The sequence below is a fragment of the Plecotus auritus genome (genome assembly GCF_963455305.1).
Source record: "Plecotus auritus genome assembly, chromosome: X".
In the NCBI taxonomy this organism is placed as follows: domain Eukaryota; kingdom Metazoa; phylum Chordata; class Mammalia; order Chiroptera; family Vespertilionidae; genus Plecotus; species Plecotus auritus.
The window spans coordinates 89636289-89780467 of NC_137784.1; the positions used below are offsets into that span (position 1 = coordinate 89636289).

Genomic DNA, 144179 nt, shown 5'->3' on the forward strand with positions numbered 1-144179 from the left:
ATGCATGCATATAAGTCCTTCGGTTGATCTCTTATTTCCCCCTCCTCTCCCTAACCTTCCCGCTGTAATTTGAGAGTCTGTTTGATTCTTTACTGCCTCTGTATCTATCTTTTTGTTCATCAGTTTATATTGTTTTTTATTATCCACAAATGAGTGAGATCATGTGGTATTTTTCTTTCATTGACTGGCTTATTTCACTTGGCATAATGTTCTCCAATTCCATCCAGGATGCTACAAATGGTAAGAATTCCTTCTTTTTTATGGCAGCATAGTATTCCATTGTGTAGATGTACCATAGTTTTCTGATCCAGTCATCTGCTGATGGGCACCTAGGCTGTTTCCAAATCTTAGCTATTGTAAATTGTACTGCTATGAACAGGGGTGCATATATCCTTTCTGATTGGTGTTTCTAGTTTCTTAGGATGTATTCCTAGGAGTGGGATTACTGGGTCAAATGGGAGTTCCATTTTCAGTTTTTTGAGAAAACTCCATACTGTTCTCCACAGTGGCTGCACCATTCTGCATTCCCACCAGCAATGCACGGGGGTTCCTTTTTCTCCGCACCCTCGGCAGCACTTGTCTTTTGTTGATTTGTTGATGATAGCCATTCTGACAGGTGTGAGATGGTATCACATTGTCGTTTTGATTTGCATCTCTCAGATAATTAGTGACTTTGAGCATGTTTTCATGTGTCTCTTGGCCTCCTTTCTGTCTTCTCTCCAAAAGATTCTATTTAGCTCCGTTGCCCACTTTTTGACTGGATCGTTTATCTTCCTTTTATTAAGTTGTATAAGCTGCCTGTAGATGTTGGAGATTAAACCTTTATCAGTGATAACATTTGCAAATATGTTATCCCATACAGTGGGCTTTCTTGTTGTTTTGTTGATGGTTTCTTTTGCTGTGAAAAAGCTTTTTATGTTGATGTACTCCCATTTGTTTATTTTCTCTTTGGCTTCCATTGCCCTAGGGGCAGTTTCAGTGAAGAAGTTCATTCAGCATATGTCTGAGATTTTGCTGCCTGTGGATTCCTCTAGTATTTTTATTGTTTCCCGTCTTATGTTTAAGTCCTGTATCCATTTTGAGTTTATTTTTGTGTATGGTGTAAGTTGGTGATCTAGTTTCATTTTTTTGCATGTATCTGTCCAATTTTCCCAACACCATTTATTGAAGAGACTGTCTTGACTCCATTGTATGTTCATGCCTCCTTTGTCAAATATTAATTGGGCATACTGGTTTGGGTCGATATCTGGATTCTCTATTCTATTCCATTGATCTGTTCTTGTGCAAGTATCAGGCTGTTTTGAGAACAGTGGCTTTGTAATACAGCTTGAAATCTGGTATTGAGATCCCTCCTACTTTATTCTTCTTTCTCAGGATTGCTGTGGCTATTCGGGGTCTTTTTTTATTCCAGATGAATTTTTGGAGAGTTCTTTCTAGATTTGTGAAATATGCCGTTGGTATTTTAATGGGGAGTGCATTGAATCTATAGATAGCTTTGGGTAGTATGGACAATTTAATGATGCTGATTCTACCAATCCATGAACATGGTATGTTCTTCCATCTGTTTACATCTTCCTCTATCTCTTTTTTCAGTGTCCTGTAGTTTTCCACGTATAGGTCTTTTACCTCCTTAGTTAAGTTTATTCCTAGGTATTTTAATTGTTTTGGTGCGATGGTAAATGGGATTTCTTGTTTAGTCTCTCTTTCTGTAAATTCACTACTGATGTATAGAAATGCCATAGATATCTTGGCGTTAATTTTATATCCTGCTATATTGCCGAATTCATTTATTAAGTCTATTAGTTTTTTGATGGAGTCTTTCAGGTTTTTTATGTATAATATCATGTCATCTGCAAATAAGGACAGCTTTACTTCTTTTCCAATTTGGATGCTTTTATTTCTTCTTCTTGTCTGATTGCAATAGCTAATATTTCCAATACTATGTCAAACAGGAGTGGTGAGAGTGGGCATCCCTGTCTTGTTCCTGTTCTTAGGGGAAATGGTTTTACTTTTTGCCCATTGAGTATGATGTTAGCTCTGGGTTTATCATATATAGCTTTTATTATGTTGAGGTATGATCCTTCTATTCCCACCTTGTTAAGAATTTTTATCAAGAAAGGTTGTTGGATTTTGTCAAATACTTTTCTGCATCAATTGATATGACTATGTGATTTTTATCTTTCAATTTGTTTATGTGATGTATCACGTTTATTGATTTGCGGATATTGTACCATCCTTGCATTCCTGGGATAAACCGTACTTGGTCATGGTGTATGATCTTTCTGATGTATTGCTGGATCCGATTTGCTAGAATTCTGTTGAGGATTTTGGCATCTACGTTCATGAGAGATATTGGCCTGTAATTCTCCTTCATTGTGTTGTCTTTATCTGGTTTTGGTATTAGGGTGATGCTGGCTCCATAGAAGGAGCTTGGAAGTGTTCCTTCCTCTTGAATTTTTTGGAATAGTCTGAGGAGGATAGGTTTTAGTTCTTCCTTGAATGTTTGGTAAAACTCTCCTGTGAAGCCGTCTGGCCCTGGGCTTTTGTTTGCCGTAAGCTTTTTGATGACTGCTTCAATTTCTTCCATAGTTACTGGCATATTGAGCTGTTTAGATTCTTCCTGATTGAGTTTTGGAAGGTTATATTGTTCTAGGAATATGTCCATTTCCTCCAGGTTGTCCAGTTTGTTGGAATAGAGTTGTTCGTAGTATTTTTTTAACCATCCTTTGTATTTCGGTGGGATCTGTTGTTATTTCACCTCTTTCATTTCTGATTTTGTTTATTTGGGTCCTCTCTCTTTGCTTCTTGGTGAGCCTGGCTAGAGGTTCATCAATCTTGTTTATCCTTTCCAAGAACCAGCTCTTGGTTTAGTTGATCTTTTGTATTGTTTTTTTGTCCTCTATGTCATTTATCTCTGCACTGATCTTTATTATTTCCTTCCTTCTGCTTACACTGGGCTTTTCTTGTTGCTCTTTTTCTAACTCTTTGAGTTGTAGGGTTAGGTAATTTATTACCATTGTTTCTTATTTTTTGCAGTATGCTTGTAGAGCTATGAACTTCCCTCTCAAGACTGCTTTCGCTGTGTCCCATAGATTTTGGATTGTAGTGTTTTCATTGTCATTTGTTGCCATGATGTTTTTTATTTCTTCCTTCATCTCTCTGGTAACCCAATCATTGTTTAATAGCATGCTGTTTAGACTCCATGTGTTTGATTTCTTTAGGTTGTTTTTATTGAGGTTGATTTCCAGTTTTATGCTACTGTGGTCTGAGAAGATGCTTGATATGATTTCTATCTTCTTGAATTTGAAGAGACTTTGCCTATGTCCCAACATATGATCTATCTTTGAAAATGACCCATGTGCACTTGAGAAGAATGTATATTCTGTGGCTTTGGGGTGAAATGTTCTGAAGATGTCAATTAATTCCATCTGGTCTAGTGAGTCATTTAGGAGTGATGTTTCTTTGCTGATTTTTTGTTTAGAGGATTTGTCCAATGGTGACAGTGGGGTATTAAAGTCTCCTACTATGCTTGTATTGCTGTCAATCTCTCCCTTGATTTCCTCCAGGACTTTTTTTTTTATGTATTTGTGTGCTCCCATATAGAGTGCATATATGTTTACCAGAGTTATTTCTTCTTGTTGGATTTTTCCCTTTAGTATTATGAAGTGGCCTTCCTTATCTCTTGTTATGTCCTTCACTTTGAGATCTAATTTGTCAGATATAAGTATTGCTACCCCAGCTTTTTTTTTATTTCATTTCACCTGAAAAACCTTTTTCCATCCCTTCACTCTCAGTCTGTGTGCGTCTTTTTTTTTTCTGAGGTGGGTTTCTTTTAGCCAGCAGATATATGGTCTTGTTTTCTTATCCAATCCGTTACCCTATGTCTTTTGATGGGGGCATTTATTCCATTTACATTTAAAGTTATTATTGATAGGTACTTATTTGTCGCCATTTTTATTCTTTACCCCTGTGTTCCTCCTGCTTCCTATTTCTTTTTTTTTTTTTTTTTCCAGCAGACCGTTTGACATTTCTTGCATTGCTGGTTTGGTGGTAATAAATTCCCTTAGTCCTTTTTTGTCTGTGAAGCTCCTCATTTCACCTTCAGTTTTGATTGACAGCCTTGCTGGGTACAGTATTCTTGGATTCAGACCCTTCCTTTGCATGCCTTTGTATATTTCATTCCATTCCCTTCTGGCCTGATGAGTTTCTGTTGAGAAATCAGTTGCTAGTCTGATGGGGGTTCCTTTGTATGTAACTTTCTGTCTCTCTCTTGCGCTTTTAAGATTCTTACTTTGTTGTTGGTGTTTGCCTATTTAATGTGCCTTGGCGTCGGTCTTTTGGGGTTCATTTTGCTTGGGACTCTGTGAGCTTCTTGGATTAGTGTGGTGTTTTTCTTCCCTATATCTGGGAAGTTTTCTGTCATTATTTCTTCAAACAGGTTTTGTATTCCTTGCTCAGTTTCCTTTCCTTCCGGAATCCCTATTATGCGGATGTTGTTTTGTTTCGTGTTGTCCCAAAGTTCCCTTAGGCTCTCCTCCTGCCTTTTAATTTTTTTTTTCTAGAAGTTGCTCTACTTGGGTATTTTTTCTTACCTTGTCTTCTAGGTCACTGATGTAATCCTCTGCTTCGTCTAGTCTACTCTTGATGCTTTCTATTGAGTTCTTTACAACAGTGATGTCATTTTTCATTTCTTCTTGGTTCTTCATTTCCTCTTGGTTCTTACACCTATCGTCGAATTTGTTTTCTATTCTTTTCAGCCACCTTATGACTATTTCTCTGAATTCTTTCTCTGACAGGTTTCTTGCCTCCATTTCGTTTACTTCCTTTTCTGGTGATGCTGGCATTTCTTTCACATGTGGGTGTTTCTTTGTCTCCCCAGGGTCTCTCTTCTCTGGATGTCTGGTTATGTAGTTCTATCTCTCCTGCGTTGATTTAAAGGCACAAAATACAACACCACCAGGTACAACACACAAGGAACTGAACATAAATGTATTGACGGTATTAATAACCTCCAGTAAAGGTGACCACCAGAGAAAGGCAAATTAGGGGATAGGAGAGAAAGAAGAAGAGGTAAAAGAAAGAAGAAAAAAAAAGAGTGTCAAAATGAAATTGCGAAAAGGAAAAAAAAGTAAGAGAGACAAGAAGGAGACTAAGAGAGAAAGGGGAAGAAACTCTATATATGGGGAGAAAACTCCAATAGAAAAACCACTAATCCCAGCAAATGCCAGCAACAAGTACCTGGGGATTAATACAAACTACAACACCAACTAATATCAAGCGAGTGAAGGGAAAACAGAAGCAAAAAACAAACAAAAACAAATCAAACAAAAAAACAAAGAAAAAAAGAATAAGCAAAATAATCTCACAGAAAAGCATAAAAATTTGATATAATCAACATTCAAGCAAACAACAACAAAAGGACAGAGAGAAAAACAATTTTTTGGATAGTTAAGACAGCGAAGAGAGAGGTGTGTTTGTACTTGGTGCTGGGGATTGGAGATTAGATATATAATTAGGGTGAAATTTTAACAGGGTGTAAATGGAAAGAATAGGGAAAATCTAAAGCAGGAAAGGGGTAAGATAAACAGGACACCAAAAGGGGAAAGGTTAGGAAGAGAGTGATGGCATTACGGTAGAGTTGAGATACAGTAAAAGGATGCTAAAGGAAAGATGAAAATAGAATGTAGAACACTAATCCCAAAGTAAAATGAAGAGAAAATAAAATGATACTTTAAAAAAAAAAGGTAAAATAGTAGTAGTAATAATACTAATTAAAAATAAAATTGTAATAATTAAAAAGGTAAAATCAAGTTAGGAAAAAAGAAAAAAAATTAGTTTCTTGAGTAAAAGATGCAAAGAATGAAAATAAAAAAATAAAAGTAAAAAATAAAAAAAGTAAAATGTGCAGTAGTGACGGTTATTTACTTCCTCTATTGTTCTGTTTGGCATGCCTGTTTCTCAGTCCGGACAGTATTGCAGTTCCCTGCGTTCCACTGCTCCTCAGTGTTGTAGGCGAGTCCTGATTTTTAAGCAGGCGGTGTGTCTTAATTTCTTGTATTCCTTTATTTTTGATTACACAAGAGTCAATTTGTGATTCAGCCCCTGGGTGGCAGTGTTTCTGGATTGACTTCCAGATCTATTTGGCCTCTCTAGCCTGTATTTAGATCCTTCTTTCCCTGTGGCACTCAATACCGGTTGGTGGAAGTGGGCTGCCTCAGAGCTGGCTCTCCAATGGTCACTCCCCGCTCTGATCCCCAGGTTCCAGAGAAACAACTTTCCCCTGTAGTCTCCCACGGTGTCCCAAACTGGGTGATCCTATGTATTGGGCTTAGTAATCAGAAGCAAGGATTTGAAGAGGAAAAAGTGCAAGTGTGCGAACAATGGGTCTGTGTGCAAGTCTAAGCAGCCGGCACACCTTTGAAATTCTTAGGCTGTCCCTGCATGTCAGATCAAAATGGGTTGCTTTTTAGAGATCCCTTCTGTTAGCAGCTCTGAGGAGCCCCTTCCACATTCAGATCACGCCAGCCCCAACAGCCATGGATTTTTCTAGGCACAGACTTTCTTGGTCCTCCAGCTCCCGTAAAACGCGCATTTCTCTCTCCCGCCAGGACCAGAGACCTCACCTTATCCCAGGCGAAATCTGACCTTTCCGTGGTGGAGTGTAGAGCTCCTCTGAATCCGCATGTTTGCACCAATTGGGGATCAGTGTTCTGGGGCTCCCAGCTGTTCAGTGGTTGATGCAGTTGTGGATTTTCAGGCTTCTGATAAGCTCCACTTTCCCTTTCAAGATGGCACTGTCTCCGCATCCGAGCCTGTAGCTCTGGGAGGGGACCCAGGCACAGTGGGGGCTGCCCCGTCAGGGGAACCCCGTCTAGCAGTCTCCCACCTTCTCCTGGAGTTTAGCTGTCCCTTAACTTGCCAACAAACACTCCTCGTGCGACCCTCAGCTGTTCTTTCTTTCTGCTCCGGGACAAGGCTTGGAACATGTCTGTCTATTCTGCCGCCATTTTTCTCCAGCCTTCACCACTTCTGATATCTCCTACCATCTCCCTGTCCCCCAGCCTAGGGCTTCTCTATCTCAACAGGCTGAGAGTGAGTTCCACCACCTCTACCCTTTCTCACACCTGCTCTGGAGTAGTTTTTGGCTCTCTTCCTCCCCCAGAGACCTACTGTAAATCTATCAGGAAGGGAAGGCAGGTCGCAGTTCTCAGGACCACATAATTCTGTTTGCTAGGAGGGCTGAAAAAGGCAGCCTACAAAGCAGTTAATTATGACTAATCTTAACCCAATAAGCCTTTATTTAAACTTCTCTGCATTGGCAAAATTAACCCTAGAATTCCAAAATTTTAAACTAACACAGCAAAATTATAAGTCAAGGAACAGCAATTAAAAGTTCTCTATTGTCTTCCCTCTAAAGTAGGGAGGTACACTGTCTTTAAACAAATTAAACAACAGAAAGAGATAACAAATATTCTCATGTGTACAGCCAGATGGCACAAAGTAGCTTTCACTTCACACAGACCCTCACACTTACATTTATATACCAGACAGTCTGAGTTTTTGACTTATGCGGCAGCGCTCCTGCACGAGCACTTCCCCGTTCCTGTCCCGCGCCTCCACCCCCTCGCTCGCTTCTTCCCACTCACAAAATTTCTGTAAATCAAAAGTGTTAAGGGAGGCTCCGTAATCATCTGCTCATAGCTTGAGTTCCTGAAAACTTTTCAAAAAACATTGCAGGGGTGTATAGACAGAACATGAAGCAGACTGACCCATTCTAATGATAGAGACAATTAGACCACAATAACACAAAATAACAAAGACAATGACAACCAACTGAGGATCACCGGGCACCATCGTGCACCGGGATCTGGTCTCGGAAGTAGTGCTGCATCCAGCCTTCCAGAGACCCTAGATGGGCGCCCACAGAACCAGAAATAATTTCTTACCGGTAAGAACCAGATCCAGGTGGCTCCAATCAGAGTCAATCAGGAAATTTAGCAGGCAGGGTCTTCAACCTCTACCAGTGGGGCTGAGGAACGTCTGTCAGAGATCTCCCCCTGGGTCGGACAGTCTGGAGACCCCCAATGGGCTCCGGCCACAGGACCAGTCAAAGGCTGGTTATCTCACTGGGGGCCTCCAAATGTTGTGGAACGAACACAAGTGAATGACCACTGGAGTCCAAACCAAATTAAAATGTAGGGAGCCTTTATTAGCCGGCCAGGTGGCCAGCTGGCCAGCCCGCGACTGCTCTGCCTTTCTCCATGCAGGGAGTCCAGAGAGCAGCCCCGACCCTTTGTGCAGGACCACTTTTAAGCACATTAACCACATCCTGTTTTTGCAGAGCAAGTAACCCAAGACAAAACAGTTTTTCCTAAGCAACGTCAGGATCATGCCATTGACGACCATGTTATTCACAGGGTCATCCTGTTCTTCAGAAAGCTGACAGTGTTCTATGAAAGAAGGCCTACGTGCTGGGAGGGGGCCATGAGACTGTATCTCAAGGCCTGGCCTGGTGTCAGCACTGACAACTGTATCTGGGCATGGTCCACAGCCTCTCTGGAATGGTAGTAGTAAGCATGCTCAAAAAGTCCCACTCTCTAACATAATCCTTTTTAAAAATAATGCTATCTTATCAAACAGACTGTCAAATTACAGCGGGAAGGTTAGGGAGAGGTGGGGGAGATAAGAGATCAACCTAAGGACTTGTATGCATGCATATAAGCATAACCAATGGATGGAGTGGGGTGGGGGGGGGGCAATGGGAAGATATGTACACATGTAATACCTTAATTTAAAAAATGGGAAATAAATAATGCTAACTTATTTGATCAGTAAGCTGGTATAAATTTAGGGAAAACACACCCAAGTAAATAAAATTCATGTTTGAATTATAACTAACAATTATACTTAAAACTAACAAAACAGAGAAAAGAATTAATTGCCAAAATTGTTATCTTGGATTCTTAAAAGAGTTCTGGATCAGTTTCTGCAAGATATTTTATTAAAGTTTAGGAGAGTAAAAGTATTAGAAGTTCAATTTTCTCATTTTCTGGTAATTTAAGAACATTTAATTTATATATGTGCTTATTCTCTCTGTGAGCTAAACAGAACAGTGCTCCTTTCATTTAATATCTTCCAGGCATAGGAAAAGATTTCAGAGACACAAGAGGTAAAGTTCTTTCTGAATTACAGAGTATTTTGGAATATTTTTGTCTTATACTAGTATTTCAATAAATAGTTTATTACTCTTAATGTACAGAATATATGATTATGTTTATGTTTTATTATTCAACCATTATCTTTCTACATCTACTGTTATTATGAAACTGTAGTTTCACTGTATCATTAATTTGTGAAATTTAGAATCAAGAGAGGGATAGCAGCATATAACTCCTCAGAAAGACAATTACCCAAGCTACAAGACTTAAAGGTAAAAAGAAGTTTTTTTCAGCCTATGATCTATGTCTAATTCAACTCCAATCCTTTTTCTCTTTAAAACAATTTCTTCTTACAGGCTCCCTTTGGTATATAACCAGCCAGGGCAAAGTATAAATATGACTTAAAATGAGATTTTATGTTGGAAACAGAAAACATTAGAACCAGATAGAGGGGGCAATGATTTTAATAACAGTGGTAGGAGAAAGGAGTCTTGAGAAATCACCTCTCCTGTACTTGACTAATTGTAATGTATCTGTGGTACATATTCAAGCTAATGTATAATTTTACATTTCATCATAAATTAAATTTACCATAAATTTCACATTTTAAATGGTTCAAATGGATGGGTTCAATGCATTACAGATGTAAGCTTCAGGCCTAACGCCTCTATTTTATATGCAATGCTTGGTAATGGAGGTAATTGCGTTGCTGCAGCTTCCTAAAAAACCCCGCCAGCCATAGAGTTCTGGCTTCTTGAGAACCATAGGTGGAAGAGCCCATTCTAATGAGTGATTTTAGAAAGGCACTTTTTTTATCTCATAGTCTCTCAACAGACTCGAAGTAAAACTATCGCTCATATGTACATGTCTTGGCAAAACATGATAGAAAAATAAGGAATCCCAAACTTCTGTATCATTAAGATTTGTGGTACCCAAGCAATGAATCAAACACAATTCTGAAGATAGGGTGCGAGGTTTCATTATTATTTTATTAACCGACACTTTTGAAAAAAATAAATCTGTTAATTCCCCACCTCTTTAATGTGAGTGTCCCAGCAGCTCTTACACGTAAATGACTTCCGACAGTGGCTGACAATCACTTAAGTAGTCTTTGGCCCCACCCCCCATAGGGCAACACAAACCCAATTCCAGCCGCACTTTGGCTGCTCTGGCCAACTTCCGCCTCCCCCACTGAACACGCAGTTCACGTGATGTCATTACGTCACATCCGATCCTTGTGATTCTGGCCTGGGAACCCTCGCGATGAAGTGCGTGTTTGTTACAGTGGGGACCACCAGCTTTGATGACCTCATTGCCTGTGTATTGGCGCACGACTGTATGCAAGTGAGTGGGGTTGCAGGAGGGCGGCAAGCGGGTGCGCCTCGCTGAGCTCTCCACTCGCCGCCGCCTCCGCCCTCGGTAACCTAGCGTGACAGCCGAGCTAGGAAGAACCCTCCTGAGCGGGACACCAGGTGTCACCGTCCCTTTGCTGACTCCTCCCCGCGTCAGATTCCTCTGCCTCAGTTCGCTTTCCTGCAGCCTTCCCGGGCCACTCCTCCCTGTCTTTTCTCAGGCTCCTCCTTTCCTGGGCTTTTCTCCTCAGAATCTCCGCCTCCGCCTCTGTTTTCTGGCTTGGTCCCTCCTTCCTGTGGCTCCGCCTGTAGGGTTTAGACCCGCCTCGCCGCCCTCTCCTCCCGCGAGCTGTGGGCGGTGCCGCCGATTTGGGCCCCTGGGCACGCTTCGCCAGACCCAATTCGGACCTGAATCTACCTGGCTGAACTCAGCTCAGCCTGTTCTGCTCGCCCCTCTAGTCCTGCCTCCGCCGCGTTCCGGCAGCCCCGTGCCTTTGGGGCAGCCCCGCGGTCGGTTGGCAGTCTGAGGTGGCGCGGCGTCTCTGTTTGCGCAGTCGGACCTGGGAGCTCTTAGTTGTCTCCGGCAGAGTTTTCAGCGCCTTTTTCAAAATCTTTGCCTGGTCTCAGATTTCTTGTGGGGCCACTTCTTTCAGGACTCCATGACCTGGGTTGCGTAGATCCTTTAGGGCTAGTGAGGTACCTTGTCAGGACCCGGGACTGGGGAAATGGGTCATTTTGGAAAACGAACAGAAATCGTCTCCATTTAGACTATTTGGCAGCCCGTCCTCAGATCTGAACACCGACTTTAGGGTTTGTTGTTGTTACTACTTTCTTTACAGTAACCTGTTTAAAAGGCCCGTTTTTTTCTGTTTTGCCTCTTTTCAGATCATCAAGAGCCTTGGTTACAACCGACTCGTCCTACAAATAGGCAGAGGAAAGGTTGTACCTGAACCATTCAGTACTGAGTCATTTACTCTGGATGTTTATAGGTACAAGGATTCATTGAAAGAAGACCTTGAGGAAGCAGATCTTGTTATAAGTCACGCAGGTAAAGTGCCTTAGAATCTTAACGGGGTTTGGTTTTTTAAGAACAGAAACTTGAATCTTTTGGAGATAAAATCATTAGAGTAACTGATTTGTAACCCTTTTGAATAAAAGACCTATTTGAACATTACAATTGAGAATATTGGACAGAACTTATTATTTCTGGGTGGTAAAAGGATGGGAAATGAATTACCATAGCCCAACTTTACAGTAAGAAACTTTAAACACGGGCAAAATAATTGACCCAATGATGTGTGTAAAGAGTTGTCAGTTGAGGTATTTGGGCTTAGATCTGCAGTAGTGTTAAGCCATCTAATTGGTTGGATTAGTCATGGAGAAATTGACTTTGAAAGATGTTTTATATTTTTATTAAATGTGAATGTGAAATAAATTAAGTAAAAATATTCTATAACAGCTACATATTGTGTATCATTGCCTGCTCTTCAGCGAACCATCCTGATCTAGTTACACTGCCCATACCTTCAGAAGAACTGTTTTGGGAGAGCATTGCAATTATGACTGCTGGATAACTGAGGGAGGAAGAAGTTTTGTGGTTCTTAAAAAGCCTTCTTTGGAGAGAGAAAAGTCTTTGGAAGTAGATAGCACTAACAAATTGGTGATTAGAAATGGATAATAGCAAACAGCTTTTGGTATTGTTATACGTATTATGTGTGTATAACTGGTTGAATCCTCCCAAACAATCCTATGAACTAAGTACTATTAGTATCTCCATTTTACAAATGAAGAAATGGAGACACAGAGGTCAAGTAACTTTTCCAATAAGTAAGTGGTAGACAGATAACGGTCTGATGCTGGAGTCTGTGTTTTTATTACTACCCTAGCATTATTTACCCATAAAGGATTTGTCTATTCATTTATCAGTCTCCTCTCTGCCATAGAAAATATCAAATGATTTTAGATTTTAAAGTTGAGTTGACCCAAATATTGTATATATGCACATTTGTGGAGGTTTACCCTTGACTGTTTTTTGGGATCTAACCTCACAGGCAGACTCATTAGGAGTGGTCAGAGTTTTTCTTTATTGGTGCCTGTCACTATTGAGGGCTTGCTTTTTCTACTTTTTTAATAGATGTGCAGAACACTTTCATGTACAGTATGTTGAACCTGAATTTTATTTGGATTCGAAACCCATGCCCAGGGCATCCTACTAGAGGGCAAGTGGCAAAGCACTTAATTTATTGGCAGTGTTAAAAAATGTATTTTTCAAGTTAGGTTTATAACATTAAAGAGCAACTGATAACTATACTTTTGGTATTTTGAATGTATAATTAAAAGTCCTGGTTTGTAGTTCTGCCAACTAAGGTTTTCATCTTTAGAGTTTTAGCACAAAACTTGGTGGAACACTTTAACTTTTTAAAACATTTTATTAAATTTAAATAATTGGGGTGAAATTGGTTAATAGGATCATATAGGTTTCAAGTGTACAATTCTATGGTACATGATCTGTACATTGTATTGTGGACCCACCAAACAAAGTCAAATCTTCTATCACCATAAATTTGGCACGCATTACCCTTTACTACCACCATCCCCTTCCCTCTGGTAACTACCATACTGTTGTATGTGTCATAAGTTTCAGTTTTATATCCCACGTATGAGTGTAATCATATGGTTCTTAGCTTTTTCTGACTAACTTATTTTGCTTAGCATAATATTCTTAAGGTTCATCTGTGTTGTCACCAGTGGCAGTGTTCTCTTTTCTTATGGTGGAATAGTATTCCATGGTATATATCTACCACATTTCCTTTATCTAATCCTCTATCAAAGGACACTTTAGTTGTCTACATGTCTTGGCCACTGTGAATAATGCTGCAGTGCATATAGAGGTGCATATATCTTTGCAAATAAATGTTTTCAAGTTTTTTGGGTAAACATCCAGAAGAGGGATTGCTGAGTATATGGTAGTTAAGCTCCTAAGTTTTTGAGTAACCTCCATACTGTTTTCCATAGTGGCTATCTTAGTTTACATTCCCACCAGCAGTGAATGAGGGTTCCTTTTTCTTCACAATCTCTCTAACATTTGTTGTTACTGTGGTGTTGATAATGGCCACTCTAATAGGTGTGGGGTGGTATCTCATTGTAGTTTTGATTTGCATTTCCTTAATAGCTAGTGAGGTGAGCATCTTTTCATATATTTGTTGGCTTAACTTTTTTTAAAACCTGTATTAACAAATTTGATGTATGTTTGTAGGTGCAGGAAGCTGTTTGGAGACTCTGGAAAAAAGAAAGCCTCTTGTAGTGGTTATAAATGAAAAATTGATGAACAATCATCAGCTGGAATTGGCAAAACAGCTACACAAAGACGGGCATCTCTTTTACTGTACCTGCAGGTATACTACAGACTCATTATTTGACTTCTTGCCTTAATTTCCTCCCTATCTATTCTTACCCAGCTACCTACCCCATCTGTCTCTTCAACCTCTTACGTTCTCCCACTTACCAAACATTCTTTGATTTTTCTCACCTGTCAAGTCCTCTCATTTGTTTGTCTTCCACTCCAACTATGATCTGTGCCTATATCATTGCATGTAAATATCTGAGCATGTGTGTGCATGTAATGTATGTTCATCTGGGTGCTCAAATCTCTGAAAATATAATTTTTGAGTTAATTATTTAGATCTTCATTATTCAAAGAAGGCATTTACTTATTTATTTTTTTAACATTTTTAATATATTATTGATTTCAGAGAGGAAGTGAGAGGGAGAGAGAGATAGAAACATCAATGATGAGAGAGAATCATTGATCAGCTGCCTCCTGCACGCCCCACACTGGGGATCCAGCCCGTAGCCCGGGCATATGCCCTGACCAGGAATTGAACTGTGTTCTCCTGGTTCATAGGTTGATGCTCAACCACTGAGACACTGGCTGGACCATTTGCTTATTTTTAATTCAGGTTTTGCATTCAGTAAATCCACTGGAATCTCTGAAGTTTTCTCATTCATTAATTCAACTACACCTAATAAATGGCAGGCATTGTTTTAGGTACTGTGGATACAGTGGTAAACATGAGATAAAGTCCCATGGTACTAATGTTCTAATGGCGGGGGTTAGTAAACAGTTCATAATAAGCCATCAATAAAATTTTACATAGTGAAATGTGTTATGAAGAAAATAAGTCAGGGTGGAGTGATAGGTTGGGCGAAGACTAATTAGATAAAATGGTTAGGGAAGGCATGATGGTATTTGACATTTAAGCTAAGACTGGAATGAAAAGGAAGAAAGAGCCAGTCATGTGAAGCTCTACAGCAGTGGTTCCCAACATGGGCAAACGCCCCATAGGGGGGCAATTTGATTTTAAGGGGGGCAATTAAAGAATGAGTTATTAACAGTGAATTTTTTGCATTTCTTATGGTTGTAGGAGCCTCATATATAGTATATAAATATATATTGTGACATATTTATGCATTTCAGTTCTCTATTATGTTTTGAAACTTTGTTATTTTTTCATATCACTTCATATTATTATTTTAAACAATTTCTTAGTGATTTCTTCCTCAGTACTTCAACTGTCCTTTCATTCTTTTATTTTTCTCTTTCATGGATGCCATGTTCTTTGGAAACTTGTTTAGACCAAGTTAATGGCCTTTTAGGCTTCCTCCATGTGAATAGGAGATCACTTTTTGAATAATAAGAATTATATGTCACAGGGGAGGGGGGCATCAGGATTTTAGAGATGTTTAGGTGGGGCATGGCCAAAAATAGGTTGGGAACCACTGCTCTAGAGGCAGAAGGAACAGCAATTGCAAAGGCCCTAAGCTTGGAATAAGCTTTGAGTTTGGTATCTTTGAGGAAGAGAGGGATGGTTAGTGTGGCAATATAGTAAGCAAGGGAGAATGTAGTATAAGATGATGTTGGGCAGAGAAGCTCATGTAAGAGTTCTGATTTTATTCTATGTTTAGTGAGAAGTCATTGGAGTATTTTAAGCAGGGGAATTACATTATGGTAAGGAGTATTATTTTCTAGAAGTACCTTAGAATTCAACAGGAACTGATCAACATCACAGTAGAAGGAAGAAGAAAATTGCTGCTTGTTTTCTATTAATTCTTCTTGAGACACTAGAAGCTTGCCAAAGGGTCAGGTCAGTAATTTCCAATTGTTTGACTTGAAGAGCTATTCTAATTTGATATTTTAAAAAGCAAAGACCTCATAGAAGTATTGCAAAATACATACAGGGATGGGCAAAAGTAGGTTTATAGTTTTAATACAAATCCTGTCTAATGAAAGAGTAATATGCAAATTAACCATCACTCCGCTACACCCACCAGCCACGCCCACCAGCCACACCCACCAGACAGTCAGAAGCGAGTATGCAAATTAACCCAACCAAGATTGCTGCGGCCACGGAGAGAGCAGGAGGGAGACTTGGGTTTCCCCGCGATGGAGGAAGCCAAGCTATCCGCACACCCTGGCCAGCCCAGGCCTGCACTCCAGGCTACAAAGTTTCAATTATAGAAGATAAATAAATCCCAACAAAAATGGCGGCAGCCACAGAGCTGGAGAGAGCAGGAGGCTAGGGTTGCCCCCGGCAATGGAGGAAGCCAAGCTTCTGAAGCCCTGGCCTGCCTTGGCCTCCACTTAAGGCTACAAAGTTTCAATTATAGAAGATAAATAAATCCCAACAGAAATGGCTGCTGCCACGGAGCGAGCAGAAGGCTTGGCTCTGCTCCAGGCTACAAAGTTTCAATTGTAGAAGATAAATAAATCCCAGATCCCAGGGCCTCCGCTTGGGTCGCCAGGGGGCGTGGCCAGCCTGCAAACCACCACAGTCCCCATGCCCAGGCCGCCCCATGCCCCAAGGGAGGGAACCCCCACCCTGATCAGGGACACCCTTCAGGGTAAACCAGCTGGCCCCCACCCATGCACCAGGCCTCTATCCTATCTAATAAAAGAGTAATATGCAGATTGACCGTCACTCCAACACACAAGATGGCTGCCCCCATGTGGTCAAAGATCCTGCCTCCATGTGGACACAAGATGGCCACCACAAGATGGCCAGCAGGGGAGGGCAGTTGGGAGGGACCAGGTCTGCAAGGGAGGGCAGTTGTGGGCGATCAGGCCAGCAGGGGAGGGCAGTTGGGAGGGGCCAGGCCTGCAAGGGAGGTAAGTTGGGGGCGATCAAGCCTGCAGGGGAGGGCAGTTAGTGGTGACCAGGCCGCAGAGGTGGGAAGTGGGGGCAACTGGGCCTGCAGGGAAGGGCAGTTGAGGGGGACCCAGGCCTGCAAGGGAGAGCAGTTAGGGGCAAACAGGCTGGCAGGGGTGCAGTTAGGCATCAATCAGGCTGGCAGGGGAGTAGTTAGGGGGTGATCAGGCTGGCAGGCAGAAGCAGTTAGGGGCAATCAGGAAGACAGGCAGGCGAGCATTTGGGAGCCAGCAGTCCTGGATTGTGAGAGGGATGTCCGACTGCCCATTTAGGCCTGATCCCACTGGGGTCCCAGATTGGATAGGGTGCAGGCTGGGCTGAGGGACACCCCCCCCCCCCGTGCACGAATTTCGTGCACCGGGCCTCTAGTAAATAATGTAATAATGCAAGAATAAACTGCTTCACAAACTCACAACTATAAACCTACTTTTGCTCATCCTGTATTTTTATATTATAATAAGTTGAATTTGAAAATAAAAAATAAACTTTAGAAGAAACATGTTAGAACATAGTAACCTTTTCTTTTAAGCTTTACTGAATCTGTCTCCTAGGCATTCAGTAAACACTTGTTCATTAAATATTTACTGTGCACCTACTATGTGCCTACATTATTCTAGGTACTAAGCATACTTCATTAAACAAAACAAGCATTCCTCCTCATTGAGAAGAGACAGATTCATTGATTGTTTCAGGAGTATTTGTTGATGTCATAATCCCTATAATGATGGAAGAGAGGGAATATCAGGCTGGCTTTGTAATATAGAAGCCATTCTTAAAGGTATTGTAAGTCAGGGGGAATTTAGATAATCAAAATTATGTAGACCTCAGATAATGGACATATCCTTAGGTAGTTGAGAGTAATAAACTCTAATCTTCCAGTTTTATGAAAGTCAATTTTTCCAGACACTTTTGATGAGTATTTTCATTTAAAATGTTAAATCAGCTTTGAATTTGTGTCAGTACATTTAAAAAAGGAAAACATTAATTTCATAAAGGATGTCCTGTCCTGACTCTCTTTTCAGGCTGAAAAGGAAGCTGTACGAATCTCTTAACAATTTATTAAAGTTTTAAAAGTCTTTTTTTTCTTATATTAATTTCAACAAAGTCATACACATGAATGCCATAAGAATCAGTAATTGGTTGTACTTTCATCTTAGGTATATTATTTATTTGCCCCAAGTTTAGGCTAGGTGGTTGTATGTTCTAATTTAAGTGGCAGGTTTAATTAAATTCCTGAAGTAATAGTTTTATGTTGTGGTTTGGAATCTTATTTCCAACAAGCATGGCGATTGTACATTGTTTAATTTACATCAGATTTATTATACTAAATTACTGGCAAAAAGTTATTCCACCATCTCCATGCATGGTCTAGTAGTTTCCCAAGCTTATTGTTCTTGTCTGGCAGCTGTTACTTTTAATTTCATTTATTCTGTTTTCATAAATTAATTTTGTTTCAATTTATATCTGCCCAGTCCTGAGAAGTGTTCCAAAGCCATGTGACTACATCCTTCATGAAATAACATTTCTGAAATATTTCAGTTGACATAAGATACAGTATCTTTTTGAATTGATGTTGATATGTAGCTCTTTGTATTGCTTTAATCTTAGTTTGTATACCTATAATATTAAAATACATTAAAATTACATGTATAGTTTGAGAAGCTTCACAGTATTCTTGGAAGTTAGGTTCATTCATCAAATGGGCAGCAGGTGAATGCTGAAATTTTCTCCCATATTACCTAATACTTTTCTTCTTTTGTTTTAGCACGCTTCCTGGGCTGTTACAGTCAATGGACTTATCAACACTGAAATGTTTTCCTCCTGGCCAGCCAGAAAAATTTTCTGCATTTTTGGATAAAGTTGTTGGATTACAAAAATAAACATTAAACTCTCAACACTTTAAAAACATCCCCCCAAATCCAACCAATGGAATATGGTTAAATCAAATTAAATACATAAGATATATTTGCAGAGTAATATAAATTAATAAACTTCCTACATCTAAAGAATGTTAGAAAATTTTATGGTGTGAATATTAGCATTTGGGTTCAAATAGTAATTGCAGTTTAGTAGATTTATTAGATTTTCCCCTGATCTTTATTTTTTAAGTATTAGAAGTATATAGTGAGCATTTACAGGTTTCATCCTAGAATCCCAAGTGGAATTGGAATCATGAAAAAAAATGAATAAAATTTGAAACTCTGACAACAATATCAAATGTAGTTTGATTTTTCTTAGAGTAAGAAAGTAAAAAGTAACAAACCTGTAAAAAAATTCTGAGAATCAACATATTAGATTTATAACTCAAGGAATCAAATTCTAAAAAAACAAAAATGATGGATTATGTTCTGTGAAATAAAAAGCTTAATAATTACTTAAAAATTATAAACTATCAAGTCAGTTGATCCATTGTGCTTGGAGAAACTACTTTTATCCTGAATATTAAAGTGGAGTGGATGTGTTCACTTTTTCCCCCTAAAATATAGTGACAGTAATCTTGCCTAATGTCAGAACTTGACTGGTTTGAGAAGAGTAAACCAAAAGGACAAGCCAATAGGATTTGCTGTGTTGTTCTCTTTTAAGAAACCTCTCTTACAGTGATATTATAACATTTACTGTAACATAATTTTACTTATAAAATTAGTTTTACAAATGAATAAATGTTCTGATGTGTATGGGCTAAATATATGGTTTTACAATTCACATAACTCATACAGGGTGGGGCAAAAGTAGTTTTACAGTTGTGAGTATGAGAAAGTTTATTTTTACATATTGTATTTTTTTCATACAAACAACTGTAAACCAACTTTTGCCTCACCCTATATTATGAAATTATGATGAGCATAAGTGGTCTCAAGACCTGTAAAATAAATTAGGTTATCCTTAAATATTCATGGTTTTCTGGCAGAAAGTTTAAAGTTCATCCATGAAAATAGAGCATTCACTGTAATGACCTGCTTTCCATTAAATTATCCCAAAATGTTGAATATTCTAAATATTTTACTTGGGATACACTGTATTTCTGTACATTTATTTTCCTGATTGTGTTTTACTTGGGCTAATAATAAATTCTTACTAATGGTAGAAGGTGGTGGCTGAGAAGTACTCTGAGTAGCAGGAGGAAGCCAAGTTGGACTAAAATTTTGCTGAGAATATTCTAAAAAGTGAGTAATCCACACAGTTGAAAATTCACAGCACCATAATCAAAATTGTATTTTTATACTAAAGTTGTAGAAAAGGCCTTATTTTAATTCATGGAGAGAATTTGACTTTTCTGGGCTCTTTTCTAAATGTGTTTTTCTAATTTTAGAAAAACTATGACTTTATGTTGATCACTCACCTTTAGTTATTTTATTATATCAAGGACTAATCATAGAGAATCAGAAACAAATGAAAGGGTGTACTCAAACTGCAGACAAGTAAAGAGCAATATAGAACCCCAAATCCTCTGTTTGCTTCTTTCTCACTAGACTACAAAACCCAGATTCCATTATTTCATTTAGCAAAGGCTTAACCAATGGTTTCAATTGTGTGTAGTGACATCTCTTGATTATACCTTTATGAAATGTGGGGTTTAAAAATTAAAGGATATCTTGGAATCATTTTGATTTGGTAGGAATCTTCAAGATCATATAGTTCATTCCCATCATTTCTCAGATGAGGAAGAAGGCCAGAGGTTAGGACTTGTCTGAAATAACAGCCTTTGACAAAGATGCCCCTAAGAAGCAGCTCCTTACTCCCAGTCCTGAGCTCTTTTTCTATCATACCATAACATATATTGTAAGCTTTTTGTTTCTTTTTATTCGTTTGCCTAGCATTTACTTTAGCTACTTTAATCTCTTCCAAGGAAAGTTTTATATATTTCCAGGAGTTGTTTAATTAGTTTATTTTACTAGGAATTTCACACTTAATTGGGTTTTCCTTTGGTTTATGACAGCCTTCATTCAGACATAGAAACCTGTGATTACTGAGTTTTTGGAATCTAGCAATATGCTATGGTGTAGAATTAATGCTTGATTAAATGAATGAAGACTTTAAAACAGATTTGTAGGTTTTTGGAATTGGAAGAGTATTACATGACAGGGCTTCAGGTTCTTGATGTTAGTAAGTGGAATGCAGTTTTTTGAGCAGTTTTCTGTTGGAGTTATTTAGATTTCCAGGATAAAGGAAGCAAAAGGGAAAGTTTAGTATTTTGAGAAATTCACATTGTGGATAGGTTCAGAAGTGGACAACAGAAAGTTGATGTTGGAATAGATGAAAAATGTGAGGAAGGAATGACTGGGAAGTAAGGATACTTAGATTACTGTATGCTTATAATTTGGGAGGAAAGGAAATAAGAGCAAGAAGGATTTGGAGTATAATTGATGAACTTGATGTGGAATTCTAGAACATTTAAAAGTAGTCATGTAGCCGAGGCCTGTTTGGCTCAGTGGATAGAGCGTCGGCCTGGGGACTGAGGGTCCTGGGTTCGATTCCGGTCAAGGGCGTGTACCTTGGTTGCGGGTGCATCCCCAGTGGGGGGTGTGCGGGAGGCGGCTGGTCGATGTTTCTCTCTCATCGATGTTTCTGGCTCTCTGTCCCTCTCCCTTCCTCTCTGTGAGAAATCAATAGAATATATTTTTTAAAAAAAGTAGTCATGTAAAAGTACTGTCAGTTGTCTGATTTTAGATACCTTAGAGGACTACTTTGTGTACTTGTGAAGGCAAATAATCTAGGCACAAAGGACAATATAAAAAGTTTGTATTGCTTATTTGATAGTTTGAGAAAGTTTTCTAAGACTAAAAATCAGAAATAACTAGTAGTAATGTAAATATTTCCTTGGCTCTTTATTATGGTATAAGCACTTAATCCCTCTGATTTGTTCAAAATAAAAATTTCAGAGATGACCAAAAATCTGCATACAGTCTGAGAAATGAGATGTATAGAAAGATTATTTGAAATTGATTTTTGGAAAAGATTTGGGAATTGGTGGGCCAGATAGCTATGGGCTAATCAATTTTCTGCTCTACAATTAGTATACATTTTTATGGGGGAGTAGAGAATGATAAGTTAACACCTGTTGCATGCTTAGTATGTGTCAGGTACTATTTAAAGCACTTTGTTGTGTGAACTTGCTTAATCTCTATGAAGTAGGTACTGTTACTGTCCCATTTGCAAATGAGGAAACTGAGCCCAGAGCATAATGTGAAAAAGTACTTTTATGCTACTTCAGTATCCAAACGATGATCTGGGAATTGTAATTGGAACACTGAATTCCAGTGTATTTCCATCATGTTTCTGAACAGGAAGACAAAATATTTGAAATCGGGAATATTCCAAGAAATTTAAATTGTGTGATAGCTACAGGTATATAACCTATTTCAGTTTTTGCATTGCTATTTAAAAACATACTGATTTCTACTCGTAAAATCTACGTGGAGAAAATCCCAGTAGGTTTACTTGGTTGCAAGTTATGTACTAGCTCTTTTTTTCTCTTTAAATCATTGTGTTTTAGATTCTATTTTTGGACCTCTTCTCTTTATTTTTTATTTTTTAAAGTATTTTTATTGATTTCAGAGAGGAAGGGAGAAGGAAAGAGAGACGGAAACATCAGTGATGAGAGAGAATCATTGATGAGCTGCCTCCCGCACACCCCCTACTGGGGATCGAGCCTGCAATCCGGGCATGTGCCCTTGACAGGAATCAAAGCTGGGACCCTTCAGTTCGCAGGCTGATGCTCTATCCACTGAGCCAAACCATCTGAGGCTGGTCCTCTTCTCTCTATGTATTTTTCTTGGTATTGTCATTACACCGAGGGCTTCTACTGTTGACTCCCCTATCAATGTCCCCAACTCTGATTTCAACTCCTGAGTGCTATTTTCCAGTTACTTGTCATGTCTGTCAATTCTCTAAGTACCTTAAATGTGCTTCAAACTAAAATCATATTTCTCCTATTCATTTTTCTGAAATCCTTATCTCTATTAATGGTGTCACTATTTAGTCCTCCAGGCTTTAACTCATTTCCAACCTTTTTTTTTTATATAATTGACCACCAGGTACTCTCAGCTGTACTTCCTAAATATGTCAAGCCCATTTAGTCAATTAGTCTTTTAAGATAAATGCATAAGAATCTACATTTGTTATCAAAGGACACAATTCTTGCTTTAGAGAAACTCTTACAGTTTAGTTGAGGAGGAGCTCATTCTTTGAGTTCTTTGCCTGAAACACAGTAGGCTTTCCATAAATGATAAATGTGCCTCTGTAACATTGTACTGTTTTATCTTGTTTAGGATTAGGTATTGGTTCCCAGAAACACTATCATCTTGCACACATTAATTTCATACTGTCCTTTGAATACAAAATATCTGGTTTGCTCATTGAGAAAGATGTTACCATCATGTTGTATGGTGGAATTTGTAGGATCAAGCTTTTATAAGAATGGCATCTAAAATAGCAGTGCTGAACTTAACGTAATATCCTAGTGTTATTTAAGGGTCTTTCAAATAATGGGACCTATTGGGAATTTTTAGTAAAATATAATGATGCTAAAAATTAGAGATTTAGTAAAAGCAGTAGTTATAATGTTTTCCTGTGAAAGATTACATGGAGAAAGGTCTAGGATAACCACCAAACACAGTTTAATTCCTTGTTAAATGGTTAATTCTTACATGAATATTCTAACACAATCTTAATATTGTATATTCTTTTAATTCTATAATCTTTGTATGTGGCTAGACCAAAGGTGGGCAAATCAATCTAGCTAGCTTCAAAAAGGAATGTAGCAATATGCTTCTTGACTTTTATATTCTTGAAAAATATTTTGAGGCGCTTTTATACCATTACATATTTCTCTTGGCATTTCACTTCTAAATCTTTACTGGCTTTGTGAATGTTGACATTCTTGCTACAATTATTTATGTTGATTTGTACTCTAACATTTTATTTTGATGGCTACAGTCCTGCTCTCTAAGATTCTTCGGGTCATGGAACCCTTCAAAATATTTAAAACTTGATTTTCTCTCTACTCATACATACACACATTTTCCTGTGAATTTCAGGGAGTTTACAGATACTTTGAGGCCCCAGGTTAAAAATCCCTAGACTGAGGACACTGCAATTATTCATAACTACTAGACTTTTTAAAAATTAAACCCTCTAGTTAAATACATTTAAGTTTAGTAATTCCTAATTTTTCTAACCAATTATAAACTTTGCTCAAGGTTAAAACATATCAAACAACACATTTTGAAACTAACCTTAATACTCTTACACTGCTAATTCAGTATTTATTACCCATAATGTTTTATGCAGCACTGTTTCTAATTGATAAAAGGAACTAAATGGAATGTTTTCATTCATAGTGATTATTTTAGGATATACTACATTAGGCTCTTTGTTAACGCAATATATAGTTATGAGTTACTCATTTACTGTCAGATGTGCTTCTAAAGTATTTGCTGAACTGATAGTTACTTTTGGAAAGATGTCTGTGAGAGGCCATATATATTTTTTACTGTTCATTTTCACTTTTGAATAGGATATGTTGGTTGTTTCTCCACTAATAGTGTGAAGTGGATGGATAATACACTCCCCAAATTTAGGAGAGAAGAAGATTCCTAAATCCTCATCCTAAGTATTCTGCATCTTAGTTTTCCATTTTGTGAATTCATAAAAGTAACTTTTCTCATAGATGCTTTCTGAGATAAAGCCATTTGTTGTGGCATGTTTGAAAATAAAAAATATCATTGGAATAATATATTTTCTCTTGGTTAGAGTTTCTGTTTTAAGAAGTAGGAATAGGCCTAGAAATATTACCCTGGAATTCAAAGTACATAGATCTAAATGTTAGAGAAAGCAAAGTCATCATTGGATTTCATATTTATTTTCATATTCAGTCACTAGCTGGGGCTATAGTTAGAGAATTAAAGTTTATTTAGAGTTTTCAGTGAATGCATATTTCCAATGCATCAAAACAGAAAAGAATGTTCTGGTCTTTATTCTCCCTTCCCTCAATCGCTTCCTTGCTTCCTTGTGTGTCTGTAGACTGATTAGATATTGCAGGTATCTTAAATCAAGAAACAACCAAAACCAACCATCAGTATTTCTGTGCCAATATGATACATTTTAAAACAAAGTGCTATTTTTCTTTTTTTCTAATCTATATTAGAGTGTTTCAGGTCGAAGAAGGGAAGAGATGGAATTGAAAGCAAGTGGCTCTTGGTAATGTTTCTTCAGTTTTGCATATCTGAACAAGGATCACTGCTCTGGGAAATTCTTTTTCTTATCTTTGTCTCCTTCCTAAAACTTGAGGAGGTTGAATAGGGTCCCTGTGGCCTAATTTTGTTTTAGAACCATTATGTTCCCTTCCTTCATAAATTCTACTTTGCTAATTCTGTTTAAATGTCTACCATGAAAAGAACTGACAGGTTCTAGTTTCAGGGTGCTGTTAAGAAATGTTGTTTTAAAAGTTTTCCATTATGTTTTTAAAGAATGAAAAACCTTAAAAAGTGGTTCTATAGAGTTGGGGAGCTATTTCCCCCAATTGGCCTCCAATTATTTGGTGCTAAAAATAATTGAAATAAATGGTTTTTAGTATTAAGTTTTCTTAATACTAATTGTCTTTTTAGCAGGTTCTGTCAACAGTTGTTTTATGTATATGTATTATCTTTTTCTTTTCTACTTTTAGATATAATTGACATATAGCATTGTATAAGTTTAAGGTGTACAACATAATTGTTTGATATGTGTATATACTGCAAAATGATTACCACAATAAGTTCAGTTAATGTCCATCACTACACAGTTACAAATATTTTTATCTAAAAATCTAAGTTTGTATTTTTCATTTAATAAGGTAAGATTTATTATTCATTTCTGTATGGGTTAATCAACACTACAATTTGCCAGGATAATAGGTTAATCCCCCTAAAAGTTATTTTTATGGTTAATGTTGATCACATATTTGACCAAATGAATGGAGGGCAAAAAGTTATTCACCATTGAATCACAGAATCACAGTTCCTTAGACCTTAAAGAGAACTTAGATATTAGCATCCACAGAGATTAAAGTGGTGTAACCAAGTTCATAATGTTTTCATGGTACCATATTGCCTCTCAGACTCTAAAATAACTCTGAAGTATCATGTTACATATACATTTACAACTACATATGTTGCAGATAATATATGCTTAAAAAATTCAGACATATACCTTATTTAATTGGTTGAAACGTGGAGTGTTATTTTAGAATTAAAATATTAGAATTATCTTACATAAGAATTCTCTATACATATAATTCCAATATAAGATTAGGAATATATTAGAATATAATTATCTTAGAATTATTAACATTATATTCATTTGTTGTACTACAGTGAATTTCTCCATTTGATCAGTGAAAGAAGAAATAGAATTTTAGCAGTTAAAATGACAAATCACATTTTCAAGTTAATCACAATATAAAAAGTAGTAATTATAAAGTTAAAGCACATCAGTTTTCTGACGCATCAAATAAATACTTATTTTTAGTTATTTTTGTTTTCTTCAATTTGTTTTATTTTAATCGGTATCTAGAGTACAGTGCCTAAAAAGTCTTTAAGGCAATCATTTTTCTTCCTGCTATTTTCCAGTGTTAACAACTTTAGGTATAGTCACAGAAAAATTTCTAGAGCAAATTTCTCAAACTTTGAAACAATTTAAAAGTAATAGCTATAGTGCATACAACACCTTAATTGAAATGGATTAAGTTAACCTGCTTAACTTTGACTTGGCCTTTCCCAAACCTTTTTTTGCAACTCAAAAATAGGATTATAGTATGCAGTGTTCCTGAAATTTTGGCCTTGAAACTCCTTTAACAACACTTAGTAATAACTTGTGGAACACATTGTTCTAAAGCACTGCTATTCAAAGTGTGGTCCTGGACCAGCAGCATCAGCAACACTTGAGAACTTGATATTCTTAAGACCCAATCTAGCTCTGAGACAAGCTCTGAGTGTGGGGCAATCTGTGTTTTATCAAGCCCTTTATTTGAGAACCACTGCTTTAGAGGTTTACAGGATTAGTGTAGTTAGCTGTTGAAGAATAGCCAAGGGATTTCAGGTGCAAAAGATATTTCAAAGGACAGTATTAAATAAATTCCTATTGTACTAATTTGGGGAACATAATCTGTACTTAACCACCTCTGAGCCTTTGTTCATATCTTTTCTTTGGTATACAATTCCTCTTTATAATAATGGTGCAACAATGTATAGTTGTAATCCTAGTACTGTTACTGAATGGATGGGAAAACTTGAACAAGTCATAATTATTTGAAACCCGATTTTTTCATCTATAAGAGATTCCTTGTAGCTGTAAAATTTTACTTGTTTTTCAGTTTATTTTGCTATTCAGTTTCTTGCTCACATACTGAATAACTTTTAAATTTAATTTTTATTAATTCTTAAGCTAATACATATAAATAATATAAAATATTAATGAGTTCTACGAGGCTTATAAGAAACAGCAGTTTTATGTGCCACTCCTCTCCATCTCTGATCCTACTTCCTATATATGACCATCTATATATTGATGATATTTACATTAAAAAAACACAAAAAGGTAGTTTTATCAGTTCCTGTGAGATGTTTTCAGTGTTGACATTATTACAATTACTTAAGTATAATATTGATCACGTCCGAACCATGTTCATTGATTACATTTCCTTTTCTATAAAACTTTTACCCTTTTTGTATACTTCTTTTCATTTGCTCAGTTTTCTATAGAAACATCCTCAAATTCTCCAACAGAGGTATATATCCTAGTATGTTTAAATACATTAGGTCAGTGGTCGGCAACTCATTAGTCAACAGAGCCAAATATCAACAGTACAACGATTGAAATTTCTTTTCAGAGCCAAATTTTTTAAACTTAAACTTCTTCTAACGCCACTTCTTCAAAATAGACTTGCCCAGGCCGTGGTATTTTGTGGAAGAGCCACACTCAAGGGGCCAAAGAGCCACATGTGGCTCGCGAGCCGCAGTTTGCTGACCACTGCATTAGGTCATCTATAACTTCTATTATTTATAAAAGCTTTTTGAAATATTTGTGCTGGTGTTCTTTGTCCTTTTACCTGAACTGGTTGTTCTCTATTTTGTCTTCCTAAATGTTTGTCCTCAGAGTTCCCCTTCATCCTTAGAGTGGAAATTCCTTTGCTTCTCTCTTATATTGAATCTTCTGTTTCCAGGATACTGTGCCTTCCTACCTTATTCTGTGGCTTAAACTTTTTATTTTGGTTTCGAATATTTCTCCAGTAGCTTTCTGAGAAAGTAAATTATTTTAATATTTCATTTTTGAAAACTCCAACATCTGATTGATAGTGTGATACAGAATTCAAGGTTGGAAATGCTTTCCCCTCAAATATTGAACTATATTGTTTTCTAGCTTCTAGTTCTATTGAGAAGTTTATTGCTATGCATATGTGTGATCTTTTGTACATGACCCCTTTTTTCTCTCTGAAAGATTTTAAAATCTTTTCTTTATCCCCTGACTTTATGTGCGTTGCTGATCATCATTTTTTGTTTTCATTGTTGTGGCTACTTTATGGAACCTTTTAATCTAAATAAAGATAATCATATCCTGCAGTGCTATAATTTTCATGATACCATCATCATCACCATCATCATTTCTTCCCCTCTACTTTCTTCATCTCTTTTTGAGCTTCCTGTTGGTTAGGTGTTGGCTTTCCTGGATTGACCTTCTAATTTGCTTGCTTTTTCTCTCCAATCTTGTCTGTTCTGTGAGCTCCTCAACTCTAAATTCTATTCCTTCTACTGCTTTTTGTTTTATTCGGTTTTAAAATTTAAATACAGCAAAATTAGCATTTTTTTCTTGTACAACTCTGTAAGTTTCAACAAATGCATACTCATGTAACCACTACCACAATACTTCGGATACCCCAATACATCCTTTGTGCTATCCCTTTGTAGTGAACCCTTCTCTGCCACCCCAACTACTGGCAGCAACTGCTCTGTTTTCTCTTCCTATAGTTTTGCCTTTCCAGTATGACATATACAGTCATACTGCATGTAGCCTTTAAATCTGTCTTCTGTCACATAACACAGTGCATTTGAGATTCATACATGTTCTGTGTCTATCAATGCTTCATTTTTTTTATTGCTGGGGAATATTCTATTATATGGCTATGCCACAGTTTGTCCATTCACCAGTTGAAGGATGTTTGGATTGTTTACAGTTTTGGGTGAATTACGATTATGAAAAAAGCTGCTATATACATTTATGTACAGGTTTTTGTATGAACTGTTTTCATTTCTCTTGGAGAGATACCAAAAGAATGGGATTGTTGGGTCATAATGGTAACTCTATGTTTAACTGTTTAACTTTATAAGAAACTGCTAAACTATATTTCCAGAGTGGCTTTACTATTTTATATTCCCACCAACAACATATGAGAGTTCCAGTTGCTCTGCATCCTTGTCAACACTTGGTATTGTCTGCTAAAAAAATTATTTTAGTTATTCTAAGATGTATGTAGTGGTATTTCATTAAAGATATACAGATGGCCAATAGGCACATGAAAAAGATGCTCAACATTATTTTCCATCAGGGATATCCAAACAAAACCACGCGATGACCTACCACATCACACCCACCAGTATTGCTGTAATCAAGAGATGGAATATTGACAGGATATGGAAAAATGGGAACCCTTGTACACTACTGATGAGAATGTAAAATGGTGCTGCTGTTGTGAGAAGCGGTCTGACAGTTCCTCAGTTAAACATCATTTACCATATGATCCAGCAACTACATTCCTGGGTATTACCCAGTAGAATAGAAACATGTCCAAACAAAAACCTGCATGTGAATGAGTGGGGGCAAGTAGGAGGCAGCCGATCCATGATTATCTGTCATCATTGCTGTTTCTATCTCTCCCTTCCTCTCTAAAATCAATAAAAATATATTTTTAAAAATATCTTTAATATTAAATATATTAGTTTCAGGTATACAGCATAGTGGTTGAACATCTTTTTATGTGCTTATTAACCATATCTTTAGTGAAATGTATAATCTTTTGCCCATTTTAAAATTGTATTATTTTCTTACTGTTGACTTTTGAGAGTTCTTTATATATTTTGATTAAAAGTTGTGTTTTTTTTTTGTCAGATAGGTAATGTACAAATATTTTCTCCTAGTCTGGCTTGTATTATCGTTCTGTCATTTGCAGAGCAAAAGATTTTAATTTTGATTCCAATTAATTTTTTTTTCTTATATTACATCTAAGAACTCTGGCTAACTCAAGGCATTGAAGATTTTCTCCTGTGCTTTCTTCAGAAAGTTGAAGTTTTGTTCTACATTTAGGTCTTCGATCTATTTTGAGTTAATTGCTATATAATGTGTGAGGTATAGGTTGAGGATCATTTTTTTCTTTTGCATATGGCTGTCAATTGTTCCAGCACCATTTAATGAAACTACTGTCTTCTCTATTAGACTACTCTTGTACTCTTTGTCAAAAATCAATTTATATTTGTGTGGGTCTCGTGTGCTTTCTCTGTGTTATTTTCCCTTTCCTCTTTCTCTTTTTGTCTTCCTGTCTCTAGTTTTTATTTCCTGTTCTATTTTTGATTCTCTCTCTCTGTCCTCCCAGTTTTCCCTTCCTTTATTCCTCAAAATTAAGTATATAGATTAGTATTACTTGAATTTTTATATACCTTATTTTTCATTTAAATAGCAATAAATATGAAGACTTTGTACTTTTCATAACCCTTAATTTTTTTTTCAGTGAATTTGTGGATTTAAAGAAAGATGGTGATTTCCTCTTCCCAAATCATGTTTCAGAACTTTTACAAAAGGAATAATTTCCTCAATGTTATGGTTTCTTTAAAAAATAAATTAGTGAAGGTAATTTCAAATTGGCACATTAAAAAGGATGTCAAGATTTTATTCTTTTCTCTACCATGCTTTTATTTCATTTTTAAATTATAAAATTGATTATTGATGCTTTCTCTGTAGGCATTATTACTAGATCCACAGTTACAAGAAAAACAGTTTTCAAGACAGCTGAATTTTGCAATTTCTCCAGAGCCTGATTTTGATCTATTTTTTTAACATTTAGAAAAGTAAGAAGGGAATTGGATTTTGTCATTTAAATAAAAACAAGACACTTGACCATGGACTCAAGTAATACAAGTGAGCAGTCCTGTCTTTGAACCTTATAAAGCACAGTCATATTTTACTTTGGTTTTCTCAGAATTCAGAGTAATTTTTAATTTTTCTGGAAAAGTGCCCTAATAATACACTGAAACATGCCTCTCAATGTCCAACACTTTAAATGTACTCTTTAAAAGTTTGTGGCTAAATTATTCCTTTCATGCTGCTTCAATTAAAATTATTTTTATTTTTAAGAAACACTTTTTTGCATATTCTCTTTTTGTTAAAGCTATACAATAGTTTGCAGACATTGGTCAATAAATGTATCACTGTTTCCTAGCATAGCTAGTGGAATTAGTTTCTATGATCATATCATAGGGTTATTATTATCTAGGAGAACTGAATGAGATTACTTAAATCCCATTACCTGAAATATCTAGATAACTGCTTTGGCACTTTACTTTGCTTGAATTGTGACCTCTGTACCTATATATTAAGGGTGCCACCATTCTTTGCTTTTTTAAAAAGATATTCTTAATACAAAATCTTACTACTAGGTTCAGATTTTCCCCCTTTCATTTCCATATAACTATAGGAGCAGGTAACGTGGGCAGAGGTTTTACAGCAATGTAATGTGGGCCAGGCTACATCATATACACCTGGGTGTTATTGCAGTTCCTTGGCAGCCTCGTGGAACAGTTGCATTGAGTTAAGCTGCAAACTCAGCTTCCCTTTGGTCCCCAAACTCAGCTGCTTGTGCATACCTCTCAACCTTGGGCTGATTGGGTTAATTCCACTCTTCCCCAGCAGAGTAGCTCTGCAAGTACCCTTCTCCCTCCAATGTCTTTCTCAAGTCTAGTTCTCTATTCCTAGGAGTTCTTCCTCTTCTTTTCACAGGATCTCGACTAGTCCTGGGGAAGCCAGCTCTTTGCTTCTGCTCCTGAGAAGTGCCAAGATTCCGCAACGCTGACTCCAACTGCCTTCTCATGCCTAGACTTTGGGCTGCTTTCCGGATACCTGCATAAGCAAGTCCTTGTCACTACTACCCATTCCTACCTGCACCTTCTTCTAGCTACACTTGTGTTCCTTTCTTCCATTCCCTATCTCCACCTTCCATGCACAATGCATAAAGGATGGAAAAAGTACTGCGGCCAGAAGTCTCTGAGTGAGGCAACAATGGATGAATATTTAGGCAGCTTAGGGCTGTTTCGAAAGCTGACTGCCAAGGATGCCTCTTGCCTCTTTCGGGCTATTTCGGAGCAGGTAAAAGGAAAGCAAATATATCTTCCCTATACTTAGATTTCAGAGTTTGTGATGTGGCATGGTACTGTAGCTAGAAGACCTGTAGCCCACAAAAACAAAAATCTCCTTTTTTCTTTCCTAGTAAAAATATCTAGGTCTGTCTGCTACTTATTAGCTTGGTGCATACCTTAGCTGATTAGTCCAAATATACTGTTGTGCCTTTGCTATCTTTTCTGTTTTCTAAATACTACTTTGGAATGTATGAGGTAAAATAATGGGGTTAAAGAAAAAAATGAAATTTATCTTGATCCTTTATAAGCAGCCCCTGCTTCCTCTAAATTTTATGCCTAAGGAAAAATATTCAAACTGTGCCCATAAAGAGTAGAAAAGGGGGAGCTTAACAGAATCATTTCTCCCCAGTTTCACTAAAGGTGACAAAAACAGATGTTAGTAATATCAGGACTTAATTTCCCACATACGTTCTGAGTAAGGGGGACTTTAAGTGTCCAGTTCCTAGTCTTAATTTAGAAGCTTCTATTTCAAATGATTGCTGACAGTAAGCTGGTTTTTCTCTTTTTAGTTGTTTTGCAGCCAAGTCCATCATTTGGAAATCAGGAAGGCCTGTGTCTCATATATGAGAGAAAATCAACAAACTTTTGAGTCTGTAAGTAGAATACATACCCAGGGGAGAGTTGTCATTTGAGTATGTAGCAGCTGGGAAATGAATTTTGAGCACCTATATATGAAAATTATATGTAATCCCAGCAGCAAATATTCAATTTTCTGCTAGCTTCACCCTAGCTAGCACATTCTGGACCTCCTCCAGAATTAGATTGTTTTGTACTCTAAAAACTAAGAAAAAACCCCAATCTGTATTCTTCCCATTACTTTCTTACTCCCACACACCAAAAAAACCTTCAAACCCTAAAAAGTTGTACTTTGACTTCTGTTTTATATTATCTATACCACTGTTTTCTTGAACAGTTAATCATAGTTCACAAAAGTTATGCCTATGTTAATATTTTTAAATGTATATATTTTAAAATATGTACAAATGGGAACACCCTTCGTTCTCTTGCTTAATTTAGTGCACAATGCTTGAAGAATCTTATAAAACTTAATTGTAAGGAAACAAATTAGTTCTAAACATTCATCTTTTCCTGTGTCAAACTGTGGTAATTGGAGATCTGTCACTAATGATTGACTTTAAAACAATTTTTAGAAGGCATCTTTCTATACATTGAAGTACTTGAATTCTTGTTAACAAATAAGAGATTTTTATCAAGGTCTTACATTAAGTGTGCCCTTTCATTAGTCCATTAAATTTTTATCATACCTCTAGCCCTTCCAGTACTATTTTTCTTCTTCTTTTATATTACGGATATTTGCCTGCTGTTTGAAGTTTACTCTTAATTTTCTCAACAGGTTTCATTGAATTTTAAAAATATGTGAAGGCTTTTTTTACTTTAAAGCTTATTACCTTAAAGTTAATTACAGTCTTTACAACACCTGGGAAAAGGATTGTTCATTAATTACTTTAATGTAAGACCATGGTGTAAAGCAGTGCATCTCAAGTATTTTTGTGCATACAAATCACCTGGAGACGTTGTTAAAATACAATTCTGATTTAGTAGGTCTGAGCTGGGGCCCAAGATTTTTGCATTGTTAACAAAACTCCCAAGTGATGCTTGCTATTGTTTGTGGGCCACATTTTGAGTAACAAAAATATGTGTGTAAATTTTTAAAACTATGTGGACGAGTCTCATAATAATTACGCTGTGTGAAAGAAGCCAGACTCCCCAAAAATGTACACACTGTATGATTTCCTTTATATAAAACTAAAGAAATGCAAACCAACCTGTTGTGATTAAAGCAGGTCAGTGATTGCTTGTGTGTCAGTGGAGTTAGAGAGGGGCACAAGGAAACTTATGGGGAGGATGGATATATTCACCATCATGATTATCATGGTTTCATGGGTGCATACATATGTCAAAACTTATTTGTGCTATTTAAATATGTGCAGTTTATTGTATGTCAATTATTTCTCAATAAAGCTGTTTAAAAGGATTGAGAAAAATTCAAAATTGATTCTTAAAATTCTAGTTATATTTAATACTAGGTATGTATGTATGGAATGAGATTGATATTCTCTGAGTTTAATGTAATTTTATTTTTATTGAGGTGTATTTTACATTCAATAAAAATCACCATTTTAAGTTGAGCAATTTTTAGTTTTGGCAATACAGTCATGCAGCTGCCACTGCAATCAAGAGAGAGAACATTTGCCCCCAAAAGTTTCCTTGTGCCCTGGGCTTTTTTAAAACTAATAAAATTCCCTTTAAACTTCCTCAAAATTTTAACTTTGTAAATGCATGTCTCCTGTAAAATTTAAAATATTGGGCTTACAATTATTGGGCTTGCTTGATTTATGAAAATTGTCAAGTTGACATTTCAAAAGAAACTCATAGACATAGCAGTTGAGGAAATGCACTGGTGTATGGATAAGCCAGGACCAATTCCTAACATACTTTTATAGTACAGCTTTTCTCCACCCATAGCTTTTGTGCAAATCTTCTTGAGGTGCTGTGCAAAGTAGTAATTTAGTACCATAATTATTGAGCTGAACAAAAATCCATTGGAGGATAATATTGCAGAATATGATCAGACTTTAGTAATGCTATGTATTTGGTTAAGTCAAGTTTGTTTTATTTTTGAAGTATGTGGAGGGATCTTTTGAGAAATACCTGGAACGGTTGGGAGATCCCAAGGTAAGATAAAATATGGGGGTTTAATCTTTTCAGAGTATTTGGAATAAGAACCTAAATAATCATTCAGTTTGTTGCTTTAGCTAGAGCCAATCTATTTAGTTTCTTAAGTAGCCAGCTGTGTTGAATCAAATAGTTCTTGCAAAAGTTTAGACTAGAGGCTGGCAGCTGACCTATTCTGTGTTGAATATTGAGAATTGTGTGTTTAACAATTTTATCATCCATAGATGAGTGAAAGGATACACGCTGCTTGGGAACTGGACAAACCTAAGCCATTATCATTTTAATGGGGGGTGGTAATGAATGTTACTAGGAGGTTATTAAACAATTCTTCCGATTTGTAGTTATCTTTAAGTGGAAGTAAGATCCATAAACACATATTTAATTAAAAGTTTATGTGATTAAATTAATTCCATAGTTCTGGGCTTAAAACACATGTACTAATACCCTGCTAACTTCTTATTTTTACACTAATTACATTTTTATTGTGCCTTTTAAATCGCCCATATTAACTGTCTTTGTTACTTAATAACTAAGGTCTTTGGGTCCTTTTTTTCCACAATAAGTTTATGTTAATTAGTAACTATCACAGTATCCCAAGTCTCAAAGCAAGTTGTATTGTGTTCTACAAATTCTTCATCTAAAAAAAAAATTATAAACTTGCAAAAACTTGTACTTTCTAGCTACTCAATGTTTATAAAAACTATTTATATTTAGGAAAGTGCTGGACAGCTGGAAATAAGAGCTCTTTCTCTAATTTATAAGTAAGTGGAATCTCCTTTTTTAAAAGGGTGTGTGTGCGCGCGCACCGGGTTTCTATTAAACTCCCTTTAGTATTGGGAAAATTTTAGATTTGATGCATTGATATGTAGAAGGAAGAGGTCTAAGCAAAGTTCACTAGTGTAATTTTAGGTGGAGAATCTCTAGCATTTGTTTCAGTTTGAATGGAAGAATAAAAGACTTTAAGAACTGCTGTTATTGTTCCTGTGGCTAATTAGAATGCTTAACTTAGAATTTTGTTTAACTTTGTGCCTCTTTTGCATGCATCCTCAATAAGGTTGTATTGCTTCCATGAGGGTAGAAATTGGTTCGAGGACAAAAAATTTAGATACTGTGGGTATTAAAATTTCATAGGAAAATTAAGAAAAGTCTAAAGTGTCTCTTTAGGGAGGTGATCATGGAAATTTTGAGAAACACTGCTTTAATGCTTTCGAAGTTTTGTTTTGAAACTGCAAAAGTGGCATATCTGAAAGCTGTAGGGTTGTTTTTTTTTAATTTTTTACACTATTACAGATGTCCCCATTCCTCCCCCCTCTTTGCCCACCTCCACCCAACCCTGGCCCGCCCTTCTTTCTGGCCAACACCACACTATTGTCGGTGTCTATGGGTTATGCATATATGTTCTGTGGCTAATCCTTAGGGTTTTAAAAAAGCTATATACTATAGGTTAGAGCAGCCGTTGGCAAACTACGGCCCGCAGGCCGGATCCGGCTGTTCTATCCGGTTCTCTTGCTCTCCCCTCCACTCCTTTACTTTGAATTTATATTAGTTCACACAAACACAACATCCATGCTTTTGTTCCGGCCCTCCAGCCCAGTTTAAGAACCCATTGTGGCCCTCAAGTCAAAAAGTTTGCCCACCCCTGGGTTAGAGGCTTGTGGGAATCTTGTTCATTTGAGAAGTTTGCTCTGTATAAGACTCCTTCACAATTCTGAGGATGGTGAGGTGGCATATACCTGGGTAGAGTCAGAACCCTCTTGTTATGGGGACTTGTTCAATTTAGTGTTTTTGTGGTCTGCTCTTTTCTCACTAAATCCAGCAAGAGGTAGTATAGCAGAGTCATTGGGCAGGTGGCTTTTAAATCGGGCCAGCTCTTAAATTGGTCTGCCATCTGCTTCTGTATGGTCCTAGAGCTGAGAATGCTTTTTAAAGTTTTAAATGGTTAAAAAATCAAAAGAAGGATAATGTTTTATGGCATGTGAAAATTATATGAAATTCAATTTTTAGTGTCTATAAAGTTTTATTGGAACACAGTCATGTGCATTTGTTTATCATTGTCTATGGTTGCTTTTATACTGCAAAATGAAAGCTGAATAAAACATAGGGCTTGCAAAAACTGAAATGTTTATTTTATCTGGTCTTTTATCAAGAAAATTTGTGCACCCCTGTTTTAAATAAATGGAAGCCTCTAAAACTCACAAACATACATACAGTTGGTAATCTATCTTTACTGCCCCTTCCTCTAAATTAAGATATGTTTTTAAAAATCTATAGACTTTACAGGCCAGTAGCTTGTCTACCATGAGTTAGCATTATTTAGCCTCTTAAACATTTGGATTATTTTATATGAATAAGGTCAGCAGTTTCAAAGCATAAATACACATTCTTCTAACTACCTCTTGCATATGCTAAATTATCTCTTCTCATCCACCTTTGTTTTCTACCCATGTAGTCGAGATTTCGTTCTTTATCGCAATCCCGGAAAGCCTCCAACTTATGTCACAGATAATGGCTATGAAGACAAGGTAAGAAGATGAGTGAATGTTTACTAAAATAAAAAGAAGAAATTGAATGATGCTGTGGGCTTACCAGGATATTAAAAAATCATCCCTTTTACCTTGTTAAAAAACGCCCATTCCAAATACCAAACTTCCCTGCCACCAGTCAGTGTTGTTAGCTACCCTTCTGAACAGACCTGATCTTGTCACTCTGTGTAATAGAAAACCCTAATTAGCTCCTCATTGATAAAAAAAGGTAAGTTGATACTCTGAAGCTAGGCATTCAGTGTCCTAAAGATTCCCAACCCTTCTTTCCAGCTTCTTTTTTTCCCTTTGCATATCAAATATGTCAATTCCAGTGAAACTTTCACAGCCACCTCCCCCGCCCTCCAAGAGTTATTTCCTTCCTTTACATCACCCAAGTAATTATGGTATTTATCACATTGTATTTGTTTTCCTGTCTGTTTTTCTCATTAGTCTGAAAGTTTCTTGAGGACAGGGACAGTGCCAGTACTACCTAAGTAAGGTACACATAGTAGGAGGTTGAGAACTCTCATCAGGTGAACAAATTGTTCTTAAGCATATAACTTTTCTTTCAAAAAGTTTTAAGAAAATCCTTTTATCCTGATTATTTAAATCATTACTGAATACAGACTACAAAATATTTGACTTTTGTTAATCTTGTTTCACATTGTAGAGCAAAATTCAGGCAACATTCTGATGATGGTAAAATAAGAATAGACACTGGGAGGACTATTAGGATGTTATAGTAATCTAGAAAAAAGACCTGAACTAGGCAAGTGGCATTAGGAATAGAGAAGACCGAGTTGGATTCAAGAGATAACTTAGAGGGTAAGTATAAATTGGAGCATATTAATTGGTACCACCACCTAATTTGTTCAGCAAACATTAAGCTCCTATAAGTGTACCAGGCACTTTACTGGGCTTTGGGAATACCAAAATGAAGACGACAAAATTCTTGCCCTCCAAGGTCTTAAGGGGCTATGAAGACAGACACGTAAATGTCTGTGAATGATAAGTTTTATAATAGAAATATGTGCCAAGAGCATAGAAGAAAAAGTCCTTTATTCTGCTTGAGGGAATTTAGAAAGTTTCATGGTGGTATTGACATTTAAGTGGAATATCAAAAAATGAGTCCAACAAGTATGAAGGACAGTCTACTCAGAGTAAACTCTATATACAAAGGCATGGAAACAAGAGATCCTTTGGAACTCAAGTAGTTAGGTGGAGGAGGGCAATGCTAAAAACATAGGCTAGCGTTATATAATTGGTGTAGTAGGCCATGCCAAGAATTTGACTTTTCATTGTACAGACTAGTTAATTGAAGCTGTTTTCCAATATTTTATTTTGAAAAATTTCAAACATACAGAAACGCTAAAAGAATTTTACAGTCAGCATCTGTATACCCACCACTTAGTTAATATTTTGGTATCTTTGTTTTATCACATATATGTTCATCCTTCTATCCATTCATTCGTCCATCTTAATTTTTTATGTATTTCAAAGTAAATTTCAGATAGCAGAACAATTGCCTTTAAACACTCATTCGAAGTTTTAAACAGAGGTGTGCTATAATCAGAATTGTTTGAGAAAGAGGAGTTAACAAACTTTTGTTTTAGCATTGTACACAGCATTGCCTGAGATATTAGACATTTAGATTTTACCAGGATTCTTTTAAACCTACAGTTCAATATTTTACCCCAACATTTTAGACTTAAAATATTTATAAAGAAATTAAAAGACTTTTATAGTGAACCTTCATATACCACCTCCTAGTTCCTACAAATTATACAACTCCATTTTCAAAAGAGTCTTGTATATCAGAGATATTGAGCTAAGAGTTTTTGAGTATGTACATCCATGAGAATATCATAATTATTCATACATACATACAGAACTAATCATTATAGCAATTGGGTATTTGCATGCACAGGATAGTAAATATATGTCTGATTTGGGATTATATAAAGTATGTTTGTTCATACTGAAATTTAAGTATGGAAAAGCCAGGTGGCAGCAAGGTACTTTTCCTTATATGACACCTTGCTTTGCCTAAAACTGTTGCTATATCTCAGTTCAGGCATAAAATTTATATTTGAATTGTTCGGGTTTTTAAAAATATTAAAAGCAGTGAACATTATTAATAAGCCTTCCATAAAATATATTTGGGAACCAATTTTCAAAGAAATATATGCCTAATGTTCACCTTCTGTGTTGATATTTAACTCTGCATTTTGCAGTTACCCAGTATCAAAGTGAATGCTACCATATGCTAGCCATCTTCACTCACCCATTTGCTCTATCTAGAAAGAAGAGAAATGCATACTTATATTAAAATCAAAATAAAATTTTAATCTTGAAAAATAGAGTAAAAAATCAAGTATCCATTCATGTTTTTTCATTTCATGTTCTTCATAGTAACAACTACTAAGTTTTGGTGGGTATCCTTCTATATTATTCTCTTCACATTTTTAAATGTAGATAGGCTCATGCATACTTAACATTATGTTACTTGTTCTTTTTAGATAACTATCCTCATCAGTAATATAGATCTACCTAATTTTTTCACTAGTTTACTGCTATTACATCCCACCTGGCACCCCCAATAAACATACCACCCACAATCTATGAGAGAATTATTTTATGCTGTGATACTACCAGGAACATAAAAACTGCTGTGCTTAGTTTTGCCTCTTACTAGTACATTCAAAACGGAACTAATTGCCACTTGAATAGAGAACTTGTATGGTCATCTGTATTTTCTTTCCTGCTTATTTCCTTATCAGTTCTGGTTAGCTGGGTTCCTTTAACTACTGAACAACTGTCTCCAGTTATTAACCTTTCTTAGTTGGAGTTCCCAGTTCTTCTAGTCCAAAATACAAAGGGCTTCTCTGTTCAAAATCTGCTCACTGTTATTTGGGATTAGTAAACTCCTCTTAAATGCAAATGCTCCTTGGGGTGGGTGAAACTTCATAGCTTTAACTTTACCATGAGAAAACCTTAGCTTGACACTTGCCCTCAGTGCTTTGAAATGGATTATACTGCTGGAGTTGGAATTGTGATTTCAAAAAAAGGTTACAGATAATAATATACCTGGTATCAGATTAGACCTGGTATCAGAGAACTTGATTATTGGCAGAAGTTATCCTAGGGTAGTGTAGGAAGGTAGAAAATAGAGTGTTTAGGATAATCTGCCAAGGAAGCTTTGTGGCAACATCCTCCCATAGATCACAGAGAATCATCTGTGGTACTTAATGTTGCTGATATCAGAGATGGCTTCAAAAATGAAATACACTTAATCACTAGGGATTACATCCCTTATGCAAGACAGGTTTTTGAACAAACATTCAGAAAGGTTCTGGAGCAATTATTTAAACAAATTTCATTACATAGCGCCAAGTAGCATTTTTACTGAAATAATCTGGGTAGTAAGCATACATGGGCTTTGAATTGTTTGAAAAATCTACCAATCAAAGGAATCAGCTAAGAAAAAAATAACTCATTCTGTAGCCATCTCATATCTTAATTCATTAAGGAAGTCTCTTTAGCAGTATAATATATTATAATATATAATATATTTATATATTGCTCTTCAGTATAGTGGATAACATTTTGAATAAATTAAAGTCTCTTCTCCTATAGTCTTGTGTTTATATTCACTTGTTCAATTTATAAAAGTTCCTATCTTTTCTTTTTTTTTAATTTAATAAATCTTTATTGTTCAGATTATTACAATTGTTTCTCCTTTTTCCCCCCATAGCTCCCCTCCACCCGGTTCCCACCCCACCCTTTGCCCTTACCTCCCCCCACACTGTCCTCATCCATAGGTGTACGATTTTTATCCAGTCTTTTCCTACACCCCCCATACCCCTTTCCCCCTGAGAATTATCAGTCCACTCCCTTTCTATGCCCCTGATTCTATTATATTCACCAGTTTATTCTGTTCCTCAGATTTTTAATTCACTTGATTTTTAGGTTCACTTGTTGATAGATATGTATTTGTTGTTCATAATTTTTATCTTTACTTTTTTCTTCTTCCTCTTCTTTAAGAATACCTTTCAGCATTTCATATAATACTGGTTTGGTGGTGATGAACTCCTTTAGCTTTTTCTTATCTGTGAAGCTCTTTATCTGACCCTCCATTCTGAATAATAGCTTTGCTGGGTAGAGTAGTCTTGGTTGTAGGTTCTTGCAATTCATCACTTTGAATATTTCTTGCCACTCCCATCTGGCCTGCATAGTTTCTGTTGAGAAGTCAGCTGACAGTCGTATGGGTGCTCCCTTGTAGGTAATTAACTGTTTTTCTCTTGCTGCTTGTAATATTCTCTCTTTGTCTTTTGCTCTTGGCATTTTAATTATGATGTGTCTTGGTGTGGTCCTCTTTGGATTCCTTTTGTTTGGGGTTCTGTGTGCTTCCTGGACTTGTAAGTATTTCTTTCACCAGGTCAGGGAAGTTTTCTGTCATTATTTCATCCAATAGGTTTTCAGTATCTTCTCTCTCTTTTTCTGGCACCCCCATAATTCTGATGTTGGTATGTTTGAAGTTGTCCCAGAGGCTTCTTACACTGTCTTCAACTTTTTGGATTCTTTTTTCTTTTTTTTGCTTTTCTGGTTGAGTGTTTTTTGCTTCTTTATATTTCAAATCTTTGACTTGATTCTTGCGTTCCTCTAATCTGCTATTGGGTCTCTGTATAATATTTTTTATTTCAGTGTATGTTTAATTTCTAGTTGGTCCTTTTTCATATCTTCAAGGGTCTCGTTATATTTATCGGCCTTTTCTAGGATATTCTTGTAAAGCCTTATAACGGTGGTTTTGAATTCTATATCCAGTCGTTTGTTTTCCTCCATTTCTTTCGTTTGTGATCTGTTTCTTCGTCTCCCCATTTTTCACTGCTTCCCTGAGTTGGTAGGGTAGGTTTGTGTGCTAGGTTTCCTACATGGCCCAGTGGGTCGGCCTCCCCAGTTAACCTGAGGTGGACACTCTTGGTGCACCCCTTTGTGGACTGTGTGTACAGCCTTGTTGTAGTTAAGTCTTGATTGTTGTTATTATCACTGGGAGAAATTGACCTCCAGGCCAGTTGGCTGTGAGGATCAGCTGTATCTACGCTGGGAGAAGTTTGGTGCTGGAGACAGCCTTATAGGATTAGCCTTGCCAGATTGCAAAGGCCTCTGTGCTCAGCTTGGAAGGGGCGGAGTCTCAGGGCAGAGCAGACAGTCTTGGCTTCCTGTCAGCCCTGCCCTTGAGCACGAGTCTCCAGACCTCTGCCTTCCGTGGTTCCTGAGTTTCCACCTTACAGTCCAGATTTCCCCTGTAAGAGCGTGGGTCCCCAGGGGCTCGCCCAGAACTGCGGTTCAGTGCAGTCAGAAGCTTCCAACTCCCTTCCGCTAGGGATAGCCTGTGGTAACCTCCGCAGTCAGTCTTTGTGTGCACTCGCGCCTCCAGACCCCTGCCGCCGCCGCGGCTCCCCTGAGTCTCCCAGTTTCTGAGTCTCCGTGTGCCTTTCTCTCTACCTGACAGTCCAAACTCCCCCTATATGAGCCTGGGTCCACAGGGTTTCGCTCGGAACTGAGGTTCAGTGCAGTCGGAACTGGGGTTCAGTGTAGTTGGGGGCTTCCTTCCCCCTCCTGCCAGAGAAAGCCAGCCAGGCACTCCGCCGCCCTTCCTCTCTGCGTGCGTGTCTCCGTACCTCAGCTCTTTGCTGCTCCTTCTCCGTGAGCTTTCCTCTTTGCTTCTAGTTTGTAGAATTTCCACTCAGCCAGCTTTCCTGTGGTTCTGGATGGTGTCCGTTCTGTCTTTTAGTTGTAGTTTTGAAATTGTTGTGCGGGGCAGCAGTTTAGGTGCTTACCTATGCCGCCATCTTGGTTTCTCCCAGCTTAGATCTATCTTTTCAAATTGTAAATTATTATTTGTTTGGCATATTAATCAGAATGTGATTGAGGCTCACAGTGTAACCTTAATAGTGATTTCAATCTTGGCATTTAAAAGTGACTCAAGAAAATCTCTTTATGAGGTATAGCTTGCATTTATCTACATTTATATTTTGAAAATCACCTTTCCCCCAGTTTTATTGAAATAAAATTGACACATCAGTCTAATTGATGTAAGTCAGATGGAGAAAGAAAGACAAATTCTGTATAATGTCACTTAATGTGGAATCTAAAAATCACTTTATTTTTTTAAATTAATCTTCTTAAGTAGAGGAAGGGAGACACACACACACATTGATTTGTTTCACTTATTTATGTATTCACTGGTTGCCTCTTGCATGTGCCCTGACCGGGGATTGAACTGGTTAACCTTGGCATATCTAGACAACATTCTAACCAACTGAGCTACCTGGTCAGAGCTAAAAGTAACTTTTAAAAAAATCTTTATTGTTGAGATTATTACAAATGTCCCTTTTTTTTTTTTACCCTCATTGTCCCCCTCCATCTGGTTCCCGCCCCACCCCAGGCCTTGACCACCCTATTTTCTGTGTCCATAGATATTGCATATATGCATGTAAGATATTTGTTTAATCTCTTCCTGCCCCCCCCCTTCCCTCTGAGAATAGTCAATCTGTTCCATTTCCATGCCTCTGGTTCTTTTATTCACCAGTTTATTCTGTTCATTAGATTTCTTATTTATTTTGATTTTTAGATTCAGTTGTTGATAGGTATGTATTTGTTGTCATTTTGTTCATATTTTTTTTTCTATTTTTTTTTATTTTTTTTATTTTTATTTTTTAAATAAATCTTTATTCAGATTATTACAATTATTTCTCCTTTTTCCCCCCATAGCTCCCCTCCACCCATTTCCCACCCCACCTTCTGCCCTTACCTCCCCCCCACAGTCCTCATCCATAGGTGTATGATTTTTGTCCATTCTCTTCATGAACCCCCCATACCCCTTTCCCCCTGAGAATTATCAGTCCACTCCCTTTCTATGCCCCTGATTCTATTATATTCACCAGATTATTCTGTTCCTCAGGTTTTTAATTCACTTGATTTTTAGGTTTGCTTGTTGATAGATATGTATTTGTTGTTCATAATTTTTCTCTTTACTTTTTTCTTCTTCCTCTTCTTTAAGAATACCTTTCAGCATTTCATATAATACTGGTTTGGTGGTGATGAACTCCTTCAGCTTTTTCTTATCTGTGAAGCTCTTTATCTGCCCTTCAATTCTGAATGATAGCTTTGCTGGGTAGAGTAATCTTGGTTGTAGGTTCTTGCTATTCATCACATTGAAAATTTCTTGCCACTCCCGTCTGGCCTGCATAGTTTCTGTTGAGAAGTCAGCTGACAGTCGTATGGGCGCTCCCTTGTAGGTAATTAACTGTTTTTCTCTTGCTGCTTGTAATATTCTCTCTTTGTCTTTTGCTCTTGGCATTTTAATTATGATGTGTCTTGGTGTGGTCCTCTTTGGATTCCTTTTGTTTGGGGTTCTGTGGGCTTCCTGGACTTGTAAGTCTATTTCTTTCACCAGGTGGGGGAAGTTTTCGGTCATTATTTCTTCAATTAGGTTTTCAGTATCTTGCTCTCTCTCTTCTTCTGGCACCCCCATAATTCTGATGTTGGTACGCTTGAAGTTGTCCCAGAGTCTTCTTACATTATCTTCAACTTTTTGGATTTTTTTTTTTTTTGCTTTTTGCTTTTTCGGTTGAGTGTTTTTTGCTTCTTTGTATTTCAATTCTTTGACTTGATTCTTGTGTTCCTCTATTCTGTTTCTGGGTCTCTGTATAATATTTTTTATTTCAGTCAGTGTATGTTTAATTTCTAGTTGGTCCTTTTTCATATCTTCGAGGGTCTCGTTATATTTATCAGCCTTTTCTAGGATATTCTTAAAAAGTCTTATAACCGTGGTTTTGAATTCTATATCCAGTCGTTTGTTTTCCTCCATTTCTTTCGTTTGTGATCTGATTCTTTGACCCCGCATTTTCATTGATTCCCTGAGTTGGTAAGGTAGATATTTGTGCTAGGTTTCCAATATGGCCCAGTGGGTCTGCTTCCCCAGTTAACCTGAGGTGGACACTCTTGGTGCACCCCTTTGTGGACTGTGTGTACAGCCTTGTTGTAATTAAGTCTTGATTGTTGTTGGTATCACTGGGAAGAATTGACCTCCGGGCCAGTTGGCTGTAAGGATCAGCTGTGTCTATGCTGGGAGAAGTTCGGTGCTGGAGACAGCCTTATAGGATTAGACTTGCCAAATTGCAATAGCCTCTGTGCTCAGCTTGGATGGGGTGGAGTCTCAGTCTTGGCTTCCTGTCAGCCTTGCCCTTGCGCGCATGTGCGCTTTCAGTCCTCCGCCTTCCCCAGCTCGAGTCTCCGCCTGAGAGTCCAGACTCCCCCCACAAGAGCGTGGGTCCTCAGGGGCTCGCCTGGAACTGGGGTTCACTGCAGTCAGAACTGGGGCTCTGCAGTCAGAATCCTCTGACTCCCTTCCACTAGGGAAAGCCTGTGGCAACTTCCGCAGCCTTTGTGCGCACTGGCACGCGCACGCGCACTTTCAGTCCTTTGCCTTCCCCGGCTCCCGAGTCTCCGCCCGAGAGTCCAGACTCCCCCCACAAGAGCGTGGGTCCCCAGGGGCTCGCCTGGAACTGGGGTTCACTGCAGTCAGAACTGGGGCTCTGCAGTCAGAATCCTCTGACTCCCTTCCACTAGGGAAAGCCTGTGGCAACTTCCGCAGCCTTTGTGCGCACTGGCCCGCGCGCGCCTTCAGACCTAACTGGGATTCAGTGCAGTCAGAACTGGGGTTCAGTGCGGTTGGGGGCTTCCTTCCCCCTTCCGCCAGAGAAAGTCAGCCAGGCTCTCAGCCGCCCTTCCTCTCTGCGCGCACAGAGACCCTTTGCCGTACCTCCAATTCTCTGTGAGCTTTTCTCTTTCCTTCTAGTTGTAGAATTTTCACTCAGCCAGCTTTCCTGTGGTTCTGGATGGTGTCCGTTCTGTCTTTTAGTTGTAGTTTTGAAATTGTTGTGCGAGGCAGCAGTTTAGGTGTTTACCTATGCCGCCATCTTGGTTTCTCTGCACTGGTTTTTATTGCCTGTAGTTATTACTGCCCCTAGAGACTTCTTTCCCCAGCTCTAGAATCCTGGGCTGGGGGTCTGGTGCGGGGCTGGGACCCCTTGCTGTTGCGGGCAGCGTCCACAGAGACAATCTCCCTCCTGACTAAAAAACGGCACACCTGGGTTCCAGACCAGCCTGTTCTGCTCCTCCGTGTGCTACCAGTCTCAGTGTGTTTTCTTCTTTACCTCTCTAGTTGTAGGCCTTCCATTCATCCAGTTTTCCATTGATTCTGGATGATGGTTCTGTATTTTAGTTGTAATTTTGATGTGATTGTGGGAGGCAGTGAGTACAGGCGTTTACCTACGCCACCATCTTCCTTTTGCTCTAAAAGTCACTTTTTAAAACAAAACACATTCACTTAGTTTATCAATTTTCTGATTCATTACTTAATTTCAAGTATCTCATGGTTGTAGGATGTTGTAACATTCACTTAATGGTTCTGTGTATTTTCCTTTTCTTCAGATTCTACTCTGCTATTCAAGCAATGGCCATTATGATTCAGTGTACTCAAAACAATTTCAGTCAAGTGCAGCTGTTTGTCAAGGTATGTGAAGGCTTTATAAATGTTTGGGTGTGATTTGTTGCCAGTCTTTAAATTGAGGAACCTTCCATAATAGCTTTTTAAAAACCTTGTTTGCAGCTATTGAATTTGTATACTGGATTGTGGCTGTTTTCACATTGTTACTTTAAAAAGCGTTGTTTTGATAATTGGAGTTTTGATCATTTTTTCTTTAGCTGTATTGTATGAAATTCTCTATAAAGATGTGTTTGTTGTGGATGAAGAAGCATTGAAGACTGCAGTTGAATTGTTTCGAAGTGGTTCTAAGAAGAACAGAAACAATGCTGTCACTAGCAGTGAGGATGTCCATGTTGCCTACAAGAGTGTAACTCTAGATAGGTAATAAAGGGAAAGGGAATATCAACTGCAAGATCATCATCTCTCTGTGTGTCATCATTTGGAAGTGGAAGAGACCTGGAAAGCTTTTATGACTGACTTAGACCTCTCTCTCTCTGTCTCTCTCTCTCTCTCTCTCTCTCTCTCTCTCTCTCTCTCTCTCTCTCTCTCTCTCTCTCTCTCATCTATGTGTAGGAGTATAACTTTTTTAATGGGAGAAGAGAAGTTTTGCCAAAAAGATGTATTGTGTTGTTAGATGCTCAGGCTTTTGGGGTTCCGTCAAAGTCAGAATCAGATTGTTGTTGTTTTTTATTGTTGGAAAATACTTTAGAACTGTCTAATCCTGTGACTCTCAAACTTCAGTTATATACGAATTACTTAGGGTACTTGTTAGAAAGGCAGATTTTTGATCCTACCTTCACAAAATTTCAGGTCAGAGTAAAGCCAGGAATCTGCTTTTTTAACAAATATACTCAAGTATTCTGATATAGATAGGCCATGGACCACACTTTGAGAAAAATAAAAACTGATTGTAAACTAGCACCATAATTTTGTAGATGGTAATTGAGGTTCAGAGTGGTTACTTGACACACACAACCAGCTAGTAGAAAAGATTCTATCTCAAGCTAAGGCAAGTTTTAAGAGCTGAGTGTCTTAAAACTTGTCTTTAAGACAGGTGTCACCTTGTCTTTTTGCCTTGTAGTTCTGTTTCTTTGATATTTAATGCTCTGAATTTTATTTTATTTTTTGGTGATATTTGAGAATGCAAGGGGCAGCCAACTATGTACCAAGGTAAAAGTTGCTTCAATCTTTACTGATTATTTTTAAAGGACTTTGGCTTAAGGAAACTAGTATTAGGAAGGCAGGGTGTATTTATTATCTATTGCTATGTAACAATATTACCATAAATTTGGCAGCTTATAACAACACACGTATCTCACAATTTATATGGGTTAGGAATCTGGGCATAGCTTAGCTGGATCTTTTACTTAATGATCTCAAAAGACTGCAGTTATGGTGTTAGCAGGGATTGGGTTCTTTTTTGGAGCTTTGACTGAGGAAGGGTCCACCTTCCCACTCACATGGTTCTTGGTAGCAGTCAGTTCCTTGCAGCCCTAGGACTGAAAACCAGTTTTCTGTCCATCAGCCAAAGGTAATACTCAGCTCCTTGACACATGGGTTTGGTTAACATGGCTGCTTGTTTCCTTAAGCAAGGGAGAGAAACTAGCAAGACAAGCACTACATTCTTACACAATGTAACGGTATACTGTTTATTGGTTAGAAGCAAACTTAGGACACGTGAACACTGGGAGGATGAGGATCATAGGGACCATCTTAACAATGTGTCACCACAGGAATTATGAAATATAGGAGGTAATCTTCTAAGCATATTGTAGCACATATTTATACAAAGGAAGCATAAATGTAAACGTGTGAAAAAGTATTTGCCTCATTTTTAGAACTGAGCTACTTTAGTACTACTGGGTGGTAGAATAGTCATTAGATTTAAGATTTTCTTAGCTGCTACATTTATATAAAGCTCTTTGTTCTAAATCTTTTCAATTAGGACTGAAGAATTGGGTGCTTGCTGCAATGTTGAAAATATACCAGAGGGGTACAATAAAGGAACAGAAGAAGCAAAGGTTAGAGATTTTTCTAGAGCAAAGACTTTATAACCTTGGTTTGTAGCATTATAACTTAAACTAGTTGAAATCACATGATCCATTCTAGTAATATGGGAATGGGGAGGAGTTGATATTTCCCTTTGTGGAAGTCTTAATTTGAAAATGTAAAATGTGTGCTTAATGTTCTCTGAATTTTTATTATGGAATTGTAGATTTTTTTTCAAAGCAAACTGAACACTTGAGAAATGTCAGAAGCTGTTGTTTTCCAAATAAAGTAATATTCTAGACTCAATGGATAGTTTGTAATCAATTTTATAACACTGAGGTTTCTTTTTGTCATTAAAGAATATAATGCTTATCCCTATCTACTCAAAGAAAATAGGTAATAATCCTGGTTCGTGACACAGGAGACATTTTATTTGTATAGCTTTAAAATTAAGCAGACATTACATTTGAGGCTAACTAAATAGGACAAATCCTATATAATCCTATATAATAAAGAGCTAATATGCTAATGGTCGTGAAGCCCTCACACCATAACAACTGATCAGCAGGAGGCTGCGTGCGCGGCAGGCGTGGGTAGGCAGGGCTGCATGTGTGGCAAGGCGGAGACTTGACACTGCATCCCCACCCAGCGCCAGCCAGGGATGTGACACTGCATCCCTGCCCAGCTCCAGCTGGAGACTTGACACTGTGTCCCCCGCCAGTGGGGCTTGACGGGTGGGGCCAGCCGGGTCTGGGTCTTGCCCAATGGGGATGGGGCTGGCTGGGTCTGGGTCTCTTCCCTTTTAATGTGCATGAATTTCATGCACCAGGCCACTAGTACTGTTATAACAATCTCTCTGTATGCCCCAAGTGCTGGTAATTTGGGAACAGTATTGAATATGGTGAAATTCTAGGAAAGCAGAAGGAAAAGGTAATTTCTTTGGAAATTATCACAGATTTTGACCAAAATGAAATAAACTTTTCATATTTTTCCAGTTGATTTTAGGGTACAGAAGCACTTGCACCTCTGTGTGCATACCAAGGGAAAACTTGTCAAGTAGCTCTGACTGAGTCTTTAATCCTGGTCAGTGTTGCATTGATTTATATATGATGTATCCTGAATTGTTGACTGCTTGAGACAATATTTCCCTTCTGCCGTCCAAAACCTTTTAGATTATTTGCATATTGCTTCTTTAGTCTTCTGATTTTTAAATACACAGTAAAATTTATTGTGGAATTTATTTATTATTTTAATAAAGAAGGAAAGGAAGTCATATGTACTTAAGCTAAAGATGGTGAGTTTGTAGCATGATTATTTTTGTTTTAGTCTCCAGAAAATCCATCCAAGGTGCACTTCCCCTATAAGGTGCTCAAAGCTTTGGATCCAGAAATCTATCGTAATGTAGAATTTGATGTTTGGTTGGACAGCAGAAAAGGTAATGAAATATCAACAGGATACTTTTGAATCCTGACAGATCTAGGAGAATAATTTTGTAAATTGTTTTTAATAAGAGACATTTTCAATGTACTGTGATGAAAAACAGGCATGTACTTACTTTTTGCCTTACTCAATACATGATTTGAATCCAAAGGAGGAACAAATGGTTTTAGAAGTGGGATCTTTTAGAGTCTGATGTTTATCTGGTATTTCAACTTTGCAAAGACTCTGTGGAGTCAGCCTTTAGATAACTAAGAGTACCAGAAACTTGTAGTAACTAGAAATAAACATATCTTACATTTAAAGGGTTAAAATCCCCTTATTAATAAATGAGTTGATCAGGTGTTGGCAAACTATGGACTATAGACAAAATCTGACCTACCACCTGTTTTTGTATGGTATGTGAATTAAGAATGGTCTTTAAATTTTTGAATGGTAGAAAAAATTGAAAACAGTATATTATGTGAAATTCAAATTTCAGTGTCCATAAGTAAAGTTTTGTGGCAGAGTTGTGTAGTTTGCCAACCCTCAAAACGGGTAATTGTTTCTCTCTCCTTTATTAGATAATTAAGTTGGTCAAAGTAGGCCTTAAAGTTCTGCCTTAGAGGTAGCCTTTAATGTCTCATATTCCTTGAACCATGTGAACCAGGGTATAGTTAGCAATATAGAATGAGGTCATGACCTAATGGAACACAGTAAGTTGTTAAAAAAAAATAGGTTGCTTTGAAGAAGCTTTGTATTTCTTTTTTTAATTGAGATGTGTTACTTTCAAATTTTATCTTACTGGTGTTTGACAAACTCTAAAATTGCAACCTCCTAATTTCCACTTACAGTGGAACCTTGGTTCTCGAACTTATTTCATTCTGGAAGGCTCTTTGAGAAGTGATTTATTCAGAAACTGAATTATTTTTCCCATTAGAAATAATGTAATGAATTAATCCATTCCAGATCCCCAGATGATTCCTATTTTAAACTTTCTTATATACAGTACATGTCAAATGCACTGTTTAATCTATAAATACTTCTTTTCTTAAATTTATCCAACCACCCCCTACTAGCCTTAAACTAATCCCTTTTAGCACTGGGTACAGGGGTGTCTTTCAGGTCAGCATGTAGTACCTTTGCTTGTTCATATATCACTGCCTCTGAAATGATTGTCACTGGCTAACTGCTTTTTTAAATCCAAATCAACAGTAGTTTTTCCATCTCTTCAGTTGCCTGTGGTCATTGTTTCTTTCACAACCTTAGCAACATTAATTCTCTTGATGGCCTCTTTATCTTTTAAAATTATGCTAATCCATTGATGCCAACAACAAAAGCATTCTCTCCTTTGTTGCCTGAGAGACACTTTTTGTCATGCTGTGGTATCAGCTTGAAAGGGTTGTCAGTTCCAAAACTGGTTTGGTTTCAAGACCTAGACATTTTTTCTGTGAACAACTTGGTTAAGAACCAAATTGTTCCACCTAGACCAGTGGTCGGCAAACTCATTAGTCCACAGAGCCAAATATCAACAGTACAACGATTGAAATTTCTTTTGAGAGCCAAATTTTTTAAACTTAAACTTCTTCTAACGCCACTTCTTCAAAATAGACTCGCCCAGGCCGTGGTATTTTGTGGAAGAGCCACACTCAAGGGGCCAAAGAGCCGCATGTGGCTCGCGAACTGCAGTTTGCCAACCACGGACCTAGACAGTTGACTAATGAGTTTGCCGACCACTGTCGTATACTACCCTTTACCTCTTTGCACACAATATGCCACAATTGCCTAATCCTCACAGCTTCCAACTACATGGTAACATTTAGTCTAGTCCAGTGGTCGGCAAACTCATTAGTCAACAGAGCGGCAAACCGGGGCTTGCGAGCCGCATGTGGCTCTCGAGCCGCGGTTTGCCGACCACTGACCTAGGAGGTTTGAGAAATGTATATTTGTGTTTTGTAGCAAAAACCTATATTTGGAAGTCTCCTTAAGTTGACTACAGAAATAACCTATCACGAGTGATAGAATGACCCTTTAGAACTACCCCTAACCCCAATTTTAGCTTATAGTGGTAGCATTGTAAAAACACCTTGGTAAAAGTGCATTAGAAAATTAAATGATGTAAAATAAAATAGGAAAGGAAACAGTTTAGTTGAGCTTGATCCTTTATTTTAACAGAACTTCAAAAAGCTGATTACATGGAGTATGCTGGGAAACATTACTATTTGGGAGACAAATGTCAGGTTAGTTTCTTCTTTGAAGAATCAATAATTTATTTTTTTCAAGATTGTGGTTTTAGTCATTAATATGAGTTCAACAAAACTAATTTGCAAAATTCTAGAAAAATTTTAAATGTTTGTGTTAAATTTTAATTACAAACTTCTGTGATTAGATGTAAGACTCTTTCAGCATGTGCAACCTCCATTGAACCAGACTGGCAGTGCTGATTATCAGCTGCTTTAATAAGTAGATACTGAACTTCATTTGGGGAACAGTATTTTTGTTTGGCAGAAGCCCGATATGCCAATAGACTTGAAAGTAAATATATTCTAACTGTCTCTTCCCCTCTTTCAGGTTCGTTTGGAATCAGATGGAAGATATTATAACGCTCATATTCAGGAAGTTGGAAATGAGAACAATTCATTAACAGTTTTCATTGAAGAATTGGCAGAAAAGTAAGAATATAATAACGTGTTGAATTACTGAAATCTTTGGCTGCTGATGCCTTTTTTGTAATATTAAATTGAGAATTACCAGGATATTAGTAAGAGAACCAAAGTTATATCTGGTACTAGCATAAGATGACTTATGTTGAATTGTAAAAGTGTATGCTAAAGTATAAAATCTCAATACAGTCATGTGCTGCATAATGACATTTCAGTCTATGACAGTGATTTCTTAAGATTATAATGGAGTTGAATTTTCCGTAAGAAATGGAAGGATGTACAGTTCAGGAGGAATTATTTTTTTCCTCTGATGGAAGCAATATCTGTGCAGCGTGGCAGTAGATTCCCTCTCACAGCACCTTAGTTGTGAGTGCATGGGTCACATCCCTATCAGTCAGCCACTGAGCTGTTTCAGCAGAGCAGCCTGTTCCTTCAGCACTACATACTCAAAGGGCACTGTAGTCAGTCCTCCCAGATATAGCCCATAGTCTTCAGAGTTCATTGCTGTGAATTCTTGGTTGAGGACATAAGATTCTGTACAAGGACACAAGTCCACAGGAGCTACTTTAACAGGTATTAAGTGCCACTGATACGTCAGCATCAGCTTTCTGTGATAGTATGGAGCCAGCCTGTCCCTATTCTTTGGGAATATGTTCAGGTTGTCATAGGTAAAACAGAAAAGTTTTATTTCTTCCATCAATGCAATGCCAGAGAGAGCCCCTATGCCATATAGTGTGAATGGAATCAATAACAAATTTCCAAAGTCAAACTATTTGAGTCCCCCGTTCTATACCCTCTCCATGTTAAACACCCTCTTTTTTTTTATGAATACCACGAAGTTCTTTCATCTGACCATTGCTCCAACATGCAATAGCCCAAACCACATTGCCTCAATAATCTCTATGTTCCTTTATCTCTCCATCTTGGTTTCTTATTCCTACTGATCCTCGGGCCACCTTTCACTCCCTCCTGCAGTCACTATTGTGGTGATCCACTCCTTACCCAGCCAGTTTCTCTAACATATTTCTAATTAATCCATCCCACATAATGATTCATGTTAATGTTCATCCAGCTCACAGAGTTCATGGATTGGCAGCTTTCATGTTCTATTTCTGACCCTGTAGGAAGGATTCAGGGGGAGGGCTTGTGAGACAATGTTTATAAAGCCTACAGTGATTTACAGTAATGTCCTAGGTCTTCACATTCACTTAACCACTCACTCCCTCACTCACCCAGAGCTTCCAGTCCTTCAAGCTCCATTCATCGTAAGTGCCCTATACAGGTGTATCATTTTTTAACTTTTGCATCATGTTATTAAACTATTTTTCCTATGTTTAGATATACAAATACCATTGTGTTATAATTGCCTACAGTATTCAGTATAGTAACATGCTGCATAGGCTTATAGCCTAGGTGTATTTTAGGCTAGACCATCTAGGTTTGTGTTAAGTGCACTCTGTGATGTCCATACAATGATGGAATTGCCTAACGATGCATTTCTCCGCATGTACCTCCTTTGTTGAGCAACACATGACTGTATACCTATGTATAAAAGTTTATAAATAATGGTCACTAGCCAACTTACTATAATTATTAAGTACAACAGAATGTTGTTAAAAACTGTTCATACTAATGGGAAAGCTGGTTTTCCAATGTCACAGCAACTCAGCTAGTCCAGTCATTCTCAAACTTTTAACATGTTCCAGAACTATCTGGAGAGTATGCTATAACACAGATTGATGAGCTCTATCCCCAAAGTTTTTGATTTAGTAAGTCTATGGTGGGGCCTAAGAATTTGAACTTCTAACAAGTTTCTGGATGATATTGATGCTATTGGTCTACTTTGAGAACCATTAAACTAGGCTATACTGCCGTAATAACCAAAATAATAAAATATCAGCAGTTTAAAACAATAAGGTCGGTCACTTCTTGCTCATTTTGCATGTTATGTATTATTTACCTGACAGGCTAAAAAACAAATGAGGCAAAGGGGACCCTGGCCAAGAAGGTTCTATTATAGACAGAAAAAATTATACCATGACAAACCATGTCCTGGCTCTTAAAGCATCAGTTACATAATGTAGCTGAGTCTGAAGTCAGTGGGGTAGGAAAATATAATCCTCCTCTAAGGAGATGCAACAAATATTTCTAAACTAGTTTACCACAGTCATTCCTCTGGAAGGTGATTTGTACTACAAACATCTGTGAAATGGTGCAAACTACTCTTAGGTTTCCTAAACTTAAAGAGAAAACCTCAACAGGAAAACTACTGTCAATAGATTTAAGTGGAATACACTTGAAAATTAAGCAGAAAGGGTGGCTATGTGTATCAAATGAGAATTAAGTCTGCTGCAATGGCTTCATGTTGGTATCTTTAACTTTAAGGCATATTGTTCCACTGGCTAACTTAAAACCAGTTACTCAAGTGACACCTGTTCCTGCCTGGAATGCTATGCCTAGTCGGAAAGGAAGAGGTTACCAGAAAATTTCTGGGAGCTATTTCCCAGAAATGGGTTTGTATACTGAAGGTTTTTATTATTTTCTCCATCTTTCCCCCTACATTGTAATTTTTAAAGGTATAAATAAATCTTATTCTGGGGTAGAGTTTCTCAACTGATATTTTGGGATGGGTAATACTTTATGGTGTGCTGTCCTGTGCACTGTAGGATGCTTAATAGCATCCCTGGACTCTATCCACTACATGCCATAGCACTCTTCCCCCAGTTTAACAACCCAAAATGTCTCCAGACATTGCCACATGTTCCCCCAATGGGAAGAGGGGCAAAACTGTCCCTGGCTGAGAAATACTATTCCAAAGTACTTTGTGTAAACTTAAGTTGGAGTAGATTTTAGATTCTAAAATTTGAAGGGAAAATATTATTCAGAGAACTAGGAAAACACTTCACGGAAGCAGCCAGAGATATTAATAGGCATTAACTCTCTGTTTTGATGATCAAAGCTGCCTATCCTAAAGATAGTGCTGAGATGTCCATTGATAACAGAAAAACCTACTGGTTTTGCCCTTCCAAATGGATTATCTAGTACATCCTTAAAAAAATACAAAAATTCCCTCCCTGTATTTTTTGTTTGCTTGTTTGTTCCTAAGAAAACATTTGAAAGTTTTAGTTATTTGTGGGTGTGGTGGGGAGACACTGGATATTTTGCTTTGGTTATGAAGCTTATTTGCTACTTCTTTGTTTGCCTGAAAGTTATGTCAGAGATGGACATGAAGCAACACAAGAAGATGTTCAGGAAAGTTAGAGGGAAAGAGATGTATATGTCTATGGCCTACAGCAGGGGAGATCCCCTACCCCCACCCAGGCTTCAGAATAATATGCATTATGGGCATGACCCTCCAATGCACTACGCACAGACAGCTGGCAATTTTATGGCTAATGAACATTTTTATCCTCAACATTCATCTCAGAGACAAGGTCGGGGATATGGGATGCCCAGGTAAGGCTTAACCAACTTTCAAGATAATGTTCATCTCTGTTTAGATATTGGAAATAATTCCTGGACAGAATTACAGTAGAATTTAGAAATATCTAAAGAGTTTAGATTTCTTACAATTTCTGTCTACTGAGAGCATAGAGGATGAAACTTGTGTATACTTAAATTCTTGTCAAATGAATTCATTGGAAGATTCATATTCTCACAGTTTAGGGAAATATGGAGCAGTTGAAGAAATGCTAGAAGATAGAATGCCATCAAGATATGAATGTCATGTATATGGCCCTATATCCATGAATAATGATTAGGCCTAATGCCAGTAGTAAGGGGAGCAAAGCTCTTTGTATGTGGATGTTTTTATAAAGATGTGTTAATTCTATTTAACTACAAAGACTGACCACTCAAACAGTAGTGAATAAAGAATTCTGTTTTCCTTTCCCCTTATTCTTAGGGATTCATCTCGCTTTATAAACAGGCCTAACATGGTGGACCCTAAAGTTGGTTTTTACTCTGGCCCAGGGAAAAAGTGCTGCCAAAGCTATGATAACTTCTCCTATAGAGCTCGGTAAGTAAATTTTAAGTGTCAAAAGTCAGAGAAAATGGGTAAGTTTGTCTTCATTGCTGAGCAACAAATGTATGGACTAAATTGTTTTTGTCAACATTGAGATGTTTGAACTGTTATTTAGAAATTAGAAACAAGTTACTACCATATTTTGTCATTTTCCCCCTTTCATTCTCTGAATTACTTAAGTTCCTTTAGACGTAGTCACCGCCAGATGCATTGTGTGAATAAGGAGTGCCAATATAGCTTTGCCCCAGAAAATGGACAGATGCCCAGGGGCTTGGAAGAAACCATTACTTTTTATGAAATTGAAGAAGGGGATGAGACTGCTTATCCAACTTTACCTGTAAGTAGTTTAAAAATTTACTCAAAAAGCTATTTACTTTTCTCTTTTTTTTTAAATAAAGGCATATAAATTTTAGCTTTTTATACAAATAAATAAAGCCCTTCTTGGAAAACATAACTTCATCTTAGCACTTTTAAGGAGAAGAGAACTTTTTTAGTCTTAGAGAAGCAGGTATAGGTGGACAAATAATCGTGCCTATATAGTATGGGCTAATATTTTCTGTTTTCTTAATCATTATTGCCTCACACTTAATTCTAAAGCACATTAAAATTAAGAGGGAGAACTGCATGTATGTGTTTGTGTCTCTTTGGTACAGAATCATGGAAGGCCCTCTACAATGGTTCCTCCTACTCCAACATACTGTGTTGTAAGGCGCGGACATAGCTCAGGCAAACACACTTTGAGTTCAGAAGAGGGCAATGGCCAGTGTGATAATGGTGAGTCAATTACAGTTAACTGTGTTTTTTTTAAAGATGATTCTTGTGGCATTAGAATATCAAGGCTATGAAGTGTACCTAAAGTATTTGTTTGGGGGGTCTCACTCTGTTCTGGTAGCTTGTTTTGAAAGAGGTATCAGTTTTTGTCTCAGAGCTTGCTAGGTTTTTAAAGATACCTTGGTATTTCTCAGAAGGATAGGCTTCTATTTCTGTAGGCTCTCTACATTGTTATAACTTATTTTCAGCTCTTTGCATAGGTTTATACAGTAAAACCTCAATATAATGGACTAATTCAGTCAAGGAGGTGTCCATTAAAGCCAAAAGTCTGTTATATAATAAAGTAGATTTTTCAAATGTATATGTTAAAAAATTAACAAGTTAGTGTACCTGTTTTTACTTATATAGACACATTTGTGTAATTAAAATTAAGTATGTATAAAAAGTTTAATTTCACAGAAAAGTTTTCTATATGTATTACTGTAATTTTAAATTTATATTGAATAGGTCTAGTAAATGCGTGCATTCACCAGTCACTGCGGGTAAAACAAATGCACATTGGCTCATCTGCTGTACGCTTTAAAATTGCTGCAGAAAGTCTCGCCACGTGACAATGAAACCAATTACTGACATGATATGGTGTGATTATGTGCTAATCATTCACTAAACATTGTTTGTTTATGAGTGGTAACTTTTGGATTCAAATATATAGCCTATAGTTGTAGATAAGTAATATTTATTTATGTTGGCGAAATTACGGCAGTGTTTTTTCCAACATATGGCCTATTCACTAAAATTTGTTAAAAATAACAATGAATTAATAACAAAAAATAACCCATTAATTTAATTACAAGTAAATCTGTTAACATAATTTTAAAATTAACAGGGTGTTTATTTTCACATGTGATATACGGGCTGGAATTTTTGGCTGTTAAATCCGAAGTCCATTAAATCGAGGTCCGCAAAATTGAGGGTTTACTGTAATGAGTTTGAATCTGGGATATTTCCCTGTGGAAAACATCTATTCCTTATTAATAAGGTACTATTCATGTTGTCCTCATGATTTGTAATAACTACTTCGGGCTTTTCATGAGACTGGCTATTATTTTACAAGACTGCTATGAAATAACTTCATTGCCCAAGAAGTCTACTTAATCTATAAATATTACTATTCATTGAATCCTATATACAAAGTAATTATATTTATAATTTAATATAATACTTAAACTATATCCCTCTGAGGAATGTGGTATTCTTATATTACATATAAGGAAATTGAGGTTTGAAGGGTAAATGACATGGCCAAAGACATACCTGGTAAGTGGCAAATATTTAATTTTTTATAACAGCTTTATTTAGATGTAGTTTACATACCATACAGTTCATCTATTTAAGTGTACAACTCAGTGGTTTTTAGTATAGTCATGGAGTTGTATAATCATCACCACAACCAATTTTAGAACATTTTTATCACCCCCAAAAGAAATCCTGTATCCATTAGCAGCCACTTTCCATTTCCTTCCCCCTCCCCTAGCCCTATGGAACCATTAGTCTGTTTTCTGTCATAATAGATTTGCCTATTCTGGACATTTTATATAAATGTCCAGATGTAATATGTCGTCCTTTGTGATTGGCAGAGATCAGTTTTAAATTTGGGTTTTTATGACTTTAAACTTATATATGTGCCTATATGTGCTCTCAACAGTTGTTATAGTGCCTCATACCATGCACAAGGTATGCTTATTTTTTCAATTTTACTATAAAATCATATATGCCTACTTAAACAATTCTGGAGGAGTTGGATATATTAAGGAGGTAGGAGGCAGTTTGAATGACTCAATTTACCAGTCAAGTTCCTTATTTCCCTGTGATATATTTTTTTTTTTTACTTATACTTATGTAGAAGAAAATAGATATTTCTAGGAAAAAATCTAGCACAAGGATAATTTGCGAATATTTTATATGTGCATGTGCATGCATGTGAAGGATGTATACACTCTACTCTTTTACTCAGCATGACCCTTTTGTCTTTCCCTTTAGCACAGTGGGCATCTTCAGATGTATTGCTCACCTGTAGTGGCATATTTAGAGTAACCAAATCTTTGTTCTCACATAAAATCCTGCTGTCTGGAGGGGTTAATGCATGTGTGTTTGATAAGTAACGTGTTTAAGAATCAAATCCACCCTAGCTGGTTTGACTCAGTGGATAGAGCATTGGCCTGCGGACTGAAGGGTCCTGGGTTTGATTCCGGCAAAGGGCACATGCCTGGGTTGCAGGCTTGATCTCCAGTGTGGGGCGTGCAGGAGGCAGCCAATCAATGATTCTCTCTCATCATTGATGTTTCTATCTCTCTCTCCCTCTCCCTTCCTCTCTGAATATTAAAAAAAAAAAAAAAACACATAAAAAAAAGAATCAAATCCAGTTTTGACCTATGGATTTTATTTAGTGAAAACTGTTTAATTGAAGATTGGCATTCTCTGTGTTTCATTGGTATAGCAATCTTAAAGCAAAGTACGTCAATCTACTGAGCCATCCTATGAGAACAGACCGATTTTAAATGTATTATTTACCTGACAGGCTAAAAAACAAATGAGGCATGATATATCCCATTGATGTCCCCCTAAACAAATTATGGGTTATACTCAAATTATAGTCACCATTTACTATATGTCAAGCATCATGCTATATTCTTTTCACTCCCCTAGGTACTATTATTTCTGTTTTATAGTGAAGAAAGTGAGGCACAAAGAGTGGTATTATTAATCAAGATTCAAATCTAGGCCTAACTCAGCCGTGGGCAAACTACGGCCCTCAGGCCGGATCCAGCCCGTTCGGCTGTTCTATCCGGCCCGCGGAGCCGAAAGAGCGGAAGGTTCTCTTGCTCTCCCCTCCGCTCCTTTACTTTGAATTTATATTAGTTCACACAAACACAACATCCATGCTTTTGTTCCGGCCCTCCGGTCCAGTTTAAGAACCCATTGTGGCCCTCGAGTCAAAAAGTTTGCCCACCCCTGGCTAACTCCACGCTGGTAAACTTAATCACCATAGTCTACTGCAGCCGTGGGCAAACTACGGCCCGCGGGCTGGATCCGGCTGTTCTATCCGGTTCTCTTGCTCTCCCCTCCACTCCTTTACTTTGAATTTATATTAGTTCACACAAACACAACATCCATGCTTTTGTTCCGGCCCTCCAGCCCAGTTTAAGAACCCATTGTGGCCCTCAAGTCAAAAAGTTTGCCCACCCCTGGTACTGCCTGACTGGAAAATTGGACACAGCTGTATTTTTCACCTCTACCTGAACTTTAAAAACTAAGGGAATTTTCAGAGGAGAAATTCATACTGTTTACAGCCAATCTCTGGCTTCAGTATCTTTTCACTAGTACAAAAGCTCAAATCACTTGGTGCAAGGATGTATATGTTTTAGTTTTGAACCTACATAGCCACAAAACTTGAGAAGAAAGCAAGTGCTGACTATCTGGCTGTGCTGAGCTAAAAAGCTCTACATAAACATACATACTCTTTTGTCTTTTTTTCTAGGGGGATATAATGAAGAATATATTTATCCTTCAGGTCAGTGAGATATAGGAAGAATCTATGATATTTATTATTGTTTATAAAATTTCAAACTATTAAATAATGCTCACTTTTGACTTTACTTTGGCAATATCCTCTAGAACCAGACTATGAAACTTCAGATGTTTATAGCACAACTGAATCTACAGCAAACTTGGTAGGTACTCTGTGTACTAGAGCCCTATTCTAAGAACTATACATATAAGTGTATTTAAATCAGAACAATCATATGAGGTAATCAGGGTATCATTTCCATTTTGTAGATGAAGAAATTGACACCCAGAAATTGAGTAACTCATCCAAGATCATGCCCCCTTTCTGAAATTAGTCTATTTAGAGATAGTTCTAATATGTGTTTATACATGAGGAAGTTCAAACATTGGCAGTGATAATTTTTAGAGGAATTTACTACGATTTTTCTAACAGTAAGAATGGACCATAAATAAGTTTGCTTTTGGGTATGCTACATGTGCAGCAGGAGGGCCCTGCTCATGGACTCAGGCTGATGGAAGCTCCATCCATGATTGCCAAGGCAGGAAACAAAAGCTAGTGAATGGAGCACTAGAGATGGCATGTGTCACTTCCTTTTCCATTTCTTTTTCATTGGCCATAGCATGTCTTACTAAAGAATCTAATTTTTCTGTGCCTGGAAGTAAAAAAGTTGGAAATATTTTAACAACACTAAGTAGTGTAGCATGCAACTCAAACTCCTCCCACAGGCAGAATACTTGCTTCCTCCTCAGGGGAGACAACCGAAAAATTCCATCCAGTGTAATTAAACTTATTGCCCAAGGTTTCTGGGAAATCTGTGGTACTCTTTGTATTGGGTCCAGATATGACTCTTCTTGACCTGGAAGCCTAAAGTCAAAGATACAAAGTTGTTTACCCCCACAAACCCAATTTGTAGTGGTGGAACAGGGACTGAAAAAATTGCAGTAAAAATTCCCACTCGGGGGCGGGGGGGGGGGGGGCGGGAATGGGAGAAACACAGTTACTTGCCTGTAGCAATTCTGACATCATGATAGACAGACATTTTGAGGGCCCCCAACCTAGGCATGGGAACTGTTCTCTGGAGGGGACTAGTTCATTGTTTTCTGGGACTCTTGGTTACTCCAAGTCCCTTCTGTCTTTGACCATATTTGAAGTAGGCATTGAAGAATAATCCTTGGCAGCTGAGCAACTTTCTCAGCCTGCTTTTTACTCATAGGAAATTGGGGGTCCAAGGGTCATTTTATCTCAGTTGGATGGGTTTAGTTCTGCTCATGGTTTCTCTGGCTGTGTAATTATGCTACCTCTGTCTGATTCCCATTAGTTTCATGTGTTAATATTCCTACTGACAGTTCTTTGTAATAATAGATATACTACTTAGATTTGCTATAGTGCTTTGCTTTCTTATCTCTATGTTTCTCTCTACTTGAGTATTATGAGCTTATCAGGTGTTGATGGAAGAGCCATATCTTTGGATGCTTTTCCATGAGCCATTTTGTCCACGTGCAGGTATTCACTGGGTGTTATGTCCTTAGTTGGACTCTTTCTTTGACATATCTTAATGCAATTAGTTTTTAACAACAATGTGATTCTTGCTTTAAGGCTGAGTTTTAACTGCTCTTTGTTGTTCAAAGCATTTATCAATTTTATCTTCTACAGTTGGGGTTGAAGTAGTTGCCTCTTCCATTAAGAGCTTACAAATTTGACCTAACCGGTTTGGCTCAGTGGATAGAGCGTCAGCCTGCGGACTGAAGGGTCCCAGGTTCGATTCCGGTCAAGGGCATGTACCTGGGTTGCGAGCACATCCCCAGTAGGGGGCGTGCAGGAGGCAGCTGATCGATGTCTCTCTCTCATCGATGTTTCTAACTCTCTATCCCTCTCTCTTCCTCTCTGTAAAAAATCAATAAAATATATTAAAAAAAATAAAAAAGAGCTTACAAATTCATAACCTCCATCCTAAATTAGGTTCTTCTTAGAACAACACCTTACTTCTAGTTACCAATTAATGTTTTAATCAAGCTAGGTTAGACTGCAGTAACAACCCCCCCCCCCCAAATTTGAACAACTTAACAGAGGACAGTTGCTATCCCTAATGTTATATGTCCAATGCAAGCTTTTGTTCATCATGGTCATGCAGGGACTCAGGCTGATAGACATGAGCTTTCAGTCACCTTGGGGCAGGCTAAAAATAGGATAATTGAACATTGGCTTTTAATATTTCTGCTCATATTTCATTGGCCAAGCATGACTCATAGCCATACTTAACTTTAGATGAGACCAGGAAGAGCAACCTGCCATGTACCTAGGGGGAAAACTGGAATATTTGTGAAGAACTTGAATAACTACCCTCTATTCCCTAACTCTGATTAATTTAATGTTGGTAGCTTCATGTACTCTTAGGAAGGTAAAGAAAACTGATATGTAATTCTCTCCCCTCTTTTTCCTTCATTTCCTTTGCCCCTTCTAGAGAAATACTTGTCCACTCATTCTTTTATTACTATTCTCATATCACATGCTTTTTATACCGTTTTTTGAAATAGTCTCCCAACTAAAAAAGCAAGTAAAATTTGACTGTCAGAGATGACCCTTTAATTTCACTTGTTCCTTTTTCTTCTTAACTTATTTTATCCTGAATCCTAATAGCTTTCAATCTTTTCATGTTTTGTTCCATTCCCACCCTCCAGTCACCAAATGCATAGCAAATTTCTAAGTAATTTTCTCACAGTATTTTGAGGAGAGAGGACAAATATAAGACTTAAATATTTCCAGGCATAGAGCCTTCTAAGAAACCATAAATATTTATTCCTATTTCTTATTTTCATGTTCATCTCTTAACTAAGTCCTTCTCTAGAATTGTTTAGCATTCACACTGGGCACTCTGAGTCAGGGCTAAAGTTTGCTTTTTGGCAGATATTTTGGCTATACTTGAACACAAAATTTAGAAACATGCAATCTTAAGTCCATGTTAAATTGGGCTCATATGGTTCCTGCTGTTTCTGTGATTACTTCCCGATTCCCTCTGTTCTTATCATTATTACCAATTTTTGCTACTGGTTTTCTTGCTTGTTTGTTTTTGCTGTCATGACAGTCTGTCATGCATAACTCTGAGCCTTTTAAAAATCATTTTTGCTTTCACAAAGATAGTCTTGAGACAGAGGGAGTGGTGTTTGGATTATACTATATCCTGCTTAGATAGGATGCAGCTGACCAGCCAATTATCCACCTTTGTCCCAAACTACATCTTTAGATGGAATGCTTTCTTTTAGCAAAACCATTGTTGGTCTTACTGATTTTGAAACTTTTAAGTCAAGAAAGGCCACTAAGATAGTGTTTAAATTACAATCCTCTGTTACATTTTAGTGTCTGCATTGGGACTAGAGTTGGATGTATATAGGAAATAGAACAGTTACCTAAATCAGGCACTGGCATTAGAGTGATACTTTTGGGAACATTATCTTTTTTTTTTTTTTTTACTGTCTTTGGTGGGGGGAGGAAGTGATTTTCAAGCAGCTCTTTGAAAGTATTAAAGGAACCTGGTCCTAACATCACTCCCCCTTCCAAATCGATCAAAAGCATTCACACCATGCAAGAGCCACTATCAGGAATCCTTTCCGAGCTCCAAAACTCAGGGAACACCTTACCACCATGAAATACTTTATACTACTAATCTGATACAAATTACTTTTGCTTCCTTATCATTACATTTTTTTATGTGTTGAAATCTCAATCTCTCTCAGTCTCTCTCTTGTCTCCCTTCCCTCTCCCCCCAAATAAGCTGCTGAAGATTAGGGTTACAAACTGCTGAGCTCTCCCTCTAGGATCCAGCCCTGAGTTTACTTAGAACCACTGATAAAGTGGATCAATTCGAGGGGGACCAAAGACCTCATTATCAGGGCAATAGCAGCAGGCATGGGGGAGAGGGTGTGGATTGGAGCATTATCTTATTAGTCACTTCCAAATTTGAATATTTTCAGAACAGATCACCTTTATTTTAGGAGATGTTGAAACAAAGCAGATATTTTATTGATACGTTACTTGGTTTCTTGATTTGCCCTTAACTGTATTTCTGTATTCACTAAAGTCTCTTCAGGACAGAGGACCATGTTCTATGTCTCCTCAGGACACAGTTACCTCATGCAACTACCCCCAGGAGGTAATCTTTATTGTGTTATTAAGGAGTCAGTTGCAGAGATCTATCTAAATGGAGGAAAATGAATTTTTTTCTTTTTATTCTCTTCACTCATCATATTTCAAAGAAGCTGCTTATATTCCTATTTTAAGTATTATACCTTGTGGTGCCTTGCATAGTGATTGGTAAATTTATTCAATTAATTGAGCATCTATTATGTTCCAGTCACTGTTCTATGTGCTAGCATTAGACTACTCTGAACCTCTTATAATGAGTGAGTTAATATAAATGATGTGTCAAGTCAACGTCATACACTGACACTTAAATGTAAAGCTCTCCTGTAGAATGGGGAGTTGGTATCAAAATGGTAGCTAAAACCATAAGAGTGAATAAGATAATCCTGGGAAAAGGAAGAGATTGATAAGAGCATCTAGAACAGACCCTGTGGATCACCAAATTTTAGGAAATGGGTAGAGAAGCAAAAGCCAGGGGCGGGGGGAATAGGAGAGTATATTTGGGAAACCCAGGAAGAGACTGTTGCAAGGTGTCAGTTATTCCCAGGAGATCAAGCAACATAAGGACTAACAAGAATCTACTAGGATTTTTTGCCATGGAGTCCACTGGTGACTTCAAATACAGTTTATGAGGACCAGAGAGGGTAGCAGCCACACTTCAATGGGTAGCAAGGAAATGGAGACTGCAGTGAGGACAGTGTATTCAAGAAGAGGAGTCTGTTAATATTTATTGAACACCTCTCTGTGCACAGCCCTATATTGGGTGCTATGGCCTAATCAGAAATATAATTTGTAGTCTCAGAAAGTTTAAAAAAATTCAAGCACCTTTTGTGTTTAAAGAATTGTGTATAAATCTCTGTACAATATGCAGGAAACACAGAAGTCACCTGCTCTTGGGCATAAGGGAACAAGGCAGATGGAGTATATGTTGTGGAACGAGCGCGAGTGAATGACCACTGGAGCCCAGACCAAATTAAAATTTAGGGAGCCTTTATTAGCCGGCCAGCTGGCCGGCCAGCCGGCCGGCAACTGCTCTGCCTTTCTCCACGCAGGGATTCCAGAGAGCAGCCCCTACCCTTTGTGCAGGACCACTTTTATGCACATTAACCACATCCTGTTTTTGCAGAACAAGTAACCCAAGACAAAACAGTTTTTCCTAAGCAACGTCAGGATCATGCCATTGATGATCATGTTATTCACAGGGTCACCCTGTTCTTCAGAAAGCTGACAGTGTTCTATGAAAGAAGGCCTACGTGCCGGGAAGGGGCCATGAGACCATATCTCAAGGCCTGGCCTGGTGTCAGCACTGACAACTCTATCTGGGGCATAGTCCACGGCCTCAGTAGTGCTCAAAAATTCCCACTCTCCAACAGTATAGGGATTGGAAGGAAATATCATTGTTACACAATGTTATACTTGATTTTTGAATCATATTAATGTATTACCTTTTTAGAAAAAAATAATACATTAAAAATTAAAGTTCTCAAAGTAATCTGGGCTCTTCTAAGAGAAATAACTTAACCTGCCCATACAGGGTTTACATAAAGATTGACTCCTCTGTGTTTTACTTATCAAAATACTGGAGCGGGGTGATGGGGGTCAATGCAGGGAAAAGGTGGAACATCTGTAATACTTTCAACAATAAAGATTAAAAAGAAAAACTCAAAATATTTAAGGATGTATCTAACATACAACTGGAAAATTTGTATGCTAGAAGTGACAACATGTTGCCAAGAGAAATTAAAGACACAAATAAATAGAGATATATAATAAAAAATACTATTTCCTGAAATGTGGGATCAGATAGGAGACTAATAGTGTTTGGGAAGCGGAACTTAGAATTCTAAACTTTCTTTCACACTTACAGGTGATGCTAAATTCTGCAGCAATTACAGCTTCCTGTGCCAATAATGTTCCAGTTCCAGTCTTATCTAACTGTGCAGCAGCTAATCAAGCTAGTAGTACCACTTCAGTTTCCTCACAGAAGGCTATACAGCCTCTGTTTGTATCTTCACCTACACAAGGCAGGCCAGGTAGGTTATTAGTGGTTGCTTACTTTGGAAGCTTCTTTTCCTATTCATGGAATATGCACACAATAGTTCTAGTGATTAGATAGGATTACTTTCATTTCCATAATTACATTTGTTTAACCTACTTAATAAAATATCTTCTATAGTTGAAGAATCCATAAAATTTGAGAGAGCCAGGGTTTCAATGTTTGGTTGGTTGGTTGGTGTTTTTTGTTTGTTTGTTTGTTTGTTTTTGCAAATTTGGCTTTGATCTGATTTTGTAGCTGTCTCTTTGCTACCCTGCTGAAAATTGAAAGGACTTTGACTAGTTTCTCAAACTTCCAGTTGAGTTTTATTATACAGGAATTAAGGTAGAAGTGTGTTCACACTTCACAGAATTAACTCCTGACAAGTTTGCTATAAAATACATTTCTATATAATGAATCATTTTCCCATGAATGTTATAAAGAATATAGGTGCTAGAATTTAAGAGATCTGGGTTAGAATCTTGGTTTTACAACTTAACTAGCTATGTAATTTTGGACAGGTTATTGAACTTTTCTTATCAATGAGCTTCTGGGTACTGATAGTACCAATTTATGAAGTGGTTATGGAATTCCAATGAGATAATATAATTTAAAATTCTTAGCAGAACTCTGGGAAGGTGGTGGCAACAATAGCATAGCTTTTCAATCTGAGTCCCCCAGTAAAAATTGAGATAGCAAACCAAAACCCATGGACAATACAACAAAACTAGGTGACAAGGTATCCCCATGAACCATAAAATGTAAACAGGTAGTGACAAACCACCCATCACAAGACCTGCATGCTATCAGGGTTTATGTGGGAGCAAGAAGACAGAAAGAAGCATTGGGGATGTTGTTTAATGGACCTAAGAACAGAAGAACTCCAAAAGAACTAATAAGAATTCACTGGAAAGGGGGGAAGCCAATTTGGAAGGAGCAGCTAAGATTAGGAAAGGATTTTACCTGTCCAACACTAGATGAGTGCTTTGGGTACATGGTAATGGGACTGAAGGTCTTGAAGCAGTTTGGCTCTTAAGAACTCTCATAACTGACCTGCCAGGTCTCCCTTTTAGGACAGTATTCTTTACTGGGCAGAAACTGCTGGAAGTGGAATAAAAATGATCAAGATAGGGAAAAGAGTAGGTCCAGAGTAAAGTTGGGAGGAGAACAGAGCTATGAATCCTAGAAAGCAGTGATATATATTTTTTAACATTACGTGAAAACAACAGCTAAAGAGAGCCCTATGACATTAGAAAAGCTTTCCTATACTCTGCCTCATTCTAAAGTTTATGAAAAATAGTATCACATAAAAATGAACAGCCCTAGCTGGTTTGGCTCAGTGGATAAGAGTGTTGACCTGCAGACTGAAGGGTCCCAGGTTCGATTCCGGTCAAGGGCACATACCCAGGTTGCGGGCTCGATCCCAATGGGGGTGTGTGCAAGAGGCAGCCAATCAATGATTCTCATCATTGATGTTTCTATCTCTCTCTCTCACCCTTCCTCTCTGAAATCAATATATATATATGAAAAGTGCTAAGATCAAATCCTATGCAAAGATGTTTTAAGAAAAAAAAATAACATCCTTATAGACAGTAAAAGCATGTCAGAAATGTGCTCACTAAACAGAAGTAAACAAACCAAAAGTAAATTAACAACTATGAGGTGTCCCAAAAAAGGTATACACACACTTTGAATAATTAGAAAAGCAGTGTTTACTAAAATACATTTTATTTTCTGCCTGACCAGTGTGGCTCGGTGGTTGGAGCATGGGACTGTGCACTGGAGGGTCGTGGGTTCTATTCCTGGTCACTGGCACATACCTGGATTGCAGGTCCAATCCCCACCCCTGATTGGGGCATGTGTGGGAGGTAGCCAGTTGATGTGTCTCTGTCACATTGATGTTTCTCTCTCCTCTCTCTCTCTTCCCCTCCCCCCTCCCTTCTACTCTCTAAAATATCAATGGGAAAAATATCTTCACTCCTCAGGTGAGGGTTTAAATAAATTAATAAATTAATAAATAAATAAATAAATAAATAAATAAATAAATAAATGCTATCAGTTGTTAAAGTGTGTATACATTTTTGGGACACCCTGTATTTCAGGATGAGCTAAAGACATTAATAAGATATTAAAGAATAACAAATCAGAATCAGAAAAACTCATGAGGTGACAGAAATGGAAGAAAGTCATTTCAGTAATGAAGACTAAACTATAAAGACCATGACAAAATATATACAACAGATAATGCTTTAAGAGAAAGATGTTTAAAAAGGTGGAAATCTAAAGTGAAGAAAATGAATATAAAGATTCAAAAGTGACATGCTAAAGTTAGGTAAAGGAGATCAAACACAAGTCCCTGAAGAAGAACACCAAAGTAAAGGAAAATAATAAATACTGAAAACTATAATTCAGAAGACTTTCCTGAAATTAAAAAAGCTTTAAAATTACCTACTGAAATACCACTCTGCATATTGTTTACTCAGAACAACCGACACCAGGATATTCTAGTAAAATGGCTGTACTTGCCCTAGCTGGTTTTTGCTCAGTGGGTAGAGCATCGACCTGCAAACTGAAGGGTCTTGGGCTTGATTCCAGTCAAGGGCACATGCCCAGGTTGCAGGTTAGATCCCCATTTGTGGTGAGGGTTGGGGGGGGGAGTGCAGGAAACAGCCGATCAATGATTCTCATCATTGATGTTTCTATCTCTCCCTCTCCCTTCCTCTCTGAAATCAATAAAAATATATTTTTAAGAAATGGCTGGACCTTAAAGAACTGGAAAGTCCTTTGATTATTTATGTAAAAGAGCCTATGGAGTATAAAAGAAATAAAGTAATCATCAAAATTTACAGCAGTGCTTCATTTTGGAGTAAAATTTGAGATAATGAAAGAATGTGTGAACCAAAGATTTTATATTCAATCAAACTGATTTTCATGCCTAATGGGCAGTATATATAACAATTAAGAGAATATTATTCACATGAGAACCTCCTGAAGAATCTACTTAAGCTATGTTGTCAAGCAAGGTAATCTCTAGCTACATGTGACAATTTAATTTGAAATTAATTATACCTAAATAAACCTTCAATTGCTCAGTCGCACTAACAATATGCCAAGTAGCTGGTGGCTACAGTATTGAAAAGCACAAATAGAGAATATTTCTGCCATCACAGTAAGTTGTATTAATGGTCAACAGTGTATTAGAGAATAAGTTTTGACTTTTAGACTTCTAAAATAATTAGTGACATCAACATAAAACCTAATGAGTAAGCATTAAATATATATATTTACCTGTAGAATTAAGACAAAATGAGGGCTGGGAGTTTTAGAATATTCTATATAATGGCCATATGTTTGGACAATGTGGATAAAGTATAGCTATTTTTTAATGGGAGAATTGAGAGACCATGTACCAAGCATTTTTTAATGCTCTCAATAATCACATTTTGGGTTCTTTTATCTAGATATTCAGATTGTTATTGTGAGACTGTAATGTCGGCTAAAACAAATGAGTGAGTATTGGATATTCTAATTTTATCCCATGTCCTTGCAAATCAGGAGTCTATGTATGGAAGAAAAGTATTACAGATGTAATAAAAAGTCTAAGTAAAAGCTTTTATGGTCTCAAGTTTGAATTAAAAGTATCAATATAAACTTGAGGTTTTATCTTTCAATATATTTGTATATTTCCTAGCTTTGTTCACTGAAAAGGCCTACAGTGAGTATTCTTAGCACTAAATTTTTGGTCTTGAAATAACATTTCTCACTTTTAAAAAAATAAAAAGTTATGTGAAGAAATTACTAATTGCAGGTCTGGAAGAAGATAGCAAGGAAGCTAACAAAGACTATTAGAGTCATGTCAAAAGGGCTCAGGAGCCATCTTGAAGAGGTTCCCACTGGCCAAAGATGGAATGATTTGAGCATCAACAGTGATTATTGCAAGAACATATTAAATATGTTCACTTTAAAAGTTCTTAATAATACTTGGAAAATTGGTCACCTTAAGAGAATAAGAAATTAGTTTATTTTCTTCAAAACTAGAAAATAGAGTGGAATAATTATTTATTTTTCCTTGTATGAACTATACTATTAGATAACCAAATAGACGAAGGGAAATGTTTCTATGTATTAGTATTCCAACTAATCATTGAAAAAGAAAAGGCAGAATATAATCATTTTGCAGTCCTTACTGAATGGATGGGTATTAAACAGCAATAGCTGCTAAGATTCAAAGACAATAAGACATTACCTATAGAAATGCCAAAGAAATCAATCTTGACTTTGACCCAGCCTTCTGGATTGAGCTGCCTATTTGCAAGAGATACAGAAGAACATACTGAAATGGATCACGGGTATGTATTCAACAAAATCCAGACTTGGGGAAACTCAACATGTCAAAGGGACCAGATTCCTACAAAGAAAAATGGAAAGAAAATCACAGGGGTGGAGAAAGGAGCAATAGATTAAGAGAGATTCAAGGCATCAACCTGAAACAACTGTGTAGGGATGCACTTTTGGTTGACAAAACTCTTAAAAAGAAAACCACAGATGCCCAGTCACTAATCATGAGAGAAATGCAAATTAAAACCACAATGAAAAGCAATACAAAAGATCAACAAAACCAAGAGCTGGTTCTTTGAAAGGATAAACAAGATTGATGAACCTCTAGCCAGGCTCACCAAGAAGCAAAAAAAGAGGACCCAAATAAACAAAATCAGAAATGAAAGAGGTGAAATAACAACAGACCCCACAGAAATACAAAGGATTGTTAAAAAATACTATGAACAACTCTATTCCAACAAACTGGACAACCTGGAGGAAATGGACATATTCCTAGAAAAATATAACCTTCCAAAACTCAATCAGGAAGAATCTAAACATCTCAATAGGCCAATAACTATGGAAGAAATTGAAGCAGTCATCAAAAAGCTTCCAGCAAACAAAAGCCCGGGGCCAGACGGCTTCACAGGAGAGTTTTACCAAACATTCAAGGAAGAACTAAAACCTATCCTCCTCAGATTATACCAAAAAATTCAAGAGGAAGGAACACTTCCAAGCTCCCTCTATGAAGCTAGGATCATCCTAATAACAAAAACAGATAAAGACAACACAATGAAAGAGAATTACAGGCCAATATCCCTCATGAACATAGATGCCAAAATCCTCAACAAAATTCAAGCAAATCGGATCCAGTAGTACATAAGAAAGATCATACACCATGACCAAGTAGGATTTATCCCAGGAATGCAAGGATGGTACAGTATCCACAAATCAATAGACGTGATACATCACATAAACAAATTGAGAGATAAAAGTCACATAGTCATATCAATTGATGCAGAAAAAGCATTTGACAAAATCCAACACCCTTTCTTGATAAAAACTCTCAAGAAGGTGGGAATAGAAAGATCATACCTCAACATAATAAAAGCTATATATGATAAACCCACAGCTAACATCATACTCAATGGGCAAAAACTAAAACCACTTCCCCTAAGAACAGGAACAAGACAGGGATGCCCACTCTCACCACTCCTGTTCAACATAGTACTGGAAGTATTTGCCATTGCAATTAGACAAGAGGAAGAAATAAAAGGCATCCAAATTGGAAAGAAGAAGTAAAGCTGTCCTTATTTGCAGATGACATGATATTGTACATAAAAAACCCAAAAGACTCCATCAAAAAACTAACAGACTTAATAAATGAATTTGGCAATGCAGCAGGATACAAAATTAACGCCAAGAAATCTATGGCATTTCTTTACACCAATAGTGAACTTACAGAAAGAGAGACTAAAAAAGCAATCCCATTTACCATCGCACCAAAAAAATTAAGATACCTAGAAATAAACTTAACTAAGGAGGTAAAAGACCTATACCTGGAAAACTACAGGACACTGAAAAAAGAGATAGAGGAAGATGTAAACAGATGGAAGAACATACCATGTTCATGGATTGGTAAAATCAACATCACTAAAATCTCCATACTACCCAAAGCAATCTATAGATTCAATGCACTCCCCATTAAAATACCAACAGCATATTTCTTTTTTTATTATTAAGGTATTATATGTGTACATATCTTACCATTGCCCCCCACCCCACTCCCATACATGCCATCACCCCCAATGTTTTGCATCCGTTGGTTACTCTTATATGCATGCATATAAGTCCTTCAGTTGATCTCTTATTTCCCCCACCTCTCCCTAACCTTACCGCTGTAATTTGACAGTCTGTTTGATGCTTTACTGCCTCTGTATCTATCTTTTTGTTCATCAGTTTATAATGTTTTTCATTATCCCCAAATGAGTGAGATCATGTGGTATTTTTCTTTCATTGACTGGCTTATTTCACTTAGCATAATGCTCTCCAGTTCCATCCAGGTTGCTGCAAATGGTAAGAATTCCTTATTTTTTATGGCAGCATAGTATTCCATTGTGTAGATGTACCATAGTTTTCTGATCCGGTCATCTGCTGACGGGCACCTAGGCTGTTTCCAATCTTAGCTATTGAAAATTGTGCTGCTATGAACATAGGGGTGCATATATCCTTTCTGATTGGTGTTTCTAGTTTCTTAGGATATATTCCTAGGAGTGGGATTACTGGGTCAAATGGGAGTTGCATTTTCAGTTTTTTGAGGACACTCCATACTGTTCTCCACAATGGCTGCACCAGTCTGCATTCCCACCAGCAGTGCACGAGGGTTCCTTTTTCTCCGCATCCCCGCCAACACTTGTCGTTTGTTTGATTTGTTGATGATAGCCATTCTGACAGGTGTGAGATGGTATCGCATTGTGGTTTTGATTTGCTTCTCTCGGATACTTAGTGACTTTGAGCATGTTTTCATGTGTCTCTTGGCCTTCCTTATGTGTTCTTTCAAAAAGATTCTATTTAGGTCTGTTGCCCATTTTTTTTATTGGATCATTTATCTTCCTTTTATTAAGTTGTATAAGCTGCCTGTAGATGTTGGAGATTAAACCTTTATCAGTGATAACATTTGCAAGTATGTTCTCCCATACAGTGGGCTATCTTGTTGTTTTGTTGATGGTTTCTTTTGCTGTACAAAAGCTCTTTATTTTGATGTAGTCCCATTTGTTTATTTTCTCTTCGGCTTCCGTTACCCTAGCGGCAGTATCATTGAAAAAGTTCTTTCGGCATATGTCTGAGATTTTCCTGCCTGTGGATTCCTCTAGTATTTTTATTGTTTCCCGTCTTATATTTAAGTCCTGTATCCATTTTGAGTTTATTTTTGTGTATGGTGTAAGTTGGTGATCTAGTTTCATTTTTTTGCATGTATCTGTCCAATTTTCCCAACACCATTTATTGAAGAGACTGTCTTGACTCCATTGTATGTTCATGCCTCCTTTGTCAAATATTAATTGGGCATAGTGGTTTGGGTTGATATCTGGATTCTCTATTCTATTCCATTGATCTATATGTCTGTTCTTGTGCAAGTATCACGCTGTTTTGAGAACAGTGGCTTTGTAATACAGCTTGAAATCTGGTATTGAGATCCCTCCTACTTTATTCTTCTTTCTCAGGATTGCTGTGGCTATTTGGGGTCTTTTTTCATTCCAGATGAATTTTTGGAGAGTTCTTTCTAGGGCTGTGAAATATGCCGTTATTATTTTAATGGGGAGTGCATTGAATCTATAGATAGCTTTGTGTATTATGGACATTTTAATGATGTTGATTCTACCAATCCATGAACATGGTATGTTCTTCCATCTGTTTACATCTTCCTCTATCTCTTTTTTCAGTGGCCTGTAGTTTTCCAAGTATAGGTCTTTTACCTCCTTAGTTAAGTTTATTTCTAGGTATCTTAATTTTTTTGGTGCGATGGTAAATGGGATTGCTTTTTTAGTCTCTCTTTCTGTAAGTTCACTATTAGTGTATAGAAATGCCATAGATTTCTTGACGTTAGTTTTGTATCCTGCTACATTGCCGAATTCATTTATTAAGTCTGTTAGTTTTTTGATGGAGTTTTTTATGTACAATATCATGTCATCTGCAAATAAGGACAGCTTTACTTCTTCTTTTCCAATTTGGATGCCTTTTATTTCTTCTTCTTGTCTAATTGCAATGGCAAATACTTCCAGTACTATGTTGAACAGGAGTGGTGAAAGTTGGCATCCCTGTCTTGTTCCTGTTCTTAGGGGAAGTGGTTTTAGTTTTTGCCCATTGAGTATGATGTTAGCTGTGGGTTTATCATATATAGCTTTTATTATGTTGAGGTATGATCCTTCTATTCCCACCTTGTTGAGAGTTTTTATCAAGAAAGGGTGTTGGATTTTGTCAAATGCTTTTTCTGCATTAATTGATATGACTATGTGATTTTTATCTCTCAGTTTGTTTATGTGATGTATCACGTTTATAGATTTGCGGATATTGTACCATCCTTGCATTCCTGGGATAAACCCTACTTGGTCATGGTGTATGATCTTTCTGATGTAGTGCTGGATCCGATTTGCTAAGATTTCATTGAGGATTTTGGCATCTACGTTCATGAGGGATATTGGCCTGTAATTCTCTTTCATTGTGTTGTCTTTATCTGGTTTCAGTATTAGGGTGATGCTGGCTTCATAGAAGGAGCTTGGAAGTGTTCCTTCCTCTTGAATTTTTTGGAATAGTCTGAGGAGGATAGGTTTTAGTTCTTCCTTGAATGTTTGGTAAAACTCTCCTGTGAAGACATCTGGCCCTGGGCTTTTGTTTGCCAGAAGCTCTTTGATGACTGCTTCAATTTCTTCCATAGTTACTGGCATATTGAGATGTTTAGATTCTTCCTGATTGAGTTTTTGAAGGTTATGTTTTTCTGGGAATATGTCCATTTTCTCCAGGTTGTCTAGTTTGTTGGAATAGAGTTGTTTGTAGTATTTTTTTTAACAATCCTTTGTATTTCGGCGGGATCTGTTGTTATTTTACCTCTTTCATTTCTGATTTTGTTTATTTGGGTCCTCTCTCTTTGCTTCTTGGTGAGCCTGGCTAGAGGTTCATCAATCTTGTTTATCCTTTCCAAGAACCAGCTCTTGGTTTAGTTGATCTTTTGTATTGTTTTTTTTTGTCCTCTATGTCGTTTGTTTCTGCTCTGATCTTTATTATTTCCTTCCTTCTGCTTACACTGGGCTTTTCTTGTTGCTCTTTTTCTAACTCTTTGAGTTGTAGGGTTAGGTAATTTATTACCATTGTTTCTTCTTTTTTGCAGTAGGCTTGTGGAGCTATGAACTTCCCTCTCAAGACTGCTTTTGCTGTGTCCCATAGATTTTGGATTGTAGTGTTTTCATTGTCATTTGTTGCCATGATGTTTTTTATTTCTTCCTTCATCTCTCTGGTAACCTAGTCATTGTTTAATAGCATGCTGTTTAGTCTCCATATGTTTGATTTCTTTGGGTTGTTTTTATTGTAGTTGATTTCCAGTTTTATGCCACTGTGGTCTGAGAAGATGCTTGATATGATTTCTATCTTCTTGAATTTGAAGAGACTTTGCCTATGTCCCAACATATGGTCTATCTTTGAAAATGACCCATGTGCCGTTGAGAAGAATGTATATTCTGTGGCTTTGGGGTGAAATGTTCTGAAGATATCAATTAATTCCATCTGGTCTAGTGAGTCATTTAGGATTGATGTTTCTTTGCTGATTTTTTGTTTAGAGGATTTGTCCAATGGTGTTAGTGGGGTATAAAGTCTCCTACTGTGATTGTATTGCTGTCAATCTCTCCCTTGATATCCTCCAGGAGTTTTTTTATGTATTTGCGTGCTCCTGTATTGGGTGCATATATGTTTACCAGAGTTATTTCTTCTTGTTGGATTGCTCCCTTTAGTATTATGAAGTGGCCTTCCTTATCTCTTGTTATGTCCTTCACTTTGAGATCTAATTTGTCAGATATAAGTATTGCTACCCCAGCTTTTTTTTTCCAATTCCATTTGCCTGGAAAACCTTTTTCCATCCCTTCATCCTCAGTCTGTGTGCGTCTTTTTTTCTGAGTTGGGTTTCTTGTAGACAGCAGATATATGGGTCTTGTTTTCTTATCAAATCCGGTACCCTATGTCTTTTGATTGGGGCATTTAATCCATTTACATTTAAAGTTATTATTGATAGGTACTTATTTGTCGCCATTCCTATTCATTACCCCTGTGTTCCTTCTTCGTTTCCTATTTTTTATTTTTACAGCAGACCCTTTAGCATTTCTTGCATTGCTGGTTTGGTGGTAATACGTACCCTTAGTCCTTTTTTGTCTTTGAAGCTCCTGATTTCACCTTCAATATTGATTGATAGCCTTGTTGGGTACAGTATTCTTGGATTCGGACCCTTCCTTTGCATGACTTTGTATATTTCATTCCATTCTCTTCTGGCCTGATGATTTTCTGTTGAGAAATCAGTTCCTAGTCTGATGGGGGTTCCTTTGTATGTAACTTTCTTTCTCTCTCTTGCCGCTTTTAAGATTCTTACTTTGTTTTTGGTGTTCGCCAATTTAATTATAATGTTCCTTGGCGTCGGTCTTTTGGGGTTCATTTTGCTTGGGACTCTGTGAGCTTCTTGGATTTGTGTCGGTATTTTCTTCCCTATATCAGGGAAATGGTCTGTCATTATTTTTTCAAAGAGGTTTTCTATTCCTTGCTCAGCTTCCTTTCCTTCTGAAATCCCGATTATGCGGATGTTGTTTTGTTTTGTGTTGTCCCAACGTTCCCTTAGGCTCTCCTCCTGCCTTTTAATTTTTTTTTCTAGAAGTTGCTCTACTTGGGTATTTTTTCCCATCTTGTCTTCTAGCTCACTGATGCAGTCCTCTGCTTCTTCTAGTCTACTCTTGATGCTTTCTATTGAGTTCTTTACAGCAGCAATGTCATTTTTCATTTCTTCTTGGTTCTTCTTCATTGCATCTTGGTTCTTGCTCATATTGTCGAATTTGTCTTCCATTCTTTTCAGCCACCTTATGACCATTACTCTGAATTCTTTCTCTGGAAGGTTTCTTGCATCCATTTTGTTTACTTCCTTTTCTGGTGATGCCTGCTTTTCTTTCATATGCGGGCTGTTTCTTTGTCTCCCCATGGTCTCGCTTCTCTGGCTGTCTGGTTATGTAGTTCTCTCTCTCCTTATCCCAGGCGAAATCTGACCTTTCTGTGGTGGAGTGTAGAGCTCCTCTGAATCTGTGTGTTTGCGCCAATTGGGGACCGGTGTTCTGGGGCTCGCAGCTGTTCCGTGGGTGCCGCAGTTGTGGATTCTCAGGCTTCCGATAAGCTCCACTTTCCTGTTCAAGATTGCGCAAACTCCAAGTCCAAGCCCGCAGCTCCGGGAAGGGACCCAGCCGCAGTGGGGGCTGCCAGGTCAGGGGAACCCCGTCTAGCAGTCCCCCACCTTCTTCTGTAGTTTAGCTGTCCCTTAACTTGCCAATAAACACTCCTTGTGCGACCCTCAGCTGTTCTTTCTTTCTGCTCCGGGACAAGGCTCGGAACTCGTCTGTCTATTCCACCGCCATTTGTCCTCTTTCCCAATGGCATATTTCATAGACCTAGAAAGAACTCTCCAAAAATTCATCTGGAATTAAAAAGACCCTGAATAGCCACAGCAATCCTGAGAAAGTAGAACACAGTAGGTGGGATCTCAATACCAGATTTCAAGCTGTATTACAAAGCTACTGTTCTCAAAACAGCCTGGTACTGGCCCAAGGACAGACATATAGATCAATGGAATAGAATAGAGAATCCAGATATCGACCCAAACCACTCTGCTCAATTAATATTTGACAAAGGAGGCATGAACATACATTGGAGTCAAGACAGTCTCTTCAATAAATGGTGTTGGGAAAATTGGACAGATACATGCAAAGAAAATGAAACTAGACCACCAACTTACGCCATACACAAAAATAAACGCAAAATGGATACAGGACTTAAACATAAGATGGGAAACCATAAAAATACTAGAGGAATCCACAGGCAGAGAAATTGCATACATATGCTGAAGCAATTTCTTTACTGATACTGCTCCTAGGGTAATGGAATCTAAAGAGAAAATCAACAAATGGGACTACATCAAAATAAAAAGCTTTTGTATAGCAAAAGAAACCATCAACAAAACAACAAGAAACCCCACTGTATGGGAGAACATATTTGCAAATGTTATCACTGATAAAGGTTTAATCTCCGACATCTACAGGCAACTTATAGAACTTAATAAAAGGAAGATAAATGATCTAATTAAAAAAATGGGCAACGGACCTAAATAGAATCTTTTCGAAAGAAGACAGAAGGAAGGCCAAGAGAAACATGAAAACATTCTCAAAATCACTAATTATCCAAGAGATGCAAATCAAAACAACAGTGCGGTACCATCTCACACCTGTTAGAATGGCAATCATCAACAAATCAACAAACGACAAGTGCTGGCAAGGATGCAGAGAAAAAGGAACCCTCATGCACTATTGGTGGGAATACAGACTGGTGCAGCCACTGTGGAGAACAGTATGAAATTTCCTGAAAAAACTAAAAATGGAGTTCCCATTTGACCCAATAATCCCACTTCTAGGAATATATCCCAAGAAACTAGAAACACCAATCAGAAAGGATATATGCACCCCTATGTTCATAGCAGCACAATTCACCATGGCTAAGATTTGGAAACAGCCTAAATGCCCATCAGCAGATGTGTGGATTAGAAAACAATGGTACATCTACACAATGGAATACTACGCTGCTTTAAAAAAGAAGGAATTCTTACCATTTGCAGCAGCATGGATGGACCTGGAGAGCATTGTGTTAACTGAAATAAGCTTGGTAATGAAAAAAAAATACCACATGATCTCACTCATTTATGGAAAATAAAGAACATTATAACCTGATGAATAAAAGGATAGATACAGAGGCAGTAAAGCACCGAACAGACTCTCAAATTACAGCGGGAAGGCTGGGGAGTGTTGGGGAGTGTGGGGGGGAAAGAGATCAACCAAAGGACTTGTATGCATGCATATAAGCACACCAATGGACACAAGACACTGGTGGGATGGGATGAGGGTTTGCGACAGGGGGTAGGGCAGGCTGGGGGAAGGTCAATGGGGAAAAAAAGGAGATTATGTACTAATATATGTAATACTTTAAACAATAAAAATAAATAAAATTTATTTAAAATAAAAAAAATTAAAACCACAATGAGATATCATTCATTCCTATCAGAATGCCTATCCTCAAAAAATCAACAAGTGCTGGTGGGAATGTGAAGAAAAGGCTACACTAGTTCACTGCTGGTGTGAATGCAGAGGGGCACAGCCACTAAGGAAAACAGTATGGAGTTTTCTCAAAAAACTAAAAGTGGAACTTCCATTTGATCCAGCATGCTCACTTCTGGGAATATATCCTAAAAACCCCAAAATACCAATTCAGAAAGAACAAATTCACCCCTATGTTCATAGCAGCGTTATTTACAATAGCTAAGATGTGGAAATAGCCCAGGTGCCCATCAGTAGATGAATGGATAAAAAAGTTGTGGGACATTTACATTATGGAATACTATGTAGCCGCAAAAAAAGAAAGATCGTGCTAGCCAATGTGGCTAATTGGTTGAGTGTCAACCTATGAACCAGCAGGTCACGGTTCAATTCCCAGTCAGGGCACATGCCCAGTTTGCAAGCTCAATTCCCATTGTGGGCATGCAGGAGGCAGCTGATCAATGATTCTCTCTCATCGATGTTTCTCTCTCCTCCCTTGCTCTCTGAAATCAATAAAAATATTTTAAAATAAAATAGGGATCTGTTACCCATTGGGCCAGCATGGGTGGACCTAGAAAATATTATGCTAAGTGAAATAAACCAAACTGAAGAAAACAAATAACACATGATCTTATTTGTGGAATATAATGAACAAACTGAATTGACCAACAAAATAATACCTGAAGCATGGAGGCATGGAACAGACTGACATACCTCAATGTGGGGTTGGGGGGACAAGAAAAGATAAACCAAAGAATTTATATACTTATATGCATAGCCCATGGACACGGGCAGTAGTGTAGTGAACACTGGGTAGGGGGTAGGGGCTGTGAGGAAGGCGGGTAAGAGGGAAAATGGGAGATATCTGTAATAATAAAAAAAGAAAATATAGGAAGTGATTACTATGAAAGTCAGGGTAATGGTTAATTATGGTCGAGGGAGAGGTTTTGTAATTGGGATAAGGAGCATGGAAGTTTTCTGGAGTGGCTGGTCTAGTTTTATTTATTGACCTGGATACTGTCTACCTTAAAATAATTCATTTGATTTATTTTCTGTATCTGTTTCACTTATAATTTAAAAATAAGTTCTCAGTAGACCAATGTCTGGAACAAAAACATGCAATATATGTTAATTAATGACCATACAAAATTTTCATTGTAAATGTTAATGTAGACCCTAGTTGTACTACTTTGGGATTAATTGTAGGGGAAGGTGTTGGCTGTCTGCTTCCATAAGACTTCTGAGCTTTAAAAAATCAAGTGACAGGTGAATCAAGCATTGTAATGCCTCATTTATATAGAATCATTGAATGCTTACTATAAATGCCAAATTTGTGTTCTGTATAGGTATTTCTGAAAATGTATACTGCCTTCATTTATGTTACTTTTCATTCTTTGAGTCACTTATGAACTTCAATTATAATTCTACCAGGGGATGATGCTTTTTAGTTACTCTTTATCAATCCTCTAGATCAGGGGAGGGGAATATCTGGCCCTTGGGCCATATAAGACCTCTGAAATCATTTGGTCTGGCCCTGCCAAGGCATTAGGGCTGAGTTAATTAAATGTTTAACCAAATATAGCAGACTAATTTTTAAGTTAATACAGGCAGTCCTCAGGTTACTTTGGACTCGACGTACATCGTTTCATGGTTACATCGCCATCTCCCATTTATTTATAAAAAAAAAAGTTGCGTCATTTTGACATATGTACATATGTGCTTTATGTTTGTTATTATTTATTTACCACAAGTAAAGGTCAGGAATTGTTATCATTCTTCTAAATTTTTTTTACTATTTCACTTAATTACTGCTGTGTATGTGCTCCATGTGAGTGACATAGGTGCTTATGTAGGTGGGTTCTGACTTACAGCGAAAATCGTGTTACTTCCTGCCCTAGGAAGGGATCTCCAGCGTAACCCGAGGACCTACTGTAATTTTATATGGCTCTCAAATGGTGTTCTAAGTATCCAAATGGCCCTTGGCAGAAAAAATGGTTCCCCACTAGATGAAACAACTTATGTTTTCTATTGTTATTCATGTGACTGTCTTCTAGCAGCCCATCCCATCCCCCTGCAAGTTACTTCCTATCTGCCAGGTAACTAGATGCCATGATTGTCTTTACTATGAGACTCTTAATAGGCATCAAATCCTGTTATAACTGACTTTTGGCTACTGTTTCATAGGCTTTTGCCAGGGACAGACTAGTGACTCACTTGCCCTAAAGACAGGATCTGTGGGCCAGGCCTAGGGTGAACTGAGAAAGGGATTCACTCTTAAGGTTATGTCATGCCAGTGCAGGCTGATAATCCTGTATTTTAGAATTTTCTTTTTTAATCCTCACCAGAGGATATGTTGTTATTGATTTTTTTTGGGGGGGGGCAGAGACGGAGAGAGAGAGAAGGAAAAGGAGAATGAGGAGGAGAACGAGGAGGAGGAAGGAGAACGAGGAGGAGAAAGGAAGGAGGAGAAGAAAGGAGGAAGGAGGAGGAGAAAGGAGGAAGGAGGAGGAGAAAGGAGGAAGAAAGAAGAAGAAACATCAGTGTGAAAAACATTGATTGCCTCCTGTACAAGCCCTGACTGTGGATCGAATCTGCAGCCTTTTGGTGTACAGGAGGACACTCCAATCACCTGAGTCACCTGGCCAGGGCCTTTTAGAATTTTGATATTTTATTAATCATGGATTTTTTTACATTAATTTGGTGGCCCTTAAATTTTGCACCTCACTGCATCTTAGTCTTGGCCATGCCCTTTGATCTCTAAGAAGCCAGTTCTTGCTATATATGTTCATGTTTTGTTGTAAAATGTCCTGAAGCAGCCCTGCCCATGTGGCTCAGCTGTTGAGCATTGACCCAGGAACTGAGAGGTCACAGTTTAATTTCCTGGTCAGGGCACATTACCGGGTCCCCTGTGGGGGACTTACAGGAGGCAGTGGATTGATGAACTTTCTAATTGATGTTTCTAGCTCTCTATCCCTCGTCCTTCCTCTTGCTCTAAAAATCAATAAAAACATATTAAAATAAAGTAAAAGTAAAATGTCCTGAAGCAGACTGCAGAAACAGAGTCAGGGGAAATACTAGGTGTACCGGTTAATAATGTTGGATTTTGTAATCAAAGAAAATACGATAATTTCAAGAGAAACATCAAAAGTGCTTCATTCAAAATAATTTCCATCGCTAGCTACACGTTTCCCCCATCTTTTAGGTAATTTGTGGATACCGTCCCAGTAGAAATTTTCTTGTTTTGAGGCAAACCATTCAGAGACTCAATTTTCTACTTCTTCATACGTTTTGAAGTGCTGCTCAGAAAGTTAGTGTGCCATCGATCAGAACAAGTGGTAATTTGAAGGAGCAAGGTCTGGTGAATATGGCGGGTGGGTTAATACTTCCCAGGCAAGATCTTTTAACGTCTCTTTAACTGCTTTTGAAGTGTGTGATGGTGCACCATCATGAAGCAAAATTACTTTGCTGTGTCTTCTGGCACATTCTGGTCATTTCACCACAAAGCGTGGTTCAAATTGATTATTTGTTGTTGGTAACAATCAGTATTAACGGTTTCACCTGGTTTTAGAAGCTCATAATATACCACACCTTCCTGATCCCACCAAACGCAGAGCGTTGTCTTCTTTCCGAAGCGATTTGGCCTTGCACTTGATGTTGATGATTGACCTGGTTTAACCCATGATTTTGTGTGTTTGGGATTCTCAGAATAAATCCACTTTTCATCGCCAGTCACAATTCAATGCAAAAAAGACTTTCTTTCGTGCCGTTGAAGCAACATTTTACTGATGACTTTTCAGTTTTTCATTTGTCTTATGTTCAGTTGATGTGGCACCCACTTTCCTTTCTTTAAAATCTTTCCCATTGCTTGTAAATGATCAGAAATTGTTTGCTGAGCAACGTTTAATCTTTGTGCAAGTTGTTTTTGAGTTTGACATGCATCTTCATCCAATAATGCTTATAATTGTTGGTCTTCAACCTTTTTCGGTTGACCTGGACTTTCTTTGTCTTTCACATCGAAATCATCACTTTTAAAGCATTTAAACCAGTGTTCACAAGTGTCTTGAGATGGAGCATCTTCACCATAAGCTTCCTGAAGTATACGATAACTTTTTCTTCAAAATAAAGTAATGAATTAAAACTTACCGCAAATTCCCTTTTTTTGGCATGAAATTTGACGGTTTTTTAAGCGTAAAAATATCTATGATAACACCTTCAGCAAATTTGACATATGAAGTTTTGAAGCTTGTTGTCAATACAACAAAATAGCATACATTTCAAATCGCATATCTATCAGTATATGTGTAACTCCATCTATTGAAAAAAATCCACATTATTAATTGGTACACCTAGTAAGTATTTAGAGTGAATTATGTTGATTTCCATTAATATTTTAGAAAAGTTTGTTTCCATTGTTCTGGAGCCATCCCTGAACTATACCTATTAAGCTATGGAGCCCTATTAAGACTGCAAATCAAATGCTCATACAAATCTAGAACAACTGGAAATTATAAAAGCTTTTTTATTATGGGGCTTATCGTAATATGCATTTAAAGGACGATGAATTGAGAAAAAGTAATCTCCAAATGTTTTCTGCCTTGTATCCTCTCAGGCCCATAAAAACGTATTTAACTGCTTATATGTCTAGTAGTTGGTTTTTACCTAATGATCATAATTGCATTCTACTATCTTTAGCTAATTGCACTTACTTCATTGGCTTTTTGAAAAATTAAATTTATTGGGGTAACATTGGTTACTAACATTATATAAGTTTGAGGTGTCCAGTTTCTTAATAAGTCATTTGTATATTGTTGCATTGTGTGTTCAAACAAAGTCTAGTTGCCTTCAGTCACCATATATTTGACTGCCTTTACACTCTTCATTCCCCCCTCTTCCTCTGGTAACCACCATACTGTTGTCTGTGTCTTTGAGTTTGTTTTGTTTGTTCATTTGTTGCTTTGTGTCATTTCCTTTTTTTACATATGATTTGAGTGCTAGTTTAAAAGGAAGAAGAGTGGAGCTTTGTTAAATAAGTCATCCTATATAATAAAAGGATAATATGCAAATCGACTGAATGGCAGAACAACTGGTCGCTATGACATGCACTGACCACCAGGGGCCAGACGCTCAACACAGGAGCTGACCCCTGGTGGTCAGTGCGCTCTCACAGGGGGAGCGCCAGTCAGCCAGAAGCCGGGCTCATTGCTGGCAAGCACGGCAGCAGTGGAGGGAGCCTCTCCCACCTCCGTGGCAGTGCCAAGGATGTCTGACTGACGGCTTAGGCCCACTCCTCGCAAGGGCTCCCGGACTGTGAGAGGGCACAGGCCGTGCTGAGGGACCACCTCTGAGTGTATGAATTTCATGCACCGGGCCTCTAGTTATTTTATAGAAAGCAAATTCATAAAGCCTTTAGAGCAGGCATCCTTAAACTACGGCCCGCAGGCCACATGCGGCCTGCCGAGGACATTTATCCGGCCCGCCGGGTGCCGCTGCCTGTCCTGCTTAGCAGCCAACTCGTCCTGGGCCCTCAGTGCACATAGGAATTTGTTCATAGTTTTTTTTTTAAACTATAGTCCGGCCCTCCCAATGGTCTGAGGGACAGTGAACTGGCCCCCTGTTTAAAAAGTTTGAGGACCCCTGCTTTAGAGCATTTGGAGATACTCTAAAAATTAAATTCCTCCTCCAAAACCTCGACTTATGTAGACTTACGCATGCATGACAAAACTTCAAAACAGTTAGTTGAGCAAATTTTTAAAATTTACTCTTTACTTTACACTGAATGGCCAGATTATTATGATCTCTGAACGCATAATCTGGCCACTCAGTGTATATCCTATATAATAAAAGGCTAATATGCAAATTGTTTCCTCGACCAGGAGTTCGACCAGCAGCCAGGCCGGCCAACTGCCTGTGTCCTCTCCCCCTGGCCAGCTGGCCGGACCCCACCCATGCACGAATTCATGCACTGGGCCTCATACATACATACATACATACACACACACACACACACACACACACACACACACACACACACAGAGTGGCCAGATTATTATGCGTTCAGAGATCATAATAATCTGGCCACTCAGTGTATATATAGTAAAATTTATTTTTTTAGTGCCCAGTTCTATGTGTTTTGAAAATGAATAGAGTTGTATAACCTCTATAGTCAAGAAAGAATCACCCCCAAACAGCTTTTATCAAGTTTTAAATTACCCTAAGAAACAGACCTACTTTTACTCTTAGCCTGCAACTGTATAAAGGGTATAGGTAATTGTATCATTAATATTTATATCGGTAAATGAAAAAATGTGGGTTATTCCTAATACTTGGCCTGAAATTTCTCCAGCTAAATTACCAGAATAATATATTCAGCTTGTGTGGACAGTTGCTGTACTAAGTTTTCTAAAACTCTGAATTTAAACATCTTTATTGAACAATGAGACTAAACTTCGTGTACTTCTTAGAGTTAAAAATTATAGTGTAGTTAACCCATTAATAAAACTTAGTAATTGAATTACTTCGTTTTATTTTTTAGAAAAATTAAATATTTTTTTATTTTTTTTAGAAATTAGCCTTTGTGTGATAACTCAAACATTTATAAACCCTTTAGTCTTTCAAAGAATATTGTTAACATCTCGACCACTTTTGACTAAAATTTCACACAAATAAAATAGTTAAAAATGATAAATGCTAAAGGAATAATTCTAATAACGTTTGGTTGTTACTTTAAATATTTACTTAAGACATATACAACCAAATAAGAAACCATCTTCTTTTTTGTCCATAAAAACAAACAGTTCTGAATGGATAAAACTTACTTAAAACCATCTATTATGAGAACAAACCAAAATTACTTTCATTTTTACAAACAAACCATCTATTATGAGAACAAACCAAAATTACTTTCATTTTTACAAACAAACTCACAAAACCAGATTATTTATTTCTATCTATTTAAGTCGCCCCATTATCTTGACAATACTGTACTATTTAGTCTAAAAGACAGAAGAACTACTAAAGGACTTGTATGCATGCATATAAGCATAACCAATGGACACAGATACCAGGGGGGGTGAGGGCATGAGCTGGGGGTGGGGGGCAATGGGGGAATAAGGACACATATGTAATACCTTAATCAATAGAGAAAAAAAAGTAAAATAAAATAAATAAAAGACAGAAGAACTATCTCCTTGTAATAATAATGTCTGGGCAATGCAGAAAGTACGTAGTGTTTAACATCAGGTACATTTTTAAAAAAATACTAAGCTATAATAAAACTGAATTTGTCTTAGGTAAAGGAACAATGCTTACAGTGTAAGAACCTTAAGTAGTTGCAGGTAATCGATATATATAAAAGCCTAAGTGACCAGCTGACCAGCCAGTAGCTGTGACATGCACTGACCACCAGGGGGCACAGGAGCGGAAACCACAGGCATGGAAACGTGGAACAGACTGATGAATCTCAGAGGGAAGGGGGGAAAGGGGGTTGGGAAGAGATTAACCAAAGATCTTATATGCATACTAGAGGTATCGTGCACCGGTGGGGTCCCTCAACCTGGCCTGTGGGGATAGGGCCGAAACTGGCTCTCCCACCCCCCAAGGAGTCCCGGATTGCGAGAGGGCACAGGCCAGGCTAAGGGACCCCACCAGTGCCTGAATCTGTGCACTGGGCCTCTAGTTTCATATAATTCTAAACTGCTATTAGTAACCTTAAGAATTAAGAGCTGTTTATAAGTGAAATAAGCCAGTCAGAGAAAGACAAGTGCCATATGTTTTCACTCATGTAGAATCTAATGAACAATCTGAACTACCAAGCAAAATAGAAACGGACTCATAGATAGACTGCTTGCTCAGGGGGTGTATCTGTCTCTGTGTGTGTTTGTGTAGGGGTGTGTACAGGTGTATTGAGGGTGAGGGATTGAGCAAAAAAGTGAAAGAACTCATGGACCTGAACAACAGTGGGGTCAGTGGAGGTGGAAGAGGGCATAGAGGGGATAAATGGTGATGGAAATTTTTAAATTAAATTTTAAAAAAGAAGAACATTTTTCACAACAGAATAGTTTTTCTTCTTGGAAGTGACACTGATTAACAGAAGTAAAGATCATTGGTTACTTAAAGTTCTTAAAAATGAATCGGTTATTACACAGTAAATACCTCGGAGGGGTTAGTGTTTAAGGAAGCTAGTTGAAATGTTATTCATAAATTGGTTAAATCTGGAAGTTTTCAAGTTTCAAAATTAATTCTACATAGGGAATCAGTTACAAAATATGGACATACAAATCAATATTAGGCTTTTCAAATGGCTACCGTTTTTATAATTTAGAAAAGAAAAGAGCCAGCAAAGTGCCTAAGTTTCTATGTATGTTTTTTAAAAAGATATGCATAGAAGGAAGTACTTGGATTTCTAAGTTGGCTAAAATGTTCAATTAAACTTGAAGGGGGTTATATCATTCATGTTTTGTCAAAAAATTTAACAGACTTATCTGGCATACACACACACACACACACACACACACACACACTTATTTTTACTAGGTTGGAACCATATTGTTTCCTTTTTTATCATAGAGGAATGTATTAATATTTAAATATAATTATTATTTAATTTCTCATATCAAAAACTTTAAAAGTCCTAAGTGAGTATTTTAAACTATAGTAACAAGTATACAAAGTTAAAGGGTGGAGGTGGGGGAGAGATATTAACTTGGGAAAATATATGCATAATAGTGGCCCAGTGCACGAAACTCGTACACATTAAAAGGGAATTAATTAGAGGAAATATTTTAATATTGCTATTTGCTCTTTCTCTTTAATAGAAGTGTCAGAGATGAAAGAAAATTAGTAAAATGTATATGACAATCTCCCTCCTTTCAGAGTCTGGGATGCGCCACGGGACCCAGAGTTAAGTCCCCGCCCATGCGTGGGCCTCAAAATCACGCGAGACCTAGACCCGCCTGACCCCACCCCCGTCAAGCCCCACAGAGTGGGGGGTGCAGCCTCAGCTCCCCCAGCCTGGGGCCGGGCAGGCGGCTCAGCCTCAGGTCTGCCGTCAAGCCTCGCTGGGGGGGATGCGGCCTCAGGTCCCCCAGCCCTGCCTCAGGTCCCCCGGCGCTGGGGCGGGGGATGTGGCCTCAGTTCCCCTGTCAAGCCCCACCGGGTGGGGGGCGAAGCCTCAGGTCCCCCAGCCTGGCACCAGGCGGGGGCACAGCCTCAGATCCCCTGGCCCCGGCGTAAGGGCGCGAGGGCTTGATGACCATTTGTATATTAGGTCTTTATTATATAGTACTAGAGGCCCGGTGCACAAAATTTGTGCACGGGGGGGGGGTGTCCCTCAGCCCAGCCTGCACCCTCTCCAATCTGGGACCCCTCGAGGGATGTCCGACTGCCCGTTAGGATCGGGCCTAAACGGGCAGTTGGACATCCCTCTCACAATCCAGGACTGCTGGCTCCCAACTGTTTGCCTGCCTGCCTTCCTGATTGCCCCTAACCGCTTCTGCCTGCCAGCCTGATCACCCCCTAAACACTCCCCTGCCAGCCTGATTGATGCCTAACTGCTCCCCTGCCAGCCTGTTTGCCCCTAACTGCCCTCCCCTGCAGGCCTGGTCACCCCTAACTGCCCTCCCCTGCAGGCCTGGTCACCCCTAACTGCCCTCCCCTGCTGGCCTGGTGTCCCCCAACTGTTCTCCCCTGCAGGCCTGGGTTCCCCCCAACTGCCTTCCCTTGCAGGCTTGATCACCCCTAAGTGCCCTCCCCTGCAGGCCTGGTCACCCCTAACTGCCCTCCCCTGCTGGCCTGATCTCCCCCAACGGCCCTCCCTTGCAGGCCTGGTCCCTCCCAACTACCCTCCCCTGCTGGCCATCTTGTGGTGACCATCTTGTGTCCACATGGGGGCAGCCATCTTTGACCACATGGGGGCAGCCATCTTGTGTGTTGGAGTGATGGTCAATTTGCATATTACTCTTTTATTAGATAGGATATGCATAGCCCATGGACACAGACAATAGTGTGATAAAAGCTTGGGAGGGATGGGTGAGAGGTGGAAGGGGTCAATGAGAAAAATAAAAAAACAAAGGGGACATCTATAATACTTTCAACTATAAAGATAAATTTAAAAAAAAGAAAGTTACAGGGATAACATATTTTACCTAGCCTGTCCTGATACTCCTCTGATGCTATAAAATAGAAACCTTCAAATATTACCTAAATCTGTAGTCTGTGCAAATTAGTCTCTCTTATTAGCTTCTGCATCTTGTGATTTGACTAAGAATTTCCGATGGCTGACAACATCTTTAACTTTTTATTAAGCTGAAGTAAAACTTTTGCTTTACTGATATTTTATGTATCTGTTAGCTGATGTTCTCAGTCTTGATAGTCAAAGTTCTGAAATTTCCAGTTTTTCCTTCTAATTTCAAGTAATTTCCTGAACTGAAAATGACCTGTAATGAACTAGTTTTCAGCTGGCATGTCTAAGAGAATATAGAGCAATTCATCTTCCAAGTTTTGGTTTTTAAGTCAAACCATAAGAATTTGAGCCATTTGACCATGCTGTGACACAGAAGAAATAGATGAACTTACTTTATGTTTTGTTTCCTTTTTAGTGATTATTTCACCATCCTATCCATACCTCACTGCTCATGTGCCTGCTGTTGCTGCGCCTCTGCCACCACCTCCATTTCCTCCTCCTCTACCTCCTCCTTTTCCTCTTGAGGTGGGAGAGGCTTCAAACTTACCACCACCACCTCCACCTTATTCCTGTGATCCAAGTGGCAGTGATCTGCCTCAAGGTGAGTGGATTTTGAGACTTGGATAAGGGTTATTTACATCTGGGATTTTTTTTTTAGAGTATAACTCTGTTTAACCAATAGGAGTAGGGTGGGGGACCAAAAGGAAATTGACTTGAGAGCATAATGCTAAGTAAGTGACTAAGGAAAGGAGCAACTGAAAGCTGAGAATATCTTCTGCATAATCAAGAAGTAGATGGTTGAGTTCACTCCTGCTACACCTTTTTGGTAGCTGTGTCTGCCTTGGAGAAGATTCTCAACTTGATGTCTTTGCTCTCTCAACTGTTTTTCTTGAGAAGCAGGAATCAAAATTTTCTCCATTTTCTTAAATTCTTACCACAAATATATGAAATTTTTATGATCTTTGACATTTAATATTTGGGATTCCAACTGAATTTTCAAGACTTGGAATAAGATTGTTTTGTTTTTGTTTTTTTAGGAATTAGGGGTCTAATATGCCTTGGATCTCAGCCATGTATACTTGTTTCTATAATTAAACTAAGGAGTAGCTTTCCATTGGATGTTCTTTGTTACCCCTCAGTTTGGCAGTGTTTCTCAAAAGAGAATTGTAGTTGAAAATTGTTTGTAGCTTTATACTTTCTTTGCTATAACATTCTCTTGAATTTTCTAGCTGCTTCTCTATTCTATTTTGTTATTTTTTTTTCCAGCCCCTAAGGTAGTCACCAATATCATCTTCAACTCTATTCTGTTCTTTTTCTGTGCCTTAAAATTTCAGTATCACCTTTATGTAGATTATTCCTAAATCTATCTAACCCTGGCCTTTGAAGTTTCAGGTACTTGTCTCTAGCTACTTGGTAGTCATTTTCCCTTGGCTTTCTTACTTTCACTTAAAACCTGACTATGATGAAGTACTCATCTTTATCTCCCTTCTTTCTTCTCTCCAGGCCATATAAAATATTAACTCTTCTTAATTTCCTATTTTGTTAACAGTGTATCATGTATTAGTGCTTCATTTCTTTTTATGGCTGACTAATGTTCCATTGTATGGATAACACCACATTTTATTATCTATTGGTTGATAGACATTTGGGTTGTTTTCACTTTTTTCTATTGTAAATAATATTGCTATGGATATATGATATCTGGAGAAATTTTATCACCTTATAATTTAACTTATTTTGAGTTACCTTGCTCATTACCTCCTCTTTTTGGAGTTCTACTGGTGGTTAGTCGTGTTAACTAAAACCAAAGTAAATTACTTTGTAAGTAGTAGTTATCTCCATAGGCATCACTTATATCTCAGTATTAATAGAGCATTTAATTTGTACTATGTAGTAGCTTCATCATCTGAGAACCAATATGATTGCTTAAGTAGTACATTTGTATTGAAGTAAAATTTTAGCCTTGGGATGAGCAAGAAAATGCCTTTACCGGATTCTTCTTAAATATTAGTAGAGTGGCATTTCTATAATATTTGCTAATATTAAGTATAGAAATAGAATATATATTTGGTGATTTAAACCTTGGATCAGAAAATGACCTTACCTGTAGTTGTAGGTAAATGGTCATTTACTGTAAGGTAGATTTGAGTGGTGAGTTGATGTCGGGAGACTATGTTAGTTATCTACCTTAATACTTAAACAGAAAAGCTTTTAAATGGTAGTTCTAATTGTTTATATTATCTAGTCACTAAAATTAAAAATTTTAATTTTAGATACAAAAGTTTTGCAGTACTATTTCAATCTGGGATTGCAGGTAAGAGTCCTGTTAAAATTGCTTTTATAAACTCTTTATTAAAAATACAGTAGATGCTGTTTTGATAATCAGACTCTTGAACTTTCAGAGTCACGAATATTGTGAAGGCCCTAAAAGTTTTATTTCTGTTGTTATAAAATATCTCTGAAGATGATATAGGTCACTTTTCTACTTTAGCCTCCTAGTGCTTCTGTTTCTCTTATAATATAGTTGTTAAATTGTGGTGAGCAGAGACTCTAAGCAGTACAACTTTAGCACATATTGGCCTCCATATTTAACATCATGTGCCAACACTTCACTATGGTTTTCTGTCTCAAAATAATAGTTGGGTTATTTATCCTGCTTAAAATATTTTTATGGCTATTTCTGGATTTCATGTGAAAAGTAACCTGACAAATTCAGACATTTAAGAACTGTAATATTTTTAAGCACTTGCATATTCATAGATATTTGCAAAACACTTGATTTTCACCACTCCCCTGAGTTGTAAAATGTGGATACTGACAAATACCTTAATATCACTGAAAGGTGTCCTTGATTTCAGGTAAGGCCTCTTTTATTTTATTCTTTCAGGGATCATTTTCCCCCTGAGATACACTTGTCTTCTGACATAACAAGATGGTATATTTCCTGAAAAGTAATGATGCATCTTAATATTTGGCAGATAGTAATCTAGATAGTCTCCTGGATAATGCTCAGAGTAGTTAATATTCCCAGACACTGATTTCCTTAAAACCTTGGACATATAATTTCCAGAAAATTATCTTCTCCAACTGCCAGACATTTATAAATTAAGAGTATGGAGTGGGGTTTTTTTGTTCTCTGAGACTATATTTTATAAAAGAAATTTTGAGAATTGAAAAAATAAACTTCTTGCCACTTCAGTTATGTTAGATTATTATAGTCACATGTGGAAATGTTCTAATTCATTCCACAAGGCTGAAGCATTTTAAAATATTCTTCCTGTATTTAACATCATGGGAATATAAGGAAATACAGAAAAATATATTAATAATTTTTATATTGAGTGGAATAGCATTCATTGTAGTACATCTGAAAAATGCTATGGTATAAAGAAAACCAAAATTATCTGTATAATCACAGTATACTTTGATACATTTTTCAGTTTATTTTACAAAATATGGACTATGATTGTAATTTTGTGAACTTTTAATAATATGAGTGGTTTTTTGTTGTTTTTAAACATATTTTTACTAGAGACCCGGTGCATGAAATTCATGCACGGGGGGCGGGGGGTGGTTTCCCTCAGCCCAGCCTGCACCCTCTCCAATCTGGGACTCCTCGGGGGATGTCCGACTGCCATTTTAGGCCCACAAGGATCAGGCCTAAACGGGCAGTTGGACATCCCTCTCACAATCCGGGACTGCTGGCTCCCAACAGCTCGCCTGCCTGCCTGCCTGATTGCCCCTAACCACTTCTGTCTGCCAGCCTGATCACCCCCTAACCACTCCCCTGCCAGCTTGATCGACACCTAGCTGCTCCCCTGCCGGCCCGGTTGCCCCTAACTGCCCTCCCCTGCAGGCCTGGTCCCCCCCAACTGCCCTCCCTCCCCTGCATGCCTGGTCCCCCCCAAACTGCCCTCCCCTGCTGTCCTGGTTGCCCTAACTGCCCTCCCCTGCTGGTCATCTTGTGGCGGCCATCTTGTGGCCACATGGGGGTGGCCATCTTGTGCAAGGGTGTGATGGTCAATTTGCATATTACCTCTTTATTATATAGGATTGATTTCAGAGTGGAAGGGAGGGAGAGAGAGAGATAGAAACATCAATGATGAGAGAGAATCATTGATTGGCTACCTCCTGCACGCCCCCTACCAGGGATCAAACCCACAACCTGGGCATGTGCCCTTGACTGGAATCGAACCTGGGTCCCTTTAGTCCCCAGGCCGATGCTCTATCCACTGAGCAAAACTGGCTAGGGCAATAATATGAGCGTTTAAAAAATATTTGACAGTATGACTTTTTAAATTTCCTGCATTGTGTTCCATCATGGATATATCATAGTTCATTCATGTAGTTCCCTGTTGTTTAATATTTAGGTTGTTTAATGTGTTTTGCTTTTGAAAATAGTGCTATAAAAGGCATCTCTGTATGTATGTCATTGTGTATATCTCTAATTTCCTTCAGGTGCTTTCCTAAAAGAATTTCTAAGTCTAAATATGAAATACAGATGCTGCAAAAGATCTTAAAGTTGTAATAGAGAATAGGTTTTCTATATCTTTTAGGTAAAAAAAAATCATTGTTACCCCACTTGAAAATTATAGCCCAACTTTTTTTTTTTTTTTAGACAGGAACTGTACTACTTTAAGAAAATATCCATTTTCTTAAAGTGTTTGTTTTTTCCCTTTCTTGCCCAAGTGCTATCATCACAACTATTGGAACTCCATGGTCTGTGTGCCACAGATGCAGCAGCAGCATTTTCATGTAGAGAATTATCCCATCTGTACTGAGACACCTACTCTGGTAGATCAGACCGTTCCTCAGTTGTACAGTGATGTGGGGAGACAAGATGGCGTGCAGGTAGAAGCATCAACAAATGGTGAGCATGTAATGAGATTGCCTGGAAGAAAGACAATTGGATTTTATTGTGTATATTTAATAATGGCCTTAAGATATTATGTTAGGTCCAAATACTAGATCATTGTTTTCTCAAAGGATTGTACATAGGTTCCCTCAGACCCTCTGAAGGGATCCATGAGGCCAGAAGTATTCATCATAATACACATATTTTCTTTGTCCCTTTCACTCTGTTATATTGGCATTAAGGGTGTAAAAATCAGAGGTGGGTAAAACTGCTGGCACATAAGCACAAATCAAGGCAGGGGCACCAAACTATGTATGACTTCATCACTGCCACACTCTCATGATAAAAATTCCAGTTTGATTTCTTTTTTTTTTTTCACTTCATCAAAGATGTTTTTATTTTTATTAAATATTTGTCATTGAATAATTGTACTTATTCTGTTTGATAAAACTGGGAAGAAGTCATCAGGCACTTTGCATACTGAAATATGGTTAACTTAAAAGATTTATGAGGTTGAGTTCTGAGATGAACTAGCTGACTTTTTTCATGGGACACTATTTTTGCTTGAAAGAATGATAGACAAACAATGGTTATTCAGACTGGGGGATCTGGCACACATTTTCTCAAATGAACAGCATGAGCCTGCCACTTCAAGAAAAACAACTGACAATATTTGTTGTCTAAGATAAAAATTTCATATGAAAGTTAAAATTTTGGAAAACTTGTATCTACCACCCTGACCTTAACAGCTTGGGGCTAGTAATGAATGTCTTTTTTACAATGTGTAATGTAATGGTGTCAGCATTTGGGAACTCATAGACAAAGCAACTATTCTTATGGTCTCAAACTGCATAACTCAGTGAAATAATATTTTCCCAGTTACCAATGCATGATGTTACCTGTACATCATTTTATAAAAGATTTATCAAAAATGCAAGATAAAACTGATTTTCATATTAACAAAGTATGAAAAATTTGCATTGCTATCCTATATAATAAAAGGCTAATATGCAAATAGACCGAATGGTGGAACTACTGGTCGCTATTACGCGCACTGACCACCAGGGGGCAGATGCTCAATGCAAGAGCTGCCCCCTGGTGGTCAGTGCGCTCCCACAGGGGGAGCGCCGCTCAGCCAGAAGCCAGACTCATGGCTGGTGAGCACAGCGACAGTGGCGGGATGTCTGACTGCTGGCTTAGTCCCGCTCCCCACAGAGAGTGAGCCTAAGCCATCAGTCGGACATCCCCTGAGGGCTCCCGGATTGTGAGAGGGTGCAGGCTGGCTGAGGGGACCACCACCCCAGTGCACGAATTTCATGCACCGGGCCTCTAGTTGATATATAAGAAACTACTACTTACCTAGTTTTGTTGTAGCATCGAAGATCTACAATAGTGATGTCTACTTACTAAAAGACTTATCTTTTCCAAGTACATATCTGTATGAAGCCAGATTTTCTTCATATACTTCAACCAAAACAACATATCATAATAGATTAAATACAGAAGCAGATATGAGAATCCAGCTGTTTCCTATTAAACCATACATTAGAGACTTGCACAAGTGTGAAACAATGCCACTTATGACACAGTTTTCTTTTGTTTAGAATAATAAACGCATTTTGCATAAAGAATTTGTGTTAACATTAAGGGCTTATTTTTACATGAATTAATATTTTTCAGTTTCTCAGTTTAATGCTTAATATGGTAAATATTTATAAATATAAGCCACATAAACAAAAGCTATTTGGGATCCTCAATCTTTAAGTGTAAAGGAATCTCAAGACTAAAAAGGATGGTTGCTTTGTCTATGATGTCACAGTATAATATAGATGGGGAGGCATTTTGAAGGATTTAGAATAGGATCATTGGATGGCCCTTCTTGGAAAGAATCAGCTGGAGGTAAGACGAAATAGTGTGGACTAACCTAACGAAATGTGTTTCTCATTCCAGCACTGCTACTCAATGGTTGTGATCTTGGCTAAGTTACTTAGCCTCCCTAAGTCTAATTTTCTGTAAAACGGGAAATACCTGACTTGCCAGGGTTGTTATAAGAATGAATAGAGACCTTATGTATAAGTATACTGTGCCTGGTGCATGTGAGGAATCTGAATTTCCTTTCTCTCCTCCCTTTTTTAAAGCATATTAATGGTTTTGGAATATTAGCACTATAGAATCTTATTCCTAGTATGGTGGTGTGATGTGGCCCATGGTAATAAAAATTAAAGTATCAACCTTTATGGCATTTTTGTGCCAGATACCTTTTATAGAGCTATTTTTTATTTATAGTAAACCATGAGACAGTGGTGGTCTTAATTTCACAGAATGAGCTAATCTAAGTTATCCCAAGTAATGAAGGACTCCTTTTTGTTTAATATTTATATAGTCACTATATAGCAAGGTCACAACATCTCTTTCCACTGAAACTGACTCATGGTAGTAAAACTGCTGTTAAATTGAATTTATGCTAGGATCTTAATGACATTCAAGAGGTAGCACTTAAATGTTTAAATGTCCTTCAGAACTATACCTTGAAGTGTAAACAAGGCTATATAGACATTGAGTTTTTAATTGCAAAAGTAATACAAAATAGTTATCTGGATGGTATGTGTTAAACTGGAAAACTATTGGCTAACTTGGTTGTGAGCAACTCTTATTAGAATTTAGTTGACTAGAAGGATTCTAGCAAATGTTTATGTATTTAGTCTGTTGGTGCAAAAATCATCCCAGAAAGATAGCTATCACTAGGTAGAATACATTTGACATGTTTATATACATGCACATGTGTGTGTATAATTTTTTTTACAATTAGGAAATGCTCATATAATCTTTTAGGAGTGTGTTTTAGTCAAATTTCATATCTAAACTGCTCCTGCTGCAATTTCTGTGATCTTTACTATAGTTAGTGCTAATTTCATTTTTACATGTAAAAACATTCATTTATAGTTTTATTTAATGAATCTTTGTATATAAAGTGTACTAAATGCAGTATTTGTTTCAGGTACTTTTCCAAATGCTGACCCTGCATCTGTCCCTCATGGAACAGTCTATTATCCAGTGATGACAGATCACTGTGGGCAGCCAACTTTGCCAGGTTTTGATTCCTGCCTTCCTGTTATGCCGGAGTTTTCCTATGTTGCCCCCTGGCATCCCATTGGTGCAGCATATGGTGGTTCTCCTCACATTCTTGGTGCTATGAATCCTGGACCAGTTGGCTATATTGCTTCACCTCCCTCACCTTCTCATTTTGTACCTCGGAATATGTAAGATTCAGCAGTATGATGTATTCTTGCACTGCCATTTTTCTTGCTGTTTTGATTTTTTTAAACTGTTCTATGTTAGTGTTTAAGTAAGTGATTTAGGTGGTTAGAGTGGTACTATTGTATCCATCTTTAAGATTTTTTTATCTTTTGATTTAAAATAGTACTTTAACATAAAGGAATATTACTTTGGGTTGTGAATATGGAAATTGAGATGAATGTATAACTAGCCTCATGTTGAGCATATTTAGTTGTATTCAGCTGTCTTCCTGTCAGCCAGATTGTCAGTTGATAAAAGGAATAAGTCATACGAACTATTTCCTTGGTTTAGATGTCACACATCAGATTAAACTACAAAATTCTATTAACTTCCACTTTTCTCTAGAAAATAAAGCAAAATCAAGAGCAGTTGTTTCTGGGTAACTAAAAATATTAAATGAGAGCTCTTCGGGTTTCTTACGAATAGTCTGAACTGAGTTGCGTTCTGTGATATTTATCAGTTTCGAAGGCACATGGTGCTCTGCTTTAGATTTATCCCATATGCTATTGTTTAATGTTGGATTTATGTAACTTTTACTGCACAGTATTGAATTGGTATCCTTTGCACAGTTAGCAGTAAATAAAAAATAGCATTTAAAATTGCTAAAACGAGTGGGATTTTCTTCATTTATGCTTTTTCATGGTAACACAGAGTACCAGACATTTGATTGTTTTAATATGTTTTTTTCACTTGTATTTGGGTTGCAAAAGCATGTGAATTTATAGCATGAACTGGCAGAGCCAGTTGAAATGTTATTTAATCTCAAGACATTGCAATCCATACTACCATATCTGTTGTTTTTTTTTCCCCTTGAGAATGATCCTTTTTAGGTTGTATTTCTGTTGTTTTTTTAATCTGTTCACTCTCTTATGGAACTTCCATCTAGACTTACTTTCTCATTGTCCTATACTTCCAATAGTTGTCACATCTTTCCATTTTTGTTTTTAGACTTATCTTGTATCTCTCCAGGCCCGCCTTATCTCTAACTTTCTGTGAGACATATTTTATCAGCTTATCTTCTCCCTTTCATCTATGTAAAGGACACAAGATTTTCTGTACTCATTAGTTCTCCTCTGTGGGGTAATTCATCTTGAATACTATGCTATAGCTCAACTGACAAACAGCTATTTTTAAAGTGTTCTTTCATTACCACAAAACCTGTTTATATTGCCTTTTTAAATGGTTATTTATGCATGTGAATCACTTTGTCCTTGCCCACCTTCAGTTATACCCCAGGTCAAATACCTCAGAACTCAAGGTACTTGAACAGTTGAAAGAATTGGAATGGCATCCATTGCAAATAATATATTCTATCTTCAGTGTACTGTTCTCAAGATGATTGATATTAATGAGTTCCAAATCAGTGCACTATTTAAGGCTTCTGCTTCATAATAGACATGGAGCTGGTTTTGTAAGTGCTTGCTCTACAAGTTGGCATCTGACAACTGTAGTAAAAAAAAAGATGAACAATAGTGTGCTGATCTTTATAGCAACCTTCCTCTGTGTGTTAATGTCTATCTTCTCTGCTAACCTCCTGAATTCTCAATTTGTGCAGCCTACAAATTGTTTTATGTTTTAAGTAAAGGTTAATTTTAGCCAAGTTTAAATATGGAGTTAACCCCCTCTTCAACATTTTTAAAACATGCTAACATTTCTGAAATATACATAACTCACAGCAAATGATTGTTTTGTATCTTCAACTGTTGTCAATGGTTTACTAATTAGCTTCTAAGGTGTGTTTTAGAAGATTGTAGTCTAGAAAATGTGGGTTTGGAAATTGTTTGGTTTTAAGACAAGTACATTTGCCTTAGGCTTCTAACTGATTTGTTTTTATTTTAAACTTGTAGGTTACTGCCTTCCCTTGAGTTCCATTACTAATTAACACAATTAAATGAGATGCTTGTTATTAAGTTAAACCAAAGATTAATGATAAACCTAATTGTCACTGTCGCTGGTGTTTAAGTCAACAGTATTTATGGTCTGTTTAAATCATACAAGTATAATTCCCTTATTATGTATTCCTATCAATCTTCTGTAAGAAATAATCAAGGAGTATACCCTGACCCTGCTATTGTTTTGGGGGTTCGGCTGGTGAAGGTAACCTGTTCTGCTGCAGAAGTTTGCATTGTCTTCTTTAAAAAATTATTTTATTGATTTCAGAGAAGAAAGAGAGGGAGAGAGATAGAAATATCAATGATGCGAGAGAATCATTGATCGGCCGCCTCCTGCATGCTTCCCACTGGGGATCAGTCCTGCAACCCGGGCATGTGCCCTGACCAGGAATCAAACCATGATCTCTTGGTTCCTAGGTTGACACTCAACCACTGAAGCCAAGGTGGCTGGGCTGCACTGTCTTTTGAAGGAATTTTCCAGATAATAAGGAAGTAGTTTTTCTGGTAATAAAAAAACCTTAAGACTTAACATGTTTAATCAACCTATTGTGTAAACATATAGTGGTAGACTTTTTACATATTACCGCTTTAGTTGTCCTTAATGTTACAAAAGACATCCTGCTCTTCCTCTGAGGTTATAACCAAATTTTATCCATTTATAATTGTTGGGAGAAGGAGATACAAATATAAAGGTACTGTGGTTTGTTCTGGACCCTTTATTTTCAGCCACTTCCTGAGATAAATCTGTTCACACCAAAGGTAGAAAGCCGAATCATTTCCATAGTAAGGAAAAACTATTATAATTCATTTTTATGCTGTGTATATTTATTCTCAAAACTAATTGTGGTTTTCTGCCTTGAGTAAGAAGAGATGAAAATACTGAATCTGTTCTATTGTTGAAATTGAAGACCTGTGAATTTAAAAACTCTTTCATTTCTTTGGGGCCTATAATCAAGGCATAACCTTTTAATTAGCTTTGGAAATAAAAGTACAAACAAACCAGGATTTTTTTTATGTGAACAGCAGACATTCAGACATAAATCTCTGTGTATAATGAAGTAGTCCATTGGGGAAGAGTGGTGTGTGTAATTAATCTAGACTTTTCTAAGTCTGGGACAGATTTAGTTTATTTTGCATGAAACCTCTTTGCAGCTATTTATTTACTTATTTATTTAGTATTTACATTTTTTTATTGTTTAAAGTATTACATATATTAGTACATATATCTCCTTTTTTTCCCCATTGATCTTCCCCCAGGCTCCCCTACCCCTTGTCCCATGCCCTCATCCCACTGCCCTCCCAGTGTCTTGTGTCCATTTGTTGTGCTTATATGCATGCATACAAGTCCTTTGGTTGATCTCTTTCCCCCCCCACACCCCAACACTCCCCTGCTTTCCCGCTGTAAATTGACAGTCAGTTTGGTGCTTTACTGCCTCTGTATCTCTCTTTTTGTTCATCAGTTTATACTGTTTTTCATTATGCCCAAATGAGTGAGATCATGTGGTATTTTTCTTTCATTGCCTAGCTTATTTCACTTAACATAATGATCTCCAGGTCCATCCATGCTGCTTCAAATGATAAGAATTCCTTCTTTTTTATAGCAGCGTAGTATTCCATTGTGTAGATGTATCATAACTTTCTAATCTACTCATCTACTGATGGGCATTTGGGCTGTTTCCAAATCTTAGCTATGGTGAATTGTGCTACTATGAACATAGGGGTGCATATATCCTTTCTGATTGGTGTTTCTAATTTCTTGGGATATATTCCTAGAAGTGGGATTACTGGGTCAAATGGGAGTTCCATTTTCAGTTTTTTGAGGAAACTCCATACTGTTCTCCACAGTGGCTGCACCAGTCTGCATTCCCACCAGCAGTGCACAAGGGTTCCTTTTTCTCCACATCCTCTTCAGCACTTGTGGTTTGTTGATTTGTTGATGACTGCCATTCTGACAGGTGTGAGATGGTACCGCATTATCATTTTGATTTGCATCTCTCAGATAATTAGTGACTTTGAGCATGTTTTCATGTGTCTCTTGGCCTTCCTTCTGTCTTCTTTTGAAAAGATTTTATTTAGGTCCGTTGCCCATTTTTTTTATTGGATCATTTATCTTCCTTTTATTAAGTTGTATAAGTTGCCTGTACATGTTGGAGATTAAACCCTTATCAGTGATAACATTTGAAAATATGGTCTCCCATACAGTGGGGTTTCTTGTTGTTTTGTTGATGGTTTCTTTTGCTATACAAAAGCTTTTTATTTGTTATTTTTTCTTTAGTTTCCATTGCCCTAGGAGCTGTATCAGTGAAGAAATTGCTTTGGCATATGTCTGAGATTTTTATGCCTGTGAATTCTTCTAGTATTTTCATGGTTTCCCATCTTATGTTTAAGTCCTTTATCCATTTTGAGTTTATTTTTGTGTATGGCGTTAAGTTGGTGGTCTAGTTTCATTTTTGTGCATGTATCTGTCCAATTTTCCCAGCACCATTTGTTGAAGAGGCTGTCTTGACTCCATTGTATGTTCATGCCTCCTTTGTCAAATATTAATTGAGCATAGTGGTTTGGGTTGATATCTGGATTCTCTATTCTATTCTATTGGTCTATGTCTGTTCTTGTGCCAGTACCAGGCTGTTTTGAGAACAGTGGCTTTGTAATACAGCTTGAAATCTGGTATTGAGATCACACCTACTGTGTTTTTCTTTCTCAGGATTGCTGTGGCTATTCGGGGTCTTTTTTTTATTCCAGATGAATTTTTGGAGAGTTCTTTCTAGGTCTATGAAATATGCCATTGGTATTTTAATGGGGAGTGCATTGAATCTATAGATTGCTCTGGGTAGTATGGAAATTTAAGTGATGTTGATTCTACCAATCCATGAACATGGTATGTTCTTCCATCTGTTTAAGTCTTGCTCTATCTCTTTTTTTCCAGTGTCCTGTAGTTTTCTGCGTATAGGTCTTTTACATCTTTAGCTAACTTTATTCCTAGGTATCTTAATTTTTTTTGGTGCGATGGTAAATGGGATTGCTTTTTTAGTCTCTCTTTCTGTAAGTTCACTATTGGTGTATAGAAATGCCATAGATATCTTGGCGTTAATTTTGTATCCTGCTACATTGCCAAATTCATTTATTAAGTCTGTTAGTTTTTTGATGGAGTCTTTCGGGTTTTTTATGTACAGTATCATATCATCTGCAAATAAGGACAGCTTTACTTCTTCTTTTCCAATTTGGATGCCTTTTATTTCTTCTTCTTGTCTAATCACAATGGGTAATACTTCCATTACTATGACGAACAGGAGTGGTGAAAGTGGGCATCCCTGTCTTGTTCCTGTTCTTAGGGAAAATGCTTTTAGTTTTTGCCCATTGAGTATGATGTTAGCTGTGGGTTTATCATATATGGCTTTTATTATGTTGATGTATGATCCTTCTATTCCCACCTTGTTGAGAGTTTTTATCAAGAAAGGGTGTTGGATTTTGTCAAATGCTTTTTCTGCATCAATTGTTATGACTATGTGATTTTTATCTCTCAATTTGTTTATGTGATGTATCACGTTTATTGATTTGTGGATATTGTACCATCCTTGCATTCCTGGGAGAAATCCTACTTGGTCATGGTGTATGATCTTTCTGATGTACTGCTGGATCCGATTTGCCAGAATTTTGTTGAGGATTTTGGCATCTACATTCATGAGGGATATTGGCCTGTAATTCTCTTTCATTGTGTTGTCTTTATCTGGTTTTGGTATTAGGGTGATGCTGGCTTCGTAGAATGACTTTGGAAGTGTTCCTTCCTCTTGATTTTTTTTGGAATAGTCTGAGGAGGATAGGTTTTAGTTCTTCCTTGAATGTTTGGTATAATTCTCCTGTGAAGACGTCTGGGCCTGGGCTTTTGTTTGCTGGAAGCTCTTTGATGACTGCTTCAATTTCTTCATAGTTATTGGCATATTGAGATGTTTAGATTCTTCCTGATTGAGTTTTGGAAGGTTGTATTTTTCTAGGAATATGTCCATTTCCTCCAGGTTGTCTAGTTTGTTGGAATAGAGTTGTTTGTAGTATTTTTTAACAATCCTTTGTATTTCTATGGAGTCTGTTATTATTTCTCCTCTTTCATTTCTGATTTTGTTTATTTGGGTCCTCTCTCTTTGCTTCTTGGTGAGCCTGGCTAGAGGTTCATCAATCTTGTTTATCCTTTCCAAGAACCAGCTCTTGGTTTAGTTGATCTTTTGTATTTTTTTTTGTCCTCTATGTCGTTTATCTCTGCACTGATCTTTATTATTTTCTTCCTTCTGCTTACACTGGGCTTTTCTTGTTGCTCTCTTTCTAACTCTTTAAATTGTAGGGTTAGGTAATTTATTACAATTGTTTCTTGTTTTTTGCAGTAGGCTTGTAGAGCTATGAACTTCCCTCTCAGGACTGCTTTTGCTGTGTCCCATAGATTTTGGGTTGTTGTGTTTTTATTGTCGTTTGTTGCCATGATGTTTTTTTATTTCTTCTTTGATCTCTCCGGTAACCCAGTCATTGTTTAATAGCATGCTGTTTAGTCTCCATATGTTTGATTTTTTTGGATTGTTTTTATTGTAGTTGATTTCCAGTTTTATGCCACTGTGATCTGAGAAGATGCTTGATATGATTTCTGTCTTCTTGAATTTGAAGAGGCTTTGCCTGTGACCCAATATATGGTCTATCTTTGAAAATGACCCATGTGCATTTGAGAAGAATGTATATTCTGTGGCTTTGGGGTGAAATGTTCTGAAGATGTTAATTAATTCTATCTGGTCTAGTGCAGTGGTCGGCAAACTCATTAGTCAACAGAGCCACAGTTTGCCGACAACTGGTCTAGTGAGTCATTTAGGATTGATATTTTTTGCTGATTTTTTGTTTAGAGCATTTGTCCAATGGTGATAGTGGGGTATTAACGTCTCCTACTATGATTGTATTGTTGTCAATCTCTCCCTAGATATCATCCAGGAGTATTTTTATGCATTCGGGTGCTCCTGTATTGGGTGCGGATATGTTTACCAGAGTTATTTCTTCTTGTTGGATTGCTCCCTTTAGTATTATGAAGTTGCCTTCTTTATCTCTTTTTATGTCCTTCACTTTGAGATCTAATTTGTCAGATATAAGTATTGCTACCCCAGCTTTTTTTTTTCATTTCCATTTGCCTGAAAAACCTTTTTCCATGCCTTAACCCTCAGTCTGTGTGTGTCTTTTTTTTCTGAGGTGGGCTTCTTGTAGACAGCAGACATATGGGTCATGTTTTCTTATCCAATCCGTTACGTTACCCTATGTCTTTTGATTGGGACATTTAATCCATTTACATTTAAAATTATTATTGATAGGTACTTGTTGCCATTTTTATTCTTTACCCCTGTGTTCCTGCTTTGCTTCCTATTTCTTTTCTTTTCCTTTTTTTTTTTTTTTTTTTTTTTTTTTTTTTTTTTTTTTTTTTTTTTTTTTTTACAGCAGACCCTTTAGCATTTTTTTTTTTCTTTTTTTTTTTCCTTTAGCATTTCTTGAATTGCTGGTTTGGTGGTAAATAAACTCCCTTAGTCCTTTTTTGTCTGTGAAGCTCCTGATTTCACCTTCAATTTTGATTGATAGCCTTGCTGGGTACAGTATTCTTGGATTCAGACCCTTCCTTTGCATGCCTTTGTATATTTCATTCCATTCCCTTCTGATCTGATGAGTTTCTGTTGAGAAATCAGTTGCTAGTCTGATGAGGGTTCCTTTGTATGTAACTTTCTGTCTCTTTCTTGCTGCTTTTAAGATTCTTACTTTGTTGTTGGTGTTTGCCAATTTAATTATAATGTGCCTTGGCGTCGGTCATTTGGGGTTTATTTTGCTTGGGACTCTGTGAGCTTCTTGGATTTGTGTGGGTTTTTTCTTCCCTATATCAGGGAAGTTTTTTGTCATTATTTCTTCAAACAGGTTTTCTATTCCTTGCTCAGTTTCCTCTCCTTCTGGCACCCCAATAATGTGGATGTTGTTTGTTTCGTATTGTCCCAAAGTTCCCTTAGGTTCTCCTCCTGCTTTTTAATTTTTTTTTTCCAGAAGCTGCTCTACTTGGGTATTTTTTTCTACCTTGTCTTCTAGGTCACTGATGCGGTCCTCTGCTTGTTCTAGTCTACTCTTGATGCTTTCTATTGAGTTCTTTACAGCAGCGATGTCATTTTTCATTTCTTCTTGGTTCTTCTTCATTTCCTCTTGGTTCTTACTCATATTGTCAAATTTGTCTTCCATTCTTTTTAGCCACCTTATGACCATTTCTCTGAATTCTTTCTCTGACAGGTTGCTTGCCTCCATTTTGTTTACTCCCTTTTCTGGTGATGCCTGCTTTTCTTTCATATGCGGGCTGTGTCTTTGTCTCCCCATGGTCTCTCTTCTCCGGGTGTCTGGTTATGTAGTTTTCTCTCTCCTTATCCCAGGCAAAATCTGACCTTTCCGTGGTGGAGTGTAGAGCTCCTCTGTATCCACATGCTTGTGCCAATTGTGGACCTGTGTTCTCAGGTTCGCAGCTGTTCGGTGGGGTTTCTTTGCCCTCATTTATACTTCCATTTATAATAACTAAAAATGCAGGAGAACTAGTATAGCAAAAGACAACGTCTTGTTTCTCCCCATTTTACTCAGAATATTAAGCAAATTGGATCAAATTTTTAAAATATTTTTATTGATTTCAGAGAGTAATGAAGAGGAAGAGAAAGATAGAAATATTAACGATGAGAGAGAATAATTGATAAGCTGCCTCCTGCATGCCCCACACTGGGGATCGAGCTTGCAACCCTGGCATGTGCCCTAAGAATCAAATGTGACCTCCTGGTTCATAGGTCCACACTCAATCACTGAGCCATGCTGGCCAGGCTGGAACAACTCTCCTGCCTCAATTATCAACAGCAGTTTCAAGTGTTGTGTGGGAAGATGTAGATTTAGGAAACTTCAGGTGGACCTGAGTTTAGATACCTAACTTCTGTTGGAATAAAACTGCATTAGAGTGACAAGTCTGGATATTGCCTCAAAATAATCTGGCGGGGGGGGGGGGTGGAATTTATAAATGAAAGACTAGCTGCATGCTAATAACTTGAATTATAACTCTTGAAACTTGGATTCATTATGTAATTTTTGTGTTTGAAATTTCTCATAATAGTTAAAGAAGAGCTCCCTTTGTAACTGGCCATCTGGAGAGTAAATGTTTGTTTATGAAGTTAGAGTTCAGGTTTTCAAAATTGCTTTGTATCCTGAAAAGAATTAAACATAAGATTTTAGAGAGGCTGTCCCATAAGGTCCATAGGTACCTTGTTAAGATATCTGGGAGGTTAGGAAGCCTATAATAAAGGCAACTGATTCTTAAAAATCTGTAATTCTCAAGAATATTCACTATATGTATAACTAAATTTTATTAAATTAGACATTTATTTGTAGTTGAAACTAATTGAGGTAAGTGAACTCTTTCAGGTTTTAACTGCTTCTCTCTTTCCCTAATAATCATACCACTTTTAAGTTCACTTTTTATGGCTGCCAGAGAGAAGCTTGGAAACCAGGAAATTACTGTTAAACAACTATTTGGTTTTGTTGCTTTTTCCCTGGTAGGTGGATCTTGCCACTGGCTAAACATTTGGGGGTGAGGGTGATTCAAAAATAATGAGGTTAAACCGAATCAATTCTTATTTGGGCCAGTCAATGAGTTAAAATGTTAACATTTATTTTGGCCAACCATTGATTAATGGTAGTGATTTACTGGTGTTTTATGGGTGGTTAGTACCTTCACCTAATCAACTAGTAAATCTTTTCTAGCAAACCTTATAGCTTCTTTCAAACGATATAATAGTTGTTTTTTTTTTTTTCAAATCTTTTGCAGAATTGTAGAAAAAAATATCCTAGTACTGGGGTACTAAACTTATAGACTTAAAAAAAAGAATGTTTTATTTCTTTGCTGCTATATTAGCTAGATCAAAGTGACTATTTTTATCTTGGTAAATTTCAGTTGTGCAAGATGAGTAAATTGTAGAGCTCTGCTGTACAACTTTGTGCCTGTAGACAACAGAACTGTATTGTACACTTAAAATCTTAAAAGGGAAGATCTCATGGTAAGTGTTCTTACCATAATAAAATAAAAACAAACACTTGCCCTGGCCATTGTTACTCAGTGGTTAGAGTGTTGGCCCCTGGACCAAAGGATCACGGGTTTGATCCCCAGTCAAGGGCATGTACCTGGGTTTTGGGTTCCATTCCCCGCCCTGGTCAGGGAATGAGTGGGAGGCAACCATTCGATGTCTCTCTCACATCAATGTTTCTCGCCCCTCCTCCATTCCCACTCTCTCTAAAAACATAAATGGAAAAATATCCTCAGGTGATAATTAACAACAACAAAAAACCACCATAATATACAGGTTTGTTTTTGCTTGCTTCAGTAGTTCAACTTTGTTTTAATTTTCTTTCATTCCTTTAGATCTGCTGAAACAGCTTCAACTATCTAAGAAGTTTTCCTCCTAGTTGCTTTGAAGCATGGTATAGATTTGGGTTTTTTTAACCTAGTTCTTTTGCTTTACTCAATGCTTATTTTTCCAGTGTGTTGTTATGAAAAATTTTAAACATAGAAAAGTTGAAATAATTGTGCAATTAACGTTCATATATCCACCACCCTACAATTAACATTTTACTATACTTATATTTTCATATATCCATTGATAAGTTCTTATTTTTTATTACATTGCAAATAAAGGCAGACTTAAATATACCTCTTAATCCTAAAGATTTCAGCATGCATATTGTTAATTAGAGTTAAGTATTTGATAAAGGTTCTTTTTTTCCTCTTGAGATAAAGTGTACATGCAATGAAATGGACAAATCTTGTTTGATACAGTGAATTTTGACAAATTATATCTATGAAACCCAAGCCATTATCAAGATAACATTTTCACCCCAGAAGATTCCCTCATGCTTCTTTCCAATTAATTCTTGCTTCCCCCTTCCTTTCCCCTGGGCAACTATTGTTCCTTCTGATTTTCCCCCATCATATATTAGTTTCTGTTTTTCAAGCTGTATGCTTGTTTGTGTAAGGCTTCTTTCATCTTTGTATATTTGGGATTCATACATATTGTGTGTCAATAGTTTCTTATGGCTGAGCAGCATTTCATTGTATAGATATGCTGTTGTTTATCCATTCTCCTGTTGATGGACAGCTGGGCCATTTCCAGTTTCTAAATACAAATAAAGCTTCTATGAACATATTTGTAGAAGTCTTTTTGTGGGTATTTGTTTTTATTCCTCTTGGAATGGAATTGCTGGGTCATAGGTTAAGTGTATGCTTAGTTTTGTAAGGAACTACAGGACATTTTCCAAAATGACTGTAACATTTTATACTTCCACTAGCAATGTATGAGAGTTCCAGTTGTTTTTCATCCTGGTCAACATTTGGTGGTGTCAGTCTTTTTTATTTTAGCCATTCTGGTGTGTGTGTAGTAAGTGATATCTCATTGTGGCTTTAATTTGCATTTCCGTGATTATGGTGAGCACTTTTCTAGTGCTTGTTTGCTAGTTATATGTATTCCTTTTTGAAGTGTTTATAAATCATTTGTGTTTTTATTATGGAGTTGTAGGAATTTTTTGCATGTGCTGGTTGTGGATATTTTTCAGATATATTACTGTGTTTTATTGTCCTTACTTACCTAACAAATATGTAAATGTTATACACCCAGGCACACTTAAAATAATTGGTCCAGGAATTGCAAGTGAGTTATCTGGCTGAAAGTTAAGCTGTTTTAGTATGCTAATTAGTGTTCTGATGCTCTAAATGTTCATGTTAATTAGCAAAATAAAATATAGTAACACTAGGAATCTGAATTAATTGAGGGAAAGCTAATTGCCGAAAAGTCTATTACAACAAAAAAAATTAAAAGTGTCAGCTAATGCTTAAAATATTGACAAAATGTACCCCTCGATTATGCTAGTTTAATAAGAACCTGCTTAATCTCAATTTATGTATTGCTGTATTGCTCACTTCATGTCATCTCAAAGTCCTTTATGAATGTAATTCAATTTTAAATATTTAATAGTCACAGCTTTATTTAGTAGGAATTATAAAAGTTAGAACAATATTAATAATGTTTATCATTAACCTACTTTTCAAAATATATTGGACAGTGGAGGTCTCCCTTAAGTATTTCTGCTGGTTATGATTTGAAATCTATTGTTCATAAATGTTTATTAATAATAGGTGCCTATAAATGATTACATTGGGAAAGGGAGGAGCAATATACCTTAAATCTGAGCAGCCATACATTTCAGGGGGGAAAAGGCAAATGCTTTTCTTCATACTGAAGCTAAAAATACACAAAATCATTTTATTGTACAAAATTCTTAAAACATTTAAGAATAATACTAACTTTGCACTTCTTATAGAAAGTATTTAATACTCAAGGAGGCTTTAGCTTTTAAGATAGTATGCAAATCTAAAATGCCATTTGAAAAGTAAGATGGGAGGGAGGGGCTCTGCCACAACAATTTACATAAAAACACTTGGAATTTTCCCTTTCCATGATTAAGCTCAGGAGATAAAATTTTAACTTTAAGTTGTTGCAAACATTTTTATGTATGTGTGATGTGAGATTGGGGCTAAAAAAGTGAATTAAACACCACTTGTGTTTTCTAGTATTCTTTATCTGCTATCAAATGGTAGCTCCAAATTAAATTCATGGTTTTGAATAGGAAGTTACTCTTTATCCTCAATTTCAACCCTCTTTTTGAGAAATCTTGAAATAGAATCTTGTGAAAAGTTTAAATATTTATATTTTCTTGAATACTACCACTGGTGTGCACTCTTAGAAACAAAGGCAAATTAAAATACTTTCTCTTAAGAAGGATGTTTTTATTCTTATTTCAACTGAAAAGTCCTTTGTCATCTGTCTTTATAATTGAAATAATGAAACACATGGGTTTACTTTGACTATGTTAAAGGAGTAATTCGAACAGTTAAATTTATGAAAGTAAGTTGTCAAATTGGATTGCCTTTAAGAAAACCATCAACCGTGTTAAACTTTCGGGTTTAGAGATTTCCTCTTGAGCTCTCGCATTCATTTTTGTGCCATTGGTTCCAATGATCCTGTTAGACACTTGAGAATTCGAAATGTTTCTCCTTCCCAAGTATACTAAGTAGAGTTACCACTCTGCTTAGACTACAAGCTACGTACACTGCATTGGTTATTTAAACTGATCACTTAATATGTATTGTAAAATGAAGTCCTACAAGGTTTGACCACAGATAATAAAGCTGTACTTTAAATAATGAAATAGGAATTTTTAGGGGTGAAAAAGACAGGTTTAGGAAATTTTAGAAATTAAGGGGACCATGGAAGAAGCACAGGGCTTCAGAGCAGCAGAAGATATATTTCCATAGAATAGGGGAGCTGAAAAGCTGCAACAGGTATATTTCCATAGAATGAGGGAGCTAGAAACAGCACAAGTTTTATATTTACAAAATAAAGGGAAGGAAGCCCTTCATCCAGAAGGAGAAGAAGAAACCCCAAAGGGAATAGGAAAACAATAAGGACGGAGGGGAGGAAAATGTGAGGTTTAACCTTTGAGCTCAGAAGTTACTAGAGTAACCAGTCAATGAAATAGTGACCAATAAGAGGAGACATCAAGGCACCAAGATCTACAGCCTTTATAAACCATAGAAACAGGGACTCTTCCCCATCCCCACATGGGAGTCTGTGCTGTGAGATTCTTTCCCTTTCCCCATGAGGGAGTCTATACTTGTTCTTCCATAAATTTCCACCTTGCTACTACCTTTCATCTGTGGATTCATTCTTCGACTCTGGTGGACAAAGAGCCTGGAAATCAGTTTGCTCAGGGGAACACCATGTGTTCCAGTCCAAAAATCCCACTTCAATAATATGACTAAATCTTATACATGAAATACCTAGTCTGAACAGGTGATTTTCAAATGACCTGAAAATTCAGCTAGTTGCGCCACCTTCTCACTAGAGCTGCCTCCTCCTTCTTCTACCAGAGCTCCTTTTGAGTCCAAAACCCTCCCCTCAGAGATTAAAAATGGCGGCAGAGTAGAAGGATGCTGCACAGACATGCTCCCAGGAACACGCTGGAATTACAACTGAAATATGGAAAGGCTTCCTGAATAATCAATGGAAAACTCACAGGAGAGAACCCTGATACCCAAGGACCGAAGGTGGAGACCGCATAGAGACTGGTAGGAGGGGCAGAGGCACAAAAGGGCTGGCTGGGCACCCACAGATGGCAACTGACGTCCCAGAGAGATATCTCAGCTGTGGGGGGTGCCACTGAGAACTCTGGGACTAATACCAAAGCTGGGCTCCCCAGCAGAGAGCACCAAACTAAGGAGGGTACCCACATAACATCTAGCTGGGAAAAGCAGTGGGGGTGCTATCTGCCAGGGAGTGGCAGCTGAAAGTTCAGGCACCCTCTTAAAGGGCCAACACACAAAATTACCTGTAGAGCCACCCACCTTGTGCTGTGGCAGAGGGAGGGTGAAGTGGACTGGAGCTGTGAGAGCAGAACCCAGGATTGGGGATTTGGGGGATAGAGCTCAGAAGGCAGACACCCCAAGTTTCCTGGGCTGAGTCACTCTCTCACAAAGCAGAGGACATCTTCCCCACATAGATATCTGCCTTGCCTGGGGGAGAGACAGTCAACACACCCTATTAGAAAACACCTTGCCTTGAGGCCACTTATTAGATTAAAAGTAACAATTAGCCTCCAGGCAGAAGCAACTGCCCCACCCTGCTGAAAAAACTCTTCCTCACCTGAAGATGATTGCCTGGGGGCAATTCAAGTTGGAATCCTATTAGTCTGTAGACAGAGGCGGTCTCTGGAGGCTTTGAGTCTTTGCCTAACCCAATTAGAAACAGCCTTTAACACTGTCCTGCACTAGAGATTGAGAGGTATAGAGGATCTACCTAATACATAGTCACAAACCCAGACAACCAAAATGAGGAAGCAAAGAAACAGCCCCCAAGTGAAAGAACTAGTGAATTTTCCAGAAGAAGAGATAAATAAAGCAGAGATAAGAAATTTATCTGAAACAGAGTTCTGAGTAATGATGTTAAAAATGCTCAACAGTATGAAAAAAGATATAGTAACTATGAAAAAAGAACAGTCTGAGGTAAAGAATGACATAACACAAAGAACACATTGGAAGGAATACACAGCAGGTTAGAGGAAGCTGAGGATCGAATCAGTGAATTAGAAGACAGAGTTGAAAATATCACTCAATTAAAGAACCAAAAAGAAAAACAAACAAACAGGAGGACAGCTTAAGGGAGTTGTGGGACAATGTGAAACGTAACAATATTAGAATAGTAGGTGTGCCAGGAAAAGGAGAAAGAAACGGAGAAGGTGCTTGAAGAAATAATGGTACAAAACTTTTCTAATTTGGTAAAGGAAAACGTCACACAAGTTCAGGAGGCACAGAGAACCCCAAACAGACCCACGCCCAGACATACCATAATTAAAATGCCAAAAATTAAAGACAAAGAATCTTAAAGGCAGCAAGAGAAAAGAAAACTTACCTACAAAGGAGTTCCCATAAGGCCGACACCTGATTTCTCATCAGAAACTCTATAGCAGGGGTGGGCAAACTTTTTGACTCAAGGGCCACAGTGGGTTCTTAAACTGGACCGGAGGGCCAGAACAAAAGCATGGATGGAGTGTTTGTGTGAACTAATATCAATTCAAAGTAAAGGAGCGGAGGGGAGAGCAAGAGAACTCTCCACTCTTTCGGCTCCGTGGGCCAGATAGAACAGCCGAATGGGCCGGATCCGGCCCACGGGCTGTAGTTTGCCCACGGCTGCTCTATAGGCATGAAGTACTCAAGGTAATGGAAAGCAAGGATCTGAGACTAAGATTACTATATCCAGCAAAGCTATCATTAAAAATAGATGGTCAAATAAAGAGCCTCCTGAACAAAAAAAGGCTAAAGGAGTACATCACCACCAAGCCAGCATTACAAGAAATGCTAAAGGGATTGCTGAGAAGAAGCAGAGAAACCTAGCCATACAGAATTAAAATGGCTATAAATAAGTACCTCTCAATAATAACCCTAAATGTAAATGGATTAGATGCTCCAATCTAAAGGTGTAGGGTAGCTGAATGGATACAAAAATGACCCAACTATATGCTGTCTATAAGAGACCCACCTCTAAATACACAGGATGAAAGTGAAGGGATGGAAAACATTTTTCCATGCAAATGGAAAAGAAAAAGTTGGAGTAGCAATACTCATATCCGACAAAATAGACTTTAAAAGCATCATTCTAAGCAAAAAAAGCCAGTCGGAGAGAGAGAAATATCATATGATCTCATTTGTAGAATATAATAAACAACAAACTGATAAAAATAGAGCCAGAGGGGGGAAAATATTCTAGAATATAATAGAAGTAATCCTGTTATTTGCAGAATTTTAATATTTCCTACAACTTTTGTGATAATCATACTATGTTAGTACAGTTTTGGTAATATTATTATACTTAAAATCCTTTTATTCTAGAAATATTAATTTTTATTGCATGTAATATATGTAAGATCATTTTTCTTGAATAATTGGTGTTTATTGCATGTAACACTATCATATTTAAAATCATTTTTCTTGATATTAATGTTTAGTACATGTAACATATTTAAGATGGTTTTTCCTGAAATATTAAGGTTTATTGCATGTAACATTATTATATTTAAAATCGTTTTTCTTGAAATAAAAAATTTTAAAAAACCCTCCCCTCCATTTTCTACAAGGGCTGGAGCTTTTTTTTTTTTTTTTTTTCGTAACTTAATCTTTATTGTTGAAAGTATTACATATGTCCCCCTCCTCCCCCATTGACCTATTCTAGCCCCACCCCCTGCCCTAGGCCTTCACCACCATATTGTCTGCATCCATGGGTTATACATATATGCATACAAGTTCTTTGGTTGATCTCTCCCCACCCACCCACACTCCCCTGCCTTCCCTCTGTGGTTTCACTGCCCCTTCTTCCTGCTAATAGCCTAGTTGTCAAATCCTCTGCATTATAAAATGTAATTTTTTATGGATCAAATAAGCTTTGAGAAGCCAATTCTGAGTTTATGTCCAACATAAACCATTGGAACTTGGAATGTGTTTTACCTTTTTAAACACAAATTTCTCAAGGCTTAAGTCATTACGGTTATTCCTAAATCAGTGGAGGTTCTATACCTAAGTATGGTGTTCTTTAATGTGTCCTCTTTGGGAAGCTATATACTTATGCCAGTTAGGCTGCCACTGTTACAAACATGTTTGGAACTAGATTCCAGATGGCAAAGAGAACAAGGAATCTTGGGGATGGTGGAAATATTTTGTATCTTGATTTCGGTGGTAGTTCCAGGGGTACATACAACTGTAAAAACTCACTGTATTGTATACTTTAAATGGATGGAGGTGATTGTACACAAATTATTCTTCAATAAAGTTGATATGGAAAAAAAAAACTATATTCCAAAGAGCAGCTTCCAGTCACTTTACAAGCTACATAAATACTGTCTCATTATTTTATAATTGTGCCTATTAAAGTGCCTATTGTGTAACAGCACTTGAAAATGTTTATTTTTTATTAGAAAAAGTAGAACTCAGCTTGATCATTCATCAAATATGGATCCAAAGTTACTTTTGACTGTTTTTATTATTATTATTATTTTTTTAATTGTTTGCTTTTGACTGTTTTTAAAGATTTAATCTTATAGGATCATGCTTTTCTACCATTTAGGATATTAAAATATAATATTGTGAATTTTGAAAATCCTTCCAAAAGTAGAAGTCCACAATGGTTGAAGTAATGGCAGCATTCAAATATGGATGCAGGTTACTACTTTGAAGAACAACATTCATTTTGGAGCTTAAATTCTGGTATGTTTATAAAAATATCAAGTCTCATAATTTCATAATTTCACTTTACTATTTATTCCAAATTCATGAGTTTAAAATATGACACCAGATACAGAATCTAGCTTTCTTCCCTACTACCCTCCCCATATTTTACCTTTTTTTTCATGTGGAGTTTTGACAAATCATTTTATTTCTTAGATAAAATTTGGAGAAATCTATTCTTCCAGTAATTGGTCAAATGTGCATATTTATAAATAGCAATGAATGATACCATATTGAAAATGTAACCTTACTGTGGGTCTAATGTGTTGAATTTAAATACAGTGATCACAAGTGAGAACTAATTTCAGATAGGTTGCTACTATCTGAAATTCAACCTGAATATGATCTAACACGCGAAAAATTATTTATAGGTTGTTCAGAGCTAGTTTTCATATACTGTTGCACTTCTGGATTTTGTTGAGGGAGAAAATGTTGATACTAATATTTTACTTTAAAATCGAGGAACTCCATCTCAGTGTGGACATCTAAAAAGTTGGACAACCTAGTGGTTTAGCCTTATGTCTTAAAGTGCTTTGTCCATTTTTATCCTTACATTGAAAGCTTTTTCATCTTTTCCTATACTACCACCATCTAAGTACCTCAAGCACTTCCATAAAAATCTAAAGCCTCTTTGTCCTGTCTTCCAAGGGTCAGTTTTAAGGGTTGTATAAGACCAGAAAACTGTAAGGAGGTTCCTAGGTTGGAAGGCAATTGGTGGCAATGAGCATTTGGGGAATATATTGACATTTGTGGGGAAAAACATAAAATGGCCAGGCCCAGCATAACTGCACTTGCAAATGGTTGACCACCTTAGGCTAAAATAAAAGGCACACTTCCACCTACTCATTCAAGTGCCACAGAGTATGTGTGCATATGTTGAGGTGCAATTCCTGGGATGTGAGGTTGCCCTAAAACCTTATAGATAAAGTCAAAGGACCAAATTGGCTGTAATTTGGTGACAATGGCCTTCACACGCAGGTCTTTCTTATGTACATCTTCATGTAGTCTTTTTGGTTCTATCAAGTCATTGGCGAGTTGTGAAGGCTTTTCTTTTTGAGGGTGAGAGATTAGGGTAGGGCACATGTGTCCTGCAATCATGGACTTATGAAGGTTGATTGCAATGATCAAAAGTTGCAGGCTCTTGGCCGGTTGTTCAGTGGTTAGAGCATAGCCCCGGTCAAGGGCACACATACCTTGGTTGCAGGTTACAGGCTTGACCCCAGCAAGGTAGGGGTGCATATGGGAGGCATCCAGTCTATGTATCTCTCACATCAATATTTCTCCCTCTCTTCCCCCGCCCCTCCCTTACACTCTAGCTAAAGGCAATGAAAAAACATCCTAGGGAGAGAATTAAAAAATTTTTTTAAGTTGCAGGCTCTTTCTGTTAACTACAGAAATCATTTGCTTTTTATTTGTGTAGTAACAAGAAGTTTCTACATAGCTTTCACAACTTTTCACATCAGATAAAAAAACTAGCTTTTATAAAGGCATTCCACTTAATTTTATATTTAAACATTATAATTCTTATTATGTACATGTCTCTCAAGTACCACAAACACTGATGTACCTCTTTGGAAAAGAAAGACCATGACTCAGATGCAATAAACTAACAAGTACATATGAGATACAAATACACTGTAGAATGGGAATAAAACAAATAATGAGCTTTAAAATGCTAGAGCACTCTTGCCTGCTGCCTGTGTCATTCCAGCAATTAGATCCTTTGTTTCTTAATAAACATTCCAACCTGTAAAAGTAAAGCTCTCAAAACCACCTACCAGCACCTTCTCCAGACCAACTTGCAGCATATAGATGGAAATCCTAGGCCACATACCAGCATATGAATAGCAATATCTCAGTGTACAGTACATCTGAAGTATGCAGACTGATTTAATTCACCAAAAATGTATATATTTACAAGTTAGGTTTTTTTTCTTCTGACCTAAAAGCTTTATTTTTTCTTCAAACTAGAAACCTCAAATCCTGAGAGCTCTAATATTAAGAATTGTTCTGCAGCAGATGCCTTGGTGGCAGTTCATTTTAGCAATTCCTCACCACATTTCAGGAAGTTTCTTTTTAGAAAGTTTTTTTTTAATTGAAGTTATTCCTGCTTGCCCTACTTTCAAAATGATCACATAATTACCAAAAGGGATGAAGAGCCAAGGCCAGAGCAATCAAATGGTATTGTTTCATTGCATGTGTGTATGTGTGTAAGCACACGTGCATCTGTGTGTGTATACACAGACAATGTTCTCACTTTTACAAACATCCCCCTGAAAGCAATGCAAGCCAAAATCCACATCTGTTGGAAAAAGTGGTAAAAAGGGTCATTGGAAATATAGTAAAAATAACACTACTCTATTGTACTAAAGTACTGTTCATTTTGAATTGGGTACTCAGTTCCCAGTGGCTAGTTCTATATCAACAAAGTGGATATTTTGAATAATTATCTAGATAAAGCAAGCCAAACAAACAATCTGAAATACCCATAGATTTGATGCAAAGCTGCAGGGGTTAGGGTTGGAGGGAGCTGACAAGTAGGTATGAAGAAGTTATTTAAAATTTTAAATGATCAACTTACATTGTCTATGTCTATACAAGCAATATGTTTATTATTACTATTTTGAAAACTTGATTACCAACATAATATCAATTTTTCTTATGTACTTTTAAACAGAAAATAACGTCTGCCTAATTTCAAGTACCTTTTACCTGATGGTTCAACAAACCAAGGTCTGGGCAACTTAAACCTTTAGTTAAAACACCACTTGAGTCTCATCCACAGGTAACATGAACATCAAATGGTTATGCATATTTTCTGGCCAAAGTATCAACTCATATTTTTCACTGAAATTCCTAATGAAATTTGTAGGGGAGGGTTTCACGCCATAAGAATTATAAAGTTCTTATTGAAAAGGTATTTCTTATTTAATGCATTCAAAGAGTAGAGGACTTTTTTATGTTCTTTAATCAAATTGCATACAGATGTTTAGATATTTTTGACTTAGCTGAAATAGCCTACATTATGTCAGAGTAGAATAAAAACATGACTATGGGAGGCAGAAAGAACTGGAACAGAAGTATAACTTGAAGCATTTATATCCCTGTAAAATGTGGCATCTCCCCCAATGATTTTGAATTTGGAATCTTTCCTCTATCTTTGTACTACACTGGACTTAAAGCTAGAAGTGGAGGAGATACTTCAACAATGGTCATCCTATAAAATAAAAGCCTAAATATGCTATGTGTCTGGTCATCCATTCAACAAATCAAAGCATAATATGCTAATGATATGCTAAGGCCGCTCAACTGCTCACTATGAAGTGCACTGACCACCAGGGGGCAGACAGTTGACCAGTCAACCAGTTGCTATGACATGCACTGACCACCAGGGGGCAGATGCTCCAACCAGTAGGTTAGCTTGCTGCTGGGGACTGGCTGATCGGGACTGAGCAAGATGGGCTGGACACGCCTTGGAGCACTCCTGTGGTCCCTCCCCAGCTGGCCAACCTCGCACATCCCTCCCTGGCCCCGATCATGCCCTGGTGGGATCCCTTGGCCTGGCCTGTGCCCTCTCACAATCTGGGACCCCTCAGGAGATGTCGGAGAGCCGGTTTCGGCCAAATCCCGCTCAACACAGGAGCTGCCCCCCCCCCCCACCCAGTGGTCAGTGCTCCCACAGGGGGAGCGCCACTCAGCCAGAAACTGGGCCCATGGCTGGCAAGTGTAGCGGTGGTGGCAGGAGCCTCTCCTGCCTCCGTGGCAGCACTAAGGATGTCTTACTGTCGGGAGCAGCCTAAGCCAGCAGTCAGACATCCCCCGAGGGCTCCCAGGCTGAAAGAGGGTTGCAGGCCAGGCTGAGGGACACCCCCTTGAGTGCATGAATTTTGTGCACTGGGCCTCTAGTTTTCTAATATAATTCAGACATTTTCTTTGTATTAGCATTACCCTTACTAATTTTCATGGAGACTTTAATGTAATTAAACAAATGAATACATGTGTCTAGAAGTGATAAGAAAGCCAATAGTAATGGAGGTGAACCGTGATATAGACAAATAGTAAATGATTTTTATACCATTAATAATTATATTTGATTTCCGACTATATTTTTAACTCTACGTTTAAATATTTCAGTCTGAGATTTGTGGAGTTCATAGTATTTTGGACAAATGGACAAAAAGATATCTATATTAGCCATTCCATTTTCACATTTATGTATTACTTAATAATAAACGTCTTGTTTCCATGATCTATAAGATTTGAGTTTATTTACTTGCTCTTTGACCTGAGCAAGTCATCCTTCTCTGGGCCTCTTTTTCTATTTGTAAAATAAGAGTTTGTAATAGAAGCAATAGAGAAGCAATAGATCTTATCTAAAGTTCTCTTTTAGCTCTAAAATTTTGGTTTTAAACTTATTCTCATGTTGGTTCATACCTTCCCTAGGGTCAGAAGTCATATTTAAATTAAGCATTTAGTTTGCAATATCTTTCTTGACAGTAGCTGGTCCAGAGGTTGGAGAAGTGAACACAAATTTCTTTTTTCTTCCTTCTTTCTACTGAGTTAGAGCTAGTAAAAACAATTGGTGCCACCAACATGGAAGTTAGGGCAATAGCTGTTTAGCTTTAACAGCAAACTGGCCTCAGTCCCCAACAGAGGTAAGCCTAAACATAGTCAGTGAAGTTTTAAGCCAAGTGCCAAAGATAATAACCCTGAGAAGATCTGAAAAGGAATGTACTGTCCATGAAATATTTATACTGGTTTCTTTCAGTAGTGGAGATTGGCTACTATGATCTATACTTATTCTCTTGTAGAGCATAATAGAAGACTGGAATTTGAAGCATGGCTCTATCTCTGGCTACCCTTGTTTTCTGACAAACTGATAAAGTAATTGCCAGAAAAGGATTATCACAAGTACAAGCATTTGTGAGAAAGACATATCTTTTTCTTTTGATGGAATATGGCCATATATTGAGTTAGGAATGTAGCCCAGGTTCTATTTATTATTCAAACTAAATTTGATAATTGGGAAAGTTGATTCTATAACTTTAGAAACCTTCCTGCCTGGCCAGTGTGGCTCAGCGGTTGAGCATCGACCTCTGAACCAGGAAATCACCTGTTTGATTGCTGGTCAGGGCACATGTCCAGGTTCTGTGCTCAATCCTCAGTGGAGGGCATGCAGGAGGCAGCTGATAATATTTCTCTCTTGATGTTTCTATCTCTCCCTTCCCCTCTCTCTCAAATAAATAAAAACATATTTTTAAAAAAGAAACCTTCGAGTTATTGATGCCAAGGCCATTTATGATAGTCCCACTTAGAGAAGCAGGAGAGAAGTGGATTTGAGTAAATGTTCACTTCAGATATGATTAAGGAATTATTTTGGGATCATCTCTGGCCAAATGGGAATTAATTCGAATAACAGAAAGTACACTGTCAAAAACTATTTTGGAGGCATATTTGCATTGTTTGAAAATGCTTCATTTTGTCTCCTTATTATGGGGCAGTGATTCTATAAACTAGCTGTATTTGTTTAGGAAGGGAGAAAAAACAGTAGCTGGCATCCATAGCAGCTTCACCAGGTGAGTGGTACTGGAGAGGTATGTAGGACTCTATGTGGTCAGCCACAAAAACTCAAAAAATTAAATTAATTTAAAAAGAAAATGATTCATTTCACTTAGTTATTCCAGAAAGTATACACAGGAATTCAGTTGGATTCCTATTACTATTGACATTTACAAGAACATCGTTACACCTAACTCTCTTCTTTTCTGAGCTATATACTGTTAATTTAATCTCCAGGACCCAGACCTAGGGCTGTTCAGGTTAAACTTGGGGATACTTTTATGCTAATGCTGGTAAAAACCATCCTTGTTCAGCAGGTTATGTCTAGGCAGTTATTGGCTCTAACATGATGACCATATGCATTATGGACTTCATTTTTAAAATTTGCACCTTTGTATTCTGACAAGGCCCTCTTAAACCAGGGAAAATAATTTGTTGGGATGTATAAATGCAGCTTTCTTTGAAGACAGAATTTTGACCATGTTTATAGTCCCATGAAATCACTAGGGTTGTTATGCTATATATTTAACATAAGTTTACACATGTAATTCCATTGCCCCCAGTGAATATTCAAACTGCAACCAAAATCAGGTTATCTAGACCTAAAATTGTTGGGTTTTTATCAGCAATTAATTAAAATGAAGAGGCTCTTTTCAGATTTTGACACCTCAACAAGATGTCATTCTTTTCCGATAAAAATATTTTCAAATCTAGTCCTTTATCTTATAAATGCTTTTCAATAGCAATGATAATTAAAACTATCAATAGTAGATAGGACCCTATAAATATACCAGCTAAATATTTATTTTCTTGCCAACATATGAGATGTAGTAACTATTGGTTATAGTGCAGTAGACATTTTTAAAAACAGTACACATCCTAAATATTAATCTCAGTACTATCAAATTTTAAAATGTAGTAAGTTAACTGAAATACACAAACACAAGAAAGGAATTCACTAACTTATTAAATATGACATATACTATGTGGTAGATATTCATTGGCACACATTAGGAAACTAGCACATATTTAAGGGGAAAAAAAACCTCAACAGCCCCCATGATAAGGAGAAGTTGTAGTGTTTAAAAGTGAAAACAACAAGAAGGCCAGTTATACCTAGAAACCACAAGCTGACAATTCTTTGCAGGTTGTTCAGGCTCCCTTTGATGCTGTTCATTGAACCAAAATAGGCAGCATGGAGCACTGAAGGGTAAGAAATATAGGCAGGTTTGTTTGCCTTATCTGATAGCTGGTGGGGATGGCTGAGCACAACCTTCAGCCCTGTGGGGAAATGGTGTGAGATTCTCAAGAAGGTCAGGAATCTGTGCGGCAGCAACAGTAGCAAAGTGGCACCTGGAGCTTCAAGGAAGCAAGGATAAGAAAAGCAAAGCTAAAGGGTTAAGCACCTGACTGCACCTCTGCTAATTAGGGGCACACACCCCTTCTATTGGTTGTGAAATTGACTTGTAGGTATACAAAGGCAAATCATAGTAATATAATAATAATCAACAACAAGAACAAAAAAATGGAGAATGTGGCTATAAAAGATGGTGAAAATAATAGGCGTTTTACTCTCCTTTCTGGGGGTGGGGGCAGTGAGGAGATTATATCCTGTCACCTCTGAGAGCAAGGAAGTTACAAATTTTCGGCTGAGTTCCAGAACAGGTAATAGGGGCTTGATTCAGAGCCGAGTTGTAACTTGTTCTTCCTGTCCATCACCCCATTTGTGCATGAGCAGGTCACAAGCCTCTCCCCAAGTTTCAAACACATCCTCTGAGGAGTCTAAAAGTTTCGAATTTGAGGAGCAGATGCTGGATGCGCAGTGAAGGGAGCTGGAACAGACTAGAGGACATTCACTGCTCTGAGCAGCTCCCTGGGCTTTGCCTGATTCTACCTCACTGAGGTTAACTTCACTCTGAGAACAGGCCTCTGCTTTCCCTTTCTCCATCTGAGAATATCTGATGTCTTGCCACATGTAGTGCTGCTGAACGATTCCATCAGAAATTGTGTACATTGGCTCTGAACTGGGTTCAGACATATGACCATTAAACTTGGAGAAGAGGAGACCCAGTTTCTTGAGAGAAGGACCCATAAAGGAGCGTTTGCTTGATGACTCAGCTTTTGACTTTCCTTGGGCACCACTGGCTCTTGGTGTGGTTCTGATGAGAGGTGGCCCGTGGCAGACCTTTTTCTTGCAGCCTAAACTGAAAGAGACACTCTTGGATTTGGCCCGAGCCCCACCACTGCCATCATTGGTATCATCCCTCTGATAGAATTCAGTGCTGCTGGTGGAAAAGCTTCTCCTTGGGTGTTTTCTATTTCCTAAGAGATCAAGCACTTCATATCGAAAGCTGGAGATGTCCTGCTTTAACTCCTAGGGCAAGAGAGAAAACACATCGTGTTAAGATGCACGGTCTTTAGTGCAAAATAGGCACATTGGGTATTCTTCGCAATGTTCCAGGTTTTACCTAATAGCAAATCACAAAATTCATGAACTACCAGCAGGACCTCACATTATTCCAGCACAAGAAAAATATATTAATAAATCTGTGGGCAGGGCTGTCCATTGGAAAAATTGTGCAATTGGTAAAGTTGATTTCAGAACCTCAGCATCAGGGCACACCAACAAACTAATCCCGGCTAAAGCATTAACTAAGAATTAGTGAATTAGAATAGGGAACTGGGTCTCATAGGTATACACATCTACACTAATAAAAGAGAAACATGCAAATTAACCATCACTCCGCTATGCTCACCAGCCAGTCAGAGTGAGTATGCAAATTAACCCAACAAAAGATGGCAGTTAATTTGCATATGCAGACTGAGTGAAGACTGAAGACAGCATAGAAGGAAGAGGGAGGGAAAGCGGAAAGTGAGGCGGCAGTGGCGGGGGGGGGGAGGGAAAGCACAGGGCAACAGTGACGGCGGGAGGGAAAGCACGGGGTGGGGGGAGGGAAGCCCGCTGGAAGCCCTGTTCTTACAGGAATCTTCCTGCAACGGACCTCTAGTCTGTATATAAAAGGGATCCTGAACAGGAAAAGCTTTTAGGACTCTAAGATTTAAAACTAGGGAAGTCAAATGTGCCAGGTAATGAGGCTACTATTTTGGAAGAGGGGACCGTATTCATTTAAGTCCCTATCAAATTTCTTCTCTATCTAACTGGCTGCTCAACTACTAGATTTCTCCTTTTAAAAACATCTTTTAAATGCTTAAATCTGGTCATGCTACTCCCCTGCTTAAAACTCTTTGCTATCTTGTCACTGACTTTAGAAAAAAGTAGAAACTCCATATCACAGACTACAAAGTTTTTCAAGGCCTGGTATCTGTTGATCTCTCTGGTTTCATCTCTTCCTACTTTCCCCAGGCTCTTTACTGTCTACCTGTATGGACATATTCTCTCTTGCCACTGGTCCTTGGCCTGTGGCTGTTCTCTGTCTAAAATACGTTTTCCCCCAACTTTCCCTTATCTGGCTCCTTCTTCAAGCCTTAGCTTACAAACCTGCCCTGACTCCCCAAGTACCTCCTCTGTGTCTCTACAGCACCCTGTGTATATCCTGTTAGAATGCTCATTTGTCAGCCTCTATTATTAATTGTATGTCACCCCTTGAAAGTAGGGGATGGTTATATCTTGTTCACCACTCTACCTGAGTTACTAGTGGGGTGCTTGGCACATAGCATGCCCTCAATAGATGGGTTATATCTGTGGATTAGGATAATGGCCTTCCTATGTCCCTTAGAAAATATACATGTATTCTAGGATAGGGTTTCTCAACCACTTGATATGTTGACCTGGATAATTATTTGTTGTGGGGCCTATCCCATGCATTGTAGGATGTTTTGTAGCAACCCTAGTCTCTACCCACAAGATGCCAATAGCACACACATCCCAGTGTGACAGCCAAAAATGTCTCCAGACATTGCCAAATGTGTCCTGGGGAACGTAATTGCCCCTGGTTGAAAATATCTATTTGAGGCTAATGCTAGTATTGAGAGAATTTTAATGTTTAATGGTAGGATTTCTTGAATCTTAGATTTAATAATAGATTCTGTTGATTTTTACCTTATATTTTTAAAGTAATCAGAGCATTTAAATCTTCAGGCATCTTCCCTTTGCTAACTTGCCCCTCACTACACATTCTTGTCACATCATTTAAAGCACTCAGTTCCCACACTGAGAAATACCCAGAATATGAAAAGAATGCATAGGACAGATAATTTTGTTCATAAAACTGTGTGCTGTATTACAGGCAGTTGAAATTCCATCACCAGAAACTTCACTGTGAAGATTAAATGATGCTTAAGAAATATGAAATGAGAAATTAAACCACTTCATGGTTAAATTACCTTAAAATTTTCTTCTGTTAGTCCCTCATTTGTTTTGGAATTTCTTATCATAGCAGCCACATATCTTTTGACTAAATTCCTAATAACTTCCTGGAATTAAGGGGGGAAAAAAACACATGAAGAGGCATTTCCTTCTTGGGCTCTCAGTAAAATAAAAAACATGCACAGGAAATAAAATATGCTTAGATCATCTTTGCAGTGGAAAATCCTCCCATGAGCCAGCAATCTTTTGCAAAAACCCAGTTAATTTCATTAGCTAAATGAAGAATTATTATGTGTCCAAATCTGGTGGCAGAGTGGGCCAGCAATATCAAATTCACCTGAAAGGAAAATTTTCCACACATAAGGTAAATACGGATCCACATTTATAGAATGAGAGCAGAATAATCCTTGACTGGTCATAGTCAATATCTTTCCAGTCAGGCTGGCTTAAACTTTAATCTGCCTAGTTGTAAAGTGAGTTTTTCTTCCTTTTATAAAATTAAGAAAGTCATTCGGCAGTGTCACAGAATCTGCTGATTTTAATGTTCTCTACACAATCAAGATATTTTAATTCTTTGGATTGATTTTTAGAGAGAGGGAGAGAGAAACATCAATGTGAGAGCAAGACATTGACTGGCTGCCTATTGCATGCCCCCTACTGGGGATCCAGCCCACAACATGGGCATGAGCCCTGACCATGAATTGAACCAGCAAACTTTCAGTGAACAGGACGATGCTCAACCAACTGAGTCACACCTGTCAGGGCTCAAGATATTTTTCTTAGAGTCAAATCTCACTTCTCCTTTACAGGGATGGCCTCTTTTTACTTAGCTCTCTGAGAATGGCACAGACATGGTTACCATTCTTTGTATTCTAACGGTAACGTGGATAACTACCACTTAATGCAGTGTCACATACACATACACACACACACACACACACACACACACACACACACACACCACTCATACATACATACTCACCACTCAATTCTCACAATAACTCTGAGTTAAAGTTTTATCATCCCCATTTTACAGATGAGAAAACTGAGCCTCAGTGAGGTTAAGCGACTTGTCCAAGGTCACACAACTGACCAAGACCTATTGTTCTTAGTCTCTGTGAGGAAGCTTTACCTGATAATGTTGATTCTGTATCAGGCTGTCAGCATGGCGTTCCTATAATTAAAAATGGACAAAAAAGTTACATCAGCAGTCTCTCAGCAACCCATGCACCCAAATATTATTTTTAAATATTAGGACTAGATAATGAAAGGATTCCCTGCCTGACAAATCCCAAACATTTTAGCTTGGAGTGATTTTATGATGTTTAAAATAGGGAATGTCACAAATGAGGAAAGACAGGACAGTTTTGTTTATAAAGAAACATAATTTTTAAAAGCCTTACTGTGAAGCTCCTCAAGTTGTGCCTTCTCCGTCTACCATCAGGGTCTCTTTTTGGGCAGAAGGTGTTATTAAACCAGTTTCCAAGGTATAGAAATGACTTGGGACTAGGGATGATGTTAAAAGGAGGTGGCAAGGTACCGCCTTCATCAAAGTAACTCATCCAGAGCTTTGTCCTTGCAAATTTCCACTCAATATCTGCATGATCCTATGAAAGAGAGAAATTCAAGGATTCGGGATGGGAAACACTAAAATGCACCCATGTTGCATTCTAAAAGTTCTACCTTGCTTCTCTAGAAAGCAATCTGTCAGTAGGTATAAAAATTCAAATTATACATACTCTGTGATTCATTAATCCTTCTTGTAGAAATTTATCTTATAAATATACTCTTAAAAAGATGTATGTACAGGGCTGTTCACTATAGGATTGTAACTTGTTAATAGCAAAACATCCGGCAACAACCTAAATATTCAACAGTGGGAGACTGGTTAAATAAATGATGTTACATCCATAAAATGGCTTACGACATAACTATTTAAAAATATCTATGAACATTTTATATATAGAACCTATATGTGTATATATGAATTTATCTGTATATTTTATAAGACCTCCAAGATCTTTAAGTCAAAAAAGCAATATAAAGCATAATATATATTGTGTACAATGATCTCATTCATGCAACTGAAAACCCCTTTATATTGCATACTTACATGTCCCAGACAGGTACATACTAAACTGTCCATAGCAGTTATTTTAATGAGTGGAAGTGGTTTGGAGAGGCTTTCTTAAAAAAAAAATAACTTGAAGTTATTGAAGTATGATTTACACAGAGTAATATTCACCCTTTTTAAGTACTTGATGAATTTTGACATCCTATATAATAAAAGCCTAATATGCAAATTGACCGTCACTCCAACACACAAGGTGGCTGCCCCCATGTGGACACAAGATGGCCACCACAAGATGGCCAGCAGGGGAGGACAGTTGTGGGTGATTAGGCCTCAGGGGAGGGCAGTTGAGAGGGACCAGGCCTTCAGGGGAGGGCAGTTGGGGGGGACCAGGCCTGCAGGGGAGGGCAGTTGCAGGGGGGACCAGGCCTGCAGGGGAGGGCAGTTGGGGGGACCAGGCCTGCAGGGGAGGGCAGTTGGGGGGATCAGGCCTGCAGGGGAGAGCAGTTAGGGGTGACCAGGCCTGCAAGGGAGGGCAGTTGGGGGTGATCAGGCCTGCATGGGAGGGAAGTTAGGGGTGACCCAACCAGCAGGGGAGGGTAGTTAAGGGCAATTGGGCCAGCAGGGGAGGGCAGTTAGGGGTGACCAGGCTGGCAAGGGCGGGAAGTTAGGGGTGACCAGGCCATCAGGGTAGGGCAGTTAGGGGCAACCAGGCTGGCAAGAGAGGGCAGTTATGTGTGACTGGGCCAGCAGGGAAAGGCAGTTGGGGCAACCAGGCCTGCAGGGGAGGGCAATTAGGGGTGATCAGGTCAGCAGGGGAGAGCAGTTAGGGGCAACTGGGCTGGCAGGGGAGCAGTTAGGTGTCGATCAGGCTGGCAGGGGAGTGGTTAGGGGGTGAGCAGGCTGGCAGGCAGAAGTGGTTAGGGGCAATCAGGCAGGCAGGCAGGCGAGCTATTGGGACCCAGCAGTCCTGAATTGTGAGAGGGATGTCCGACTGCCCATTTAGGCCTGATCCCACTGGTGTCCCAGATTGGAGAGGGTGCAGGCTGGGCTGAGGGACCCTCCCCCCCCCCATGCATGAATTTCATGCACTGGGCCTCTAGTATATATATATACCTGTTAAATCATCATCATAACCAAAACAGATACACACACACACACACACACACACACACTAGGAATTTTTAACACGACATGGACTGATGTAACCACTACCACCATCAGGACACAAAACGGTTCCATCACCCACCAAAATTCCCTAGTGTTGCCCCTTTGTGATCAAACTTTCCCCAACTCCTGGCAACCACTGCTCCATTTTTTATCGCTATAATGTCCCCTTTTCAAAATGTCATTTGAATGGAATCATCAGTTGAACATTCTGGGACTACTGGATATCCACATTCAAAAGAATGAAATTGGATTCCTACCTCACAACACATATAAAACTCAACTCAAATGGATCACAGAGATAAAAGTTAAGATATATATATATATTTTTGGGGACACCCTGTAGTTACCATATGATCCAGCAATTCCACTATAAATTATATACCCAAAAGAAATAAAAACATATTCCACATAACAGCTTGTAAACAAATGTTTATAGCAACATTATTCATAATAGTCAAAAAGAAGGATTTGATTTTGAGAAAGAATGGAATTATGCAGTGGGCCAAGTTATAAACCATAGACATCTTTTTTGAGCTTAGGAGACTCTCTGGTGCCTCTCATTGCACCTATTCCACTTAGGTGCGGCTATGACTTTCCATAAACATTTTGAAAACAGCTCAAAGAACCCAAATGCTACCATTCCATTCCTCTAGTGCTTAAGTGAGCTCAGGCTTGGAATTAGTATGTAATAGTTTAGCAGAGAAGTTACTGCAAATTATCATCTCAACAGTCCCTTTTTATTCATTTATCATGTATCAGTTCAACATCCATCTATCCACTCATATTTTGATTCCTGTGTCAAGCAAGTACCATATTCCAGGTACTCTGCTATGTGCTGAGTAGAGAGAGGTGACATTCCAGTAGTAGTGGTTGGAATACCACACAGAACACAATTGAGTACAGAAGTAACACCTGAATCCTAGAGATTGAGAAATAATATATCAGGAGGCAAGATTGGTTGGACAATTTGAGCTGTAAAGTGATGAGTAGGGTAAGTATTCATTAGTTCATTCACTCAGCAAATATATATATTGAGTGCCTGCTAGACACTAGATGTTAAATTGTGGCAGTGAACAATATGGTCAATAAGATGATTTGGCGTGTAGAAATCTGTTTTATTTTCAACCCTGGATCTAGTTTGAATTGCAAAATTATAAATATGGCTTTTGTAGTTGTATTTGCCTAAAACTTCAATAAATATATGATGTCCAAAGGATTTTTATTTGTTTGTATTGGGCTAGCCTTTCACCTTATATGATAGACAAAGCAGACATTGGGTGTTTTTTTGTTTATTTATTTATTTATTTATTTTTTGCTTATTTTCAGTGTTTGCTTGTGATACCCTCTTCTACTCTCTGCTCTACCCTCTCCACCCAACTATGATTTTGAACATTCCCCAAGATTAGACCCTGGTTGGGTGCTTTTGTATAAGACATACCTATACAACAATAGGCTTTGGTTATTCTTATTCCCAACTCTCTAAAAAATTTAGGACTTCTGTGCTACCATAATGTGCTTTTAATGGCACAAAGCCTTACATGTGTGTTCTAGTTCATGTGTGTTCACTGAAATACCTTTGAGATTGTCAGACCCTGCAGAGCAGGCGAGAGCTTCTATTTATTTTAACCACTTTCACAGTGCTAGTGTAATGTACTGTGACTATAGAGCATAACCTCAAATGTTGTTGACTTGCTCAGATTTGCCGAGGCCAAAGCATAACAAGCATTTGTATGAAAGTGCAAAAGAGACATTGGAAGGCCAATGGACTTTGATATTCAGCAAAGATGAATATCAGCACAAGTTTTGCTCCTGCTGTGATTGCGATGGCTCGAGGCGAATTTCCTGACCTGATAATCCTTACATTGTTTACCAAACTTTACCTTTGATCTGCCTGTATGCATTGCTAAAGGGCACATGTGTATTCAAAGTGAATATAAAGCAGAAGGACAGGACTCAGTGAGCTTCCTCACGAAAGAGATTTCCACCTGGCCCCCAAATGCCTTCAGAATTCATATTTCTTTTATAGTGTATTCATTGTCGTCAGTCCTGCAAGTTAACCAAAATTCTCTGTGAAGGTCACAGCACAGATTCTGAACACATGGCCATAGCTAGGTCAAATGAACATGTCTGTTCAATTTCACAATTCTCAACAAATTCAAGCACAAGGTTATTTTCCTTACAATCAAATACAAGGCAAATTTCTTACCAGCTTTTGACAAATTCTTATGAATTCTTTCAGATCTCTCGCCTGCAACCATCTTACTCTTGCAAATTAGAAAGCTTTATAACATAATGAAAAGGGAGCGAGGCTGGCACAGACATAGGAGAGCAAAGCTAATAATAACCTTTAAAAAGAAAAGTTACTCCCAGGAATCTTGGGACTAATGGCAGACTGGTTAGGGGGATATTCTAGGGAGGGGGACATTTTGGCATCCTTCACATTAATTAGTAGCAACACAACACGCTGTGACATACACATCCCAAATCAAAGAGAGATAATCAATTTCCCTGGCATTTCAAGGGAAGTCTATCTCACTTAGACTGCTTTCTTCTGCTGGTAGAATTCAAGGCATGCCTCTCAAATGTTGATGTGCATCAGAATCACATGGAGCATTTGTTTAAAATGCAGATTTTTGGACCTCACTAGATGTTATACACTGTATTGTAGTTTTGCCTTAGATCTAGAAATGCAGTTTTAAAAAATGTAAACGTTTAGAGTCCCTCAGTATCCTCAGTATCCTTGGGAGATTGGTTCCAGGACACCCCTTGGATACCAAAATCCAAGGACACACAAGTCCCGTATATAAAATGGCATAGAACAATGCATACAGTCAGTCTTCTGCATTCCGTAATTGAAAATAACATTTTCAATCTGTGGTTGGTTGATTCAGACCATGTAGAACCCACAGATATGGAGAGCCCACTGCATATTATAGTTTTGGTAACTGTTTTTGTTTTGATTCATTTATTTTATTTTTATTTTTTAAATATATTTTATTGATTTTTTTACAGAGAGGAAGGGAGAGGGACAGAGAGTTAGAAACATCGATGAGAGAGAAACATCGATCAGCTGCCTCCTGCACACCCCCCAATGGGGATGTGCCTGCAACCAAGGTACATGCCCTTGACTGGAATCGAACCTGGGACCCTTGAGTCCGCAGGCCGACGCTCTATCCACTGAGCCAAACCGGTTAGGTTGTTTTGATTCATTTAAAAGATACTATATAGGAATCTTCAAAATAAAGAAGTAGTCCAGGCCTCCTGCAACCTCTTGGAAGGCCCTGAAGTAGAGAGAGTCCCCTCAGTGAGTATTATCATACACATACATGCCCTCACCTCCAACTTATTCCACATATACATTGGTCTAGAGGAGAGCCAATTCCCTGTCACTAAATAAATGGTCAGCAATCCTCCTCTGTTCCCCAAGACTGCTAGGTGGTTAGAATTTCATGGTCTAGTCATTCTGGGGCCTGCTGGGAATTACTTTGATATTGGTTTATCTAGTTTAGAACCCTTGTAGCAACCTTAATTCAAGTGCACCAATTCAGTTGCAAAACAGCAGGACAAAAAAGAGAGCTCTCTCTCCAGCTTCATTTCACTGCCCATCCACTGCCCCCAACACTCCCTTGTAACCTACTACTGATGCCCCCTAATAGCTTATTCAAGCCTTCCCAAATGGCAAGAGGCCCCTCAGTGGATGTTACAAACAGGTTCTTCTCCCTACTGAACATGTGCAGTTGCCTAGTGGGTAGCCATTATGTCTGTCCCCTCACCCCAGGCATCAAATGGCTATTAGTCCCTCTTCCCAATTAAATTGCTAGGTGGTTGGAGTTACTGCTTGGTACACTCTGGTCTTTCTTTTTATTGGGGGAGGGGTTTATTATGTTTATTTAACATTCTCTGCAAAATGTATTTCTTTCAGTTTTATTGAGATATAATTGACATTCAGCACTGTAAAAGGTTAAGGAATACAGCATAACAATTTGGCCTACATATATTGTGAAATGGCTACTACAATAAGTTTAGTTAACATCCATTACCTCATATAGATACAAAAAGAGAAACAAAGTTTTTTCCTTGTGATGAGAACTTTTTAGGATCTACTTTCTTAGCAACTTTCATATATACTATTCAACAGTGTTAACTTATAGTCATTATGCTGTACATTATATCCCAGTACTTACTTTTCTGGAATCTTATACTTTTTTACCACCTTCATCCAATTCCCTCACCCCCTGCCCTTTGCCTTTGGTAACCACTAATCTGATCTCTTTTTTCTGTGAGTTTGGGTTTTATATTTTATTTATTTATTAAAGATTTTTAAATTGATTTTTAGAGAAAGAGGAAGGGAGAGGGAGAAAGAAACATCGACGTGAAAGAGAAACATCAATTGGCTGCCTCCTGCCCACCCTCTACTGAGGATCAAGTCTGCAACCTGGGCATGTGCCCTGACCAGGAATCGAACCGGCAACCTTTTGACACCCAATTAACTGAGCCACACCAGCCAGGGCATCCTTTTAAGTTTTAATTGTGTTATTTTTTTTCCCTAGACAGGAAAATAGAACTTAGTCTCATCTGTGATTTTTCAGCTTAAATATCATCTCCTCAAAGAGACCTTCCCTGAGTAACTAAATTCGAGTGGGCTTCTCTGTTACTCTATCTCACAACACCCTGTTCTGTTACCTCAAACCAATAATCACAAATCATTTTAATGGATTTTTCTCTACTTATTCTTAGGCTCCCTCCTAGAAGGAAAGCCCATTGAAATTAGGGAGTTTATCTTGTTCACTATTGCAGTCCTAGAGACTGTCACAGAGTGGATGTACAATAGATTTTTGCAGAAAGAATTAATTGAAGATCCAGAGGCAGATATATAAGGAAATTGAGCACCAATGATATTATGTATCATTTTTAAGTATACCACCTTTTTTAGTTTTCACAACAGCCTGATGAAGTAGATTCTATTACTATTTTCATTTGGTGAGTAAATGAGTAAAACTCACCTGAGTGAAGAAATGTGTCTAAGGACACACAGCTAGAAACTGGGGACCACAATTCAAATCTGTGAACTCTAGAACTCAAGGTCTTAACCACTAAGATAGATCATTTCTTTGGGAAGTGCACTGAGTTGGATTTCACAATAAGCATCATGCTCACTCCTGTATGTCAGAAAAGTACCTACAAATGGTGCAGAAACAGAGCCTGATTAAGGCTCTGAGATTTTTATAAACAGATCACTCTATACACTGGATCAGGCCTCCACCTGCCCAGGCTTCTCTTCTTGTTTCCTTCAGCTTACTATTCATTTATTTTTTTTCTACAAAGAGAACTTTGCAGGGCTCCTGCATTCAGCTGTGCAGGTTTTACACTGCATAATTCCAGGAGTACCGTTCACAGCAAATGTGGTAGTCCAAAAGCCCACTGAACTCCTTATCACCGTTTCTAGGTATCTCCAGAGATGTAAATTGAACCCTTCAGTCAAGGAGGCACAGACTGTTCTGCCTGCCAGTATCTTTCAGTTTGGAGGTGGGAGAACCTTTTCCTTTTGGAGGACAGAAGCAATCAGAAGATAGTGAATTGTGATTTGCTGAACTTGCTTTGCAGTTTTCAGAAATAAATGGGATTAACACAGTCAGGGCTTTTTTCTCTATCACCTGGGAATGGGAAATTCTACAGGTCTGGTCTCATGTAGTCAGATTATCATAGTATGTGTGTTCTAAAGTCCTGTCTCACTTACCAGGAGCTTACTTTTACCTCCTGTCTCCAGGCCATACTTTTATTTTCTAGATTGCTTCTAAATATCCTATGGAGTCACTGGACCTGAACTTATCTTGACCTAATTCCTTGCACATTGCAGCCTCTCAAGTCCTTGTAGAAAGAAAGAATGAATGATTGAACAAACTTGCTATGTAATGCTGGGCAGATCTCAACTTTTTTTTAAAATACTTTTTTTGTATTATGACATTACTTTTTTAAAGTATATTTTTTATTGGTTTCAGAGAGGAAGGGAAAGGGAGAGAGAGATAGAAACATCAAAGATGAGAGAGAATCATTGATCAGCTGCCACCTGTATGCCCCCTACTGGGGGTTGAGTCCACAACCCAGACATGTGCCCTTAACTGGAACCGAACCCAGGACCCTTCAGTCTGCAGGCCAACACTCTATCCACTGAGCCAAACTAGCTAGGGTGGCGGATCTCAACTTTTGGAAACCTGTTTCCTCATCTGTAACATGCTGATAATAGTGCCTACATTCAGAGTTCTTGTGAGTATCAAATATGACAATATATGCAAATGTGCTTTGGAAAGTATAAAGCACTATATTAACTATAATTATGAAATCCATCATCTAGGCAGACTTCCTTTCAGTGAGATAATGCCCCTGCCCATTGCCATAGAAATTTATTCATCTCTAAACACTAAACACTTGCAATGGATATAAATCTACATTATGTATTTTTTAACATGGTTAACAAACTATAGATCACAGATTTTCCCAAGCTAATCCCTATCAATCAGTAAAAAAGTATTAATTTAGTATCTACTGTGTTTCCCACCTTTTACTAGGAACCAGGGAAATATAAAGAAAACCTAAAGCAGAGTCCCTATCTCCTGGAGCTTCAGTCTACAAAGGTAGAAAAGAGACATATTTTAAAAGACCTAGGTAGGGGTAGGCAAACTGTGGCCTGCAGGCCAAATATGGCCTGCCACTTGGTTTTGTATAGTCTGCAAGCTGAGAATGGTTGTTACATTTTTAAATAGTTGAAAAAGATCAAAAGTATAAGTATTTTGGACACTTGAAAATTACATGAATTTCAAATTTCAGTCCCCTTAAATGAAGTTTTATTGGCACACAGTCACACCCATTTGTTTATGTATATTTAAAGGCTTCTTTCATGTTAAAAGAGCAGAATTAAATAGTGTGACAGAGATATTATACTCCACAAAGCCTAAAATGTTCACTGTCTGACCCTTTACAGAAAAACTTTTTCACCTCCTGAACTAGAGGAAAATAAGCTTAGGCTTGGTCAGCTTTGACAGTTGCTCGGTCTTCACACTTGCAAATATTCTGGGAACTCACATGCATAAAAATCATTAATGTGTTCATTTATTCAATAGATACTAAGTGAGAGCCTACTATGTGTCACAGTTAATGAGGGAGGGACTTTAGCATAATGTATTTTTGTGTTGGTTAGTTTTCCTATATGAAACTAGAGGCCCAGTGCATGAAATTTGTGCATGGGGGGGTGTCCCCTCAGGCAAGCCTGCACCCTCTCCAATCCCGGACCCCTCGGGGGATGTCTGACTGCTGGTTTAGGCCCAATCCCGGGGTTTGGGCCTAAACCGGCAGTCGGACATCCCTCTCACAATCTGGGAGCACTGGCTCCTAACTGCTCAACTGCCTGCCAGCTTGATTGTCCCAACTGCCCCCCCCCCCCCCGCCAGCCTCGTCGTCCCCAACTGCCCCCTTGCTGGCCTGGTTGCCCCCAACTGGCCCCTTTCTGCTGGCCTGGTTGCCCCTATCTGCCCCCCCACCAGCCTGGTTGCCCCTTACTGCCCCCCCTGCCAGCCTGGTTGCCCCTAACTGCCCCCCTGCCAGCCTGGTTGCCCCCAACTGCTCCTTGCTTACCTAGTCGCCCCCAGCTACCCCCTGCTCACCTGGTTGCCCCCAACTGTCCCCCTGCTAGTCTGGTCACCACCAACTGCCCCCCCCCCCCGGCTTGGTCACCCCATGCAGCCTACTGTTCAGTCATTTGTTCGCCCCTCCCTAACCCCTCTGCCGGCCTGGTTGCCCCATGCAGACTGCTCTTCAGGCATTTGGTTGTTCCTCACTAACCCCCCTGCCGGCCTTGTTGCCCCATGCAGTCTGTTGTTCGGTCCTCTGTTCGGTTGTTTCGGTTGTGACGGCCCCTGGCTTTTTATATATTAGGATGTATGAAACAAGGTATTAATAGCAAAACCCTGTGGTATAACCTCTTAGAGAGTCCTTGGGGTGATGAAAACTTCTTTGTACCTCCAGGAATCTTTAGGATTAGGCTAATGGAAACTTTGATGCAGTCAGTTAAGAGGATTCTAATTTCGGTAGTTCTGATCTTCTTTAATAATTGGTGTTGATTATCCCATGAATGAGGAGGCCTGCAATACTTTATTTTCTTCACTATCGGGGATTCCTGATAAGCCACATTTATTAAGCTTAATGATAAATATATTTCTCATCAAGCCTTTGTGATTAGCTCACAATTTTATAGACTCAGGTACTTCTATAAGTTCAAATGCCCAGGAGAAATTGGGAAAGAGAAAATAGGAAAAAGCAAAATCCTGTGAGAGAAGAAAGGAGAATAAGGAAGAGATAAATACAGTTGACTTTCCCCCTCATTTTTACTCTTAGATCTTCTCTTTTTTTCTTTTTTTTTTGACAAAAGCAGACTTACCTTGACATCTGAGATTGTATAATTTTACTGTCAGATCTCAAGTAAAAGGCAGAGTAATGCAGTGGGTTGTAACCTCTAAGGATCCTTCCGGGTATTGTGACATATGTGTTGTAGGTACAGGACACCATGTATGTTGTAGCTAGAGGACACCTTCTGGCCCATGCTCTCTCTCACATTGAGCCTGGCTATAAAATAGGGCTCCAGTGACCACATGGCAGGAGAGAGACCTCATTAATATTAATAAATCAGCACTCACATTTAGTTTCTAATCCTCAAACTGCTAGGAAATTAAAGAACATTTGTATCACTTAGTTTTCCTGTCAACTGATCCCTGATGTCCAGAACAAGGATAATGGGAACAAGGCAGAAGTCAAGAATCATGTTTCCCAACTATGAACTTTGGGCCATGGTCATTTCAGTTATCTACAAATATTATTTGTTGCCTATGAAGAGAACATTTTCTTCCACAAGAAACAATTCTTCCTGAGACTCAGCTCTGAAATCTTTTAAAATATAAACACAGTCATTTTTATCTTCCAATTGTCCATTGATAGTTGCTATTTTATGTAGGGGTTGAAAGCAACTTTGGCTTGGGGACTGTCGCACAGAACTGATCCTTTACAAAACTGTGCTGATGGTGACATTTTCCTCCAGTGCCTCCAATCTCTTTTTCTTGTTGGTGTTCCCTCCCCAGTCTTCTCCAACTCCATTTCCTTCTTTGTATCTCTTTACTTGCTTGACCTCATAGGAAAACCTGATCAGTAAAGGATTGGACTCATTTATACCTAGTCATAAGTGACCTATTAACAGCTCTAAACACATTTGCATTATAACTGGGAACAAGGTCTTAAGGTGAGGGATTTCCAGATGACAGTGGGAGGATGTCTATAAGTAAATAAAAAACCTAAGATTTTATGCTAAATTTTATGCATGTTTGCTCATATGTGAATTTTTTGTTCATATTCATCAGATTACCAAAGCAATAAAAAATCATAAAAGATCAAGGGCAGTCTTAAGGTAAAGAAACAAAATACAAATAATGGTATTTGAAACTGTAGTTCAGTGATTGTAGACCCTCTGAAAACAAGGACCACATCTCTGTCTTGTTCACCTGTCACCTATTGCATCCCCAATGCCAATAACAGAATGTGTACTATAGAGTCCTCTCTCAATAAATACAGGTTGGGCAAAAATAGGTTTATAGTTCTTTGTATGAAAAATAATACAATAATTAATAAATAGTAATACAAAAATAAACTCTGTTTCACGTACTCACAACTGTAAACATACTTCTGTCAACCCCTGTATTTGTTAATTTATTTATGCATCCAGGAGATATTTATTGTTAGTGAATGAATGAAAGAGTAAAGGACATCAGCCAGCAGATAGGCAGAAGCATTTTTGGGCTTTAGGACCTTCCTATCACTTACATAGTTGGTCCTGTTTCTGATTGAGTAACCTAAGGTAGAGTTTCCAGGACAGCTACTAATGTTCCTTATGCATATCCAGAACAGGTGAATCTTGAATGCAGAGGAGCAGCCAAGGCATCTATCTGCTCGGTTTGATTGCCCATTGGTACAGGGAAAGAAAACCTACTTCCTTTCATTTGACCTCTTCCCATTCCCACTTGCATCTTTGTCAGTCACCAAAATCATCAAAGGCTGCTGCTGCTGTTGGAAGCAGAGGTTGTTGCTTAGCCAATACCAGCCAAAGTATATCCTCAACATTTTGAGGCAAAGAGCTTTCATCCCTAGCAGATGTGGGCTCTCAGACAGATTGTTGACAAAATCATGAGTGAGTATTGATGCAGAATGACAAGAGAATTCGTTTCTGTGTCAGACAACCAGAAGGAGGACCAGGCCAGGCCCAGGCAGGATGCAGAGATCTAAAAATTCAGCCTTTGGTGCCCCCTGCAGCATTTGCAGAGAGAATGCTCTTCAGTCCTCTCCTGAAAATGGAGGTGGATATTTCATTTGCTGGTGATGATACCCATTCTGACAGGTGTGAGGTGATGATATCTCATTGTGGTTTTAATTTGTGTTTCTCTGATGATTAGTGATGTTGAACATCTTTTCATATGTCTATTGGCCATCAGTATGTCCTCTCTGGAAAAATATATATTCAGGTCCTTTGCCCATTTTTTAATTGGATTGGTTTTTTTGGTTTGTTTTTTTGGTGTTGAGTTTTATAAGTTCCTTATAAATTTTAGATATTTATCCCTTATCAGATGTATCATTGGCAAATATGTTATCCCATTCAGTGGGTTGTATTTTCATTTTGTTGATGGTTTTCCTTAGCTGTGCAAAAACTTATTTTTAGTTTAATGGAGTTGCATTTGTTTAATTTTTTTTAAATTTCTTTATTGATTAAGGTGTTACATATGTGTCCTTATTCCCCCTTTACACCCCATCCCCCCACTCATGCCCTCACCCCCCTATTGTCTGTGTCCATTGGTTATGCATACAAGTCCTTTGGTTGATCTCTCTCCCTTAGCCCCACTCTCCCCTACCTTCCCTCTGAGGTTTGATGTCTCTGGATCTGTTTTTGTTCATCAGTTTATGTTGTTCATTATATTCCATAAATGACTGAGATCATATGATATTTATCTTTCTCTGAATGGCTTATTTCACTTAGCATAATGCTCTCCAGTTCCATCCATGCTGTTGCAAATGGTAAGAACTCCTTCTTTTTTACTGCTGTGTAGTATTCCATTGTGTAGATGTACCACAGTTTTTTAATCCACTCATCTGCTGATGGGCACTTAGGCTGTTTCCAAATCCTAGCTATTGTAAATTGTGCTGCTATGAACATAGGGGTGCATATATCCTTTCTAATTTGTGTTTCTAGTTTCTTGGGACATATTCCTAGAAGTGGGATCACTGGGTCAAATGGGAGTTCCATTTTTAGTTTTTTGAGGAAACTCCATACTGTTCTCCACAGTGGCTGCACCAGCCTGCATTCCCACCAGCAGTGCATGAGGGTTCCTTTTTCTCCACATACTCTCCAGCACTTGTCGTTTGTTGACTTGTTGATGATTGCCATTCTGACAGGTGTGAGATGGTACCGCATTGTCGTTTTGATTTGCATCTCTCGGATAATTAGTGACTTTGAGCATCTTTTCATATGCCTCTTGGCCTTCTTTCGGTCTTCTTTTGAAAAGTATCTAGTTAGGTCCGTTGCCCATTTTTTTGATTGGGTTATCTTCCTTTTGTTAAGTTGTCTGAGTTCTCTGTAAATGTTGGAGATTAAACCTTTATCAGTGATAACATTGGCAAATATGTTCTCCCATACAGTGGGCTTTCTTGTTGTTTTGTTGATGGTTTCTTTTGCTGTGAAAAGCTTTTTATTTTGATGTAGTCCCATTTTTTTTATTTTCTCTTTAATTTCCATTGACATAGGAGAGGTATCGGTTAAGAAATTGCTTCGGCATATGTCTGAGATTTTGCTGCCCGTGGATTCCTCTAGTATTTTTTATGGTTTCCCATCTTATGTTTAAGTCCTTTATCCATTTTGAGTTTATTTTTGTGTATGGTGTAAGTTGGTGGTCTAGTTTCATTTTTTTGCATGTGTCTGTCCAATTTTCCCAACACCATTTATTGAAGAGACTGTCTTGACTCCATTGTATGTTCATGCCTCCTTTGTTGAATATTAATAGAGCATAGTGGCTTGGGTCGATTTCTGGCTTCTCTATTCTATTCCAGTGATCTATATGTCTGTTCTTGTGCCAGTACCAGGCTGTTTTGAGAACAGTGGCGTTGTAGTACAGCTTAATATCTGGTATTGAGATCCCACTTACTTTGTTCTTCTTTCTCAGGATTGCTGCACCTATTTGGGGTCTTTTTTTATTCCAGATGAATTTTTGGAAAGTTCATTCTAGGTCTGTGAAATATGCCATTGGTATTTTAATGGGGAGTGTATTGAATCTATAAATTGCTTTGGGTAGTATGGACATTTTAATGATGTTGATTCTACCAATCCATGAACACAGTATGTTCTTTCATCTTTTTATGTCTTCCTCTATCTCTTTTTTCAGTGTCCTGTAGTTTCCTGGGTATAGGTCTTTTACCTCCTTAGTTAAGTTTATTTTTAGGTATCTTGCCTGAGGAGATATGTCAGAAAAAAAAATTATTGCTAGGACAATTGTCTGAGATTTCACTGCCAATATTTTCTTCTAGGATTTTTATGGTTTCAAGTCTAACATTTAAGTATTTAATCCATTTTTAGTTTATTCTTGTGTATCATGTAAGAAGGTAGACTAGTTTTATTTTTTTGCATGTATATGTGCAATATTCCCAACACCATTTATTGAATAGACTATCTTTATTCCATTGTAGGTTTTTGCCTCATTTGTCAAATATTAATTGACTGTAAAGGTGTGGGTTTATTTCTGGGCTCTCCATTCTTTTTTTTTTTTAATATAAAGTGTATTTTAAATTTTTATTTTTATTGTTATTTTGGCCTGAAGGTAGTTTTAAAATTAAGTTTAGAAAAACAAAAGGTAATATATTAGCATTTTTAGGCAATAGTCCTATCATTTTCAAAGCACTTCTTTTTGAGCTTACAATATAATTGCATGCCTGATGACTTTGGTTTTTTTTATATTTTTCATTTTAAATTATTAGGCTGGTTAGAGAATTGTAAAAGCAGTCACTTGCTGTAGGAAGTAAGTTTACAATCAACTGAGTTTTCTCACTGCACTTACAAATTCCCTGTATTTTTAAAAATTCTTTATTTTTGGAAGTTTTACATATCTCCTTTTTCCTCCTTGGCCTATCCCCACCTGCTCCTGCCTCCCAGCACATGCCCCCACTCCGCTATTGTCTGTGTCCATTGGTTATGCTCATATGCATGGATACAAGCCCTTTGGTTGATCTCTTACCCCCACTACACCGTCCCCTGCCTCCCCTCTGAGGTTTGACAGTCTGTTCGATGCTTCTATGTCTCTGGATCTATTTTTGTTCATCAGTTTATGTTGTTCATAATATTCCACAAATGAGTGAGATCATGTGATATTTACCTTTCTCCAGCTGGCTTAATTCAATGAGCATAATGCTCTCCAGGTCCATCCATACTGTTGCACATGGTAAAAGTTCTTTCTTTTTTTTTTTTACAGCCACATAGTATTCCATTGTGTAGATGTACCACAGTTTTTTAATCCACTCATCTGCTGATGGGCACTTGGGATGTTTTCAAATCTTAGCTATTGTAAATTGTGCTGCTATGAACATAGGGGTGCATATATTCTATCTGATGGATGTTTCTGATTTCTTGGGATATATTCCAGAAGTGGGAATACTGTGTCAAATAGGAGTTCCATTTTTATCTTTTTGAGGAAACTTCATACTGTTCTCCACAGTGGCTGCACCAGTCTGCATTCCCACCAGAAGTGCATGAGGGCTCCTTTTTTTCCACATCCTCGCTAGCACTTGTTGGTTGATTTGTTGATGATAGAAATTCTGACAGGTGTGAGATGGTACCTCATTGTTGTTTTGATTTGCATCTCTTGGATGATTAGTGACTTTGAGCATGTTTTCACATGTCTCTTGGCCTTCTGTTTGTCCACTTTCGAAAAGTATCTATTTAGGTCCTTTGCCCATTTTTTGATTGGATTTGTTTATCTTCCTTTTGTTAAATTGTATGAGTTCCCTATAAATGTTGGAGATTAAACCTTTATCAGTGATAACATTGGCAAATATGTTCTCCCATGCAGTGGGCTATCTTGTTGTTTTGTTGATGGTTTCTATTGCTGTGCAGAAGCTTTTTATTTTTATGTAG

General features: G+C 37.9%; 2 protein-coding genes across 6 annotated transcripts in view; one reads left to right on the forward strand and one right to left on the reverse strand.

The window, feature by feature from the left end:
* Positions 1–10391: 10391 nt before the first annotated feature.
* On the forward strand, positions 10392–99657 carry ALG13 (ALG13 UDP-N-acetylglucosaminyltransferase subunit). The gene is given in 29 exon segments (XM_080652836.1): positions 10392–10502; positions 11396–11558; positions 13767–13905; positions 31738–31763; positions 31766–32103; positions 32663–32746; positions 34800–34850; positions 35565–35611; positions 37300–37372; positions 46871–46952; positions 47144–47306; positions 48066–48095; positions 48871–48946; positions 50241–50349; positions 52506–52570; positions 52902–53002; positions 55379–55506; positions 56203–56449; positions 56898–57011; positions 57198–57354; positions 57671–57791; positions 61327–61359; positions 61464–61519; positions 65432–65503; positions 67361–67526; positions 91317–91502; positions 93175–93215; positions 95591–95771; positions 98755–99657. Coding segments are annotated over 29 exon segments (3396 nt in total). The 5' UTR covers positions 10392–10421; the 3' UTR covers positions 99021–99657.
* Positions 99658–118233: 18576 nt separating this feature from the next.
* The window catches only part of TRPC5 (transient receptor potential cation channel subfamily C member 5), a 397050-nt gene continuing 371104 nt past the window's right edge, over positions 118234–144179 (reverse strand). For 4 of the 5 annotated variants that reach the window (XM_080653342.1, XM_080653344.1, XM_080653345.1 and 1 more), the window contains 4 exons: positions 128136–128339; positions 127865–127906; positions 126750–126839; positions 118234–124779 (listed from right to left, as the gene is read on the reverse strand). In XM_080653342.1, the coding sequence (XP_080509468.1) occupies positions 124087–124779; positions 126750–126839; positions 127865–127906; positions 128136–128339 (1029 nt within the window). In that variant the 3' untranslated portion in view covers positions 118234–124086. The remainder of the gene's footprint in view (positions 124780–126749; positions 126840–127864; positions 127907–128135; positions 128340–144179) is intronic. The other variant, XM_080653346.1, reaches the window with a different exon arrangement.